This window comes from Argopecten irradians, chromosome 8 (assembly GCF_041381155.1).
Source record: "Argopecten irradians isolate NY chromosome 8, Ai_NY, whole genome shotgun sequence".
In the NCBI taxonomy this organism is placed as follows: domain Eukaryota; kingdom Metazoa; phylum Mollusca; class Bivalvia; order Pectinida; family Pectinidae; genus Argopecten; species Argopecten irradians.
Window position 1 is genome coordinate 4,051,738 of NC_091141.1, and position 144,179 is coordinate 4,195,916.

At 35.9% G+C, this 144,179-nt stretch overlaps 3 protein-coding genes across 11 annotated transcripts in view; 2 read left to right on the top strand and 1 right to left on the bottom strand.

Annotated features, from left to right (window-relative positions):
* Positions 1-565: 565 nt before the first annotated feature.
* On the bottom strand, positions 566-101,709 carry LOC138329134 (dihydropyrimidinase-like). 8 transcript variants are annotated; one of them, XR_011209416.1, is made up of 17 exons: positions 101,558-101,708; positions 100,782-101,146; positions 23,609-23,703; positions 22,889-22,962; positions 21,826-21,936; positions 18,279-18,443; positions 16,180-16,322; positions 15,413-15,481; positions 11,706-11,826; positions 10,491-10,647; positions 9,961-10,102; positions 9,493-9,576; positions 8,688-8,867; positions 8,139-8,225; positions 5,612-5,813; positions 2,224-3,687; positions 566-1,943 (listed from the first exon to the last, which is right to left on the bottom strand). XR_011209416.1 is itself a non-coding variant. In XM_069275887.1 (16 exons), the coding sequence occupies exons 2-16, from the start codon at positions 101,097-101,099 to the stop codon at positions 3,602-3,604; spliced, it is 2,034 nt and encodes a 677-aa protein (XP_069131988.1). In that variant the 5' UTR covers positions 101,100-101,146; positions 101,558-101,709; the 3' UTR covers positions 566-3,601. The 8 variants fall into 8 exon arrangements, 7 of the variants coding, with proteins under 7 accessions (XP_069131988.1, XP_069131989.1, XP_069131987.1 ...); XM_069275887.1 differs by lacking the exon at positions 11,706-11,826 and adding an exon at positions 11,000-11,120 and having other exon boundaries at positions 566-3,687; positions 101,558-101,709; XM_069275888.1 differs by having other exon boundaries at positions 566-3,687; positions 5,651-5,813; positions 101,558-101,709.
* Positions 101,710-104,410: 2,701 nt separating this feature from the next.
* Positions 104,411-107,153, top strand: LOC138329136 (large ribosomal subunit protein eL15-like). Of its 2 annotated transcripts, none has more exons than XM_069275893.1 (4): positions 104,411-104,554; positions 105,463-105,661; positions 106,110-106,246; positions 106,731-107,153. In XM_069275893.1, exons 2-4 carry the CDS (start codon positions 105,490-105,492, stop codon positions 107,034-107,036), a joined length of 615 nt encoding a protein of 204 aa, XP_069131994.1. In that variant the 5' UTR covers positions 104,411-104,554; positions 105,463-105,489; the 3' UTR covers positions 107,037-107,153. The 2 variants fall into 2 exon arrangements, with proteins under 2 accessions (XP_069131994.1, XP_069131996.1); XM_069275895.1 differs by having other exon boundaries at positions 104,427-104,554; positions 105,468-105,661.
* Positions 107,154-132,654: 25,501 nt separating this feature from the next.
* The window catches only part of LOC138329138 (uncharacterized), a 13,775-nt gene continuing 2,250 nt past the window's right edge, over positions 132,655-144,179 (top strand). The window contains exons 1-3 of the mRNA XM_069275898.1: positions 132,655-132,852; positions 139,303-139,450; positions 142,381-142,518. Of these exons, the coding sequence (XP_069131999.1) occupies positions 132,786-132,852; positions 139,303-139,450; positions 142,381-142,518 (353 nt within the window). The 5' untranslated portion in view covers positions 132,655-132,785. The remainder of the gene's footprint in view (positions 132,853-139,302; positions 139,451-142,380; positions 142,519-144,179) is intronic.

Below are 144,179 nucleotides of genomic sequence, written 5' to 3' on the forward strand. Positions count from 1 at the left end.
TTACTGAAAGTAAATGTTGACAAACAGACACTTCACCATACCATAAGCTCACAGGCTGTTTGGGCCAGGCGAGTAAGAGCTGGAAATACCAGTTGATATTCAACATTATTTACTTCTGTATAATTATAGTCTACTTAACCATTTGTGGTGTCCCATTCTCACTCCATTATATTTAACAGAATTACTTACATAGCTTTCAATTTCTACAATTAAACTACCAGCCTGTTGTAGTGAAATCATTGCCAGACAGCTTAACAAGTTCATCTCGCACGATTAAAGTTAGCTACTGAAAACATGGAATGTTTGTAAGGGGAAAATTTATGCTAATAGCGCAAAGGATGTTTTTACGCGAAATTCCCCCCACACGTAATATTCCGTATATGTATGAAACAAATGTTTCAAAAAGTTAAGGGGTGTATTTATTGCAAAATTAATAACATTGTAAAATATTTATCTGTGCTTATCACAAAATTAAACAAATATCAATGTTTACAATATATTGTCATCTGATGCAGGCCATAGATGATCCAAAGTTAACATGAGCGAACTAAACAAAAGACAAAAGTTTGTGTTTCCTTCATTTAACTTAATATTTATTCCATACAGAAAAGTATTTGAAATATTGCTGACAGGACAAACTCTAGCTGACATAGTTACAAAGGCAGTGTTTGTAATGACTGGTGCTGACAGTTACTGATCTCTTCATTTTCAGGATAATCCTAGCAACAGTCTTTAGTGTCAAATGAGTGGCCAGTATTTGTACATTCTTCTGTGGCAGTACAATCCTAAATACGACCTAGGATCCAGTAGGTTTTGTTGACACCTCTACAAACATTATCTAATTCTATCTATCAGAGTTATTTCCCCTTTTTCAAAACCGATTGATGAAGGGGAGAATGTAGGAGGATCAGATGACATAAAATCTTCTGAAAATGAAGAGATAAACAGATACAGCACAAGAATTTCTACAATATAAACCAACAAATAATTTATGAGGCTACAATAACATCAAAAAACACATGATTCATGTAAATACATGTACCAAATAACGACTTCATACAGACAATCACATTCAGGATACTAGCATCAGATCCACTAACAACCAAGCAAAGGGAGGTAATTCTCGTATCAAACCGGCATAACATGTCCTTCAATGGAAATATTTGTGTATCCAACATGCTCAAAGGAAGTGAGTTGGGACTAAATATGTGTTTAGCTGCGGATAAAATTGCTCACAGTAAACATTCACATGAAAAAGAAATCTACAACAGTGCTCTAGCTCGTATTATTATTATATATGATTTATTCCATTTCCTGATGGACACAAGAAAGTACCTAAGTATCTATACAGCATTGTTGATGTAGGGCCAAAGAGAAAATGTATGTCCAATTTTCGATACCTTAAATGTCAGTTTACCTGTATATTAATCAGAAAAGGAAAAAGTTGTGTTTATGAATACCAAAATTCATGTTTCAGGTTAATTAGAGATACAAGTTTTAAGGTAAAAGAAAATCTCTGATTATTAAATCATATTATAACAACAATCTACTTTCTCAAAGTGAAGAGTCAAACTTGAGTTCCAAGACGTATAAAAGTTCATTAAATTGTCTTTCTCACATGACTACCATCAGATAGCCAATCACACAAAGTGTTCGCCAGTTATACACAAACATGCCAGGCCGAAGGTTTATACAGACATCTGGGTTACGATGATTTGTCTGTGTTTGAGTCTCTAATATGTATGCACCATACACAGAATGCTGTATTTATTACGATTTAACCTTAACTGTAGTTAATTAGAAATGTCTCAAATCTCCAGATTGTAAGTCCATTGTTTCTCTAACCAAGTACATCGAGTATAGTATATTGACAGAGGAAGCTAGCAGAAACTTGTCCTGTTTACATACAAACACGCCGTTACCATTAAACCAGTCATTTACACCTACCAGGTAACGCAGGGTTAGATAGAAAATTGTACAACAATCCTAACTACATGTACATAGGTTTTACACCTACCAGGTAACGCAGGGTTAGATAGAAAATTGTACAACAATCCTAACTACATGTACATAGGTTTTACACCTACCAGGTAACGCAGGGTTAGATAGAAAATTGTACAACAATCCTAACTACATGTACATAGGTTTTACACCTACCAGGTAACGCAGGGTTAGATAGAAAATTGTACAACAATCCTAACTACATGTACATAGGTTTTACACCTACCAGGTAACGCAGGGTTAGATAGAAAATTGTACAACAATCCTAACTACATGTACATAGGTTTTGATGTTAAGTCTAAAATAAACTTTGAAGATCAGCTTTACTTTGAGGTCGACTGATAATCTCGCCACCTCTACAACACCTAAGGCATAACTACCAGATATATAGTGGTGCAGGACATTCAAAACAGTTCAGCAGGAATAGTATTCCACAACACAAATCAAATACTGTTCAAACTCATCAATACTCCCATCTGACAATGGGTTTCACAAAGTATTCCAAGAACCATATGATCAGAGCACATTTGGTCTGGAAACGTCTCCTTCTACTCCGTCATTGTGGTTTAAACTGACTTTTGATTAAGTACAGATACACATCAGTACACTTATGTGGTTACCATAGGACTTAGGACATTCTCATTGTTTTGGTATAAGATTATAAAGTTAATGTGTCGGCCCTGTAAGTGTGGTACACACACACATACATAACATATTCATTCTAAAGTATCTCACAAACACATATACATTTTATTGCCAGGTTCCTTGTGAAATGAAATAAGGTGTATATCAAAAGAACTATGAATCTGTTGGTTAGGTTTTTTTTTATTATTTCAATTTTAAGGCTGTTTCTTTGATTGTCAGCTAGTACCTAGTAATAAATCAAATTATAAATTCATCAGATCTGTAAAATAACACTCATTATCCTGTTTTTTTCTACAGTAAAACCACCAATCCATTTTGTATTTGAGGATAATATGATACGAGATTCGTTACACTAGAGAAAAGGCACCGATTTAACCCTGTTCATCAACATACACATTCTGTGTCTCCAGGCTTTGACTTTATAGTGTATATAATTATCAGAACAGAGTTCCTCTTCTCTGACTTACATTCACCACCTATTAACAGACCAAGACAAAATGTCAGAAAGCACACAATTACAACCGGTTTAAAATATGGAAGTAAATAACATGATGACTGCAAAACAAAATTTGTATGTAAAGATAAAATGGCTGACAAAGAGAGTTGTAGGTTTCTTAGGCTATGATGGACCCTACAAATCCATTTCTACTCTCAATATATATAGATCAATATGAACATTCAGATCTTTAAATCCTATTTGGAAATTGAAAAAGAAGTCTTTGTTTTGTTTATATAAGTTGAGTACACACTGAACATGCTCACTACTCTGACAGGAGACAGATTAGCTCTACAATCCCTGACTTTGACCTTGACCTTGACTTGACCTTGACTTGACCTTGACCTGCTCCATAGACTAACAATAAAAGCGGCATTCAGTACTGCTGCATATTTATAAAACAGCCCCAATTCTTCTCCTCATGGCCCCTGTAACCCAGTTATCCAGTCCCAGACGTGTCTACCAGATGCCGTCCGATCTCCCGCCTGGTGGGTTTAGCGTGCGTGTTGAGGGTCTCTTGGCTTGCTTGTCATCATATTGAGCACCTGTTTCAAAGACAACAAATAACACATAGGATTTACCTTCAAAAGTGTTTAGAGTTTCTTCTAAAGCCGAAACCATCCTAATGTTGCCCATACACCATGCAGCAGTTCAACCACACCTGTTAGTATTAATTGTTAGTTCCAATAATTCTCTGAGTGAGGCTCTGATGATTGAAAATTTTAATATTTTTTCTATATATTTTTTAAGACTGATTAAATATCATTAATCACTTTTCTATCAAGTGGTAAAAATGTGCCTAAAATGTTATTTTTATTACTGCAATAGAATTGTCTCAGAGTAACTTGCCATAATTACAAATTTATCACTTTTGAAAATGGCGACAATTTTTTTCCATCTGTGGCATTATCAAAATAAATATTTGCTTCTATGTTGTTTTCTTCCAGTCATCACCAGAAAACCAAATCAGAGACTATGGAACAGAACTTTGTACATAGCTCTCTGGTCAGCCACCGAGTTAGCGTGTGTACTGTGTTAGTGGCTGCATTAGCTGTGGTAATATATAAAGACACATTGACAAGCTTCCTGTCAAATATAACATGGCAGACATCACACAAGAATTCTGTGGGAAACGCCCTGCCCAGATATTAAATAATTTCCCTGACACTGTCTAGCCATTGTCTGCATATTGCTTTTCATTCACCTATAATGCAATCTATATCCCTTTACAAAAGTTTTTTTTTATCAAATTTTTTCTTTTGATAATTCTATATATACAACATCATAAACTATCCCAATTGTTTGAGAGAAATGATCCAAACTATCTAATTTTCTCCCCCTATCACTTATCAAACCCTTATTATGAATGTTTTATACATTATTACTTTCAATAACTAAACTCAATCTTCCTCTGTAGCTAACTGTACTCATTTCACAGATGGATGTAATATAGATATTAAAACTTCTGGAGATTGAACAGTTGTGTAATCACTGACGCTGTCATACTGTGTCTTTAACGGAACTCAGTGCACCTCAAGTGAAATGTGTAGTGGGGCGGTGTGTTACATGACGGGTTAGTCGAGCTCTGGGTATGTACTAATATATATCGTTATCGTGGCACTAGGAAATTAAAAATAATCGGTCTTAATGAGTTATTCTTAATACTCCTCAATTTGTTTTTAACTTAACATTTTTTTCTTTTTACCTTTTATTCTTATAAAAATAATTAAAAATAGAGAAGAATTACCTCCCTTTATTTTTAGAAGTTCCTCTAGTTCTGTAAATTTTACAGATTTCATTTGACTAAATCCTTTTAATCCCTATCAAATCATTAATACTTTTTAAGATTCCGAGAAATAATGCTACTTTTATTTCAAAGTTTTCTGGATTATTGCACTTGATAATGATAAATCACTCGTTTACATGCACACAATACCAAGTTTGTTTGCACTCGTTTTCATTAAGCTGTTTCAGCAAGCAGCCATATGATAGGTAAAGCATATTCAAAATTATAAACCTGATTTCAAAATTTCACACTCAAATTTACAGAGCTTCAAGCTTTTAACCAGAATTGTTCGTTGTTAGTAATAACTTATTGAACATGCAGCCAGTTAGTAGGGTCAAGAGATTCAGCCGTTGACCAAGGCACTTATGTAAGAACAGTGTTTAAATATGATTGGAATCTGATTAAACTTTAACATGATTTAGTTTAAAGATCATGGTGACCAATGATTTCCATCTGAGTTCAGACTCTTAGTTTTCTGCGATACTGCGTTTGAAAATATTTTCGCCTAGATCTTGGCCATTCCCCTCATGATAATTGGTATTACACCATTTTGACCTTATTTCAATGACTTTTTTTTAGATTTGGTATCAGACTATTTTTGAGGTCCCCACCCCTCTCTGCCTAGTGATACAGCCTATATATGAGGAGCATTGTTGAGGTGCACTGAGTTTCCTATAGCTTACCACTGAGGCTAAAGCTAGAATCATGAAGATTTCTCCCACCACTGCTGGTAGTCGGCCGACAGTGAGAGTTAAACTTGTCTGATCCGGCGTCCGCAGACAGGATTGGATTACTAGTCTTTGTGATCATCTCCGGCGCATTTCCATCAATCTTAGCGACTGGTCCATCGTAGCCATCTCTCTCTACCTTACACGGCTGACAGGTCTGGTATAAGGAAAGAAAATACTTTTCTCTATGAATGCAATTAGATATTTTATATGGAATTAGATATGTTATATGGAACTTGATATGTTATATGGAAGTAAAGATAAATTTATCATTTATCATTTATTAGTTGTAAATTTTACATATTATCATACTATAATTAGAATACATGATTGATACATTTATCTTGGCTACATATCTGTTTGTGTAATTTTTAAAATTAATACATGTGTCATGACAAGTATAAATTTAGACCAAACTTTATCTCAATATTCTCCAACATTTTATCTTTTAAATAATATACATGAATGCAGCAGCCATGGTAGAATTTCTGAAGTATAAATTTAGACCAAACTTTATCTCAATATTCTCCAACATTTTATCTTTTAAATAATATACATGAATGCAGCAGCCATGGTAGAATTTCTGAATCTCAATGGTGGATGAACATCGGCTTATTAGCCACATGGACTTTCTGGTCTGTATCTGGTGGGTGAAGGTAATTTCCTCATGGCTGCTGCATTCTCATTTCTTTATTATTATCCTTTTTGAAAAAAAATTACTATCTATAATCTCATTAATAATATCTCATATACTGTCATGACTTTCAAATGCTTTCAAATACTCTTTCATGTCATTTGTATATATTCATTTTGTTACCAGGGAGAGAACTTACATAGGCACTGCCTGTTGTTTGATCCCATTTCAATTTATTAAAAAATTTTTTTTGTTGAAATGAAAATATGGAAGTAGATATGTCAAATGGAAAGAAAACCTGTGCTTTGCCTGCAGTTTCAGACCTCATTTACACAAACACAGTTATCAAAATGTTGTTTCATGAAATATTTTTAAATTCCAGGAACAGGCATGATCTTGGATGAACTGTTGTGATTTTGTTTTTTCTAACACACTTTTTAGAATAGACAAGAGATCCCAGAGGGATCTTTGCGCACACCAAAGAATGATCTATATCTGACAAAGGAAAGATGGATCTTTTCTCTACTTTTTAAACTTTTTCAAACATACTACATATAAAATTTGAGACAGATCGCTTCAGTACCTTTTGAGAAATAGCGGTAACAAACTTCAACTATCAAAATCCAAGATGACTCCTTGGCGGCCATCTTGTTGATCAACCCCCAAATCACAATATGCACAACTAGGGCCCTAGGGGAACCTACATGTGAAATTTGAGAAAGATCCATTCAATTCTTTCTGAGAAATAGCGATAACAAACTTTGAATAACAAAATCCAAGATGGCTGCCTGGCGGCCATCTTGTTGACTGATCGGTCCCAAAATGCAATATGCACAACTAGGTCCCTAGGGGAACCTACATATGAAATTTGAGACAGATCCCTTTTGTACTATCTGAGAAATAGCGATAACAAACTTTAACAATCAAAATCCAAGATGGCGGCCTGGCGGTCATCTTGTTCACCGATTGGTCCAAAAATGCAATATGCACAACTAGGGCCCTAGGGGAACCTACATATTAAATTTAGAGAAAGATCCCTTCAGCACTTTTTGAGAAATAGGGATATCAAACCTTAACTATCAAAATCCAAGATGGCCGCCTGGCGGCCATCTTGTTTTTCCTATCAGCCTCAAAATCTGTATGGCACAACTAGGGACCAAGGGTAACCTCCATGTGAAGTTTGAACAAAATCCCTTCAGTAGTTCTCAAGAAATAATGATAACAAACTTCAACTGCCAAAATCAAAGATGGCTGCCTGGCGGCCATCTTGTTTTTTCAATCAGCCTCAAAATCTGTATGGCACAACTAGGGACCAAGGGTACCCACCATGTTAAGTTTGAACAAAATCCCTTCAGTAGTTCTCAAGAAATATCGATAACAAACTTCAACTGCCAAAATCAAAGATGGCTGCCTGGCGGCCATCTTATTTTTCCGATCAGCCTCGAAATCTGTATGGCACAACTAGGGACCAAGGGTAACCTCCATGTGAAGTTTGAACAAAATCCCTTCCTTAGTTCTCAAGAAATATCGATAACAAGCTTCAACTGCCAAAATCAAAGATGGCTGCCTGGTGGCCATCTTGTTTTTCCGATCAGCCACAAAATCTGTATGGCACAAATATGGACCTAGGGGACCCTCCATGTGAAGTTTGAACAAAATCCCTGCAGCATTTTTTAAGAAATAGTGATAACAAGCATTGTTTACGGACGGACGACGGACAGCGGACGACGGACAACGGACCACGGACGCAGGGAGATTTGAATAGCCCACCATCTGATGATGGTGGGCTAAAAATGTTGTTATGAAGCAAGGAAAGCAATAATAAAATTATTGATGTCTTCTACATACCCTTTCTCTCTCCCTGATTCTGCTAAATGCAATTTCAGAGTTACAAGGTGTTGGAATAAATCGACCCATTCCCTGTGTTACTCTCAACTGAAACAGAAGTATGTTAAATATAACGTATTATTTTACATGTATTTAATATTCTAACTTAATGCACATACAGTCAACCAAGTTTATAAAGACCACCCAAAGGACCAGAAAAATTGTGGTCTCTATATTCAAGTGGTCTTTTAACACAGGTCAAAGTCTGTTATACAATCTTTTATTCAAATAAGCAAAGTTTGTGGAAAAAGTCAATGCAAATACATGGAGTTAAAATATAAAGATTGAAAAAATCAGGACAGCAGAATTTTATGCTAATAACCTATTTATTGGAATATGCGTTATGAGAAGAGCTGGAGTCATCTGTACATACATTCAAGTCCATCTAAAATTTGGACCGGCGTGAACAATTACACACACAAACACTACACTAAATACCTCAAACTTATCTTGGCATAATTGATTTATTTGATATACATATAGCATGTCTGTATGATGCTTTCCCCTCACCTGTCCCTCGTCTAACACGACATGGCCGTTGGTAATGACATATTCTGGCACGCCGTGACATGTCATGCCCTCAAATATATTAAAATCTACAGCTTGGTGGTGAGTCTTAGCGGAGATAGTCCTGGTAGCCTTGGGGTCCCAGATCACAATATCAGCATCTGATCCTACGGCGATTCGGCCCTACAGAGATATCACATGACGATGATTTATTGTACACAGAACACACCAAGGTCTACAATCCTGAGCTTAATCTTATAAAGTTCAAACCAATAACTACAGACAATCCCTGTACAAATATTTTGATATATCTAGTTTGATTATGTTTGCTAGAGACAATATATTAATTCAATACTGTAGAAAACCTTATTGAAAACAATAACAGAATGAATTCTTCAGGCAGACCGTTCAGTCAATGATATCACAATATTAGCTAGTTAAACAAGTAAAACTGTTTTAAATTGCAGTCTTATGAATGCTGTTCATTTCATCAGTCATAAAGTTTTCCTTCTCGTCTGGTCATTTATTATACAGAGGGGAAATAATATGTTAATTTTGAGATACCAAAACAACGTGGGTAAAGTACAATTTACTGTTGATTAGTCCTACCTTCTGGTGATTGTGACGTCACAAAATACAGCCAAAATATGATATCACAATCAACGAAAAAAGGTGTTAATTGACAGTAAATCATACTTTTCTCGTATCATTTATATATCGCGAAACCGCCATTTGAAAGTTCAGTGTAGACCTAATATCTTGTTAACAGTTACTATTTTAGGGTAGACATTGGCGATGTTTGTCTTACCTTCTGAGGATAAATGTTGAAGATCTTGGCCGCGTTAGTACTGGTGACAGCTACAAACCTACAGGGGTCCATTTTACCGGAGGCCTGTTAACATACAAAATACAGGAAATACGAACATTTCTACATCACAAACATCTTGAGGAATTATATTTTAGACTCAGCACGCATCAAAATCTGTTCATTTTTAGGCATTGTAGTACTGTGACTACTTTTTCAATTAAGATAATGTTTGATGAATATTTAGCCTTAATTTTTAAACCAACTAAATAATAACATATTTTACTAGATAATATTACAGGTTCACACTTACAATTTATCTAAATGACAGTGAAGAATTTTTCATTTAATTTTTTTTCAAGAAAATTACTTAGAAAAGTAAAAATGCTTCCAAAAACCTTCTTTAAATTATTTGAAATGAAGTAATAATCCTGAAAGTAAATATGACAGATCTTGACCAACAATACTCACGACTCCTTTTTCCCAGATAACAGACATCCTATCTTCTACACCATTTACACCATTAGGAATCTTTCTAAAGTCGTCTTTGCCCAGAGCCTTCTGGTCGGCGTTAAATGTACAGTTATCTGTTCCCGTCACTTGTAGGTCATTACTGTAAAATCAAATTTTAATCACACTGTAAAACTATAGGTAATATGATATTCTAATGGATTGCTAAAGAAATCTAATGAATCAATATTATAAATCATGATTTTAAATTGAACTTACATTCAAATTAATTATCAAATCTTGTATCATTGGTGAGCAAACCATACCTGGGTAGCTTAATATCTATATAGAAGTATTTGAAACAAAATAAAGGCCGGAAATATGCCACTAACTAGTATGGAAGAGGGCATTTTAGATCTTCACATGACGATCATTAGGCCTATACTCTGACTGAATTGATACAGTTTATATCCTCATGATAGTTACTTAGCTAGATAGAGAAAACAAGACAATACATAGTATATACAGAGGATGGACATCTCTGTACGTACTTAGCCAAGAGGTCCATGAGGTATCCGGGCGTTGTTGAGTCGGGCCTCAGTGGGGGTCCCATAACATGCCCAGCGCCATGTCTCCAACATTTGTTCCAATAGTGTGTGCCATCTGTACCCAGACTAGCAGCGATTGGCTCCCCAAACACAACATTTCCTGTCATATTTAATGTATAATGTAAAACCTGCATATTTTCGTACAAATCACATGCAGATATTTCATGCAATCATACAGTTAGTTCAGATGTGGGGGAGTTAAAAGTATAGATGTACAGAGAGAGGCTTTGATAAAACATAGTTTGTTTTCTTTATGGTTGTATTAGCATACCATCAATGTATATATTTATCTTGGCGAGAGTTGCATAACAAACTTTTAATTCTCCAGCCTTAAGCATTATCTTTTAAGTCTAACTCATAAACTTTTTTTTTTTTTGCTATATCACATGCAGTGGTAGCGACAAAACACATGGTATTAGTACCTTGCAGTCATCTTGAAAGAAATATCTCACCTTTCCTACGACTATTGGCCAATGCATTGGCAGCGGTGCGGCTCATGATCTTACATATGTATAGAGGACAGTTGGCCTGACTGGCTATTGTCACTGCCCGATTAACAGCCTCACCCTCCACCTACAATGGGTAACCAGTCACATCCACCTTTCATCACAGTCTCTGAGGATTCAGTTGTCAGAGAACTTTGACAGATTTCTTCCAGTGACAGCAAGGATTTTTTCAAAATGTCCAGTAAAAGATTTCTTGGTGTGTTTGTGTTTTAAAGGTACAGTTTTGGGACAAGCTGTATCATATGAAGTCTACAGGCTTAATGTTTCTCAGATATTTATATACATGTTCATGTATATGTTTGATATATGGGTTCATTGTGCCATGGGAATCACATTAAATAAATAATCATGCACTACCAAACATGCAAAATAAATAAGGGAAACTACCTACAATATCTACAAAATGGTCACTTTACCAACACCGACTTTACATCTTTTCACTGCAATTATTAATTTTGTTGAGGAAAGACGGAGTTGTCTCCCTTGCAATACAACTTCTGTTATGATAGCAACAAGTGCCTGTTCTTGCACTAAAAATGTGTCAAGAATTCTTTGTTTTATTTCCATTTCATTCAGTAGCCCTTTTTAACGTCTCTTGAAGGTTCAGTGACCATTTTATCAGATGTAAACATGAAATGAATTAATGTCAAACCTTTTCTCCGGGCCGCCGTCACCACTTTGGCAGCAGATTTGCTCATGACATGAACAACATAAAGAGGACAGTTAGCCTGATTGGCTATGGTGATAGCTCTCAGTGTGGCTTCAGCCTCCACCTAGTGTTACATAAGGTAGAGAAAACAGAGAAAAATCAAACTTAAAAGCACAACGATTAAAGCAATATACCAACATCTTGGACACACAATATTAAAGAGTACAATAATACAAAAAGTAAATAAAAAAGTTAAAATAAAGCCTTAAATCATTAAGAGAAAATCATAAGAAAGTGGACACTAAGATTGTCAACAAATAGAATAATTTCAGAAAGCATACAAAACGTTAAGCTTGATATACTATATGTATGTAGTTAGACATTTTTATTTTATTTCAGCTATATTGTAAGGTTAAAATAAAATGATGATCATTGCAATACTATAAACCACTATTTTCTTGTGTTAATGATATTATCTTGGTTAATTTCAATATATTCGTAAATACAAAGGCTGCAAAGCAGATTTACAATTTGTGATTATGTTTGATACAATTATTCGCGAAGCATTTATATATCATGAAATAATCTTTTTATAATGATGGGGGTAAAGCTAAACTTTTATGATCAGAGTGGATTTGAATATGGTAAGTTGAGCTTGACTGTGACCGAACTGTTAATTTTTTTTGTTAAGCTTGACTGACACAGAATTGTAGATAATTTTTTCGAGAAGCTTGACTGTGACGGAACTGAAGATAATTTTTTCGTTAAGCTTGACAGTGATGGAACTGAAGATAATTTTTCCATTAAGCTTGACCTTGAAGGAACTGAAGATATTTTTTCGTTAAGCTTGACTGTGACGGAACTGAAGATAATTTTTTCGTTAAGCTTGACTGTGAAGGAACTGAAGATAATTTTTCCATTAAGCTTGACTGTGAAGGAACTGAAGATATTTTTTCGTTAAGCTTGACTGTGACGGAACTGAAGATAATTTTTTCGTTAAGCTTGACTGTGAAGGAACTGAAGATAATTTTCCATTAAGCTTGACTGTGACGGAACTGAAGATAATTTTTCCATTAAGCTTGACTGTGACGGAACTGAAGATAATTTTTTCGTTAAGCTTGACTGTGAAGGAACTGAAGATAATTTTCCATTAAGCTTGACTGTGAAGGAACTGAAGATAATTTTTCCATTAAGCTTGACTGTGACGGAACTGAAGATAATTTTTTCGTTAAGCTTGACTGTGACGGAACTGAAGATAATTTTTTCGTTAAGCTTGACTGTGACGGAACTGAAGATAATTTTTTCGTTAAGCTTGACTGTGACGGAACTGAAGATAATTTTTTCGTTAAGCTTGACTGTGACGGAACTGAAGATAATTTTTTCGTTAAGCTTGACTGTGACGGAACTGAAGATAATTTTTTCGTTAAGCTTGACTGTGAAGGAACTGAAGATAATTTTTTTGTTAAGCTTGACTGTGACGGAACTGAAGATAATTTTTCCGTTAAGCTTGACTGTGACGGAACTGAAGATATTTTTTTGTTAAGCTTGACTGTGACGGAACTGAAGATAATTTTTCCATTAAGCTTGACTGTGATGGAACTGAAGATAATTTTTTCTATCATCATCAGATATTTCTTACTGATTAAGATTAAGTCATTAGCTGTGATATATGTATGAAGTAACTAACAGTCTTTGCTCATAGAGGTAAGTGAGGATGACGGTAAACTGTGATATAAAACATTACTACCCCATCCCATATAAACCTCACTTCATAGAGGTAAGTGAGGATGACGGTAAACTGTGATATAAAACATTACTACCCCATCCCATATAAACCTCACTTCATAGAGGTAAGTGAGGATGACGGTAAACTGTGATATAAAACATTACTACCCCATCCCATATAAACCTCACTTCATAGAGGTAAGTGAGGACGACGGTAAACTGTGATATAAAACATTACTACCCCATCCCATATAAACCTCACTTCATAGAGGTAAGTGAGGATGACGGTAAACTGTGATATAAAACATTACTACCCCATCCCATATAAACCTCACTTCATAGAGGTAAGTGAGGAGACGGTAAACTGTGATATAAAACATTACTACCCCATCCCATATAAACCTCACTTCATAGAGGTAAGTGAGGAGACGGTAAACTGTGATATAAAACATTACTACCCCATCCCATATAAACCTCACTTCATAGAGGTAAGTGAGGACGACGGTAAACTGTGATATAAAACATTACTACCCCATCCCATATAAACCTCACTTCATAGAGGTAAGTGAGGAGACGGTAAACTGTGATATAAAACATTACTACCCCATCCCATATAAACCTCACTTCATAGAGGTAAGTGAGGATGACGGTAAACTGTGATATAAAACATTACTACCCCATCCCATATAAACCTCACTTCATAGAGGTAAGTGAGGAGACGGTAAACTGTGATATAAAACATTACTACCCCATCCCATATAAACCTCACTTCATAGAGGTAAGTGAGGATGACGGTAAACTGTGATATAAAACATTACTACCCCATCCCATATAAACCTCACTTCATAGAGGTAAGTGAGGATGACGGTAAACTGTGATATAAAACATTACTACCCCATCCCATATAAACCTCACTTCATAGAGGTAAGTGAGGACGACGGTAAACTGTGATATAAAACATTACTACCCCATCCCATATAAACCAGTGTGAGATGTAAGCACACAAAAATTACACAAAAAGCAAAATTATAAATATGGTTTGTTTAGTATCAGTATCATGGCCCAGGCTTTTACTATCAACTTCCTATAAACAGTTAACTTTTGAAATAACATATAACTGAGTAAATAGCGTTGTAACTTAAAGATCAAAGAGCTATCTAAAGTTTAGAACTATCAGAATTGTAAACTTAAGAGAAAAGACTAAAGCGTATTGTAAAGTAATGGACAAAATGCATTGTAATGCAAGGTAATATATGTATAGGATTTTTCCTGACATTTTCTTTTGCTTCTTTTCTTATTTCTGCAATAACTTCACACAAAATGATAAGACTTGAATAAGAGTTATTACAAAAAGGCAATGTTGAATACAAGCCTGGACCATTCATACCACAAACCTATATTACATCTATAAAGCTTATATATGTGTTTCTGCATGTACAGCTAATAAAGTGACAGTTTTACAATAAGGATGATAAAAAAAGGAAAGACTGCTATAAAACTATACACCATGGGGATATTTTTATTTTTTAACTGTACATTGGAATTATAACTGTAGATTGGAAATTTAAATGAAATTTAAATATTTGAATTTAACTTTTGGAAGTGAGATAATTGTCTGTATTGTATTCAGATAAACTTTCATTCTCTGACAAAGGAATCCAAGATATACAATTACACAATTAAAAAAAACAACACACAAAACAATCCTGAATTCATTAAAGTTCAATAATAAATATATTAATTTTGAACCAGATTTTTTCCCTGAATCCTGTATTTTTAATTTACTTTTATAATTTGGAAAAAAGAAACAAATTGAAGTTACTTTAATTGATCTTTATTGGATGTAAATATTTTACAATCAACATTAAAATAACAGTTCAAATAATACCCTATATTACGGTCAATTTCTTAACTTCACAATAAGAAATATTCTATCTATAGATCACTGTAAAAGCCGTTATTCCACCAATCGTTCTTGGACTTACCTCCTCGGGGCGACACATTTCATGGCCCTCTGGTCCAGTGATACCGCGTGCAATCATCTCTTGAGATTTCTGGAAATAACACAAAGCAAAGCAAACTGACATTGTATTTAAAGTAGAGTTACTGTCTACTGTAACAAAATTCTCTATAATCTGACAGTTACTAGGAAAAGGACGATAATGTCTATCTTACAGTAAGATTTACCTTTGAATAGAACCACCTTCCAGTGATTGTGACGTAACAAAAATCATGTCAAAATATGAAATCACAATCACTATAAGGATGGACTAATCACAGTAAAGCATACTTGACTCACATTACTTTTGGTACCTCCAATCAATGTAATACTGGGGGCTCCTCCAGGCATGGAGAGTCCTACCATTAGTCCGTTTTAGGATATTACAGAGTAAGCTCCCTTGCGGGTAGGTATCTATAGTTACGTCATTATTTTGTTGTTGCAATTCAATTTTTTTTCTCTGAAAAATATGACATTACGCTTGCAAACACATGACGTCACAATCAATACCTACCTGTAAGGGCAGATAACACTGTAATATGCAAATACAGAATAAAGAGAGAAAAGTATGATCTCATGAGGCAGACGTGGAGGCTATCGGTAATATGTTGTGACATCTTATCCTATCAGTAACTGCGTCAACACAGAGAGGACATATTAAGTCGACATTTATCTGTAATATTAGGCATCTTTGTCAAACACGTAAAATTACGAGTTCAGTAATTAAACCCAGTAAAATCAACGAAATATTACCTCTGCAATTAAATGTCCATTCTCAGCGTGGACCATACCGATGGCTCCCAACTCTCGACATCGTACGAAGGTCTGGTAGACTTCATCGTCCTCCAACATAAATACATCCTTATAGGCCAGGAACACCTTGAATGAGTTTATTCCTGTAACATACAACATATACATTATATAAACTAATTGTGGCATCAACCTGGGTAAAGATTAAGGATAATTCCTAATTTTCCGGGTATAAATGACTCATTTTATTAAATGCCACAGATATAATATCAGGAAGGTAGTCATCTCAGTCAGTCATCGAGTAAAAGTCCTTATACTTTTATTTACGCCTGGCTGATTCTTGTAACCTGGACTAAAGGTCAAAGTCAATCATTAGATCAATAGTCTTATATCCAGGTATATTAATGGCCAAATAATGGGTATTAAGACCTCATAATAAAGAGTAGAATTCTAAGTAGAAAGTCATTAATTTGAACAAAGTCAATAGACCTCATGGTAAAGAGTAGAATTCAAAGTAAAAAGGTCATTAATTTGAACAAAGTCAATAGCCTCCTATTCTGACATGCAACTGTCTCAAAATTGTGTCTCTGGTTGTCTCAACTAATGAAAAGAAGCTGTTTTAAACATTTTATTAGATTCCTTTGGCCATCAATGAAGGTCAAGGTCAATATTTGAATATTTTTGTATCAAGCATACAACAGACCCAAATTCAGGCCTCAATGGTGTAGAATATAGCTTAAACGGTAGGCGGATGGCTGATAGACCAACGACAGGCGTTGTTCTACCACCAAAGTGATAGACCAACGACAGGCGTTGTTCTACCACCAAAGTGATAGACCAACGACAGGCCTTGTTCTACCGCCAAAGTGATAGACCAACGACAGGCCTTGTTCTACCACCAAAGTGATAGACCAACGACAGGCCTTGTTCTACCACCAAAGTGATAGACCAACGACAGGCCTTGTTCTACCGCCAAAGTGATAGACCAACGACAGGTTTTGTTCTACCACCAAAGTGATAGACCAACGACAGGCCTTGTTCTACCACCAAAGTGATAGACCAACGACAGGCCTTGTTCTACCACCAAAGTGATAGACCAACGACAGGCCTTGTTCTACCACCAAAGTGATAGACCAACGACAGGCCTTGTTCTACCACCAAAGTGATAGACCAACGACAGGCCTTGTTCTACCACCAAAGTGATAGACCAACGACAGGCCTTGCTCTACCACCAAAGTGATAGACCAACGACAGGCCTTGTTCTACCACCAAAGTGATAGACCAACAACAGGCGTTGTTCTACCACCAAAGTGATAGACCAAAGACAGGCCTTGTTCTACCACCAAAGTGATAGACCAACGACAGGCCTTGTTCTACCACCAAAGTGATAGACCAACGACAGGCCTTGTTCTACCGCCAAAGTGATAGACCAACGACAGGCGTTGTTCTACCACCAAAGTGATAGACCAACGACAGGCGTTGTTCTACCACCAAAGTGATAGACCAACGACAGGCCTTGTTCTACCGCCTAAGTGATAGACCAACGACACGTTTTGTTCTACCACCAAAGTGATAGACCAACGACAGGCCTTGTTCTACCACCAAAGTGATAGACCAACGACAGGCCTTGTTCTACCGCCAAAGTGATAGACCAACGACAGGTTTTGTTCTACCACCAAAGTGATAGACCAACGACAGGCCTTGTTCTACCACTAAAGTGATAGACCAACGACAGGCGTTATTCTACCACCGAAGTGATAGACCAACGACAGGCGTTGTTCTACCACCAAAGTGATAGACCAACGACAGGCGTTATTCTACCACCAAAGTGATAGACCAACGACAGGCCTTGTTCTACCGCCAAAGTGATAGACCAACGACAGGCGTTGTTCTACCACCAAAGTGATAGACCAACAACAGGCGTTGTTCTACCACCAAAGTGATAGACCAACGACAGGCGTTGTTCTACCACTAAAGTGATAGACCAACGACAGGTCTTGTTCTACCACCAAAGTGATAGACCAATGACAGGCGTTATTCTACCACCGAAGTTTACTTGCCAATCAAGCTAATAACCTAAACAGGATGATATTATTGCTGACCTTTCTCTTTACAGAGGACTTCCATCTCCTTGGAGACTTGATCTGACCACCAGGTGACCCCCACATGAAGTCCGTAGTCACAGCAGACTTTACCATCGGCCCAGTTCCTCCATTTGTCATACGCTTCCAGTAAGGATACATTCTTTTGGTCAAGGACAAAGTCAACTGTAAAGTTGAAAGAGCAACAATTAGTAAAGAAGGCAAAGCTTGAAAGGTTAAACAGTTAGTATACAGGGCAGATGAAGTCTAAAGTTTAGAAATCTAAAGGTATCAATAAAATAGGAACAATGTCCCAGTTAGAGATTTGAACAAACAGCATGTGCGTACTATTACATTTTGTCTAAATTGGTATAGATGTGGACAGGAACCAATAGCATAAAATGTTCTTATTCAAATTTTGGCAAACCCTTTTCCAAAGGATATAAATTGTACATCTGTTTTGAACCTGCATTAATTAAAATTGATGCTGTTTTGATACGACTGGTATAACTGTGTAGGTTTCTGGTACACAGTAAAACACATTTATAACAGACCTCTGGGGATAATAATATTAAGTTTTGTTATACACATATTACAATTAACTTGTAGGAACCTTGATGTGGCATGAAAAACATTATGTTATATCCATGGATATATGATGCTTATAATTGGTAATTTATTATATTCTTTACCAAAATCATGAGCGAAATTCCTACAGTGGCTGCAGGAACAATGTTCAGAAGAGCAGAGCAGTGCCGTACATACAGATGCCAATTGATGTTACTGGAGATTTTTATGTCGCAATCGGTGAATCAGATAATAAGGCTGTCTCCGACACATTTGTGTAGAGGAAAGCCATTTATCAAGCTTTTAACACAATTCACTGCAGTTAGATATCCATTTATCAGGCCTGCAATGATGTCATCGTTAATATACATAATACAATTGCTACAGATATTTCTCACATCTGGTGGAAATAGATTAAATGTACAGGCAATCAGGGCCCGCTCTGACACATGTGTAACAGTTTTACTGGCTCTAGTACATTATATTTTTTGTGAAAGTATTTTATTATTGCCTGCCACACCCGCTACAATACAATGCTAATCGCTACAACAGCCGTGGTACAGCGACCGACCGAGTGTAACCTATGACGACAGCCGAGTTACGATCCAGTCAGCCTCTGAATCATACACTCAAATAGATCAATATACCACACTGAATAAGACTTAGATCCAACATTCTGCTGAATCAGCATTTTTTTTAAAGGTCTGTCTAGATAATGCCATTTATGTTCTAGTGTGCTCAGAATTTATCCTGATGATGCAATCTGTCTCATCTAAAGATCAGGAGCATCAGCCATTGGGAGTCCACAGGAAATATTTACACATGGATGTATAAAATGTCTGAATTCTAAAGAAGGATTCCACACTTCATTATATCAGCTTGATTAGGCCAGCTTTAATGACTTTAAAATAAGAATGATGTATTCTTATACAATATGTATCTATTACAAAGGCGTCTAATGTGACTATTGACCCTTTATTTGGGGGTAATTGTGTTTTAATTGGGTCCTATTGATAGATAATGGTCATTTAAGGCAGGGCTAAGTTCCTTACCACCACTACAATGATATAAAGCATAGGCGATAAGAGTTTATGTTTATTATCACTTCATAATGATGCATTTCTGTTGTATATAGAATCTGTGTGTTGTGATATATTTTCCATATCCCCTGTTACATTGCCAGTAAATCCTCCATTATGACCGACACATTACATTTTTACCTCGCCTAATGATCAACTATAGGTAATGTTTTCTGAACTGTTTGGTCCCTGTGGAATCGCTGTAACACTTAAGTATACAGATGAGGCATGCTCTATCTAACCTGATTCCTAATGGAGGGGAACAACACGGTATGTGGAGTGTAACAGGTGTGCCTAATCTATATCACATCAGGTATGGCAGTAAGTACCTAACTCAAGGTTTTATCTTGGTATTAACCCCTTACTGACACATGTAAAGAGGTCAAGGCCTTCCTGCTATACTGATATACAGGTCATGTCATTTGTGATGTTTTATTTAGAGCTTTTGGTTGTTGTCTCATTGAAGAATAAATTAGATTTAGGTTGTGGAACAAAGCTGTGGAGATGGTCAGGTGATTGAGGTTTTAAAAGGGTGTGAAATCAATCAAACCAAACTAGATTAGGTGGAGGAATAAAGCCGGAGTTCCCTGAGAAAAGTCATCGACCAATGGCAGGCAACTTGTAATCACTTCACATTACATTTGGGAGTTGGTGGTTGAATGTCAGATACCTTAACCACTTGGTTACCACAGCCTAACATTGATGGGCTAGAACTAGCTTACACTTTGAATGCCAGACACCTTAACCACTTGGTCACTGTGACCTGTTACAGGATACCCAATTTACCAGTTAGGTTTTCCATGGGAATACCATGGGCCCATTTTATGAATGAACACCATCCGTTTGTACCATACAGATAAGGTAGTTTCTGACATAATCACAACAATCAAATGATAGTATAGATAAATCCTCCATAATGTTGTGTATTTCCTAACCTATGAAACATAATCAGAGAGAATCTATTCAATGCTTTCAGTTACCTTAGAAATTCACCATCATCACATGTAAAAAGAACATCAAGCTTGTCAATGGATTGAATATTTCTTTTTACTATAAGTGAAATTTTATGAAGTCAAACATTATGATGTCTATCTATCTGGATTTCCTCTATAACTTAACATTTATGTTCATATTTCCGGAATAGCTATCTCTTCCGAGCTGAGATCAGATTAAGATTTGTGTCAGATGACATATAAATCTTCATCTTACAATACAGTAATAGGTTGGCAGGAGCACTTTTATATAATGTTTCTATCATAATGTTTTCTGAACTGTAGTGTTTAGCTGCAGCGGATCTATATACACAAGAGTACAACACGTTCCTAGAGTGTCTGAGGTAATGGGTGCGCAACTGTTTTGAAAATTGATTAAATGAAATTAGAAGTAGAGGAAAACAGCATTTGAAAACAATTATTATGACAGCCATAATTTATGATTCAGAATATTGTGATGAATCCCCCCCCCCCCCCTGATGTAGACTGAGTCAGTTGTGACAAGTTCCTGAATCATACACATTTTCTGGATGTGCTGCACAGTTAATGCACTTCTCAACCATACATACTTGACAGCAATACTTCCACCCACTCCTTAAACTCCTTAATTAACATAAACCACAAGACCCACACCTTATTTTCTAAAATTCATTCTTCAGGTCTTTGTTAAGGATTGCTTTGTAAATAGATATCAAATACAATAAGTAGTTTGTTGATAAGCTAGATATCTTGTCACCTGGACCATTCATCCCTAAAAATCTTAGAATATAGACCTCTGTGAAGTCTATATATACATTTGACCTGTGTAAAAAGGCCACTAAACATTTTCTTCATCCCTTGAATGGTCTTTATATATATATATATGTTTGATTGGATATATATCCATTATCGGCCTTTAGTTATCTCCCTTTTCTCCTCTTTGTTACTTACTGATCATAGTTGTTCCCCCTGCCAGAGCGGCCTTGGTTCCGCTGTAGAAGTCGTCAACGGCAAATGTTCCCATGAACGGCAACTGCATGTGTGTATGTGTGTCAATACCGCCTAAAATATGTACCAAGCATCCAAGATTAAAATATGTACCAGTCATCCAAGATTAAAATATGTACCAGTCATCCAAGATAAAATTAACATAAACTGAAATGTAAGTTAACTAGTACAGATATAGTTAAATCTAACTGATAATGAACATTCTACATGGTATAAAATTTTGATATTCTTTGAAAGAGTGAAAAGGAATTGGATTTGTTTAAGGAGAATACCAAAATAAATCCTACAGATTCTAAGTGAAACATATGTGGTAATGGTCCTTTAACGCTTAAAACAGTTTAGATCAGAACATGTAATTTCAACATCAGATAAATGAGACCAACCACTTGTAAAAATTATACATTGTAGATCATTTTCAAAGTGCAGTCATAGAAATTCTGAAATAACCTTCTTTATTATAATTCAAGCATTTGTTACGGTTAGATTAAGACAGACAGGTGATCAAAATTCAAGAACTTGCTTGACATTTGAATTCTTTGATTTTAATTATGAAAATCGACATTCAACAACAACATATCTTTAATTCATCCATTAGACATAAAAACACCTCATGGAAATTTCAAGTGTCAATGCCATAAATGATTGACCATTTTTTCTATAAAATATTGTACAGACCATACAGAACCAAGAACACACAAAGTTAAGCTGACATAAAACATAAGTTTACAAGTTATGTTTTTTACATTAGGGTTAAATGTCATGCGATATACTGCGATATAAACAACCCAGATCAGAGGTCTTTAGATTAGGATCTGAGGTATTGTTCTACACGCGTGTACCTCTATAACAGACAAAACCTACACCAGAGGAATTTACAACCTGTATCACTCAATCTGATCAACTTATGCCTCAGTCCATGATAACAAAGGACACCTAAATAAAGATTGGATCGACATATCAAACTGACAAACAAAATTTCAGTACAACCTGTACAGGTAAAACGTACCTGGCATAATGAGTTTACCGCGGGCGTCGATCGTCCGTGATCCCCCAGGGATGACCAGGTTGTTGCCCACCTGTCTGTAATTAACATGTACATGTATATATATATAAGTGGTAGTTGTCATAACTTTTCAACACAACCATCAAATTTATCACAGTAGCTCAATTGATTTTATTTTGGGATATCTATACTTCCTTACTCCCTAGGTATATATTTCACATTTATTCTTCTCCAAACTATAAACTTTACAAACAAAGGTAAATTAAGTACAAATAGACAAGAACCATGTGTTTCTGAAGAGTAAGTGTTCCATTAAAGACATGTACCATACAAATCTAGGTCGATTCCAGAGTACTAGTACTGTATTCAAACTAATGTGGGCCCTTCCATTGTAACTGCTCCTCCTCTCTGTTTGAGGCCTCAATTCAGCTTCAATATTTGATTTCTTTTGAAAAATGATTTATAGCTTTTTATGTGGAATAATGTTGTAAAATTCAGCCTAACTGAAAACATCCTATTTTTCCCTTTTTTGTGCTCTGTGTGCACTTATTGTGTTGAAAAGAGTACCGGTAAGTTACAATCCCAAATGAAATTGAGAGGATAGATCAACCAGAGTTCTGATATCCTTAATGAGGATTTTACATTATTCTTTTGTTTACTCTTTTTTTATACCATTTCCTATCACTATCAACAGATTTCAGACCTATGTCTACTGGTACTTACTTGATGATTCCATCTTCAATGTAGACATCGGCATCAAATGACTGATCATCATTAACTATTCGACCTCCTTTCAGGAACAATCGTGACTGAGCACTCTGAAAAATATCAAATTTAGCAAAATATAAGTACATGTAATTACCCAAACTTAAAATATTTAGCTATAATGATTTTCAAAAATGGTTCAAAGGTATAGTGTATTGGTAGAATTTAATTATACTTATTCAGTCAGAGAGTCACTGTCAATTAATGTCTGTTAAATCTTCCATCATATCTCATTTAACATAGCAAATCATGTGAATGAAAATGATTCTTAAAAGTATGAATGAAAATCATTTCAATAAACGGTGTAGATATTTAAATCACCAAAAACTTCACTTCTGACTATAGTAGTATATATATGAAATAACCGTGATGGAATGTCTTTGCCATTATTTATTTTTGCTGATGCAGGACTACACATGCTTTCAAATTATCAAGCATAGGTAAGTCTATGATATATCATGAATTGGCAAAGATTACCAAACATCATCCAGTTGACTTTAAAGTTGCAGCAATAGTAAACAGTTATAATAGGACCAAAAAACCTGCTATCTTGATTCTGTATCTAGTTTTGGTAATTTAGACTAAATGTATATGGGTAAAAGCCTGCTTTAGTTGGCTAGGTTTTGTGTTACTTACAATACTACCAACATGTACAGCTATCTAAAGAAAGTAAAGAGTCACCTTAGATTTCATTACACCAGTATGTAGTGTAGTGTACGAGTATACAAAAGATACAGACATTATAGTGTTGTCTCACTGAACCCTACAAAGATATCCAGGAGTATATCCCATACAGTAACACTATCCAGATCACAGACTAACTGTACACTTGTTTTATTACTATATCCCATACAGTAACACTATATACAGATCACAGGCTAACTGTACACTTGTTTTATTACTATATCCCATACAGTAACACTATATACAGATCACAGGCTAACTGAACACTTGTTTTATTACTATATCTCATACAGTAACACTATCCAGATCACAGACTAACTGTACACTTGTTTTATTACTATATCCCATACAGTAACACTATATACAGATCACAGACTAACTGTACACTTGTTTTATTACTATATCCCATACAGTAACACTATATACAGATCACAGACTAACTGTACACTTGTTTTATTACTATATCCCATACAGTAACACTATACAGATCACAGACTAACTGTACACTTGTTTTATTACTATATCCCATACAGTAACACTATACAGATCACAGACTAACTGTACACTTGTTTTATTACTATATCCCATCCAGTAACACTATACAGATCACAGGCTAACTGTACACTTGTTTTATTACTATATCCCATACAGTAACACTATACAGATCACAGACTAACTGTACACTTGTTTTATTACTATATCCCATCCAGTAACACTATACAGATCACAGGCTAACTGTACACTTGTTTTATTACTATATCCCATACAGTAACACTATATACAGATCACAGACTAACTGTACACTTGTTTTATTACTATATCCCATACAGTAACACTATATACAGATCACAGGCTAACTGTACACTTGTTTTATTACTATATCCCATCCAGTAACACTATATACAGATCACAGACTAACTGTACACTTGTTTTATTACTATATCCCATCCAGTAACACTATATACAGATCACAGACTAACTGTACACTTGTTTTATTACTATATCCCATACAGTAACACTATACAGATCACAGACTAACTGTACACTTGTTTTATTACTATATCCCATCCAGTAACACTATATACAGATCACAGACTAACTGTACACTTGTTTTATTACTATATCCCATCCAGTAACACTATATACAGATCACAGACTAACTGTACACTTGTTTTATTACTATATCCCATACAGTAACACACATATACAGATCACAGACTAACTGTACACTTGTTTTATTACTATATCCCATACAGTAACACTATATACAGATCACAGACTAACTGTACACTTGTTTTATTACTATATCCCATACAGTAACACTATACAGATCACAGACTAACTGTACACTTGTTTTATTACTATATCCCATACAGTAACACTATATACAGATCACAGACTAACTGTACACTTGTTTTATTACTATATCCCATACAGTAACACTATATACAGATCACAGACTAACTGTACACTTGTTTTATTACTATATCCCATACAGTAACACTATATACAGATCACAGACTAACTGTACACTTGTTTTATTACTATATCCCATACAGTAACACTATATACAGATCACAGACTAACTGTACACTTGTTTTATTACTATATCCCATACAGTAACACTATATACAGATCACAGACTAACTGTACACTTGTTTTATTACTATATCCCATACAGTAACACTATACAGATCACAGACTAACTGTACACTTGTTTTATTACTATATCCCATACAGTAACACTATATACAGATCACAGACTAACTGTACATTGTTTTATTACTATATCCCATACAGTAACACTATACAGATCACAGACTAACTGTACACTTGTTTTATTACTATATCCCATACAGTAACACTATATACAGATCACAGACTAACTGTACACTTGTTTTATTACTATATCCCATACAGTAACACTATATACAGATCACAGACTAACTGTACACTTGTTTTATTACTATATCCCATACAGTAACACTATACAGATCACAGACTAACTGTACACTTGTTTTATTACTATATCCCATACAGTAACACTATACAGATCACAGACTAACTGTACACTTGTTTTATTACTATATCCCATACAGTAACACTATATACAGATCACAGACTAACTGTACACTTGTTTTATTACTATATCCCATACAGTAACACTATATACAGATCACAGACTAACTGTACACTTGTTTTATTACTATATCCCATACAGTAACACTATATACAGATCACAGACTAACTGTACACTTGTTTTATTACTATATCCCATACAGTAACACTATATACAGATCACAGACTAACTGTACACTTGTTTTATTACTATATCCCATACAGTAAACACTATATACAGATCACAGGCTAACTGTACACTTGTTTTATTACTATATCCCATACAGTAACACTATATACAGATCACAGACTAACTGTACACTTGTTTTATTACTATATCCCATACAGTAACACTATATACAGATCACAGGCTAACTGTACACTTGTTTTATTACTATATCTCATACAGTAACACTATACAGATCACAGACTAACTGTACACTTGTTTTATTACTATATCCCATACAGTAACACTATATACAGATCACAGGCTAACTGTACACTTGTTTTATTACTATATCCCATACAGTAACACTATATACAGATCACAGACTAACTGTACACTTGTTTTATTACTATATCCCATACAGTAACACTATATACAGATCACAGACTAACTGTACACTTGTTTTATTACTATATCCCATACAGTAACACTATACAGATCACAGACTAACTGTACACTTGTTTTATTACTATATCCCATACAGTAACACTATACAGATCACAGACTAACTGTACACTTGTTTTATTACTATATCCCATACAGTAACACTATACAGATCACAGACTAACTGTACACTTGTTTTTATTACTATATCCCATACAGTAACACTATACAGATCACAGACTAACTGTACACTTGTTTTATTACTATATCCCATACAGTAACACTATACAGATCACAGACTAACTGTACACTTGTTTTATTACTATATCCCATACAGTAACACTATACAGATCACAGACTAACTGTACACTTGTTTTATTACTATATCCCATACAGTAACACTATATACAGATCACAGCTAACTGTACACTTGTTTTATTACTATATCCATCAGTAACACTTAAGATCACAGACTAACTGTACACTTGTTTTATTACTATATCCCATACAGTAACACTATATACAGATCACAGACTAACTGTACACTTGTTTTATTACTATATCCCATCCAGTAACACTATATACAGATCACAGACTAACTGTACACTTGTTTTATTACTATATCCCATACAGTAACACTATACAGATCACAGACTAACTGTACACTTGTTTTATTACTATATCCCATACAGTAACACTATATACAGATCACAGACTAACTGTACACTTGTTTTATTACTATATCCCATACAGTAACACTATATACAGATCACAGACTAACTGTACACTTGTTTTATTACTATATCCCATACAGTAACACTATACAGATCACAGACTAACTGTACACTTGTTTTATTACTATATCCCATACAGTAACACTATACAGATCACAGACTAACTGTACACTTGTTTTATTACTATATCCCATCCAGTAACACTATACAGATCACAGGCTAACTGTACACTTGTTTTATTACTATATCCCATACAGTAACACTATACAGATCACAGACTAACTGTACACTTGTTTTTATTACTATATCCTCATACAGTAACACTATATACAGATCACAGGCTAACTGTACACTTGTTTTATTACTATATCCCATACAGTAACACTATATACAGATCACAGACTAACTGTACACTTGTTTTATTACTATATCCCATACAGTAACACTATATACAGATCACAGACTAACTGTACACTTGTTTTATTACTATATCCCATACAGTAACACTATATACAGATCACAGACTAACTGTACACTTGTTTTATTACTATATCCCATACAGTAACACTATATACAGATCACAGGCTAACTGTACACTTGTTTTATTACTATATCCCATACAGTAACACTATATACAGATCACAGACTAACTGTACACTTGTTTTATTACTATATCCCATACAGTAACACTATACAGATCACAGACTAACTGTACACTTGTTTTATTACTATATCCCATACAGTAACACTATACAGATCACAGACTAACTGTACACTTGTTTTATTACTATATCCCATACAGTAACACTATATACAGATCACAGACTAACTGTACACTTGTTTTATTACTATATCCCATACAGTAACACTATATACAGATCACAGACTAACTGTACACTTGTTTTATTACTATATCCCATACAGTAACACTATACAGATCACAGACTAACTGTACACTTGTTTTATTACTATATCCCATACAGTAACACTATATACAGATCACAGACTAACTGTACACTTGTTTTATTACTATATCCCATACAGTAACACTATATACAGATCACAGACTAACTGTACACTTGTTTTATTACTATATCCCATACAGTAACACTATATACAGATCACAGGCTAACTGTACACTTGTTTTATTACTATATCCCATACAGTAACACTATATACAGATCACAGACTAACTGTACACTTGTTTTATTACTATATCCCATACAGTAACACTATACAGATCACAGACTAACTGTACACTTGTTTTATTACTATATCCCATACAGTAACACTATATACAGATCACAGACTAACTGTACACTTGTTTTATTACTATATCCCATCCAGTAACACTATACAGATCACAGACTAACTGTACACTTGTTTTATTACTATATCCCATACAGTAACACTATACAGATCACAGACTAACTGTACACTTGTTTTATTACTATATCCCATACAGTAACACTATATACAGATCACAGACTAACTGTACACTTGTTTTATTACTATATCCCATACAGTAACACTATACAGATCACAGACTAACTGTACACTTGTTTTATTACTATATCCCATACAGTAACACTATACAGATCACAGACTAACTGTACACTTGTTTTATTACTATATCCCATACAGTAACACTATACAGATCACAGACTAACTGTACACTTGTTTTATTACTATATCCCATACAGTAACACTATACAGATCACAGACTAACTGTACACTTGTTTTATTACTATATTCCATACAGTAACACTATATACAGATCACAGGCTAACTGTACACTTGTTTTATTACTATATCCCATACAGTAACACTATATACAGATCACAGACTAACTGTACACTTGTTTTATTACTATATCCCATACAGTAACACTATATACAGATCACAGACTAACTGTACACTTGTTTTATTACTATATCCCATACAGTAACACTATATACAGATCACAGACTAACTGTACACTTGTTTTATTACTATATCCCATACAGTAACACTATACAGATCACAGACTAACTGTACACTTGTTTTATTACTATATCCCATACAGTAACACTATACAGATCACAGACTAACTGTACACTTGTTTTATTACTATATCCCATACAGTAACACTATATACAGATCACAGACTAACTGTACACTTGTTTTATTACTATATCCCATCCAGTAACACTATATACAGATCACAGACTAACTGTACACTTGTTTTATTACTATATCCCATACAGTAACACTATACAGATCACAGACTAACTGTACACTTGTTTTATTACTATATCCCATCCAGTAACACTATATACAGATCACAGACTAACTGTACACTTGTTTTATTACTATATCTCATACAGTAACACTATACAGATCACAGACTAACTGTACACTTGTTTTATTACTATATCCCATACAGTAACACTATACAGATCACAGACTAACTGTACACTTGTTTTATTACTATATCCCATACAGTAACACTATAACAGATCACAGACTAACTGTACACTTGTTTTATTACTATATCCCATACAGTAACACTATACAGATCACAGACTAACTGTACACTTGTTTTATTACTATATCCCATACAGTAACACTATACAGATCACAGACTAACTGTACACTTGTTTTATTACTATATCCCATACAGTAACACTATACAGATCACAGACTAACTGTACACTTGTTTTATTACTATATCCCATACAGTAACACTATACAGATCACAGACTAACTGTACACTTGTTTTATTACTATATCCCATACAGTAACACTATATACAGATCACAGACTAACTGTACACTTGTTTTATTACTATATCCCATACAGTAACACTATACAGATCACAGCAATCACTAGTAACATATCACACTAACTGTACACTTGTTTTATTACTATATCCCATACAGTAACACTATACAGATCACAGACTAACTGTACACTTGTTTTATTACTATATCCCATACAGTAACACTATATACAGATCACAGACTAACTGTACACTTGTTTTATTACTATATCCCATACAGTAACACTATACAGATCACATGTTTTATATATCCATCAGTAACTGTACACTTGTGTTTTATTACTATATCCCATACAGTAACACTATATACAGATCACAGACTAACTGTACACTTGTTTTATTACTATATCCCATACAGTAACACTATACAGATCACAGACTAACTGTACACTTGTTTTATTACTATATCCCATACAGTAACACTATACAGATCACAGCTAACTGTACACTTGTTTTATTACTATATCCCATACAGTAACACTATACAGATCACAGACTAACTGTACACTTGTTTTATTATTTCCATCAGTAACATATCAGATCACAGCTAACTGTACACTTGTTTTATTACTATATCCATACAGTAACACTATATACAGATCACAGGCTAACTGTACACTTGTTTTATTACTATATCCCATACAGTAACACTATATACAGATCACAGACTAACTGTACACTTGTTTTATTACTATATCCCATACAGTAACACTATATACAGATCACAGACTAACTGTACACTTGTTTTATTACTATATCCCATACAGTAACACTATATACAGATCACAGACTAACTGTACACTTGTTTTATTACTATATCCCATCCAGTAACACTATATACAGATCACAGACTAACTGTACACTTGTTTTATTACTATATCCCATACAGTAACACTATACAGATCACAGGCTAACTGTACACTTGTTTTATTACTATATCCCATACAGTAACACTATACAGATCACAGGCTAACTGTACACTTGTTTTATTACTACTATATCCCATACAGTAACGACCACAACGAGATCACAGGACTAACTGTACACTTGTTTTATAACTATATGTCCAGTACAGTATATCACTATATACAGATCACAGTACTAACAGTGTACCACGTTGTTTTATTACTATATAGAAACACAATACCCATACTCTGAATCAGTTTTATTTACAATATCACAACTAAACACTATACAGACTGGTACACACAATACCCACAATAAACAGATCACCACTAACTGTAACTGTACACTTGACTAACTGTAACACATGTTTGATTACATATATCTTCATCACAATAACGCCAGATACAATCACAGTGTCTAGAACTGTACACTTGTTTTATTACTATTATTAACACTATCAGTACCAGATCAAGCTGAACTACAAGCAAACTTTGTTTTATACTAAAATTCCCATACAGTATTTTTACAGATACACACAACTGTACACTTGTTTTATTACTATATCAGTTGAACACTAAACAGTGTCACAGATTTACAGTGACTTGTTTTTTAATGACTATTTTACATACCTGTGTAACAGTTAAAGATTTTTATAGACAATTACCAAGACACTGTATCTAAGTGATCTAGTCATCACCTTGGGTTACAGTTTTACAGTATCACTTGTTTATTATCCCTGTTGACAGTCTGATTTACAGTCCATTTATTGCCCCATACAGTACCACCTGCTTCCCCACCTTTTTTAGTCCTTAATTTTACTGTCACAGACATATTGCTAATGTACACTGTTTTTATTACTACATCTGAAACTATATAGCATATTTTCCGCAGATAACATGTATCATGTGACACAACTCAATACAGTCACATGGACCAGTGTATCACTTGGTTTTTAAATAGAAAGTTTACAGTACAACTGATGGGTGGGCTATTATCACAGTTTTGTCTTTTTTTTAATTCCTTGGGTGGACATTTATAGACAAGTATTTGACAACACGGTTTGACTTGGTGTATGGACATTCATCTCTTGTCCTTGGTAGGTTTTTATAGACAAGTTTGACTGTATTGTCTTGGTGGACATCTGTATCTGAACATTCTCTTGTCCCTTGGGTAGTTTTTATAGACAGGTTTGACAGTATCGGACATTTATTGTCCCTTGGGTGGTCTTTATTAGACAAGTTTGACTGTATCTGACATCTCTTGTCCCTTGGGTGGTCTTTATAGACAAGTTTGACTGTATCTGACATCTCTTGTCCCTTGGGTGGTCTTTCTAGACAAGTTTGACTGTATCGGATATCTCTTGTCCCTTGGGTGGTCTTTATAGACAAGTTTTGACTGTATTGATATCTCTTGTCCCTTCGGTGGTCTTTATAGACAGGTTTGACTGTATCAGACATCTCTTGTCCCTTGAGTGGTCTTTAAAGACAAGTTTGACTGTATCGGACATTTATTGTCCCTTGGGTGGTCTTTAAAGACAAGTTTGACAGTATCGGACATCTCTTGTCCCTTGAGTGGTCTTTAAAGACAAGTTTGACTGAATCGGACATTTATTGTCAATTGGGTGGTCTTTATAGACAGGTTTGACAGTATCGTCGGACATCTATTTTCCCTTGGGTGGTCTTTATAGACAGGTTTGACTGTATCGGACATTTATTGTCCCTTGCGTGGTCTTTATAGACAAGTTTGACTGTATCGGACATTTATTGTCCCTTGGGTGGTCTTTATAGACAGGTTTGACTGTATCGGACATTTATTGTCCCTTGGGTGGTCTTTATAGACAAGTTTTGACAGTATCGGACATTCTTGTCCCTTGGGTGGTCTTTATAGACAAGTTTGACTGTATCTGACATCTCTTGTCCCTTGGGTGGTCTTTATAGACAAGTTTGACTGTATCGGACATTTATTGTCCCTTGGGTGGTCTTTATAGACAAGTTTGACTGTATCGGACATCTATTGTCCCTTGGGTGGTCTTTATAGACAGGTTTGACAGTATCGGACATTTATTGTCCCTTGGGTGGTCTTTATAGACAAGTTTGACTGTATCGGACATCTCTTGTCCCTTGGGTGGTCTTTATAGACAAGTTTGACTGTATCAGACATTTATTGTCCCTTGGGTGGTCTTTATAGACAAGTTTGACTGTATCGGACATCTCTTGTCCCTTGGGTGGTCTTTATAGACAAGTTTGACTGTATCGGACATTTATTGTCCCTTGGGTGGTCTTTATAGACAAGTTTGACTGTATCGGACATCTCTTGTCCCTTGGGTGGTCTTTATAGACAGGTTTGACTGTATCGGACATCTCTTGTCCCTTGGGTGGTCTTTATAGACAAGTTTGACTGTATCGGACATTTATTGTCCCTTGGGTGGTCTTTATAGACAAGTTTGACTGTATCTGACATCTCTTGTCCCTTGGGTGGTCTTTATAGACAAGTTTGACTGTATCGGATATCTCTTGTCCCTTGGGTGGTCTTTATAGACAAGTTTGACTGTATCTGACATCTCTTGTCCCTTGGGTGGTCTTTATAGACAAGTTTGACTGTATCTGACATCTCTTGTCCCTTGGGTGGTCTTTATAGACAAGTTTGACTGTATCGGATATCTCTTGTCCCTTGGGTGGTCTTTATAGACAAGTTTGACTGTATCGGACATCTATTGTCCCTTGGGTGGTCTTTATAGACAAGTTTGACTGTATCGGACATCTCTTGTCCCTTGGGTGGTCTTTATAGACAAGTTTGACTGTTATCTTGACTGTGACATCTCTTGTCCCTTGGGTGGTCTTTATAGACAAGTTTGACTGTATCGGACATCTCTTGTCCCTTGGGTGGTCTTTATAGACAAGTTTGACTGTATCGGATATCTCTTGTCCCTTGGGTGGTCTTTATAGACAAGTTTGACTGTATCGGACATCTCTTGTCCCTTGGGTGGTCTTTATAGACAAGTTTGACTGTATCGGACATCTCTTGTCCCTTGGGTGGTCTTTATAGACAAGTTTGACTGTATCGGACATCTCTTGTCCCTTGGGTGGTCTTTATAGACAAGTTTGACTGTATCGGACATTTATTGTCCCTTGGGTGGTCTTTATAGACAAGTTTGACTGTATCTGACATCTCTTGTCCCTTGGGTGGTCTTTATAGACAAGTTTGACTGTATCTGACATCTCTTGTCCCTTGGGTGGTCTTTATAGACAAGTTTGACTGTATCTGACATCTCTTGTCCCTTGGGTGGTCTTTATAGACAAGTTTGACTGTATCTGACATCTCTTGTCCCTTGGGTGGTCTTTATAGACAAGTTTGACTGTATCTGATATCTCTTGTCCCTTGGGTGGTCTTTATAGACAAGTTTGACTGTATCTGACATCTCTTGTCCCTTGGGTCGTCTTTATAGACAAGTTTGACTGTATCTGACATCTCTTGTCCCTTGGGTGGTCTTTATAGACAAGTTTGACTGTATCTGACATCTCTTGTCCCTTGGGTCGTCTTTATAGACAGGTTTGACAGTATCGGACATTTATTGTCCCTTGGGTGGTCTTTATAGACAAGTTTGACTGTATCGGACATCTCTTGTCCCTTGGGTGGTCTTTATAGACAAGTTTGACTGTATCTGACATCTCTTGTCCCTTGGGTAGTCTTTATAGACAAGTTTGACTGTATCGGACATTTATTGTCCCTTGGGTGGTCTTTATAGACAAGTTTGACTGTATCTGACATCTCTTGTCCCTTGGGTGGTCTTTATAGACAAGTTTGACTGTATCGACATCTCTTGTCCCTTGGGTGGTCTTTATAGACAAGTTTGACTGTATCGACATTCTTGTCCCTTGGGTGGTCTTTATAGACAAGTTTGACTGTATCGGACATTTATTGTCCCTTGGGTGGTCTTTATAGACAGGTTTGACAGTATCGGACATCTCTTGTCCCTTGGGTGGTCTTTATAGACAAGTTTGACTGTATCGGACATTTATTGTCCCTTGGGTGGTCTTTATAGACAAGTTTGACTGTATCGGACATCTCTTGTCCCTTGGGTGGTCTTTATAGACAAGTTTGACTGTATCGGACATCTCTTGTCCCTTGGGTGGTCTTTATAGACAAGTTTGACTGTATCTGACATCTCTTGTCCCTTGGGTCGTCTTTATAGACAAGTTTGACTGTATCTGACATCTCTTGTCCCTTGGGTGGTCTTTATAGACAAGTTTGACTGTATCGGACATCTCTTGTCCCTTGGGTGGTCTTTATAGACAAGTTTGACTGTATCGGACATTTATTGTCCCTTGGGTAGTCTTTATAGACAAGTTTGACTGTATCGGACATTTATTGTCCCTTGGGTGGTCTTTATAGACAAGTTTGACAGTATCGGACATTTATTGTCTCTTAGGTAGTCTTTATAGACAAGTTTGACTGTATCGGACATTTATTGTCCCTTGGATGGTCCTTATAGACAGGTTTGACTGTATCTGACATTATTGTCCCTTGGGTGGTCTTTATAGACAAGTTTGACTGTATCGGACATTATTGTCCCTTGGGTGGTCTTTATAGACAAGTTTGACTGTATCTGACATCTCTTGTCCCTTGGGTGGTCTTTATAGACAAGTTTGACTGTATCGGACATTTATTGTCCCTTGGGTGGTCTTTATAGACAAGTTTGACTGTATCGGACATTTCTTGTCCCTTGGGTAGTCTTTATAGACAAGTTTGACTGTATCGGACATTTATTGTCCCTTGGGTGGTCTTTATAGACAGGTTTGACAGTATCGGACATTTATTGTCCCTTGGGTGGTCTTTATAGACAGGTTTGACAGTATCGGACATTTATTGTCCCTTGGGTGGTCTTTATAGACAGGTTTGACAGTATCAGACATTTATTGTCCCTTGGGTGGTCTTTATAGACAAGTTTGACTGTATCTGACATCTCTTGTCCCTTGGGTGGTCTTTATAGACAAGTTTGACTGTATCTGACATCTCTTGTCCCTTGGGTGGTCTTTATAGACAAGTTTGACTGTATCGGACATCTCTTGTCCCTTGGGTGGTCTTTAAAGACAAGTTTGACTGTATCTGACATCTCTTGTCCCTTGGGTGGTCTTTATAGACAAGTTTGACTGTATCGGACATTTATTGTCCCTTGGGTGGTCTTTATAGACAAGTTTGACTGTATCGGACATTTATTGTCCCTTGGGTGGTCTTTATAGACAAGTTTGACAGTATCAGACATTTATTGTCCCTTGGGTGGTCTTTATAGACAGGTTTGACTGTATCAGACATTTATTGTCCCTTGGGTGGTCTTTATAGACAAGTTTGACTGTATCGGACATTTATTGTCCCTTGGGTGGTCTTTATAGACAGGTTTGACTGTATCGGACATTTATTGTCCCTTGGGTGGTCTTTATAGACAGGTTTGACTGTATCGGACATTTATTGTCCCTTGGGTGGTCTTTATAGACAGGTTTGACTGTATCAGACATTTATTGTCCCTTGGGTGGTCTTTATAGACAGGTTTGACAGTATCAGACATTTATTGTCCCTTGGGTGGTCTTTATAGACAGGTTTGACAGTATCGGACATTTATTGTCCCTTGGGTGGTCTTTATAGACAAGTTTGACTGTATCAGACATCTCTTGTCCCTTGGGTGGTCTTTATAGACAGGTTTGACTGTATCGGACATTTATTGTCCCTTGGGTGGTCTTTATAGACAGGTTTGACAGTATCTGACATTTATTGTCCCTTGGGTGGTCTTTATAGACAAGTTTGACTGTATCTGACATCTCTTGTCCCTTGGGTAGTCTTTATAGACAGGTTTGACTGTATCGGACATTTATTGTCCCTTGGGTGGTCTTTATAGACAGGTTTGACTGTATTGGACATTTATTGTCCCTTGGATGGTCCTTATAGACAGGTTTGACTGAATCGGACATTTATTGTCCCTTGGGTAGTCTTTGTAGACAGGTTTGACTGTATTGGACATTTATTGTCCCATTTGGTCGTCTTTATAGACAGGTTTGACTGTATCGGACATCTCTTGTCCCTTGGGTTGTCTTTATAGACAGGTTTGACAGTATCCAACTCTAAGGCAAGTAAACATGCTTGTTTACAGTCCATACATATGTATCATACAAGAACAGGTGTTTATGTAGGAGACATGAGAAAACTTGTAAAATTGCTTCAAATTTAATATCACAGGAAAATTATTTGAATGAAACATTATACTTTTATAGGTTAACTATTCACGCCTCCAGGTTTCAATTTTCCAAGTAAAAGGACTGCATGCAAAACAATTAAAATCACAAAGAAATAAAAAAAAAATATTTGCAAATTTTGCATCTGTTATTCAATACCAGTTAGTAAAAGTGTGGTTTCCTTGGAAACATGGCAGTTATTTAACCTGTCACTGAATGAAAACATCAATAATGTCTAGACATAGCCTTATCCACGCAACTTTTTTTTGCCAGATATTTTTTAATCCCTGGACAGAATTGTCAGGAGCCAATAGAACAGTTAATGCAGGTTTCTGCAAAGTGGTGCCATGCTAACTCGTGACAAATTTACATAATAAATGTACAGAACCCCGTCCTACGATAAATCGCTGGACAATATGGCTGTCATGACGATATTATGCAATATTGTCTAGGTATTTAAAAATATCAATTCTTGGAACTATATACAAAGCATCTAGATGAGGTATTGTCATTATTAAATACTTGTTACATAATAATCACATTTCAATATTATTGAATTGCTTACCCGCTCATAACTCCCTATGCATACTGGTTTCGCCTCCTCTTTCACCTTCACCAACACATTAGCCAGACGATGCTTGACAAGCGATAGACACATTTTTAAATGAATCCAAACACAAAAGCTTATTCTTTACTAAAGTTCCAGTTCATCATTGAATTCTCTACACATTATAAAACATCCTTATTGATTGCTACTTTCCGTATTTCCAGACCCAGCCTATTCCAATCTGAGCATGCACTGACTCATGGTGAGGAGGCCGGTACCATGCTGCAGACCTCTGTCAGGTCTTCTGTCAGTCTAAAGGTACAGCAGATCGAATCTAACATATATTAATACATAACATTTCTCTGTCTTATAAATGACTATTTTGAACATTTTTAAATCTTCAATTTTAACTAAAATATTTTTCAACTCAAATTTAAACCAATTATAATTTTTTGTTTGTAGCTGACTGATTACCCATTAAACAACAGCCTGCAGCCATTACCCAGCCGTTATCAATGTTTGTATCATACGATCTAAGGTTATCTGCCTGCACATTAAACTACAATGACAAGTGAAAATTTCATGTCTTAATATCAGGTTTACAATCAATAATCTGCATTTTAGCCTTGAAATGCTGCAGTTGTTCAAGCTTTCACTATTTGCAATTTATGACATATAATTATAACCTTGCATTTCAGGAAAATACTATAGAGATCAAGTGAAACAGGGTGAGGTCATGTGAGGTCAAGTGAAACAGCTTAAGGTCATATGAGGTCACATGAATCAGAAAAGGTCATCACCGGTGGGATCTCTTCCTTGTCTACCTGAGTATCAATGTGACTCATCCATTACCTAATCATGTTCACAGCCAAGCTGTAGTAACTGATGGAAGGTCACAGATAAATCAATAATGTTATAACCACAGTAACAAGTGTGTCAATGGACAAGTGAAGTTGAAGCAGCACAGACACAAGGGATGCAACTCTGTCAGGTTTCTGCAGAACACATGTTAAAATTGTTTGACACATGAAGAATTGGACTAAACCATTTAAAATCAAAATGAAATTTTATCACAATAATTTGGTTTGATCAGTTTAACATCCTTTTAACAGGTCCACAGAAAAATTACCGACCTGAAGCGACTGCCCCACATAGGATTTTAAAAGCATTGCATGGGCACTTATAAGGTAAAATATGGTTATGGTAAGTGCTTAAATCTGATGACCAGAACATAGAGTGGTAGTCCTTGTGGAGTGATATCCCTGTGACACATCTCTACAGTACACCAATAGCCATAGGAGAGTATAGGCCATATTACCATAATGTATACAATAGTGGTATAGTTCTGTAGTTTTAGTGCCTCAAGGTAGAATCTACATACAAACCTATGCAAATTTTTAAAATTCACAGTTTCAAAATGTAAATTTCCAAGATAATACACCAGATTATAATGCAAACATGTCTTTCATGCCTGTTTTTTTTTTACCTCAAAACTTCAAGTCAGAAAATGCATTGAACGTGAACAATCAATAAAACCTGAAATGAACACATATCCCTCCTGTCTGTTTTTCAACCCCATTATCATTAATTTTTGCATTAAGTTGTGGTCTTGTTGGAAAATCAAATTTTAACTGGTATACTTACAGAAAATGGCATGATATAAAGGTTTGATAGTCCAAAGAAATGTCTCGTACGATAGCTAGGTGTACCGCAATAACTTAATCTGAGAACATCTTCACCATCATGTGTGCAAAACATAGGAACTTCTGAACTTAAAACCACTATAGAATCCTGCTTCACAATTCCCTGATTAGAACATCAAGCATTGTTAGGTTACACCTACCATAATAAAGTTGACCTTACTAACTCATTCACCCCTTGATACACATTTGGGATCTTCTAAATTAAAGACTAGACCACTTTATTATGAAATTTCAGGGGTGAATGCCGTTCATTGGTATCTCAAGCAAGTAACTCCATACACTTACCAAATCAAATTACATTTTAATTTTGGTCAAATCTCAAATTTTGAAGCTATGCAGCCACAAACACAAGAAAACATTACAGTATCTGGTGTCAAGAGTTAGAATTACAAACAAGTTGTAGAGTATTAGATATCACATATTGTGTAAGCTAACCATGCTTTTGTTTTTAGAGAACTTAATGAGAAGTATCCTAAAAGACACACAAGTTTAGTCTGCTTACACATGTTGACATATGCATAATGCCAATGTATAACATCCAACAAGTGCCCCAAGCTGGGTCCTATCTGAATTCACTGCTGGAGTTCTAAGCTTTAACATTTCAAAGTCTGATGGATTCTGTACAAGAGTGGCAGATTTTATTTAGCTATAACAGCAACTTTTCGTAACCGTTTTCCATGGACTTAAACAAACAGTTGTCACAGAAGCCGAAAATATGTCAAGAAACAGAGCCAAATGGAGAATGATATAACTTTTTGTACTTGCATGATGCCACAGTTTTATTTATCATTTGTAATACCAGGTACCATAATTGTTTTAAAAACAAGTGTATCTATACTTCTGTGATCATTACTCAGTGAGCACAACTGACACAAAAGTACAGTGAACCTGAGTTGTCTCCTTTACATTTTCCACAACTTTGACTTATAATACAAGAGAAAACCCTTATGGGGCCCCTTATTTTTTTAATCTAAGATAAAATATGCCTCCCCTTGAGAGCCTTCCATTGATTTTCTAGTGCCCTATGTATAACACCCTTGGTATTTTTCAAAGGAGCATTAAAGAGAATGTATACAAACTTTATCCTACTCTACTGTATTTATCTAACAGCTTGATACCAAGGTATTTTACACATGATCCTGTCCACATCACACTCAACCAAAGCAACATCTGCCCAAGCACATGTATTGCACAGGGGATTGGTGGAAACAATCCGGAACATGGTCACAGCTAGGAACCTATTATATAGATATGAATTACTAACACACAATATAACTCTAACAAATTCCTCCCAATATCTACAATACTCTTCCCCATAACACTGGACAACAAACTTTATAATAACATTGAATTATACACGAAGCTCCATAATAAAATGTCCTTATATCTGCATTTCCAGCTATGTACACATGTTGTACATAACTAAAATTGCAATAAACTAGCTAAATATGCAGGAATACCTGACATTTTCTGGTTATACCTGTAAAACGAGTGAGAGTCAAGCTGTATGCATACAATGATAGATAGGCCACTGCACCTCCCAAATGAGAATATAATTTAATGTCTATAGGAATACAATCTGTAGATTTATTCATACATACCACAATATACTTTAAAAGACAGGACAATGAACTGAAAACGGAAGATCTTTACCTCTCTTTACACACAACACAGACCTTGTGTATCAATATTGATTTATTGTCTGTAAAACGTAAATGGAAAGGGAAAGGGGAGGAGGGGAATTGAAGGAATATATTCTTTCTTTATGACTTCTACTATTGATTTCTGTAAAAGAAAGCATTCTACCCATACATACAAATGTGTAAATGTGATTGTGCCATTGAAAGGTGTCTCGACATGTCCCACACCAAAACATATTTATAGAGTTATTGACGAAGTAGATAAGCCGACAGTTGGAAGTAACATGAAATATCTGGGTGACTCATCTTATCATATAGACAGATTGTTCAGTACTTTTAACAGTTTATACAAAGTCTGACAAAACTTTAATATATTTTATAGGCTTCCTTGTCATTAACAAGGCCAATTACTCAGAACTACTGGAGGATGTGTAAGCAAAGGAAGGGTTCAGTTGTTGACAGGGAAGATAGGATATAGACAAGGAGGGATTCAAGTAGGGAGGGGTCCAAAAGATGTCAGCGGAGGGGATTGGGGTGTTGACAGCTGAATGGGGGAGATTATATTCTGGTGTGTTGGGTGGCAGCTAGGCAAGTGTTATACATATATACAGGGAGAGTAACCGGTACAGCTCTCTCAACCATTCAACCATTTCATGCTTATAGATTTTATAAAAGGCCTTTCATAGATAATTGCACACTGACATTAGAAATCTTGTTTATATATTTTACTACCAGTTAATAGCGTGCAATTGGCTGACATAATGCAGCCTGTCAGAAAAACCTACACCAGCACTAGAAAGCTTGCACATATTACACGGTAATATTCTTCCATTGGCTTTCTAGAAGTGCAACAAATATACAACGATCATAATGGTACACTCTTAGTACATTATCAAAGACAAACACAAAAATTTGCATATATAGCTTGCACATATTACACGGTATATTCTTCCATTGGCTTTCTAGAAGTGCAACGAATTACAACGATCATAATTACACTCTTAGTACATTATCAAAGACAAACACAAAAATTGGCTATAGCTTGCACATATTACACGGTATATTCTTCCATTGGTGCAACAAATATACAACGATCATAATGGTACACTCTTAGTACATTATCAAAGACAAACAAAAATTTGCATAGGATTGTACCTATTCAATATCAAGCCATTTTAATAATGTTTGGTTTCCGCACACAAAACTTCTACTTATCTGCAGCCCTCATAGCCAGTACCTACTTCATATCAGCAAAAATGTAAACACACAATGTGGTTAGACAATAAATCACCTGTTCTAAAATCTGACCCTTTGACCCCTACAAAGAGTTATCCCCTTACTCCCTAGAAGGGTGCATGTATATCATGATTTTGACTTTCCTTTTGAAGATGAGACATACATTCCTCAACAGGTGCATCCCCATACCCATATTGTCCCATATGGTTTTTGCCATCCACTGATGACAGACAGACTACCCTTACCTAACTCCATTTTTATAAGCAACAGAGTAGTGAAATTTAATCTGTTTATCTCCTGTTCACCACACCTAATTAAAACCTGTATAACGATATAATTATGCATACCTGTTTGTGGTTAGTAGAAGCTTCAGACATCTTGCCAGGGTGCCGACAATACCTGTGTGTAAACGTTTACACCTGATGGCGAGCCCAGAGTTCCCAGCGATATGCAAACCCTTTATTATTGGGAGATTTAAATTGAGAGGTTAAATGAACATGATTGGCCAGACGGCGAGGGTCTATAACAAGTATATCACATACAAACTTACCTGCGAATTGTATCGCAGGTTTTATAATTCGTAGGTCCAATGCTCCTCAATGGGTTTCAGGGCAAAATAGAGTCAAGGTCACAGGTAGAGAGCTAAACTATCCCTCCGTACTACCTGGGCATTATCTCGTTATCACTCACCTATTTACAGGTAAAACACCTGTAGATGTCTCCATTCATCTAATGATAGGTCTATTGTACAAAAAGATAAGTCCTCTACCCTCATCAATTCAAGCTTTAAGATGAATGAACTCCGGAAAAAATTCCCCTGTCAACACCAGTACTATCACAAAGAGGGTGAATATCTTTATTTACTAACAGCAGACAGTGAGATGATATGAAAGAAAACTAGCTTACTTTTCTTCAGAGTTTTACAATGCCAAATATATTGTTTAAATTAATCACCTTTAATGAGTCATCTCCTGATACACATGTACTGATATATAGATGACACAGACTTTGATGCTTTCAAAGTTGTAGTGTTTTTCATCTAATATATGAATGATAAGATTAGTTTTTCAAAATATTTCAAGAATTGTTGATGCTTCTATAACCAATTTCATGAACAGCTATGAAAACCTTCCGGTGAAATCTGTCTATCCATACAATAATACAAAAGTTTTTCCTTCAATAAAACTCTATCAATATAAAAGAATGAATTATATCATGACATGTGCCACATAAAACTTCAAATAAAGCCGAGACATGATAATGGGGATCCCAGTAATTCTGTTTTATTTAATGGCACATTGAGTATGATGAAGCAGGCCTAGAACTAATCAGGGCCCAAAGGGATATAACTAAGTTCCATTAGCCATGTAATGCGTAGTAATCTGTGGTATAAGTTGGGGGCGGCCCTCTACTGATGGAGGCCCTGTGATGCTAAGTTCCATTAGCCATGTAATGTGTGGTTATCTGTGGTATAAGTTGGGGGCGGCCCACTACTGATGGAGGCCCTGTGATGTGTATAACTGGTAGATTGGTTAGTGTAACAGCTCTGTATACTCTGTGGTGTCCTGGTCTGCTTAGCTGCTCTGTCCTTGTCTTTTGGCACAGAAAGACTGTGGTCTTTGGACCCTTTGGTTCTCAGTGTGGCTGGTGCTACTGTGGGTCACAGAGGCCACATTTAGACCTCTGGATGTTGTATGATTAACAAGCATATGAGAGGCCTAAAATGAGTTTTCTTTGTCTTTCCTTATATGTTTGTAGATATTTGTCTCAGACATTTGGATCTGGAGCTATTGCCTGATGGACAAAATGTTGGAAAACATAAGTTTGGCCATGGTCCAATTGTTTCCATTATTGATAACTATTCATGGAAGGAATTTGTAGATGTCTCTCTCCGATTCTGGAGAATCGGCAGACTGGCTGCATGTATTCAAATCCCTAGTGCCACTTTCAGTTCCTACAAATTTTTCAATTTAAAAACAATGCCTATAAGGTCTAGATGAACAATGTCAGTTGGTTGATTATAAACCGTGGTGCCAAACTGTGGTACCTATCTGTGGTGCAAAACCATGGTGCCAAACTGTATGTGGTGCCTATCTGTGTCTGTCATGTTTAAACACTGGCATACAACAGGAGGATGGCATCATGTATATATACAAGAAAAATAAAATGATCATTACGAAGTAATTAACACTTCCTGTTCCTATTGTCTAAATATCGTAGCTCCTTATAGAAATCATCTGGCCAAGGTCTCTCCACATATATAGTACAGACAACTTATACACTCGTTATAATTACACAGACACAGTAATACAAGCACCTGTTATCATACATAATGCTGTGGTATGTCTGTGAATACACATGTTAGGAAATCAACTCTGCCCAGGGAACATCTACCTCATAGTGCAAGGTCATGGAAATCTACTTTCGTGATCAGGAACAAATTTTGTTAAGAGTTACTTTTACCATACATGGTACTGCATAGAATATCATGTATTTTTACATTTAACACAATAACATATTCTGAAATATCAAAACAATTTTCTTCAAAACCATTTCACTATCATCTAACTTTCAACCTAGCACACATTTTTATGTTTTAAATCTATTACTTGTTTTGTTACTATCAGATATTTGAAGGTGACTTTCTATATAACTACCGAGCCAATGTCACAGTGACTGAAATAGGAACCGCTATCTGGGGGTTCAGGTTAAAGCCTTACACCTGGTAGACGGTGTCCTAATCCACCTTAATCCAAACGTTAGGTGTACTATATATAATGTTATAACAGAGGTACTGCTGAGCGTGTCTATAATACCTTAATCTGTATTACCTACACATCCTACTGGGTAATCCACATGTGATGTAATCATTATATATATATCTAACACCTACACATCCTACTGGGTAATCCACATGTGATGTGATCATTATATATATATTTAACACCTACACATCCTACTGGGTAATCCACATGTGATGTGATCATTATATATATATTTAACACCTACACATCCTACTGGGTAATCCACATGTGATGTGATCATTATATATATATTTAACACCTACACATCCTACTGGGTAATCCACATGTGATGTGATCATTATATATATATTTAACACCTACACATCCTACTGGGTAATCCACATGTGATGTGATCATTATATATATATTTAACACCTACACATCCTACTGGGTAATCCACATGTGATGTGATCATTATATATATATTTAACACCTACACATCCTACTGGGTAATCCACATGTGATGTGATCATTATATATATATTTAACACCCCTACACATTCCTACACATCACTGGGTAATCCACATGTGATGTGATCATTATATATATATTTAACACCTACACATCCTACTGGGTAATCCACATGTGATGTGATCATTATATATATATTTAACACCTACACATCCTACTGGGTAATCCACATGTGATGTGATCATTATATATATATTTAACACCTACACATCCTACAGGGTAATCAACATGTGATGTGATCATTATATATATATTTAACACCTACACATCCTACAGGGTCCAAATCAACATGTTTATGATCATTTATATATATATATTTAACCCAAAAAGTACCCAGGGTGTTTGAATTATTGGCAAAATAAGGGCATATCAAGAAATTGTTCCATAAATATAGCCACATATCAAGTGCAGAAATCAAATAAAGAAACCATTGTGTTAAGAATTCTCATGATCAGTTTGCATTTAATTTGAGGTCAAATGAAACTGAGGGGTGCCAATATAGGTACTGGGGTGCTTTAATTTAATTGGGTCAAATACAGTACCTGTTACTCTTACATGTACAGCAGACATAAAAATAATAGGTAAAATCATATTTAGGTCAACAAAAATAACAAGTATTAATTATAATGGATGCGTTTTTCATTCCATGAATTTAACAACATTTTTGATGTATGGGTCTGTTATGTGAAGTAAACAGGCCATCATCAGCTCACTGAGTGCAATTATTCTCAGCTGTCGGCAAAAACACCAAATATAAAACAAAATCTATATATCCATAAGATGTCAGTTAAGATATCAGTGTGAGGGACTGTGTATGTTTAAGCTAAACCCTACATATTGAAATATTGATTTTGTTGAACAAAATGCTCGAGGAGATAACTAATAGTGGTCAATATGAGACCAAGGACAGATTCCTTTACAGTTTAAATGTGCCATACATTTCCATTAAGTCCTTAGGATAGCCAAGTAATACCCAATGATAATATTATCAGCAGGTAAAGTAAATAGTACGACGATGGTTTTATAGGAGAATGGTGGGACGTATTGGTAGAGATCATACTGACTGGGATTATATACACGTCTGAAATAGAACACCCTAACTTTTGTTAGACACGTGAAAATCAAAATAAAGCTTATAAGGCTAATGCTAAGGATTTTATAGTAAGTCAATGGGAATGCATTGTATGAAGTTTTACAGGTAAAAATATATGTTTATGTAAGGTGTGACTATACTGCCTGATAATAAACAATATGGGGAAATCAATCATTTCTTCATTTGCAGTTAGCAGGTATACAGTCTCTTTGAGGCATGTGGAATATTTTTTTTAATAGATAAAGATGTGGCTAACACTTGTCTTCACCTACTTAGACATTTGGCACACTTGTTTCCTGTGGAATGCCTTTCTCAGAGACCCATTGAATATCTACCTGTATCTAAGACATGGGACACTTATCATCTCTACATCTGTCTTTGGCATGTGGAACATATGTTCTTGAGATATTTGGGACAAGACAAGCGGAACACCCCTCTTTCAGATGTTAAGAACACCTGTCTCAGTGACCTTGGGAACACATCATTCTGAGATGTTAAGAACACCTGTCTCTGTGACCTCTGAAACACACCTCTCTGAGATGTTAAGAACACCTGTCTCCGAGACCTTTGGAACACATCATTCTGAGATGTTAAGAACACCTGTTTCCCAGACCTTTGGAACACATCATTCCGAGATGTTAAGAACACTGGTCTCCAGGACCTCTGGAACATACCTCTCTTGGATGTTAAGAACACCTGTCTCCGAGACCTTTGGAACACATCATTCTGAGATGTTAAGAACACCTGTCTCTGGGACCTCTGGAACACACCTGCTGCCACATAAGGCAACTAGAGTCTAAGAATTGTATGGAACAACTGTCTCCCAAGTGTATGGAATAATCATCTCTTGAGATTGTGGAATGCGTCTCTGAGACACGTGGAACACCTAGTCTTTTGAAAGGAATTAAACCACAACCTCAGATAAAAAAAATTAACCCACTTATTACTTAGGCAAAAATAACAGCAAGCTTCCCTTCATAAAATTCTAATTATGCCATGCATTCATGAATAAAATTTGGATGATAAATTGTTCTTATTTAGCCTACATGATTTTCCTTTTTCTTCTGTCGCTTTTCTGTCTCGTTTTATAATTTCAAGTGAGATATCCAATCATGACATTTATACACAGCAAAGTAGAGTTTTAACCTAGATGAAGGTAGCTGAGTGCAAATGTTACTATCTAACAATTTAGAATTAAAAATGGCTATATACTATTATGGACTCTTTCTTACTATAATATTAATTTCACAAAACTTTTTACAAATTTCTATAATATTTTACCTATCAAATCAATCATAAATTTTACAACTGTATGCGAGGAAGTGTAGATTACCACTTTATATTCAAGCTACACAAATGTTTACATAATGAACAGCTTCAAAGCTTAGGATTGAAACATTTGTAGCTTATAAAAAGGCCTTTAACTCTGTATAAAAGTTCACTATGGCCCAAATAACTTGTTTTCCTGAAAATGCCATTGGGTGAAATTTGACACATGGAAGTTGACAATAAAAGTTATGTACTCTCTGGCAATCACATGGCACCATGCACAGGGTATACTTTTTAGTCTATTTAGTGTTCTCCTGTGATTCACACACTGTGAATTTAAAAACCCTATCTTTCTAATTTTACCCATAAATTCCTTGACTGCATGCCAGCCTTCTTACTTATAGCCCAAGTTGGAAAAACGCATGATGTGCATCTGAAACATTTATTTTTGTTTTGATTTAAGTGATGAAAGGCTTTATAAGTCATGGTTATTCTATTTTTACATTGGAGAACGTTTCATCTCAAAGTACTACACTATACTGTTACAGCAAGCAAATGAAATACATTTGATTCAAATGTAACGTACGTCAATCTTTCAAATTCCAAATTATTTCGTCATTTGCTTCTCACAGAAAAACAAGGTCGTGTACGGACACATAGAACGACTAGAGTGTTATAGTTACCAAAGAATTTCAATTCTTTAGTGCTTGCATAGATTTGCTTTAATTTAACATCCTATTAACAGCCAAGGTCATTTAATGACATGCCAGGTTTGTTTGTGGCGGATAGCCTGAGTACCCTGAGAAAAAACCAATGACCAGAAGTCTTATCGGCAATTGCCCAAGACTAGACAGCCCAGCATCCCTAGTAGATATCCACTCCACCTAGCGGCCTGAGGCCAAGGGCAACAGGAAGAACAACTTTGAGATCGCCTATCTGAAAAGACAGTACATACTGCGTAAACAAAATAATCTTCCTGCCGATCAGACTGTTGACCGTCAAACACCTAACTATGTCTTCATGCATGCCAGCTACCAAGCAGAAAAACGACCTCCAGAACCATGGTTTGTCTCGCCACAGTTTGATAGCGCGTCACAGTCCCAAGCCAATTGGAATGTGCACGGAGAGACAAAGGACCAGCTGATTGTTCAAACCTATATGAGCTGCCAGTACAATTCCCGCCAGTGGTAGCGAGGGCACAAAAGGACTAGGTAGTTGTCGTTAATATCCCAAGGGGGGACTACATCTGCCCAGCACCACGAGTGATCACATCCAATACACATCTGACCACAGGAAGACCTCCAGCAATATTGGGTTTATGATGTCATAAACCACATGTATATAGTGTACTGTACAACTGATTCAGCTGGTGAGAGTAGGGTATAAACTCCAAACAAACAATCTCTACTAATCATATCCACCATTAAAGTATGATAACCCTCTTTGTGGGCGAGCAATAACAAGTGTTTTGTGATAATAAGACCGTCACTTCAGGATACTCTCAATTACCATTATGGGCCTTCATAAAACCATGTAGTCAATGTGTACAGTATGGCTAACTGTTGTATTTTTTGAACTGACTTTCTGCAGAAAAAGCCCCCCCCCCCCCCTTCTCTAATCCTAAAAATAAACTGAGATTTTTAAGAAGAGAGGTCTTATATTACTAAATGTAGGTCTTTGATCACTTACAACACTTATAATATTTGATTCAATTAAGTCCAATTTTTCATTGAACTTTTTGCTGAACTTTGATTCTCAATAACATTGTCTGCCATACCAGCTCTGTGAGAATACTTCTGATGGATGCAGCGTCAAGAAAAGAACAGAATTGGTGGTGCTACTTGCACCACCTAGTGTACGAAGTTAAGTGTGATTGTTCCCCTGACTATGCTTCTAAAAAGGGGAAGGGACTTCAGAATGAGGCCTTATTGTCAGTAGAATATACAATATCTCTCTTGTGTCATTTATAATTGTGCATTTCAGGTGTTTTAAGAGTCACTCTACTAGCCTCTTTTTCTGGAATCCTTACAGTATAACAGAACTTCCAAACTAAGGACAAATTGAAAGAAAAAAATTGAAATCTATGAGAAAAAAACAGCAATGAAGTCATGTCACAAGTAAACCAGACATGAATACTGTTTACCTAAAACCAATAGGCAACACCTTTAGCTCTGCAGATCAAGGTGGTATGCCACTAACTTATTAGTATCATCTAATTCTAAGCTCATTATAATTTTGCTTACTTTCACAGGTTAGGATATATTTCTAATGCCCAGACATCATGTGTCTGCCAACATGCAACCATAGGCAGTCGAGCTGGGCTTACATGTCAGATTTGATGGCGAAGAAATTCTGTCATTTATGACCCGTAGTATATATGGCTACTACACACATCAACTACAGTAACATTGGTCTATGCTGAATCCTACAAGTTGTGATACATTATGTACCAAACACAGATATGATAGACTTCAGAAATGACAAGTCCAACCAACAACTTGTTTCTGACATTCCATACAGATCCAGAACAAACATGGCCGTTTGCCAGCCATCTCTAATACTCTACAGACCAGCAGCGACTGGTCCTGGCTATCCAAGAAAGTGTTCTGTACCCAACAATGCAAGCTCAACAAAAAATAACTAAGGCTTCCAATGAAATAAGCAAAACATAAAACAGAAGGAAACAATATGAGGCTAAAATATTGAGCTTCAAGCTTGGATAATGCTCTATTCATATGAACTGTCAGACTGAAAGCACATAAAACAGCAGAGATCAGCTTCTAGGGAGTTTTCTAATTGTAATGTGCAATATGATTATATTCATCTTAAAATCAATAAATGTGCATACATAACGAAAATGTTTTAGTTTCCAATACAGAGTTACGGTAAACCTTCGGTTAGTTCGAACAAAATTAAATAAATATTGATGGACCAGTTCGAATTATCCGAAATTAAGCTTCAGGAAAAAATCGTGAGTTCGAACTATCAGAGTTGAAATCGGTAAAAACCAGTTTTGTACCGATGTACCTGGCATAAGCAATGTAAGGCAGAAAATCTATAGGGAAAGTATTTAGTTTCCTGAAGATATTATATTCAACCATTTTCTCGTAAACATGAGCATTTAAATGGTGAATTTATATCCTAATTAATTGCATAGCAGAAGCCGCATGCATATGTGCACATGGACAAGGCCCCAAACAGCACCGTTCACGATCGCGGCCTATAATTTACATCGACGTCCGTTAACTGAGATAGAAACTTTATTTTAACCACACAAAATCTAGTTAGATCTTTGTTATATTTTGTAACAAATGTAAATTTATTTATTTACTTTTTTAGTTAAAGAAAATCTGGTTGCATTTACGAAACTGCTGTTGAAAATATTTGTTTACATTCATTTCGTAAAAATAGGTCACAAGCGCACTGTGACCGTCAGATTGTCCAAAACCCGATTGTATATTGTCTGCTTCTAAAATTACGTAACTAGTTTTAACCTGATGAAAAGCTATGTATCTATTGTTCAATTACCCAACACGTGGATTGTTTTGGCTGGAGCTGAATATGTAATCACACTCACTTGCTGTGACCCAGCGGCTGGCTTTTGATGCTCGCTGTGACACCTCGTAACTGGCCTGTCCAAGCCAGCATGAGGCACGTGTTTACAGGTAATTTAACACCTTGATTGGCTGATTAAAGATAGATTGATTGCATATTTTAATGTCGACTTAAATTGATATCCGTATCTAGATTGGACTTAACAAACATTGGCAATTTCTTCCACGTGTTTCCATCAGGTACAGCGAATTTAAATATACATTGTCGGGGCCTAAAATTAAACATTTGGCCTTGCTGCTTTGTGTACGATATATCGGCATAAATAATTTTTATTTATGGCTTAAAATGTTCATTACTTATCTGTCGTATGGTCATTATAATGATCATTTATACAATCTTTATTCCAAACATCAAAACTGTTGCAATATGCAAAATATATCGCCATTTTTAGGGACCCCATTGCGCCGGTTTGCCGACAAAAATCTTACTTTTACGTTCATAATTTGACGTGTTCGAACTATCCGAAATAGGATTGATTATAAAAAGTCAGTGTTCGAACTATCACTAGCTAAAAAATTACCGTTTTTCTGGAAAAAATTGTGTGTTCGAACTATCCGGCGGTTCGAATTAACCGGAGGTTTACCGTACTCTCCCTTGTCACAACAACTTTCTGACCAACCTCCCTTTGACCTGCCATTGTATATGGTCCATTGTTTTGTTGATACAGAGGCAGACAAAATGATTGTATAATGAACAATTCATATATTATCAGGATTTACACATGGGTTGATTTCTCAAGGGGAGTAGTAAAGTACCTTATTTAATATGCAATCTATACCTGCAGTTCTATATCTATCTGCTGGACATGTGCTATCCTTTGGTCAGGTGCTAACTACCATTATCATCCATGGTGATACTTGGGAGATCGGGGGGGGGAGGGCGAGAGAGATTCTTTTCAATCAGCCTCAGGTGATACTTAAATACTTGCTACTTGTGGTACAGTCACACTTGTCCATAAAGACCATCCAAGGGAACAGGGAAGAGTGGTCTGAATAACCATGCGGTCTTGATAAACGGGGCAAAAAGGATATCACCATCGCCAGAGACCAACAAACAAAGGATATCACCATCGCCAGAGACCAATAAACAAAGGATATCACCATCGCCAGAGACCAACAAACAAAGGATATCACCATCACCGGAGGCCAACAAACAAAGTACATCACCATCACCCGACCAACAAACAAAGGATATCACCATCGCCAGAGACCAATAAACAAAGGATATCACCATCGCCAGAGACCAACAAACAAAGGAAATCACCATCATAACATAATCATCAACCAAGTCTGATCAATACTTTCCCCTATCAATATGCTAATTTTAGAATAACATTGAGTCCTAGCCAATTTTCCAGACTTTTGATATGTGATTTGCCATTTTTGATAATTATCCTTGTGTATTTAGCTGTGCCTGTTGTTTGTACCAGAATAATGGACTCTGGTATTGATTCTGTCTGTGTTATAGACCGGCCTTATCTCATACACACGTACCATTAGTATTGATGTGTAAAGTAATAGTTGGGTCGAGAGATCCCTCTAGGACAATGTTCTAATAGAACCAGAACTTTGTTAATCGCTATATTCTTACCAGGGTTCCTCCTAGACAAAAATTCCAATATGGCTATAGGACTCTCAACAATACATGTGTCGAAGGGTCCATTAGTATTGATGATTTTAAGGTTATAGCTTGGCTGAATTCCCTGCTGGACAATATCATAATTGGCTAGGACCTTTACCATTACACACTTAGCATCGATATTGATGTTTTAGGATACAGCCGGACAGAGATCCCTCAAAGACAATATTCAGATAGGGCTAACTACAAATGTAGCCAGACAGAAATCCCTCAAAGACAATATTCAGATAGGGCCTTCTACAAATGTAGCCGGACAGAAATCCCTCAAAGACAATATTCAGATAGGGCCTACTACAAATGTAGCCGGACAGAGATGGGCCCCTCAAAGACAATATTCAGATAGGGCCTACTACAAATGTAGCCAGACAGAAATCCCTCAAAGACAATATTCAGATAGGGCCTACTACAAATGTAGCCAGACAGAAATCCCTCAAAGACAATATTCAGATAGGGCCTACTACAAATGTAGCCAGACAGAAATCCCTCAAAGACAATATTCAGATAGGGCCTACTACAAATGTAGCCAGACAGAAATCCCTCAAAGACAATATTCAGATAGGGCCTACTACAAATGTAGCCGGACAGAAATCCCTCAAAGACAATATTCAGATAGGGCCTACTACAAATGTGCCGACAGAAATCCCTCACAGACAATATTCAGATAGGGCCCTACAAATGACAAAATCCCTCAAAGACAATATTCAGATAGGGCTAACTACAAATGTAGCCGGACAGAGATCCCTCAAAGACAATATTCAGATAGGGCTAACTACAAATGTAGCCGGACAGAAATCCCTCAAAGACAATATTCAGATAGGGCCTACTACAATGTAGCCAGACAGAAATCCCTCAAAGACAATATTCAGATAGGGCCTACTACAAATGTAGCCGACAGAAATCCCTTAAAGACAATATTCAGATAGGGCCTACTACAAATGTAGCCAGACAGAAATCCCTCAAAGACAATATTCAGATAGGGCCTACTACAAATGTAGCCAGACAGAGATCCCTCAAAGACAACATTCAGATAGAGCCTACTACAAATGTAGCCGGACAGAGATCCCTCAAAGACAATATTCAGATAGGGCCTACTACAAATGTAGCCGGACAGAAATCCCTCAAAGACAATATTCAGATAGGGCCTACTACAAATGTAGCCGGACAGAAATCCCTCAAAGACAATATTCAGGTAGGGCCTACTACAAAAGAAGCCGGACAGAAATCCCTCAAAGACAATATTCAGATAGGGCCTACTACAAATGTAGCCGTACAGAAATCCCTCAAAGACAATATTCAGATAGGGCCTACTACAAATGTAGCCGGACAGAAATCCCTCAAAGACAATATTCAGATAGGGCTAACTACAAATGTAGCCGGACAGAGATCCCTCAAAGACAATATTCAGATAGGGCTAACTACAAATGTAGCCGGACAGAAATCCCTCAAAGACAATATTCAGATAGGGCCTACTACAAATGTAGCCAGACAGAAATCCCTCAAAGACAATATTCAGATAGGGCCTACTACAAATGTAGCCAGACAGAAATCCCTTAAAGACAATATTCAGATAGGGCCTACTACAAATGTAGCCAGACAGAAATCCCTCAAAGACAATATTCAGATAGGGCCTACTACAAATGTAGCCAGACAGAGATCCCTCAAAGACAACATTCAGATAGAGCCTACTACAAATGTAGCCGGACAGAAATCCCTCAAAGACAATATTCAGATAGGGCCTACTACAAATGTAGCCGGACAGAAATCCCTCAAAGACAATATTCAGGTAGGGCCTACTACAAAAGAAGCCGGACAGAAATCCCTCAAAGACAATATTCAGATAGGGCTAACTACAAATGTAGCCGGACAGAGATCCCTCAAAGACAATATTCAGATAGGGCTAACTACAAATGTAGCCGACAGAAATCCCTCAAAGACAATATTCAGATAGGCCTACTACAAATGTAGCCAGACAGAAATCCCTCAAAGACAATATTCAGATAGGGCCTACTACAAATGTAGCCAGACAGAAATCCCCTTAAAGACAATATTCAGATAGGGCCTACTACAAATGTAGCCAGACAGAAATCCCTCAAAGACAATATTCAGATAGGGCCTACTACAAATGTAGCCAGACAGAGATCCCTCAAAGACAACATTCAGATAGAGCCTACTACAAATGTAGCCGGACAGAGATCCCTCAAAGACAATATTCAGATAGGGCCTACTACAAATGTAGCCGGACAGAAATCCCTCAAAGACAATATTCAGATAGGGCCTACTACAAATGTAGCCGGACAGAAATCCCTCAAAGACAATATTCAGATAGGGCCTACTACAAATGTAGCCGGACAGAAATCCCTCAAAGACAATATTCAGATAGGGCCTACTACAAATGTAGCCGTACAGAAATCCCTCAAAGACAATATTCAGATAGGGCCTACTACAAATGTAGCCGGACAGAAATCCCTCAAAGACAATATTCAGATAGGGCTACTACAAATGTAGCCGGACAGAAATCCCTCAAAGCAATATTCAGATAGGGCTACTACAAATGTAGCCGGACAGAATCCCTCAAAGACAATATTCAGATAGGGCCTACTACAAATGTAGCCAGACAGAAATCCCTCAAAGACAATATTCAGATAGGGCCTACTACAAATGTAGCGACAGAAATCCCTAAAGACAATATTCAGATAGGGCCTACTACAAATGTAGCCAGACAGAAATCCCTCAAAGACAATATTCAGATAGGGCCTACTACAAATGTAGCCAGACAGAGATCCCTCAAAGACAACATTCAGATAGAGCCTACTACAAATGTAGCCGGACAGAAATCCCTCAAAGACAATATTCAGATAGGGCCTATACAAATGAGCCGACAGAACCCTCAAAGACAAATTCAGTAGGGCCTACTACAAAAGAAGCCGGACAGAAATCCCTCAAAGACAATTTCAGATAGGGCCTACTACAAATGTAGCCGTACAGAAATCCCTCAAAGACAATATTCAGATAGGGCCTACTACAAATGTAGCCGGACAGAAATCCCTCAAAGACAATATTCAGATAGGGCTAACTACAAATGTAGCCGGACAGAAATCCCTCAAAGACAATATTCAGATAGGGCCTACTACAAATGTACCATAAGTATTGAAGCTTTAGCTAAAAGCTGTCTGACATTCCTCTCAGAGGACTAGCTTCCGATGGAGCAAGAACTCTCATGACTTTATAAAATGTTCCATGATGCTTTTTGTCTGAGATTCTGGAGAGACAGACAGTTGTAAGAAAAGACACTTGTTGAACCAAAGCAGCAATCATCACAGATGGTTAGGGTGAAACAGCTACATAATGCATAATAGGAATGGAGGCATAAATTCTTCATTTTCCAAATTGAAATCTGGGTAAATATAAAAGTTTCACGAGATAGGACTACCTAAAGAAGCATTAAAGCAATTAGGGTGGGACTGACAAGTGTAACACTGCATGTGCCCATCTAAAAAGGGCTTCTAAAAGTTAACCCCAATTCTTCAAAGTTATTTAGCAAAACCTCATACTGATTCGAGTTGATCAAAAATTTGAGCAACAAAAAATATATCATCTGGTATGCAAAAGGATTATAAGCCAACTGGTGTTTTTGGCACTTTATACATTCCATCAAAATACAGTTTAACTCAGGATAACTGATTGTCATAAAAGTATAACAAGTATTGATCCACAGTACTTTTTACACTTCAGGAGACACAGGAGTTAACATTACACAGCTGTTCAAACTCTACACCATATCACTGGTGGTATCTAGATTTTATTTTTACAGGACAAAAAAGGCTTTAGGCAATCTTCGATAAAATACCAATCATGAAAACCATCTGCAGTTCTCACAAAAGAATTAGGAATATCTAATTTTTCTGTTCCTCACAGTGGAACTTAAATTAAGGAACAATTATCATAGATCTCACCTATGATTACGAAACGTTAAAATCAATAATTGCGGAGATAGAGCTGTGTAGAAATATCCCTTATAATGTTAATCGAGAGCTGTTTCACCTAACATGTGTGAGTCATTGGCTCATTTATTATACAAATGTCACAAAATACTCTATACATAGCCAATAATGGAACCAATTACAGAACAATAGATGTAACATATGTTGAAGTCACACCAATATCAGGGAATGGAGATAGCAATAATTTGTACAAAATCCCACAAAAACTCCTTATTACTGGCCATGGCCTATTCAGCTATGTCATACGACCATAACATAAATAGCCTAAAATGTGTAATTAGACTAATGTGACATCACAAGTAATGACGTAATGAAAATATGACATTGCATAATTGTCCTGTCACTGGTAAATAATGACGTCATAATTAATTGATGTCACAGAGTTGTCCTGTCACAGGTAAATAATGACATCATAGTTAAAATATGATGTCACAGTATGGTCTTGGTGAACGGATTCAACATCAAATCCAAGCCTAATTTTATCTCTTTTATTAGACTTATATTTTATTTTGAAATGCGACTCACCTAAAGGTAATTTGGAGCGTATCATGCTATTGAACTATATATGATATTTTTCAAAGAGCCCACACCTCATGGCTTCATTCCAACTCTAAGACCCGATATTTGAGGAAGTCAATTTATCAATCATTCAACATGATTCACATGGAGCTATAAAACTGATGTTCTCTATATAGCTCAAATTAGTTAACATGGATAGTCCCATTTCCTATATCTACAGGTGGGATGTGGTGGGGAGAATGGATGGGGGTGTTATCAAATTTGTTGAATATGAAAATAAAAATCTGCTTCTTTTATTAAAAGGAAGGATGAAGGGAGATGTAGTGAGGGAGGGAGAGTTTTGCAACAGGATATATAGTCATAGAGAGGGAGGGGAGGAGGTATGGTTGGGGGGGTTAGGGGGTGGGGTGGGGGGGTGATTGTGGGGGGAGGAGGGGTGAAGGTGGCGGCGATGGGGGGTTTAGGATATATATTTCAGATAAAGAGAGGGGGTAAAATAGAGGCAGTTGAAGACTCATCACTACTATAAATCTGATAGCTTGTGATAAGACTCTGCCAAATATTTCTTTGTGGACAAGATCTAAATATAAGCCATTATCAGGCTATCCCCAGTTCTTTACTGATATCGCTTAAAACTTGAAAAATATTAGTTATTTAAACTTCCGTTTACATGTAAATTGAATGTTTGTGTTCTTTAGGTAGAAATTAAAAGATACAACTTTCACGCATCAAAATATGAATATATCTAACACACATTAATGTAACACTTTTTGTCGAGGTTTCCGTTTCATCGTTTCTGTAGCATTAGTTACTTCACATGCATAAAAAACTAATGTCACGCACAGTTATGTAAATAAAAATTATTTTTATCTATGATATAGTTACAAATTGCATGTAAGCTTGCTGTAAGCAATGTTCAGAATACTACACGATGCCTTAAAAGCCACTATTATATGTGTATGCATACTAAACCGTTCTTGTACAGTATAAACCAGTATATACCTGGAAAAGCTAGAATACTTTATTTAAACTGGGTACACGTTGATAAGATTTTATCAGCCAAATTCTAATACTAGATTATCTCCCCTAATTTAAAACTTTTAGAATTCTACAATCAGACATGTCTCAGACAGAAAAATTATCGAGAAATATTTTACTGATGATTTGAATATTCCAGAGAATAGTGGAGAGTTTATATAGCTAAATTCTGTAATACTATACATGTTCTGGTTTTTAATAATGATAAACCGATTGAAAAGGGAGGGGGAGGAGTATTCATCAAATGTTTATGAGACAGTGTATTATTTGGTACATTATAATCACTGCTGGTTAGTTGACTGAATAAGACTGCCTGAATATTTGATAGAAAAAATACCTCCCCCCCCCCCTCCTAAAAGGATTGATTCCATTGTCATAAAATAAAACTAAAATGAAACCAATGAAACCAATACTATATATCCGTACCCCTGGTAGTTTCTATGAGCGCTCACAGCAGCTCTCACTAATCCTGATTAGCACGTATCACATTATCTATAGCTATACATCCTCTCTTCTTGACCCCTTATCAATTGCCATTGGTCCGACTAACTCAACAGGAAATTTAAACTTTTCAAAGTTTAAAACACTTAATGATGAATAAACTAAGTTCAATTGATGAATTATATGCAGAGTTGATATCTGATTGTGGCCGTGCATGGATGAAATAATACTTCATTGTATACTTGAAGAAACACTTATACACTGTACTTCATTCAAGCTTCTCTGATTCATTGAATAAGTTTTGTGTGAAATAAATTTGTTTTTGTGAAATTCTTAGCAATTGTATCAAAATTGAACTGCATGATCTTCTGCCTTATTGCCTTATAAATAGGACTAAGTTTCCCCAGTATGATGAGGATGATAAATCTGCATGGCTGGTCATTATGTTCTCGTCAGCAGTATCACAGACTTGTAGCCCTTTTTGATTTATGAAGAATAAGTAATTCTTTGATCATGTCAACATCAGATACAAAAACTTTCCCCTAGAGAGACAACAATGGTCGATTATGGTCAGAGTTCATATGGACTCCTGAGGAATAGTCAGTGTGGCGTGACATTCAGACATATTTGTCATTTGTTTTACTTCCCAGCATCTGGACAATCGGTCTCCAACCATGCACTCTCGAAGCTCTCAGCTCTAGTTGGCATGTAGCTTTCATTATAAAGCTCTCGTTTGTTGTGGATTGACATATTCAATACATGAGTTGCAGGACTTTGGAAAAATGGCATGTGCATGCATTTCAGCTAAACATTCTTGATCATTTTCTTCTCATATTGACGTTTTGTAAACTCCATGTAGACAGAACTGTGTGGAATTTCCATCAGTAGAGGGAGCACATAGGCCTGCCTTTCAAGTGCACAAACAAAAGTTGGTCAGCACCCTTGAGAGTGGTCAGGAGCCATAATAGTGTGTAATACATCAGCTGTCTACATGTGTAAGGAATGAGGATATGTTTGCTTTACTGAAATCCTTGGGTGGCCATCATCTTGTACTCATCTACAGCTGTTCACCTCTGATCTCTCCCAACGCACTGTAGTAGGTGTGAATACTATGATAGTGATCTAATTGTAATGAACTCATATTGACAGATTGCTGTATGAACAAGACATAAGAATTTAGAGAACCACACAGTTTTCTTTCTATAGGGACTTCCGGAGTCCATTAATAAACCACAGATTCCCAAATGAATTTTCCCCAATTTGCCCTTAAGGCTTTGTCTGTTTTGGAATTAGGTGAAATGACAGCATTTATATTGGTTGAAAAATACCATGCTAAGTTATTCTAAGAATTCCATTTCTTTTTTAATTTAGTGAGCTCATATGTCTATTCTCAGTTCCATTTGAAAATGCTGATGACCTAAATGATATCTTATCATAATCTGATATTCCAGGCCTCCGAAAAGCTTAACTACATATAACACCATTCAGGCACAGCAGTCAAACATACTCAGGCCTAGAATTTGACTGCACCCCTCCTAGTCCCAAATCACTGCTACATGTAGGTTATTTGTGAAACAAATTCCATCTATCCCTCTATGTGGTCATGTTTTGAAAGGAAGGAAGGATAAAGATGTATCTTTGAAGACTCCTATCCAACTATCTTTAATTCAAAGGTTGCTAGGTAACCAGACCTAGAGAGATACTGATGATTATGAAGTTTCTTTCATTTTTATCATAATATACTAAGATCATTTTCATTTTTAATAGCTTCATGCCCTTGCCATGTCCAGTAGCTTCTACATCAAGCTCAGGTATTTAGTCTTTGTGAGCTACTATACCAACTGCCTATAGGCTAAGTTAGATGGAAGAAAATTTCATCTCTTATCCTCAGCAATTCTGCCTTAATTACAGTACATTCTTTAGGTTGAATCTGCATTTAAGTGTCAATTGCAAGTTATAATACTCAAATGAACATCTTAAACTTAAGACTTGAGACAAGTTGATATATTTATCATTATGTGTAATTGTCAGTTTATGGCTTTACTTTATATTGTATATAAATGGGAAGAATTTTATACAGCAACTTCTTCATCTTCAAAGATTTCCAAAGAGTCGGAAGAGGCTAGACAAAACATGTGGTATGATTTGTTTAAGATATGATTCAGATACAATATACAAAGTGTAAAATGAAGGCAGCTGGCACATGTACTTGATAAACTATAGTAAATTATCACCGATACTATAAGACACACATGCTTTACAGCTGAAGGAATGTGTTACAAAATGGCCCAACCCACTCTCAAATATCAGACACTGCATCATAGAAAATAGCGAAGCATTGGCTAAAACATTCTGTAAGAATAAGGAATGAGATAATTAGAAATATATGATTTATTATCATTAAATGATTACATCAGCTTAGCCTATTGCCTTCTTCAAAGAACTGGATAATCTAATGAATTATGCAGCAAAACGAGGAAAACGTGGTTCTAACGGCAATGTACATCCCATAAGTCATACAATAATTATAAAATACAAGGATTTTCACAAAACTAGTTAAGCCAGCTACAAATTAAGTTGGTTAATGTGCCATGATTTATCGCACTCAGTCCATATTGATACTATACATGTACGCCATCTTTATGTTTTTGTGACATCAAAACTGCATAACTCTATAATAATGGGTTCGGTTCAGAACTCATATACAGGCTGAACTTTAAGCTAGTGTTGTATAATCGGCTAAAAATGATAATCGATCATCGGTTGGAATCGGAAGACTCATCCGATCCGATAATCGCACAAAATGATCGGTTCAATTTTCTATTCAAATTGCCTATAATCTATATATTAAAAGCTTGTTTTGCCCTCTCTGTTATGAGCAGTGGATAGAATGTTGAAAACAAAAATTTCTGGCCTGTTTTTGACTGTATTTGGTGAAAATTATTGACATGGAGGAATGTTAGGGAGTTTTCAGTGTATTTTAGGTTTTTAATAGAAAAATATTTGATTTCTAATGAGTTTGATTTTTTTCCCGATGATCGATTATGACATTTTCAATCGATCATCGGACCGTTTGAGGGTCATCTAGCCAGTTAATCGATTATTGCCGATCATCAATACAACACTACTTTAAGCAGTAATGTAGCCCACACCGAAATTCAAAGTTTCATGACAATTGAATTTATCAGGTTACCATGGTATTTTGTAGCCTGCATGTCACATTGACAAACTGATCGAGGCTCTTTTTTTATATATGGCAGTGGTGCCGGAATTATCAGACTTCTGTCTATTAGGCTCAAGACTGAAAATTCCCAGGCCAGGCAAAAGATTCATTGATTTCTTGTGAACAAGTGAATAGAATGGTTAGATAAGCATGTTTTAAAGTGATGAAGTTTGTATGTAACATAGGTAAATACTAAAGCACATGTACTCTTCTAGTGAATTAAATTACATGTAGGTATATTATATAAAGTCACGCTTCTCATATTTCTTAAATCAAAATTCTCATGTGAAAGATTGATGTAACCTGTTCATATAACATTGATATTTAGTTCTAGTTCACGGTTATTCTAAATTAATCCTAATTTCCACAGCCCATTGCGTTTTATGATACATATCTATATGTACAGGTGTCATATTTATGCATCAGATCATAAAACCAATGGTATATACCTACCTGTTGGTAGAATCTCAGTCAGTTTAATGTAGAACTGCTTAGAGTAATACTACATTGTCTCCTCTTGGATGATATGATGATATTTTTCAGGATTTTTAACGATCTCCTAATTTGTGACCTTTTTCTTAAGACTGATTATGGAGACACAAATATACATATATATATATAATAGCTCTTCATTGCTATCACAAATTAAAATGAATGGCCATGCATCAAAAAGTACTCATTTCATTAGACATTAAATTTCTTCAACTAAATTTACAAGATTATCTGCCCTAGTTCGAAACTAAAATAGATTATCTCTCCTTAGATTAAAATGGTCTCAATTTCATAATTCCTGGATAGTCAGTCTTGATCACCACCACCAGATCATTTAGAGGAGCACTGGACAGACTTCAGCTGAGGTAACATACATCACTGTCCACAGTGATGAAGCTGCTAATCTATCTGTACCAGAGAAAAGATGCTCTGGAGGGTTTACATGTACTGTAAACAAACCTGAATTTATCATTGCCACATGTACTGTAAACAAACCTGAATTATCATTACATGTACTGTAAACAAACCTGAATTATCATTCCACATGTACTGTAAACAAACCTGAATTATCATTCCCACATGTACTGTAAACAAAACCTGAATTATCATTCCCACATGTACTGTAAACAAACCTGAATTATCATTCCACATGTACTGTAAAACAAACCTGAATTATCATTCCCACATGTACTGTAAACAACCTGGAATTATCATTCCCACATGTACTGTAAACAAACCTGAATTATCATTGCCACATGTACTGTAAACAAACCTGAATTATCATTCCCACATGTACTGTAAACAAACCTGAATTATCATTGCCACATGTACTGTAAACAAACCTGAATTATCATTCCCACATGTACTGTAAAACAAACCTGAATTATCATTCCCACATGTACTGTAAACAAACCTGAATTATCATTGCCACATGTACTGTAAACAAACTGAATTATCATTGCCACATGTACTGTAAACAAACCTGAATTATCATTGCCACATGTACTGTAAACAAACCTGAATTATCATTCCACATGTACTGTAAAACAAACCTGAATTATCATCCCACATGTACTGTAAACAAACCTGAATTATCATTGCCACATGTACTGTAAACAAACCTGAATTATCATTCCCACATGTACTGTAAACAAACCTGAATTATCATTGCCACATGTACTGTAAACAAACCTGAATTATCATTGCCACATGTACTGTAAACAAACCTGAATTATCATTGCCACATGTACTGTAAACAAACCTGAATTATCATTGCCACATGTACTGTAAACAAACCTGAATTATCATTCCCACATGTACTGTAAACAAACCTGAATTATCATTGCCACATGTACTGTAAACAAACCTGAATTATCATTGCCACATGTACTGTAAACAAACCTGAATTATCATTGCCACATGTACTGTAAACAAACCTGAATTATCATTGCCACATGTACTGTAAACAAACCTGAATTATCATTGCCACATGTACTGTAAACAAACCTGAATTATCATTGCCACATGTACTGTAAACAAACCTGAATTATCATTGCCACATGTACTGTAAACAAACCTGAATTATCATTGCCACATGTACTGTAAACAAACCTGAATTATCATTGCCACATGTACTGTAAACAAACCTGAATTATCATTCCCACATGTACTGTAAACAAACCTGAATTATCATTCCCACATGTACTGTAAACAAACCTGAATTATCATTGCCACATGTACTGTAAACAAACCTGAATTATCATTCCCACATGTACTGTAAACAAACCTGAATTATCATTCCCACATGTACTGTAAACAAACCTGAATTATCATTGCCACATGTACTGTAAACAAACCTGAATTATCATTGCCACATGTACTGTAAACAAACCTGAATTATCATTGCCACATGTACTGTAAACAAACCTGAATTATCATTGCCACATGTACTGTAAACAAACCTGAATTATCATTGCCACATGTACTGTAAACAAACCTGAATTATCATTCCCACATGTACTGTAAACAAACCTGAATTATCATTCCCACATGTACTGTAAACAAACCTGAATTATCATTGCCACATGTACTGTAAACAAACCTGAATTATCATTGCCACATGTACTGTAAACAAACCTGAATTATCATTCCACATGTACTGTAAACAAACCTGAATTATCATTGCCACATGTACTGTAAACAAACCTGAATTATCATTCCCACATGTACTGTAAACAAACCTGAATTATCATTGCCACATGTACTGTAAACAAACCTGAATTATCATTGCCACATGTACTGTAAACAAACCTGAATTATCATTCCCACATGTACTGTAAACAAACCTGAATTATCATTGCCACATGTACTGTAAACAAACCTGAATTATCATTGCCACATGTACTGTAAACAAACCTGAATTATCATTGCCACATGTACTGTAAACAAACCTGAATTATCATTGCCACATGTACTGTACAGTTAAGATATTTATCACTTCCCACATGTACTGTTAAGATATTTATCACTTCCCACATGTACTGTTAAGATATTTATCACTTCCCACATGTACTGTTAAGATATTTATCACTTCCCACATGTACTGTTAAGATATTTATCACTTCCCACATGTACTGTTAATTTATCACTTCCCACATGTATGTTAAGATATTTATCACTTCCCACATGTACTGTTAAGATATTTATCACTTCCCACATGTACTGTTAAGATATTTATCACTTCCCACATGTACTGTTAAGATATTTATCACTTCCCACATGTACTGTTAAGATATTTATCACTTCCCACATGTACTGTTAAGATATTTATCACTTCCCACATGTACTGTTAAGATATTTATCACTTCCCACATGTACTGTTAAGATATTTATCACTTCCCACATGTACTGTTAAGATATTTATCACTTCCCACATGTACTGTTAAGATATTTATCACTTCCCACATGTACTGTTAAGATATTTATCACTTCCCACATGTACTGTTAAGATATTTATCACTTCCCACATGTACTGTTAAGATATTTATCACTTCCCACATGTACTGTTAAGATATTTATCACTGCATGTCCTTCTATACCTAAGGTTGGCCTGATCATCTTTGTCTTACAAGGGGGAAGAAGAGGGGGACGTTTGGGGAAGGGGTCGAGACCTGGAGAGGACCATCATGTACCTGGTAATTAACAGGGAGGCTGATCCCTAATGTTCACACCTGTTTATAACTGAAGGTATCAGAATCTGACAAAGTTTGACAGTTATCCCTCACACTGTATACATGCTGTAACTAACACAGAGGATTTTACGTATAAACCTATGTTACCCAATGGGTTCTTGTGTTGATATATACGCATATGAAATTTACTTAGATCACTCGATCTACTATAGCTCATCTGTAGGTGTGCATTCATAGCAGGTGTACTATAGGTGGAGGACAAATGTTTATTTAGATGGTTTTTTTTGGAGAATATGCACCTGGAAGGCAGTTTTGGTATGTGCATAGTGCTGTGTAAACATTCCACTGTGGAGACATGAGATAACAATTAGTTACATAATCAGCAGCCTCACTAAAATACCTCAACATGTTTCCTCTATACATTATTACCATTTATAAGTTCATTTTTATACTGTTTTTGTCATTGTTGGTATAATACCATTGTTTCCATGTACACTTTTACAAACAATAGGTATTTAATTTATTAATCACAGTATCAAGTGCAATATGTGCACCTCAAATTTTCTACACACCTGGAATTTTTTAGTTGCTTGCCGTTAGGGAGTGGGATCGTTAAGGCTGACAGGTAAAGTGAGATGAATGAGAGAAAACTACACACACAGCTGGTGACTCTGGAATAAACCTTTTTCACAAAGGTCTTGTGTCAATAATCAGCCTGTCACAATTACCAAATCCTGGATCGGCCCTCACTCCAGGCCAGTCACAGTTACCACATACTGTATAAGCCACTCTAGCTGGTGTTTTTTTTATCTAAACTCCGGTGTTATGTTAGACAACCACTTCAGATTATGGGAAAGGTAAATATTGGACAGCCACCCCTGGTCGACACTTTACCCTATAAACTACCATGGGGCGTATTGGAAACTTTGCCTTAACCTATAGCAAACATTTGGATAGTAATACACTTGTATTGCTGTGTTTTACATCATTACAAGCAGCAAGTGTACAGTGTACCCTTGCCAGGTTTAGGAGAGGGAGAGAATCCAAAGAACCCAGAGAAAAACCACAGTTGTACCTGACAACTTTGCTACATGGGATTCAAATTCGAAACCCACTAGTAGTGGTCAATGGTGAAAATAACAACAACAACCCCACAAACAAAAAAAGATAATAAATAAATAAACTGCTATATATTTTATGACATTTGAACTGAATTTGCTGCTGAATTTTCAGGCCATCACCGACTTCTAAAATGTTTTTATTGGCCCTGACAGCCACATCTAAATGATGATAATGGAAGCTGACTATAAATCCAGACCCACTACAAGTTTCCTATTCACCAGAATACTATGTGCTTTGTATCAAAGATCCTAGCACTGGATTAAAGCCAGAAACCTTCATCTCTTGGTGAAGAAATCCTGATGATTCAGTTGAAATACCATACATTGGTGTTGTTCATGATTCAGGGTTCAACATCAGTACTCAAACGATGCTATTTACCAACATATGGTATAATTAATGGGACATGGTTTTTGTGCATTTTCATCTTTGCATTATTATTTATGTGTTCAAAATTTTTATTGCTAAAATTGTACATGCATTTTGAGTGTTACCCGCTCAATTGCTTTTTTTAGGATATATAGACACAAGAAATGAGAAGGACCATAAACATAATGTAAAGATTGAAGTGGTCAATTAAATCTCTAATAAAATATACGTTTGTAAGTTGTACAACAACACAGGGAGGGGTGCACGTTTGTAAGTTGTAACAATTTTATACGGTACAACGGTGTAACCATTTTATACAACACAGGGAGGGGTGCACGTTTGTAAGTTGTAACAATTTTATACAACACAGGGAGGGGTGCACGTTTGTAAGTTGTAACAATTTTATACAACACAGTGAATACAGGAGGGTGCACGTTTGTAAGTTGTAACAATTTTATACAACACAGGGAGGGGTGCACGTTTGTAAGTTGTAACAATTTTATACAACACAGGGAGGGGTGCACGTTTGTAAGTTGTAACAATTTTATACAACACAGGGAGGGCTGCACGTAGTTGTAACAATTTTTCTACGTACAACGGTAACCATTTTATATACATAGTCAACGTGTAACCATTTTATACTACGGTGCACGTTTGTAAGTTGTAACAATTTTATACAACACAAGGGTGTGCACGTTTGTATTGTAACAATTTTATACACACACATGGGAGGGTGCACGTTTGTAAGTTGTAACAATTTTATACAACACAGGTAGGGGTGCACGTTTGTAAGTTGTAACAATTTTATACGGTACAACGGTGTAACCATTTTAACCCAACTGCAGCATGGAGCCATTGGAAGGGGATGGGGAGACACAGATAAAGTAGCTATGATCTAGGACTTGATCCAAGTTCATAAGAATAGCCAATGTTGATACCCAAAGGTAAAGAATATGAGGAATGGAATCAATGAAGAATTTATACAATTATAAAATTTAGGGAGTGATTGAATGGAAATTGGGGGTTAGGGGCTTAATGATGTCAAGTTTTTTTATCAGGAAGAGTTTTATCCATTTTCATTGTGCTTGAATCATGTGAAGTACGTAATTAAAATTGAATGGAGTAAAAGTCATCAGAGATTTTAGGATAGAGAGAATTAAAGGTAGAGGTGTGTATGTGTGTGTGTGTGTGTGGGGGGGGGGGGGGGGTTTAGCTTTAGTTTTGGGGGGGGGGGGAGTTAGGTGTGTTTGTCCATGACCTAGTTATTCAACCAACATGTATATGTTGATGTGCAAATATTACTTGTATCTCATACTTGCAAGGTACTTTAGCTGTACTATGTATCTATGCAGCCATATCATGTACTATGACATGTAGTGGTATCAACAACTTCTCACATCACCTGGGTGTACATCAGTTTGAATACACAACTGTTACATATACACTAAATCTGAGAGATTCCATCAGTCAGTACAGTAGTGTGGCCATGTACACCAACCCTGAGGGTAAGCAGATTATTGTACATATCATAAAATAGGATGCAGTCAGCTCTATTAGTACTAGACACCAGTTAAGTGTATATATAAGTACTGGACAACTATAGAAAGATCACTGGGCCCTGAACTGTATCAGGTTGGGGGAAACCACTAACTTGGTATTATACACAAACTGGAGTATTATACCCCAATTGGAATATGGATTTGTTACTTAAAATAGATGAAAATGCTTTGAAATGAACTTTTCCCAAATATTTTCACAAATCGCATTTATTTCACTATGAAACAGAATAAAAATGCAAAAATTATATCTATTTGCATGTCGGAAAGTATTGAAAACAGATGCAATATTCTGAGAAAAGTTGCATCAAGTTACTAAGTAACAAACGCTTCTACTGCATAAATTTCAGTAATATGTACTTTATCTTGGCATATATTAATGCGATTTTTTGAAAAGTATAGCAAAAGTTGATATTTCAGCGATTTAGGCTATTTTTAGTAACAAATCTGTACTCCAATTGGGGTATAGTACTCTAGTTAGCCTATAATACACAAGTTGGTGGTTTTCCCAGACCTGTGTATAACAGTACACCAAGGGTATGACAAGTGGACACTATAATTACACACTAATAGCCAACATATGTGTCAGGGCATATGTTGATGATGAACACATATGTGACATTCATCACATGTGTGGAATTCCTTCATGTACACTCTCATCTATCTATGTGTATGGCAATTAGTGCTGACTAATTCAAGTTTGTGTACCTCATTATATCACTTAATGAATAACAACACAACTTGTGACCCATAGCTCTCAAGAAACATGAATGAATTACATTTACACATCAAAATTGCCTGTAATATAGAGGCTATGAAAGGCTTCCGATACACAACAAAAATGTAATATATATATATTATGATATACAGAGAAACAGTGTATTTCATATAAATACTATAGGACAGTTTGCAGTACGTATTAATTGTACGTGTCACTCTGTTATACATTGCACATACTAAACATTGCATATAACGTTACTCCTGTAATTACTATATGATATATTGTGTAACAGTCAATTAATAGCCATTTGACTTCAATATTTAAGGTGTTGAAATGTCTATTGTCTAGTCGTTATGGTCGAGTAATCACATACAAATACAATATTCGGTCGTTGAGTAAGTACGCGGGCCTAAACATTTTATTGCACTGTGTATAAAAAAGACACCTAGTAGTATACAGACAGGCTGAAACCCAATATACCGGATCAATTTGTTCCAAACAAATTTCGAAAACATTAAATATTTATATTATAAGACCTACCTGTAGATGTATGGGGACCTTCTTGACCGGTGTGCGGTTAGTCATTTTGTCAAGCAAACAAGTAGCTGTTCTGCAAAGAGTTATGCGAATAAATTAAACTTCCGCTGTATCACCACCTAATCCAACAACACGTGCAGAATCCCGGCCTTTTTAAAACTGAATGCGAGCAATGAGGTCAGAGCATCCCAAATTAGTTCTGTATCCGTAAATTGTCGATGGCGGGTAATCGCTGAATTGTCACTTGGTGTATGTCGACTGAAACCCACTCCAGACTACGTAACATTAACATAAAACTGAGCACACAGTCAAATCATCAAACGAAACGCGGGACTAGGCTAACACACACAGCCCGGTAGCTACTATCGCTCCTGTACACACAAAATATGGATGCCGCCTCAGGATCGATACTGCACAACGGAGGCCCGGCAACTAGCATACGATACACGGTCTTTTCCGGAAATAGGCCGTGGTTATTTTCATAATAAATGCACGTGGTTTCACAATGACGCGACGGGAAATTTTATTCCGTGGTAGCTCAATGAAAACAATGTGACATAGGTAGGAATTAGTGTCGGTATGTAGCAGTGTTTATATACAGTTAACGTAACACATGTGGAACTGAACGATCTCGCGTACGTTTCTGAAAAGAACTACCGTACATGGAGCATTAATGCCGATGGTTCCGTTTGTGTGTGTGTGTGCTTCAGAACTTTTTTCTTATGGTTGAATTATTTCTCTTGTGATTTAAACAGATTAATTTTAACTTTATTTTACAGCTGGATGTGAATTTTCACAGTAAATTTGTATGTATAATTACTACTATTAATACATGTAAAAACATGATAAAATAAATCTTCTAAAGTAAGAAATAAAAATTCAAGGTTTCAATAGACCAGGAAATAAATATACGAAATTCTGATGAAATTCAAACAAATATATAAAAATAAGAAAGATAAAAATAATTTAAAAAATCATGTACATTATGTATGTATCCTTGTAAAAGATATAAACAAATAACAAATATTAATATTTATCAAGTTATTCATAGATATTGAACATGATAATATATTTGTTTTTAAATATATACAATTTGATTTATTTAATTTAACCAGAATTATTTCCTAATTTATTTTACTTGAACATGGAAGTTCTTACTTATTTATGATATATTTATAAAAATAAAAATAACATCTTTTTACTCTGATATTAACATCTTTTTACTCTGATATTTGGATTTTCATTTATAAGAAAATTGTAATATCAAACGAAATAACTATGCATTAATTTCATAAAAGTTTATACATGTTGTGTAGATCAAGCTTTACTTAGCATTTTAATCTTAAGGATGCACAGATTTTCAAAGCAAAAAATACACTTGATATATCTCCCCGCCCCTTATAATAGACATCCCATTTTTTTTTTATTAAATCCCCACTTAGTAATATACTAATATGACTTATTGTAGCAGTGAAATGAGATGTAATACAGCACATGGATCTCTATTGGTGGAAGGGAAGCAACCCACTTTTGTTTCTAGACTTGGATCACATCATTTATCAAAAACTTACTGGATTGTATCCGAGTAAGGTGTTTCAATAACAAAGCAGTAATTTGAATTATTGCTTAATAAAAATAATTCATTGCTAATTGTTTAGGGACTCATTGGCTTGGATTAATCATTTCAGCTATAGTTTGCTTCAGTCTCTGTTTTGGGGTGATGTTGGATAGATGGAGCTGGTTAATATGTCTAAACAAAAGTTTCAAAAGAATTTTGAAAAAATCACAAATATTTTTCAAAGCCACATTAATGGGGAAACGACACCCTTATCTTCAATTTATCATAATAATTTATTGATTTTGTGATATATTGCTACATACACAAGTCCTCCATCTCTGGGTCGCTAGTTCAAATTCCATGTGGCGTACTGTTCTGATCAGGTCAATGGGTGTTTTTCCAGGTACTCTGACTTTAAATCTGGCTTATATTTAAAGGACCCTGACTATTAATAAGATATTATAACCCAATCAAACAAACTTAGTGACAAATTCACTCCCTTTGATATGGTTCATATTATTTGATTTCTACATAAAATGACATGAATGGTATATGAACAATTTCCTTTCACAGATTTTAAACCCCTACATATATAGATACAGCCACTTATCAAGAGTTTTAAAACCGTCTACATCCATGTCTACACTCTACATCCACTTACTTTGTATGGTGTATACTGATAGAAGTGTCTGCTAACACAGTGTCCCTATATATCACCAGACATACCAGACTGTAATATTCAAGTAGTTACAACTCAGGCATAGCTCCAGTAAACACAGTGATACATATCCCCCCATAGCTCCTCTCCACCACTCCCCCCACAGCTCCCCCAGACTAGGGATGCCCTATCTCAATGGTATGTCAAGGAATCCATCTTACTTTTTGTTTTGACATTGACAAAAGCGAGACAGCAGGTTCATGAGAAGGAGCAAAAACTCAGGCCCATAGTAATCTGTATCACACATGCTAAACGGCAGGCAAAAGTTAATTTAGCTTTGGACTGATTTAACGAGATTTTAATGGCTGTACTTCAGGTTTGGGATATTTGTTAAACAATTGGAGTATGTGTATTTTCTCATCTCCGCCAGGGTCACAATAATCAAAACAGTTTGGGGTCCTGTAGGGTGAAACAAAAGGTTTGATCTTCTGCAGAAACGACAGTAAGTTCTAGCCATGCATATGTTTTCTATTATTTTGTCTCATACGTTTAAAAGAACATAAAACAAAATCAAAAGTTTTGAAAATTATAGAAATTAATTTGCTTAAGATCAAATTGTATTGACTATCAGCTAGGAGAATGAGACATTTCAACTTCAAAAGCAATATCAATAAACTCAAATTTATTTTAGTTGTTTACAAATCTCAACACTTAATTTGACTTCAATGATTGAGTTTCTTTAATTCTTTCAAACTGACAATATCTCCATAAGGGCCTAATTAACAATCAATGGGTCTATAATAATAGTTATGAAATATTAGACCTAGCTATACATGACCATAAAAGTAGGTCTAGGACAGTTTTGTAAAGAGTCCTCAATCCACGATACCACAGTTTTGTAAAGAGTCCTCAATCCTTGTTACCACAGTTTTGTAAAGAGTCCTCAATCCTTGTTACCACAGTTTTGTTTCACTGAAGACTGAAATATAACTTGCTTGTCTATATATTATAGTCTGCAGCAATCCAATGAAAATAATTGATATTCATGCAAACTAATGAGGCAACATGATTTTGATTTTAATAGGATTGGTCCGGTGAGATTATGACTCATGTTTAATTGATCCTTTTTAATTATTCATTTGTAAATTATCTGAAAATGGACAACACAACTATATATATATATACATGTTTAAAACTGCAAAACATTAATATAAAAAAATTGCTTACCAAATGAAATAATTAGAGAGCACAAAGGTACCAGCGTTTCTGCTTAATTAACTGCACTAAAAAGTTAGGATGAACTAATTTACTGAAGTGTATGTTTGACATCTGAAACTGACATTTATGATAAAGGAAGCACGTAAATGCTGGGGTTGTACAACCTTTGTAAAGCAATCCTTAAATTGGGGGGGGGGAAAAAATGAGATTTGATGGTTCCGCCATATTCTCAAGTTTCTGGTGTAAAATACCAGACCAGAGACTGTACAACAGATGGTACCCATGTTTGATTTAGAGAGCAGTTCACAGACCAATTTACTGCCTCACGTTCACAGCTAACATCCTAACCCACATGCAATTAGTCAATTTTACGTGCAATGCATGTGCGATGACACAACCTCATCGGTTGCTAAGGATATCCAAACTGCTGATGGTGGACGAAGGGTTAACACATAAATAATGAGTCACAAAGACAACAAACACGGACACAAATTAATCCTGGCTGGATTTTTATCTGTCATGTTAAATTAACTCAGATCTCTTTGTCTTCTGTAAAAAATCAATACATAATGAGCTCTCTGATTTAAGCCAGACGTTGAAATTCTCGTTAAGTGATAAAACTTCTTTAATTACATTAGAATCAATAAATTCCACAATTATAACAATCAGCAACAGAGAGAACTGTTGATGGCATTCGTGGAAGATTTAACAACACTATATAATATGGTCTAAGAAATGAATATTGTAAGTTCAACAGTGTTGCAATGTGCTATAATATAACAATATCCTTTTCAATGCGCATCTCAATTCACCAATTGATATTCAAAATGTTATTACAAAATACAAGCTAATATATTGAACATTGTCATGTGAAGGTTGATATTAGTATATAAAGTGACTTGAATCACTTGAATTTTTCATTTTTAAGAAATACCAGGGCTGCTTTCGATTATACAGTATGGTTGGACCTAGATGTTCGTTTATGTGATAAAGACGTTAGCTGTTATTAGGATCATAAATGTAATCACACAATCAAATCAACCAGACATCTACTGGTCTTCATAGATCAATTAACATCCAGGCATGTCCACTTGGTGATATCATACTATAAACTTTTGTTAGTTTACATTGACTCCAAAACATTGCACAAAGGGACTAAGAGTGGGAGGTAACCAGAGTACCCAGAGAAAACCCACATGATTGGGCAGGTGACCCAGGCCCTGACATTAACTGGGATACCCAGAGAAAACCCACCACATGATTAACTGGGGGCAGGTGACCCAGGCCCTGACATTAACTGGGATACCCCAGAGAAAACCAGAGAAAACCACATGATTGGGCAGGTGACCCAGGCCCTGACATTAGTAACTGGGATACCCAGAGAAAACCCACATGATTTGGAAAACCACATATTGGCAGGTGACCCCTGACGTTTTTACCTCCATGGTGGGGATTGAACCCTAGTTGGCTAAGTATAAGGTGAGTGGATCATAACCACAACCCCACCCAGCCTCCCAGTCAAACAGCTAGGTGATTGGCTTAACTGTTGATATTTTAATGGTTGCTGATGCATGAGGATTTCAGCTTCATATATTGTACCCCTTGCACTCAGTGAACTATATATATATATATATATATATATATTTATACACAATATATGTCACACGCTATCATAACACAAATAATGCATTAAATTTATGGCAGATGTATTTTATGAACATCACTGATGCAAGCTGATATGGTTACAGAAACATTTCATCTGACAGGGCTTAAGGCTGAAGATCAAAGGCCAGTTGTTGTAGGATTAACAGGCAAGGGGGCCAGGGGCCAAGTCAGCAACATTTGCCAGATATCTATTGTAAGTAAGATATTTCATCATAGTAATCCTTAATTTTACAACACAAAGTTTGGCTATTCTTAGTTTATAACAGACACAACTACTTTCCCTGAAGATTTTTTTGGCAATGAAAAATAAGAGCCCAGACAGATGTATTTTGTTGACATAACACTGACCAATACATTAAAATGTAATTCATTGTAATTCACGTATTAAATAAAGCTTTGAAACATTCTCAATTTTTAAATATTGTATACTGTTATTTTTTGATTTTTTTTTCATTTTATATCCTACAAGCCTTGATTTACAACTTTCAACACTTATCTCCAACATCAGAACAATTGGGGTACTGTTTGTACAGACTTTGTGTTAAGCTTGTAAGCTTCTGGAGTATCTATAGTCAGCATTAACTTTTTTTCCAATGCAATTTTAAAGCGAATAGTCGGGCAAGTGACTGTAAAATCGGTAAAAATGGTATTAATATATCCGGTATAATTTCTTATGAATTAGAAAAATAAAACTTTCCGTCAAAATCGCTGTACATGCGAAGAAAATAATAATATCTATGGGAATCCTAAAAGTCCTCCGGACGGCTAAGAGTGCAGTTCAATCTTAACGCATGCGCAACACCCACCACTCTCCGTAGTAAACAAAACATGGCTACTGTAGTTTTGAACCAAAATGTTTCCGCCAAAACAACCAACTAACTCACCTAAAATGCGAAAAGGAAAGGCAATGGAGCAGCGACAATCCCAACAACTGACTCGGTAAACATTACGACGCATGGAGAGTGTTAATACAACTTGTTATAGTGAAGAGAACAGTTCAAACGAGCACGCGGCTCCGGACCGCTGCTGTAACAGTTACGTTAGGCCTACTACGTACCCGGTACTCGCTGCTCAGCTGATTGTGAGTGAGTCTTCGTATTTTGATCATTATGTAAATAGTCCCTAGCAGTATTTTTTCATAAATGAGTGGTCACATATGGTCACATGTTTCATACCTGTTCCCCAATCGCGTAAAACGTAACCCTGGGGGTAAATAGCGGTTCTTTAGTGGGGCCTCTTTAGGGGTAATGAATGCCCTGTATGCTACCGGTCAATTCATACAGTTCTGATGTATATATTGATAGATTTTTAATTTGTAAATTTTTTGTTCTGTACATGTTCTGGTAGTGTTATACACATACATTGTATATAGGATTTACATTGTAGGTTAATTGGTAAAATTGTATTGTATATGTTCTGATATACACATATACATATGTACATGTAGGTTTTAGCTTGTTCTTTAGATATATTTGGAGGACACATACAATATTATTTCTGGTCATAATAATAAATAGTGTTTGTATATTTATTACAACTGTACCTGGTTCATGTGTATATGACAAACTTTACAGAGTTGAAATGTACTGCAGCCATGTATCATTTATAATTATTCTGAATTTTTGTTGGAACAATAGATAATGAATTTTGTATCTTTTTTGAAACAATATTTGATTCTATCAAATGCATCAGTGACACATTCACAACTTATAAAATGTTTTCTCTAAAATAAAAAAAAACCTGTAGAATGAACCTACATTTATTCATTTATATATATTTGAAATTGATCATTTCAATTTTTGTCATATTCAACAGATATAAAAAATTGCTGGTTCTTTTTTTCAGGCACCATGCATGCATAGTGACATGAATACAGAAAGTTCATCCCTTGGACCTGTATACAAGTGTATGTATATATACATATACATACAATTAGCATCATATGAAGACTGAAGAATGTTGATTTGAGTGCTCTTGAAAGTAAACTTTTCCAATATGGACCTATAGAAGATCATGAACAGAACATTTAAACAGTATTAATTTATTGAATGTTCCTTTCAACTGTAATCATTAAATAAAATTATGATGCAATACTTTTTCATTGTTTAACTTTGTAGAAATATTTGTTTATATTAGTCCTCTAGATCCAGTGATTATAATTCTTGCATCCATATGCCTGCCCATTTGTTTGTCAGGGCTTGTGAGATAGCTTTTCAATTACTTTTAAAATATAAGGATTTTTTTTACATATAGCAATATAGATAACATTGTCTTAGGATTTCTAAATTCTACTTTACAAGAGAGTAGACTCAACATATAAATAAAACCATAAAACTAGCAAGTTATCTGAAATGTTAAAAATATTTTTGTCTGAACCAAATTTCACATGTATTGTCTATGTGTAACTTGTACATAGACCATTTATGTATTAATACTGTAGTAACAGTGATGACAAACACATAGACTAAAATGTAGTATGTAGTACTATGTACATCTGTCTTTGATTTGAGTTCTAAACAAAAAAGTGGTACCTATTGGGAAGTTGTGACTTGGGCGGAGGGTGAAATACAGAAGAAATAGCTACACATGGAAAAAAGAAAGATATACAGTACCATATGGATTCAAAGTTGCTCCAAAATCAATGAGACTAAATAACCAAAAAAAAAAAGCCATGTAAACCCCAAATATGCAATGACCAGATCAATGATAAAGCACCCTTCCACTTATCTGTAGCTATTTCTTCTATATTTCAACCCCCCACTCAAGTTACAACTTCCGAACCTCATGATTCTTCTGTCTTTTAGCCCCCCCCACCCCCACCCCCCAACACACACATACCTGATTGATTGTCATGTTATTTCAGGTTCCTATTCAGGTATTATTCCTAAAAACCTAAAAGGGTATACACACTGTGTACTCTCAAAGGAGGGGAACCACTTCATTCAAAAATGGAATTTACAATTTCATCTTAATTTTGAAATTTTCAATTTAATTATTAATTACTGGACTATTAAAACAGTATAGAACCCCTCGGCTACAGACAAAGTACTGTGGTACACATTTCTCTTAATTAATTACTTTTCTTCAACTCAATCATCTTTTTCTCCAGATCACAAAAAAGAACAGGAAACAACAGAAAAGGAAAGTAACATACATGTAGGCCTATATGTTTTCTGGAAATATATATGATGTGTTAATTCTCACAGCATAGGCCTACATGAATGTGAAGAATTTAAATATTATCAATGTTTGAGAGAATTTCCTAGTTGTAATTCTATAGCAGCTACATGGAATGTACGTTTACATATATACATTGTACGATACATATACATCATAAAAGTTTCTTTCCTTCCAGCTGGACATTTATGTCATCTCTCTCCAGAACTCAAATATTGTTTACAAAAAAACAACCAACCAGAGACATAGATAATTTAATTAAATCTCTGCAAAAAAAACTACACGAATAATTGAACACATATATTGTACTTGTAAAATATCTATGTATGAGCTAATTTATTTTCACATCTTTGACAGCTACATGCATGGACGTTCTATGGAACGTTTTCGTGTGGTTTTAAATGGGAAATTTATGTTACGATTATTTGTATTTAACCTTCATGATTCGGTTGATGTAAAATACGACGAATGCTATGCTGCAATAATTGCCCCTTGCCGGGGGCCCCATCTCTGCATCGGGCCGAATATTTGTGTCGATTTCCATGTACAAGATGCTTTTTATCGAAAAATGATTACAAAGCATTGTCATTAATGTAAGAATACTTCATTTGCATCAAATCTATCATCTCAAAACAACAAGCTGTACATGGTTCCACAGTAAGACTTTCTGTGAGACCAATACTACAAATGATGGGGGCAGACAATCCTTCAACACCTTCCTTTTTTTTTACATGCTTTTATCTTGTTCCGACAGTAACTGTCCTGACTTGACCAATACTACAAATGATGGGGTCAGACATCCTTCAAACCTTGTTTTTTTTTTGCTGTACATGTTCCACAGAACTGTCTGTGACCAATACTACAAATGATGGGGGCAGACCATCCTTCAAAACCTTCAGTTTTTTAGCTGTACATGTTCCACAGAACTGTCTGTGACCAATACTACAAATGATGGGGTCAGACATCCTTCAAACCTTGTCTTTTTAGCATGGTACATGTTCCACAGAACTGTCTGTGACCAATACTACAAATGAAAGGGGTCAGACATCCTTCCAACCATGTTTTTTTTTAGCTGTACATGATCCACAGAACTGTTGTTGAGACCAAAATACTACAAATGATGGGGTTCAGACATCCTTCAAACCTTGTCTTTTAGCTGGTACATGTTCCATCAGAACTGTCTGTGACCAATACTACAAATGATGGGGTCAGACATCCTTCAAACCTTGTCTTTTAGCTGTACATGTCCCATCAAGAACTGTCCCTGAGACCAAAATACTACAAATGATGGGGTCAGACATCCTTCAAAACCTTGTCTTTTGTACTGTACATAGTCTTTTACAGCTGACATCCTTCAAACATGTCCCATAGAACTATTTGAGACCAATACTACAAATGATGGGGGGGTCAGAACATCCTTCAAACCTTGTCTTTAGCTGTACATGTTCCACAGAACTGTCTTGTGACCAATACTACAAATGATGGGGTCAGACATCCTTCAAACCTTGTCTTTTAGCTGTACATGTTCCCACAGAACTGTCCTGTTGACCAATACTACAAATGATGGGGTCCAGACATCCTTCAAACCTTGTCTCTTAGCTGTACATGTTCCATAGAACTGTCTTGAGACCAATACTACAAATGATGGGGTCAGACATCAGTAAGACATCCTTCAAACCTTGTCTTTTAGCTGTACATGTTCCATAGAACTATTTGAGACCAATACTACAAATGATGGGGTCAGACATCCTTCAAACCTTGTTCTTTTAGCTGTACATGTTCCATAGAACTATTTGAGACCAATACTACAAATGATGGGGTCAGACATCCTTCAAACCTTGTCTTTTAGCTGTACATGTCCCATAGAACTATTTGAGACCAATACTACAAATGATGGGGTCAGACATCCTTCAAACCTTGTCTTTTAGCTGTACATGTCCCATAGAACTATTTGAGACCAATACTACAAATGATGGGGTCAGACATCCTTCAAACCTTGTCTTTTTTTAGCTGTACATGTCTTCCTTCAAACTTGTTTTTTAGCTGTACATGTCCCAGAGAACTTTTTGAGACCAATACTACAAATGATGGGGTCAGACATCCTTCAAACCTTGTCTTTTAGCTGTACATGTCCCATAGAACTATTTGAGACCAATACTACAAATGATGGGGTCAGACATCCTTCAAACCTTGTCTTTCAGCTGTACATGTCCCATAGAACTATTTGAGACCAATACTACAAATGATGGGGTCAGACATCCTTCAAACCTTGTCTTTTAGCTGTACATGTCCCATAGAACTATTTGAGACCAATACTACAAATGATGGGGTCAGACATCCTTCAAACCTTGTCTTTTAGCTGTACATGTCCCATAGAACTATTTGAGACCAATACTACAAATGATGGGGTCAGACATCCTTCAAACCTTGTCTTTCAGCTGTACATGTCCCATAGAACTGTTTGAGACCAATACTACAAATGATGGGGTCAGACATCCTTCAAACCTTGTCTTTTAGCTGTACATGTCTTTTAGCTGTACATGTCCCATAGAACTATTTGAGACCAATACTACAAATGATGGGGTCAGACATCCTTCAAACCTTGTCTTTTAGCTGTACATGTCCCATAGAACTATTTGAGACCAATACTACAAATGATGGGGTCAGACATCCTTCAAACCTTGTCTTTTAGCTGTACATGTTCCATAGAACTATTTGAGACCAATACTACAAATGATGGTGTCAGACATCCTTCAAACCTTGTCTTTTAGCTGTACATGTTCCATAGAACTATTTGAGACCAATACTACAAATGATGGGGGCAGACATCCTTCAAACCTTGTCTTTTAGCTGTACATGTTCCACAGAACTGTCTGTGACCAATACTACAAATGATGGGGTCAGACATCCTTCAAACCTTGTCTTTTTTTAGCTGTACATGTTCCACAGAATGTCTGTGGACCAATACTACAAATGACTGGGGTCAGACATCCTTCAAACCTTGTTTTATAGCTGTACACTGTTCCACAGAACTGTCTGTGACAATACTACAAATGATGGGGGCAGACATCCTTCAAACCTTGTCTTTTTAGCTGTACATGTTCCACAGAACTGTCTGTGACCAATACTACAAATGATGGGGTCAGACATCCTTCAAACCTTGATTTTAGCTGTACATGTTCCACAGAACTGTCTGTGACCAATTACTACAAATGATGGGGTCAGACATCCTTCAAACCTTGTCTTTTAGCTGTACATGTTCCACAGAACTGTCTGTGACCAATACTACAAATGATGGGGTCAGACATCCTTCAAACCTTGTCTTTTAGCTGTACATACTGTCTGTGACCCAATACTACAAATGATGGGGCAGATCCTTAAAACATTGTTTTTAGCTGTCCACAGAACTGTCTGTGACCAATACTACAAATGATGGGGTCAGACATCCTTCAAACCTTGTCTTTTAGCTGTACATGTTCCACAGAACTGTCTGTGACCAATACTACAAATGATGGGGTCAGACATCCTTCAAACCTTGTTTTTTAGCTGTACATGTTCCACAGAACTGTCTGTGACCAATACTACAAATGATGGGGTCAGACATCCTTCAAACCTTGTCTTTTAGCTGTACATGTTCCATAGAACTATTTGAGACCAATACTACAAATGATGGGGTCAGACATCCTTCAAACCTTGTCTTTTAGCTGTACATGTTCAATAGAACTATTTAAGACCAATACTACAAATGATGGGGTCAGACATCCTTCAAACCTTGTCTTTTAGCTGTACATGTCTTTTAGCTGTACATGTCCCATAGAACTATTTGTGACCAATACTACAAAATGATTGGGGTCAGACATCCTTCAAACCTTGTCTTTTAGCTGTACATGTTCCACAGAACTGTCTGTGACCAATACTACAAATGATGGGGTCAGACATCCTTCAAACCTTGTTTTTAGCTGTACATGTTCCACAGAACTGTCTGTGACCAATACTACAAATGATGGGGTCAGACATCCTTCAAACCTTGTTTTTAGCTGTACATGTTCCACAGAACTGTCTGTGACCAATACTACAAATGATGGGGGCAGACATCCTTCAAACCTTGTTTTTAGCTGTACATGTTCCACAGAACTGTCTGTGACCAATACTACAAATGATGGGGTCAGACATCCTTCAAACCTTGTTTTTTAGCTGTACATGTTCCACAGAACTGTCTGTGACCAATACTACAAATGATGGGGTCAGACATCCTTCAAACCTTGTTTTTTAGCTGTACATGTTCCACAGAACTGTCTGTGACCAATACTACAAATGATGGGGTCAGACATCCTTCAAACCTTGTCTTTTAGCTGTACATGTTCCACAGAACTGTCTGTGACCAATACTACAAATGATGGGGTCAGACATCCTTCAAACCTTGTCTTTTAGCTGTACATGTTCCATAGAACTGTCTGTGACCAATACTACAAATGATGGGGTCAGACATCCTTCAAACCTTGTTTTTTAGCTGTACATGTTCCACAGAACTGTCTGTGACCAATACTACAAATGATGGGGTCAGACATCCTTCAAACCTTGTCTTTTAGCTGTACATGTTCCACAGAACTGTCTGTGACCAATACTACAAATGATGGGGTCAGACATCCTTCAAACCTTGTCTTTTAGCTGTACATGTTCCACAGAACTGTCTGTGACCAATACTACAAATGATGGGGTCAGACATCCTTCAAACCTTGTTTTTAGCTGTACATGTTCCACAGAACTGTCTGTGACCAATACTACAAATGATGGGGTCAGACATCCTTCAAACCTTGTCTTTAGCTGTACATGTTCCACAGAACTGTCTGTGACCAATACTACAAATGATGGGGTCAGACATCCTTCAAACCTTGTTTTTTAGCTGTACATGTTCCACAGAACTGTCTGTGACCAATACTACAAATGATGGGGGTCAGACATCCTTCAAACCTTGTCTTTAGCTGTACATGTTCCACAGAACTGTCTGTGACCAATACTACAAATGATGGGGGCAGACATCCTTCAAACCTTGTTTTTAGCTGTACATGTTCCACAGAACTGTCTGTGACCAATACTACAAATGATGGGGTCAGACATCCTTCAAACCTTGTTTTTTAGCTGTACATGTTCCACAGAACTGTCTGTGACCAATACTACAAATGATGGGGTCAGACATCCTTCAAACCTTGTTTTTTAGCTGTACATGTTCCACAGAACTGTCTGTGACCAATACTACAAATGATGGGGTCAGATGTAGTATTGGTTACCTAAAGTCAAGTTGTTACATAAACTGTAATCTTCATCTATTTTACATCAGTGGTGAAACAAATAAATCACTTTTGACTGTTTGCAAATCAGCCCGAAAGAAGTTTTTAATCAGGAGGAAACCAGAGTGCTCAGAGGAAGTCTACTTCATCAATAATCTACCATGTAGGTGACCATACCGGATTTGAACCCTGTACCACTGGCACTCAAATTATCTCCAGTATTAATTACCACACAGCCCCGAATGGCTGGAAGCAGATATCTGTATTGACAAATCAATTCATATAACCCTTATTTGTGTTATTCCTAAAACATTAAAAAGTTATCACAATATATTATTTCCAAGCTTTATTACTGATATGTTCCACACATTGAAATGTGTAACAAAGGATTTAGTTAGACTACCGGTATGAGGTTTTGCATTAAGAACAGAAATTGAAGATTTCTTGGTAAATCTTGTAATAAACAAATGCATGACCTAGAGCCATTGTTGACATCCCTGCGTCTGCTGACTTGTGTTTCTTGCGTCTGCTGACTTGTGTTTCTTGCGTTTGTAGACTGCCACCAATATGTATATATCCCTGAGCCATGTGAGCACCTCTTATGTAATCAGCACTCCAAGGTTCAGATCAATAGCTGTAGAGTCGCCAAAGCATATAAAGCCATATCTGTGTTAGTATTGGAGCACCAGAGCACTTCCTATCAACCTGTCATACAAACAAACTCCTATCAGATAGAAGGAAGTCATTCCACTGCATTCACTGGAACATTGACATGAAATGATAAAAATTATGATCAAATGATCAAATTTCACAGTATTTACAAAAATATTGTCAAAATTTCGCAGTATTGTATGCAAGTGTGCAAAGTTACCAGGAAAATTCCAAAGTTTTACAAAAATATCAATTTTCCGATGTGTTGGTATGAGAAATATATATGATCGCCTACTTTATAGGACTACCTCACTGAATCATACTGTCAAAGATAGTAGAACTTCTAAAACAAAAAAGCTCCTGTCACACAGGGACCTGGCACATCAGCCACCAGTATATTATAATACATATATATGCCGTGCCAGGTCCCTGTGTCCTGCCACATCACAATAACAAATGGCTAACCTGTAGTTCTCACAAACGGTGAGAAGAGAGCTAGATGAGAAGGGGGATAACTACTATATTGTAGTCAGTCTCATCTGTCAGAGGAACTAAGAACCCAAGACCTTTATAACCTCAAACAATCATTAAATTTCAAAAGTGAGACAGTGCCAAATATTAAGTGTTCGGAAGCATTCCTTAAATGCTACAAAACAAAACATTTTAGAGAAAAAAAAAAGATTCTGCTAAACTTCTTCTCCGATATAGTCTGCCAATTCATCTATATCTTGTAAATGGTAACATAGGCCATAAGCAGTTCTTTACCTTAGGGCCTATTAAAAAACACAACAAAAAAACGATAGAATGGCAAAAATATACTATGATATTATTTAAGCAAAAGCTGTTATAAGATGGAAAGCTAATACCACTTCAATGACAAAAATAATGTACAAGAGTTGAACAGTAAATGGGGTTGATGGAGAGGACTGCACCACTAAACAGTTCCTGGACCAGAGAGGGTGGGGCTCACAACCTGCAGTCTCACACAGCTGTTTTCCCTCTCATTCAGTGTTAGGAACATTATTATGACAGAATTAAAGCAATATGCACTACACATTCTCGTTAGCTCACTGCATACAAACATCTCAAGGACCTTTCCACTGACATAATCAAAATGCAATTGCCAGCCTCACTGCTGCGTTATACAGGTTTTATTACCGAGCCTATATCCTGTAATTCTACACATTAGTGTGTTTTTTGCGTTAGTGTTGTTTGAGCCGATGCTGTTACTTCAATGGCTGATTTTCCCCGAACATTTTACACCAGTCAACAAATGTTATTCATTTGTCTATGATAACAGCTATGATTCATTTGTGCCATCGGTCTGTTTTACCGATAACAACATTGATTGTTACGCCATGGAAGGTTTTTTTTTCTCTTCAGCCAGAAGAAATGATAGACAACTTCAGTATCACTGTTACATGTTCTGTCTGAGTCAGACAAAGAAGGAAATATAGGGACAGGGGAAGATTCAGGAACTAATAGTGCTGTATCAGATTTAATCTGGCCATTTTGTGTGTGATTGATTCTGCTGCTGGCAGAACTCTCCAGATTGTTGTATCAAAATGACTCTCGGAAAACACAACGGGCAAAGTACTTGTCTAAATATCTCTAGGAAAACACAATGGGCAAAATACTTGTCTAAATGTCTCTAGGAAAACACAATGAACAAAACGATAAAAGACTCCCAGAAATAATTGGACCAAATACCATTCATTTTTTTCTGTAAAAAGATGGTAACACTAGCATTTTCACTGTCCCTAGCTAAAATGTTAAGGCTACATTAACTGCATATTTATGAGGTATTTAATGTCTCTTAGAATTGGGTGACACAATTAACGACGGAAATGGATAATGTATTGTCCTTTTTTATTGTGATAGTATCCTCAAATTCTCTAACCCAAATTTTTTTAACGTGATATATAACTATTGGTACATATTTTAAGGCAATCTGTTCAAATCAAGACTGTGTATGCAATATTGATTACAACCTGATGCACAGCAGTATTTTACTTCCTGGTTCTAACACATTGGCCAATATTATAATGGTCTATAACAGTGGTCAACATTGTAATGGTCTGTAATACTGGTCAACATTATAATGGTCTGTAACACTGGTCAACATTTGGCCCCATCATTTATTCAACGATGATATCAACATTTTGGTGGTTTGTTACCAAAACTGCTTCTGTTTTGGCAAAACTAAGGCTGCAAACAACCATTTAATTTGTGCACTATTTCTGCCTACATTAAGTACACCTCAATCCACATGGTCACCAACATATTTATGGTTCATTGCCAAAAGTGTTTCTATTTTGGCAATTCTGACAACCATTTATGTTTGCAACTACATACAGGACATATCTGTAAGAATGTGCACTATTGCTGTCTGGCTTGAGAAAATATCCTAAAAGTACATCATAAATGTCAATTCCTAATTGCATAACAGGAAGAACTTTAAAAGTGCAAAGGTATTATAAAACCTGTTTTTATTTCCAAGAAAAGCCATAAAACAGTATGTTTAATTTCCATACCACCCAGAATTACATTAACTCTCCTCAGGAAAAATGGTGAAAATTAGTCTGCAAAGGATTATATATGCAAATTCATTGCTAGTGGAGAGAAAGCACTTCCTATAGAGAATCGAATATATAGAACTCTGTGACCTTGAATAAAGGTCAATGCCATTCATTTGAACGAACTTGTTGAAATGAAGACATTGGCATATGTGGGTCCTGTGGCTTTGAATTGTAAACACATGGTACTTCATGCAAGCAGGCTAACAGACTAGATATCAGGTGCCTTAAACCTATACAGAGAAGTTTAACATTCTGATAATACTGTAACTTTTGCTTGATGATCATGATAAATGTTACTAGTATATATACAAACAAGCAATCATCATTTGCTCTATAACACATTTACAGGCTTCTCAGTCAATTTAAATTTTCAAGGTCATAACTTTGAACGAAGTGAGTAACTCTTCATATAAGCTTGCTACAGGCCAACACCAGGGCTTGAGTTTTGAGAACTTGAACATTTTTTTAACTTATATACAAATAGGAAGATAGGTGCAAGACACTGGACATTATTGCAATCCCAATAGATCAACTGAGACTTTGTCTCTGGTTTATTATAAATAACCTTCACCAAAACAAAATTCAAGTATTATAAATGTAAAACCATACACATTACTTAGCTAAAAACCAATGTTCACCCAAAGTCAGAGAGCAGACAGTGACTCTAAAACTAAATCTTGCACAGCTTCTATACAAACATTCCCGTGTCTATCTATTCATTAATAATGATAAATGACATATTTCCTACAATTTAAAGGTACAAGGGGTAATTCTTGGATACATGTTATTAAAAGTCCCTAAGCAGTGATGTTTGTATGCTTGATTCCTGCACCACCTAAGGTCGTACCAAGATAACAAACATTGGCGCATCCTTAATTTAATTAGGACTGTCCTTCCTCTGTTTCTAAGTGATGTACTATATCTTGAGAGCGTTACATGTAAAATAGAACGTTAACACTGTACTGGTGTTTTGATGGTGTAGTGACATCAGGGTCTACACAAGATTTTTAATGTTACTGTAAAATAAACATCAAAACAAGTTGATATGATATGTTGCCACCTGAAGTGGTATTTGATAAGGCCGACCAAGCATTACTCCTGGAACAAGGGAGCTTGTATACATGATGTACCTAGCGGTACTTAAAAAGCACAATATCAAATGATTTCATATAATATGATATGTTAACATTCACACCAACTTTAAAGGATCTCCATATTTAATCCCTGTCTATATAAAACTGACATTTGCTGATGCTTATAATGATATTGCTTTGGTTGATTGTTTCTCCAAATAACAAAAAGCCCACTGTTAATGCAATACAAAATGTATATGGTAAAACTGAAATGCACAGCAAGCTGTTCATTTAAACATTGCATCATTCTTTAATGAAGGTCAAGTGTAGCCCTTCATCCCAGCATGCTGCAAATATCAGGTCTCTAGGCATCTTAATTATTCACAAGAAGTCAATTAAAGATTTTAGCCTTTAAATTTTCACCTCTTGAATGTAGGTCAAGGTCATTCATTTGAACAAACTTAGCAGCCTTTCATCCCAGTATGCTGCAAGCCAAATATCAGTGCCCTGGGCCTTTTGGTTATTGAGGAGAAGTTGTTTGAATGAAAAGTTTACGCACGGCGTACAGCACATGATGCACATACGACGGACGATGCATGATGACAATAGATCATCCTGACTCTTTTGGGTCAGATTTTAGCAAAAAAGCTCAAATTTCACACTTATTAGAATCGTAGTAAAGTTAAATCTGCCTTAGTGACAATCTCTGTATAAAGACCACCTGCTTCATAAGACCACTCTCTAAGGGTCTGTAACAGTCAATTTCAACACAATTTGCCATGTGATGAAGACTTGCTGGCTATAAAGATCATATTATCTTTGTCTTTTGGGTGGTATTTATAGACAGGTTTCTTTGTACATTATTCTCTGTACTCCCAAAATAAATCTAGTGGTAAATCATAGGATGCAAGGATTTGTGGGCAATGAACTGTTCTGTTACCATACACATCTTTCTGTTCTGATTAATGAACTCCAGGCAGTTTGCCTTCAGTTGTATTGAGGGTATACAGAGCCCTCAGACCTACAGCAGATCAGACATAACACACTTATATAAACCTATACTGTTCTAAAACAGCAGACAGCTACGTGTTCTTTATCAAGTGTTGAAACATCATAAAATGACAATAACTTTTCCTCCCCATGTACATACAGTCCCAATCTCATCTTCCGAGGTGTAAAGAAAGCAAGCATTCACTGTATTATTACATCCAAAGTACATACCACAGAAACCTCTGGTTCTTCTTCGAATGATTAGAAAAATGTGGAAAAAGCTAAACAACTTCAGATAGATTTTCTGTAGAATATTGAATATATCAATATTATAAATGTGAAAATGGATAATAAGCTGTTAATGTCTGGTGTGGTAAAGGTCATGACCTATGTGTGAATCAGTGTGGTAATCAGAGTTTAATACACATGGTAGGAACTCTATATCCCTTCTCATCTGTACAACCATTCCCTGGGGTACACACTTAGCAGGCCTATCACCACCAGATAACTCTGTATTATACAGGCCATCATCAGTAGATTACTCTCTCCTCTTTCTGTTTGACTGACAGCTGTCAATGGAATATAAAAAACAAAATCCCCATACAGTGATATAAAACAATTGGGAGGATTCAACAGCTTATTAATGTCAAATGGTGTGAGTGAGTTCAGCTTATCAATTAGACATGCTTTCTTCAATGAGCTTAGATATAGTATTATAGACAGATTTTTTTAAGAATGAGAGATCATATTATGGATAGGCATGTCTGCTAATGATATCAGAATTGGACAATTTGTCTTTGTAATGATATCAGAATTGGAAATTAGTCTTTGCAATGAGATCAGAATTGGACAATAGTCTTTGCAATGATATCAGAATAGTACAAAAAGTCTTTGCAATGAGATAAGAATTGTGCAAGTAGTCTTTGCAATGAAATCAGAATTGTACAAGAAGTCTTTGCAATGAGATAAGAATTGTGCAAGTAGTCTTTGCAATGAAAGAATCAGAATTGAGACAATTGAATTCTTTGTAATGAGATCAGAATGGCAATTGTGAACAAGACAAGTATTTTTGCAATGAGAATAGAATGTAAAAGAAGTCTTTGCAATCAGATCAGAAATAGACAAGTAGTCTTTGCAATCAGATCAAAAATAGACAAGTAGTTCTTTGCAATCAATCAGTAAAGCTGTAAGAGAACAGCAAATCTCGTGAATCAGATGCAATCAATCAACAGACAAGTAATCTTTACATCAGATCAGAAAGCTCGACAAGTAATTTTGCAGATCAGATGAAAACAAGTAATCTTGTGCAATCAGATCAGAAATGGACAAGTATTCTTTGCAATTCAGAAACAAGTAATCTTTGTAATCAGACAGGAAATTGGACAAGTAATCTTTGCAATAAACATGGACAAGTAATCTTTTGCAATCAGATCAAGTAATCTTTAACAGATCTCAACAAGGTAACCCTTTGCCAGGATCAGAAAGACAAGATCTTGCAATCAGATCAGAAATGGGACAAGTAATCTTTGGTCAGAACAAAACTATGGACAAGTAATTCAGATCACTAGAAAAGTACTCTTTGCAATCAGCATCCATACACATTAGGAAAATATCAGAAAACAATAAACTTTTCAATCAGATCAGACTTATGCTTAAACAATCAGAAATGACAAGTAATCTTTACAGAAACTTGCTCAAAAACTTTAACATAGAAATATGACAAATTAACAGACTCAAAAACCCCCTAAAGGGCCCCAAATTGGTTGTATTATCACGTTCAGCATCCATACACATTAGGAAAATAAAATCGTAAACATTTATGATGACTTAAGCTTAAACAATAGACAAAATAGAAACTTGCTCAAAACTTTTAACATGGAAATATGACAAATTAACAGACTCAAAAAAACCCTAAAGGGCTCCAAATTGGTTGTATTATCACGTTCAGCATCCATACACATTAGGAAAATAAAATCATAAACATTTATGATGACTTAAGCTTAAACAATTGACGAAACAGAAACTTGCTCAAAAACTTTAACGTGAAATGGGACGCCAACTGCTGACGCCGCGACGCCGACGCCGGGGTGACAACATTAGCTCCCCCTATTCTTCGAATAGGCGAGCTAAAAATGAACAAGTAATCTTTGCAATCAGATCAGAAATGGACAAGTAGTCTTTGTAATCAGATCAGAAATAGACAAGTAATCTTTGTAATCAGATCAGAAATGAACAAGTAATCTTTGCAATCAGATCAGAAATGGACAAGTAGTCTTTGTAATCAGATCAGAAATAGACAAGTATTCCTTGTAATCAGATCAGAAATGAACAAGTAATCTTTGCAATCAGATCAAAAATGAACAAGTAATCTTTGTAATCAGATCAGAAATAGACAAGTAGTCTCTCAATCAGATCAGAAATGGACAAGTAGTCTCTGTATCAGATCAGAAATGGACAAGTAGTCTTTGTAATCAGATCAGAAATAGACAAGTAATCTTTGTAATCAGATCAGAAATAGACAAGTAATCTTTGTAATCAGATCAGAAATAGACAAGTAGTCTGTAATCAGATCAGAAATGGACAAGTAGTCTCTGTAATCAGATCAAAAATGAACAAGTAGTCTTTGTAATCAGATCAGAAATGAACAAGTAATCTTTGCAATCAGATCAAAAATGAACAAGTAATCTTTGCAATCAGATCAGAAATGGACAAGTGTTCCTTGCAATCCTTAGCTAATAGATCAGACTTGGACAAACAGTCTGCAGTGAAATAAGACTTGACACATGTTTTTGCAATTAGATCAGAATTTGACAAGTGTTCAAAAGATAAAAAATGGACAAGTACTTCATATGGCTTACAATGCTAATTGATAACTAACTACATTTGTCAATTTTGATGAAAAAATGACTAATTTGAATAAATTTTGTGTCTGGACATCTGAGCGAATCTATAATTCTTTGGTTTGATTAGTTTTGATTAGTTAAACGTCCTATTAACAGCCAGGGTCATTTAAGGACGAGCCAGGTTTGTTGGTGGAGGAAAGCCGGAGTACCCGGAGAAAAACCACCGACCAGCGGCCAGTACCTGGCAACTTCCCCACATGGGATTTGAACTAGCGACCCAGAGGTGGAGGGCATGTGGTAATATGTCGGTACATCTTAACCACTCGGCCACCGCGGCCCATCTATAATTTCAATATACAATCAAACATGGATATAGTACAAAATGTCAATGTCTTCAAGCTGAAGCTGTGAGGAGAAAAGATTGTCTTTTGAACATCTATACACCCCATCCTATACCAGTGCTCACTGCTATAGTAAAGCCTGTTAGCTCTACCCTATCTTGATACTGTCTCTATCTAAGTACTCTGCCTTCAGGATGATACTACTTATCTATAACACCAATAAACGTCTCATTATAACTGGGGGGCTGTATCAGAGCTTCAATCATACACAGTTATAATCTGCTCATTAACAATGGGAGACCATGTAATACCTACAATATTTCCTGTAGCTTCTTAAATCCAGATAACCTTGGAGTAAACAAATCACCCATTAATGATGTAGGTTAGTTTACATAGGGTTTGGATTCTGATTGTCATACCACCAGATATATGATTTCATACAGTTATTTTTTGTGGGCTAATAAATGATATTTACATCCCATGTTTTAAATTTATGAGTAATATCCTTTAAAATGATAATAATAAATCATTCTAAAGAGTGCAAAGCATTGAACTGCTTTCTGTACAGATCTATGGGTTATCATGCTTCATATTCCAGTTTGTATTCATCTTCTCATAACTTCCATATGAATTGAAGTAGCTAGCTCATGCAATGCTTAACATTACCAATGATGACAATATATGTCAGCATCCTTTTATCCCTGGAATGTCTCGCTTCTTCTATTTCTGTAATATCCTGGTTTCTTATATGTCTCTCTACACAGCCATCACACCGTCCTAGTTCCATAAGTATCCATTATTTACTTGTTTAACAGTATTTAACAGTCACTGTAAGTAACCCGACCAGTCTCACAACACACAGTCATATAACACATATTGTTCTTGTAACAATTACCACTAAAACCAAAATGGCTGTAAACAAAAAAAGTGCATAAATCACAAGCTAGCTCTCCCTACAAAACCAGACATACCCCTAAACCAGGTCATTCAGGGAAACTGCATCCTTCTTAGCTTGATTCATAACCTATCTTATTTGCAGAGAAATAACAAAGTTGGATAAGCAAATATTGAATGAAAAAAATAGAAATAAAAATAAAACACGTACCAAAAAAACTTAAAATAATAGATATTGATGGTCACCTAATTAGATAGGTTAGATATCATTGTTGTCAAGGACACATTCACTAGTTATGGCTACTATTGTAACAGGAACAGGAGTAAGATAAAGTTCAGCAGCAGAACATCTAACTAGTGTCTTGAGAGGTTCTTATTCAGGTCTGCTCATGCACTTTTCAACTCTTCTCTCATTTTCACCATATCAAAGGACATATTTGCTGCCACAGTGAATGTGATCAGACATATTAATTCTGTCCTTAGGTTACAATCATCCGGACAAGTTACACATTTGGTTGTCAAGGCTTCTGTCATCAATATCAAGGATGGGAGACATCACTAAGAATAAAAACACAGTCAAGGTCACTGTTATTGTCATCAAGGCCAAGGTCACATTGTGGTTACTATAGAAACAAAGCAAAAGATATACATATGCATTCAATAAAGACATCTGTTCCAAAAGCACCAGGTAAGGATACATTTGGTTCCCATGGTAACTGTGAGATGGACACACGAAGATACTGGGAAGCACTTCACTTTGTAGTGCAGGCACCATGGAGATACTATCAAGTAATTGAAGTGTAAAAAATTGCTATTAATAAATACTTTAAGTTCAAAATGAAAATAAATTTTGTATGGTTATTACATCTTTGTGCCAAAGCAGAAAGTGCCATAATCTTAAGAAAGCCAATGGGTGAATGAATACTTGTGTGCAATCTGCTAATGACTCAGTGTTGTGAATACCGAAATCTTTGTTATGACTGTAGTGAATGTTTCTCAATGCTTCCATTCTATGACTCGTTTAGATCAAATGTTTTGGTATATGTTAGTTCTAGACATCCTCCCTTGGGGTTATTAGTCTTTAAGATAGAAACATTTTTCTGAGAAACCAATTCATCAGTGATATCAGTGAACGGTTTCTCATGCATACAAAGGTGATCCAAGTAGATTGTTTGCCACTGTATCTAAACTATGAAGTAGCAGTAAACTTGTCTTATGAGATAACATTAGCATATGATTTCAATTTCTAGATGTGTCTGTAATGAATTACTAGATTTAGTCGGCCTACAAACAGACGCCTGATGGCTACATAAACTTTACAGGCCAATAGTTAAATCTTCAACTATAAAGCAGCACATGCATGCTGAGTCTGGCCTGTAATTCATTTGACAGAGATTTAGCCTCCAACTCCAGTTGTTTATACAAATGCACACTATCCATGTGCAGCATGATGTATCAAACCTAAATGTAAAACATCACATGTTGTTGCAATTTTCAAAAAGCATTCACAAGGTACCGTAAATGTACTGAAAAGCTGGAATACCTGAAGGAAAACTACTGGACACCAGTCACCTGACCCAGAGGTGGAGGGTTCGTACAGCTGTAGTTATTTTTCAGGACATCTTATCTTCTCAGAAGGCCCCCTATCTATAGTCATACAATTAAACCTACTTGTTTACCAAAGCAAGAACTATTTGCACATTGTTATAGATTTTATATCATCTTTAACTTCAAGGTCAAAAAACCTAAAACACAAATATCAATCTCCTAAGAATTCACACGAGACAAGTGAATCAGATCAATATTGATACTGAAAACCAGTAGAGAAGTCAGGCACTGCCAGGTATTTCAGTCTGACACAGTCGAGGAGACAGTTCACCCTATACAAATCCCAGAAATCTATACTGACAATAGTATTTTCAGCATGCCTGAACAAATCAGTATGATAAAATCATATCACTCATGTCAAAATCCATCTTGTTGATACATTTGCTATAAAACCATTTTTCTTAAAGCTGAAAAAGGAACTCTCTTTGCTGATGCAGTTAGACCATTAGCTATATCGGGAACTTTACCAGAAATGTTCTTATGGACATAATTTGCCTTTTGTATATTGTTTATTGAGGTTGTCAATAGCTTTAACAATTAGACTCCACATCAAACAGACACCTAGATATCCTCTCCTCAGAAACCCCTTACCAGATACTGTTAGGTAGGTGAGCTAAGAGGGGTCGCATGGGGTCGCAAAATGGTGAAGATGTCCAGACATATTACCACAAGCCCTCCACCTCTTGGTCACCAGTTCAAATCCCATGCAGTGCAGTTGCCAGATACTAACCACGGACCTGGTTTTTTTCCACCAATGAATCTGTAATGTCGGATTGTCCTAAATGACAATTTCTTTTAATATGATGTTAAACTAATCAATGCCACCCAAGGGCAAGCTAAGAATTTTCTTATGTTACAATATATTAAAGATGCTCCACCACTGACAAACAGTATTTTTTTCTCTATCAAAAACAGGAGCAGAAGATTTAGTATTTTTCTTCGATAACAAAAGTTACTTACCTTACACCATTACCTCCATTGAAAAGTTTTAGCTTCTAATTTTACTTGAAGATAAAAATACTAAAAATAATTAATTGCATCCCGAAAAAAATCGTGGCACTATATGTCCTATAAGGAATGAAGTACTGATTGTGCATGCACAAAAAGCAAAATAAATTATTTCATAAGTATTTTTGTGTTGTAAGACACATATATACACTATTAAAAAAACAATTATTATTCAAATGATCGAGTATCATTTATGTTCTCTCAGCAGTGGAGCATCATTAAGTTTAACCAAAGTCAAGGATGTATTGGACATCTGAATTGGTAAAACATCTGGCTAGTGTTTGGAGGTCCTAGGTTCAAACCCCACACAGTCTGGCTCTGACTACTATGTTTTCTTTACACAATTAAAAAAACAATTATTATTCAAACGATCGAGTATCATTTGCTCTCAGCGGTGGAGCATCATTAAATTTAACCAAAGTCAAGGATGTGTTGGACATCTGAATGGTTAAAACATCTGGCTAGTGTTTGGAGGTCCCAGGTTCAAACCCCACGCAGTCTGGCTCTGACTACTAGGTTTTCTTTCCTGTTACACATATACATACATTCAGTAAATGGAGTATGCTTTTCAAGCTCAGTTTGTCATTCCTCAGAATATCACAATAATCAAGGAGCTTGGTTGGATTCTTGGCAGTACATTCCATAGGAATCCACAAAGGATATGATTTTGATACTGCAATCATACACCATATAAATATCTAGGACTCTTTGAGTAAGCATCTCTAATCTCCTACTTCACTTTTAAAACATTTTGAGGAAAAGATGATGATGATGATGATGATTGATGATGATGATGATGATTGATGATGATGACGATGATGATGATGATGACGATGATGATGATGATGATTGACAATGACAATGATGTTGATTATGATGATGATGATGATGATGATTGACGATGAAGATGATGATGATGATGATGATGACGATGATGATGATGATGATTGACAATGACAATGATGTTGATTATGATGATGATGATGATGATGATTGACGATGAAGATGATGATGATGATTATGATTATAATCATTTATGCACCAGTGATGCATTATCTTTTGAACAGGAACTAGAAACTAGTGGAACTATATAAGGAAATATACCATGCTGATTCAATACTCAGTAGACAGATAAATAAAGCTACAGAAATAAACATAACCGTATCCTACAGTACTGATGTATGGCCAGTATCTCACTCCCTTGGGATGTCTGATGTTCTTCTAGTTCATTAATCAGTGATGACTGCAAAATTACACTGTGTATGTGATATATATACAAGATGTATACACTCTGTTTTATAAGAGTATGATAATTGTCTACCTTTAATGACTTAAAATCAACCCTAACTTTGATGTACTTTATGATATAGCATGGTTACTATTAAAATACAGATTATAGCATCATGTCAGCATAAAATACATTTGCAGTAAACTGATTTGTATGGCACTGTATCATCATATATAGGATATTGTTTTAGATTTTGGACATAATGTTGAACATAAACATGTTATATTGGACTTTCATGACCTTCATTGGCAATGAATGTAATTTTTCTACACACTGGACATGGTATCTACATTAACTGCTGATAAGTACAGATTACCATACAACCACCTGATAGGGTAGTGCTCAACCTTTCACTTCTAGTATCAGCATCCCAAACACACAAATGACCTTTAACACAGTGACCTTGACTTTTTAAAGTTTCTCTACAAGTAAAATACAGCATTGCTAACGTATTTTCTACAGCACCTGAGTTGAAGTTTACAGCTTTCCTTTGGAACATTCATGCAGAGCTCTAAACGACCATACATGTTGAATATTGATAAACAAACACAGGTTTGGCAGACAGTCAAATTGCTGTCAATGGGATATTAAATCAACTTTTTAAATGAGAAATGTTTGACAGTTTCAATCATCATCAATCATATATATTTTAGTTGTTAAATTTGAGATACAAAACAAAAATGAAATGTAAATCTATATACATGTATACATACACAATTAAGGATACATAATAATAAATGTATGTCATAACCTATCAATCACCATTTTGTAATACGTTAAGTAGATCTAAATTCTTACAATTCTTTCTATCCAAGGCCCCTTTCGTCTACTTTATAATCCCTTAAACAATCCACCCTCTCTACAATGATGACTTTCCATATATCATTTTAGACCATAATGAAAGACATAGCTGAAACTAGTTGATAACACAAAGCTATTAAATGTATAATCACCCAATAGTGGTTTTACTGATAATGTCCATTCTGCTGCACATACAGCACTTTTACTGGTAAGCTGCATTATTGCTTGTCATGAACCAAATACTTTACTGGCAATTCCAGATGACTAAGATAATTATGGTAAATTTTATCGCAAATAATGGGTTAATTTCTATTCCATGATGAATGACTACTAAAAGAAATTTTAGATCTTGTTGTTAATGAAATCCTTGATGGACCAGAATAACTGATCTGCATTAATTCTGTGCATGCTGCAGGTACTGGTTATAGACCGACCGTCAGCAGTATGCAGCCATGCCTCGTGCTCACAAGGGCATATGTACCGATTTAATGTCGTAGCATGGTACCTGGATGGTTTTATTGACAGTTGGTGATCAATCAATTGCAAAGAAGTTGTTTCAATTTCTAAATGTGGAATTAAAGCAGCTGTGATGAATGTCAAGGTCATAGATATCAACAAACATGACATCAATTTTACCCCAGGATACTTCAGCCAAATATCAGGTTTCTATGTCTTGTGATTTAGATCACATCCATTCAAAAGTTTAGTATTTATGACATTAGTTTCTGGGATTCATTATAAAGAGAACCCTCTTTAATTCATAGTTATACTTGGATGGGGGTACATGTAAGGATTTTGTGGTCATTTAATCCAAAGTTTTTTGTAAACCAAGCTAAGTTTTCTCAATACAACTCTGGATTTTACAAAATTAGCATTGAAGAAATAATTTGACATTTTTGTTGTCTATACCTATAACCAACTGACAACCATATATATGTCATCAAGTAAATGCCATGGACTTAAGGTTTATTGGTTGTTTGGTATTTGCTGCAATACTCTGCATGATTGAGTTCAGCCAGACACTGGGCATCACATCACCACAATAGCTGTATAGGACTCTTGTGTTTAGAGCAGATGAGCAAAATGTCAACAATGTTATGTAACAATAAGGGGAGAAAGTCAGAAATGGATCTGTTACGTCCAAATGGTTTTCTTATTTCAGGCTTTTAGTGAGATAGACATCAACAAATTGTTCTTTTTCATTTAAAACTTAAATGAAAAGTAAGTCAAACGCATTCAATGAAACTGGAGAGATCTAGAGCATTGAAGGTATACTGGTATGTGACAGTGCTCATTATCTGGGATGGGGACCACAGGGATATCTGGCACAAACTCCCAACCAACTGTATATATAGATATATGTACCAGGTATTATAGTATCCCTGGAGTTCAGACTACAGTTGTATGTTCTGGGTGTGTGTCCTTCGGGTCAGATACACTTATAACTGATACCAACAGTTTCTTGTTCATTCCTGATTACCAAAGATTTCTTATTGATGAAGGAATGAGAAATGAAAATGTCAAAGTATCAATCTGGACAACTTCTATATAATACAGGTCAGACTGACACATGACTTATCAACATACAGTATTTATATACACTGTATGACTATCAACATACAGTATTTACACTGTATGACTATTGACATACAGTATTTGTATACTCTGTATGACTAATGACATACAGTACTTAACATTGTATGACACTTTTCGTACAATATTTATATACACGGCATGGTGTTCACTGTATTACATAAACTGAATAACTGTATGGTGAGACACTGTATCATACCTACCACACACACAGTGACATCATCCTCAATACTCCAGGGGTCACTGTCACTGATGATATATCCACCCCTTGACTATCTCATACTAAAATTGGAGACAATTCAGGTGAAGAAAACTGACCAATCACAGGCCTGCAGAGACTTCCATTGAAGATTACAGAAAGAGCGACATCCACCTACAAAGCAACATAGTCAACCACAGTCTACCTTATACAATTCCTTTAATAACAAAGGGTCAAATTACCTGTCTTCTATTGCCTCCAGTTTTACTATGAGATAGTCCAGAGGTGGTTATATTGTCAGTGATAGTAACCCCTGGAGTATCAAGGATGACAGTGACTTATGGTGATCAGTAAATTGTAATATTACATTGTATTTACCGTATCGCTCTGGTCCCACGGATTAGCTTCCTGTATTACTATAGCTTCTGCTTCCAGTTTCTCTTCCACTGGAGGCGCTTCTTCTTCCTTCTTTTCTTCTTCTTTCTTCTCCTCCTCAGGAGCATCTGCAATATTCTTGTTGGGTTTCTTGGTGGGGGTTCGCCTTGGATCTTCTTTAAAATCAATGGATTTACCGCTAAAAGCATCAGGTACCATATTGAAGAATGAATTCTTCACCCTGACTTTGGTGGGATGAGGATGGGGTGCAAAAAAGTCGTAGTCATCATCGTCCTTGGGGTCCTTCTTTTTGTCAGCCATGATTGATGTGATCTTCTGATCTTAGTATAAGTTGTGGATGTATGCAACTGAAAGTTAAAAATAGATCTTGGGATATCCCCTATGTACATAGATAAACCAGGTGTAAAATCAATCAGGTTCATTATACCGGCTCCAGCTGCTGACGGCATCAAACATGCATCAATATTAGTATCTATACATTTAGTTCTGTCAAATATTGACCAAATACACATTATTTAGGTAAAACAGAGGTTGGAATATTTCCAAAACAATATAGAAGAGGAATAAGAAACAATAAAAGATAACCATTTTAACAAGAATAACTGCATGTACGTACAAAGCCATCAATATCTATTGGCTTCCCTACCCGATTCTATTGACCCTTCAACTAATATTTCATGGATGCATGTGTATGATGGTTTAATTATATAAACAAGACAAGTAAATTGTCATGAAAATCGTGAGAGAGTTAAACTTACACAGATCTTGTATATAAACAGTGTAATGGTCCTCCCGATGTAAACTCGTATCACATGTGATGTTCTGCAAAGCTCCCCAACAACACCGAACACACGTACAAATGTGTTGTCTGGCTCTTAGCTGCCGACTATAGTATCCATGTTCAGGGCCTACATCTATATGTTGGGTGTGCTTCAGTGGCTGACTCAAATTTTACTCCCGCCAAGGCGGGATGACTCAAAAAATCGATGTAACATTCGCGCAGTCGCCCTGGTGACCGGCTCGGGACCCCATTACATGTACGAACAGTCTTGTTGAACAGTGCTTTATAAATCATTTATTCATAAATATTGACAAGTCGTTTCAACTCCGCACGCGGAGATTTTACCGGGTGATGCATGAAGTTACGATATATGACGTGTACAGGCAACTCAGCAGCCACTGTTGCTAGCTATTTGCTGACATTTCCCTAGAGCCGTGTCACTTGGAATTAACCTTTTTAATGCCAACTGTTACGCTACATCATTGTGTACGAAGGATTTTGAAGACTTACAAATCGGCGTGTTGTCTACACATGATTCTGTCCATAAACTAATGTACTATTTCAATATAGTCAGTAGAATCTATATAAAGTTTCATAATCCACACTTTCATCATCTCTCGTTGATATAGACTTATCATCAGTGGTGACATCCTCGATATCCCAGGGGTTACTATCACTGTCGTTTAACGACTGGGCCAGCGCCCATGATCCTGAGTGATAGCCAGCTCAGTAAGCCCTGGAATATCGAGGGTAGTATTTATTCATTTTGGTTGACTCTGAACTTATAAGCCATACAGTTGGGAACCTTTCTGTAAACCAATCATCCAAAATCACCATTTCATGCTAACAGATAGGCCTAATAATCGAATTAAGTTCATCCTGGGACTCCATTATATATACCAATTTAATGTGCCAATTATCATAACATTTCAATTCCATACTCATTGATCATTACATATGCGAGACCTTCGTTACTTATCCATTCCCTCATCCCTAATTATTGATCACAGGGATATGAGAATTAGTTACATTTTGTATAATTATGGACCCACCAGAGTGCCATAAGACCAGTTTAAGACGTTTTAGAGGTAAGGATAAAAATTCGGTAAAAATGTAAAAATCATATTCTATATAGAACTATGTATTAAAGATATGAATTTTTACTTTATTTTTGTTTTTCTTTTTAGAATTTTGAATGGTAAATCATTTGTGTTAGATAACATGCATATGGAGGAACTGAAATTTGCGCTCACTAAACACATTGAATAGAAATACACGTCTTCATAATATAAGGGAGATAACCCCTACTGGAAATCGTCTACCTTTCCCTGTCTAATTTGTTACGAGAAGAATATATTATTACCAAACATCTTAATTTAATGTGTGTGGGGTTTTTTTAAATTAAATCCCTAAACTATAATTTAATCGATACTTTGGTGATTAAGAAAGATACGCTACTACTTGCACATTTTTTTTCGGAAACATGTGCTGCTTAATTAATCTAGCCTTTTGTTTATGTTTTTATATTTCTTTGTCTCACAAATATTTTTATTATGGCAACGCCATGTTTGAAAAGTTAATTAGAATGTCATCACAATATAACCACATGGGTTATAGTTACTAAAAAAACCATCACATTTTAGCACGTTATCATGGCATAAGAAAGTGGCGCCATGGCTTTTCAAACCCCGATTTGAGGAAATGTTTGCGTCATAAGTTTGTTGAAACGGGGCTGATATCATCTTAGTGACGACACTTTGTATATAGAGTAGTTTGTGGAGGATAATTTTGACGGGAAAATTATTGCTCTCCTCCATTGGTATAGTAACTGTGTATGTGAAGACTTACTAGAAATCTGATTTTTATCAGCTAAATCTAGGCTGAAACATACATACATATAAATAATAATATACATGTATGTTTCAGATCTGGGTGTGGTAGATTTTTCTTGTCTCGTAGAACTTTCCATCCTTTTAGTGTACAGTACCTACTATGTCACAGAATATGATTTTTACCGATTTTTTTTTTATCTACCATGTAGATCGCCCCCTAAATTGTCTAAAATGGTCGATGGGCACTCTAATGGGTCCAAATTGATATAAAGTTTTAACTTATATTCAGATCCCATGTGACACGAGTCGGATATATATACGTGCATCTGCATGTACCATATGACGTCTCGTACCCGCAAACGAATTTATACGTTGGGTTACGTTAAACCCCTCAACTCTGTACTCCATGACGTGACATCGGTATCAGGCATGCTCAGAAAAAATAATATAGAACAACCAAGTTTAACTTCAGTATTTGTAAATTTCAATCACACGATAGCCCATGGTTGATTAAAGCCATATCTGTCAAAAATATCCCATTCAGCAATTGTTTTCCGTATTTTAAACTATATGGTATTTTTAGGGTTGTCGCAGGACGTCGTTTCCCGGGTCCCCCCCCCCCCCCCCCCCCCCCCCAACACACACACACACACACACACAATTTCATTATTTTCATGTTTAGATAGAGATAATAAGCAACAGGAAAATATGACACATAAAATTTGTCACAATTAGACCTACTGTTAATCACCATAATTTTTTTCAGGAAAATTATTGTCAGTTAAGAGTGTTAACTGAAAATTCTGTTTCATAAAAATTAAAAGTGTACCAATTTTGGGTAGCGTCACGTTTTATCCTATCGAAGGATGAGTTGGGTTAAACATTTTAATGTAGATCTACATTCTCAAAATTCTCTGTGTTAACAAATTCTTTGAAATTTAGTAAAATACCGATTTTTTTTCATCGACAGAGATTTAGTAGTACATCTCTGGTATCGACTAACTTTATTTTTTGTAGGGATAGGCTAAGTAGCGCACAGTCTGGGTCACTAATGCGGACTTTAGCAAGTCTAGACAGTAAATCTCCAGTCTTCTCGCGGCTGACGAGACCCTTTTCACCGGCACCGCCATTGCAGTTAGCAGGTACTCATATACCAGCGTAATAAATCTAGCGGCATCCGCTTTACTGGAGCCAGAATTCGAATCATTTACTGATTAAACTGTAGAGAATACACTGTTTTCCGATATTAAAGTTAAACAGTTTAGCCAATCATTTAAAAACAACATATTTTCCGTCTTATATTCGACCACTACATGCATTCAGTATCTGATATATCTGACTACCGAGTCCACGTCCGTAAGGCCTACATGCGGTTATCAGTTTTTGCTACCTCTTTAAATTTAAAAATCGCTCTGGCTGGAATGCACATTAAGCATATAGTCTTTGGTCCCTTATGAACAGTTGTAACTTTTCACACCTGAAAATAACCATGATATCGGGGATTTTAGGGGGGGGGGGGTGTTACATTTGAATTAGGAATCGAGGATTTGTTAGTGATTTATAAATCCTTGAGGGAACAGAGGGGTGTCAGAACGTCTAATTTGTAATTTCTTAACCACATGAATTATTGTATGGTTGTAGGTTCCAGTGTTTTTCCTGCCTATATATTTGGGGCCGAAAAAAGGCCCCATTCCCAATTGTATTTCTTGTTATTTTTTCCCAAATCTATGTCTAAATTTCCCAAATCAGTGAGTTGACATGTATTTTGTGCGACGAAACTAAAAAAATTCCGTAAATCCCAAGTCTGAACGTCGTATTTTAATATCCATTCTTACACTTGATTCTTAATGAAGCATAATTGTCTATTTCTACCTTATCCAAAATTTCCATAAACACAGTTTAAATTTTTCATATTCTACCTTTATCGCACAAAATTTCCCAATTTTCACCAGGTGGCAATTTCCCAAAATACCCAGGAAAAACACTGGGTTCAGTTTCTGAAGGTTCTTATGATTCATTACTAAAATATATCTTTCTCCGTATCTTACAGTACAGGTAAGGAATCAACACTGCCACCATGGGTGCGTACAAGTACATACAGGAGTTGTATAGGAAGAAGCAGACCGATGTCATGAGGTTTCTGCTCCGTGTCAGGTGCTGGCAATATCGTCAACTAGCTGCTATCCATAGGGCCACCCATCCTACTCGCCCTGACAAGGCCAGGAGGCTGGGATACAGAGCCAAGCAGGGTCAGTTAGCCAAGAAGATACCATCTTTGTTAGAAATGAAATTACATTTATATTGTTTGTCTAGAGAGAACCACTACAGGCTACATCAATTGGTAATTTAATAAGTCCTTTAGAGATTTCCAATTTTACACGGATACAGGAGTTTCGAGATTATGAAGCAACGTTGATATCATATATATTATTATTAATATCAATTAGTCCCACCGACCAGTAATAATGTAACGAGTTTCACCAAATATGTTGAAACACGTCACAATTATAATTACTGCTGCAGATAGTGGGACTAATCGATAGTAAATCATACATAAACGTCATTTTGGTATCATGAAATGAACATATTGTTTTCGATAATGATTTAATTTAATATTTAGACTCCACCACTGCTTTTATCCTTTGAATGTTAATGTTTTCTCTCTGAAATAATAATTATTAAAATTATTATCTCCAGGTTACGTCATCTACCGAGTCCGTGTTCGCCGTGGAGGACGTAAACGCCCTGTTGCCAAGGGATGCACCTATGGTAAACCAAAGACCCATGGAGTTAACCAACTGAAATTCCAACGCTCACACAGATCCATTGCTGAGGTACGGCCTGGAAACACAACCTTATTTTGACAGTGAAAAAGAATTTATGCAGACAATCTTCTTGCTATGTCATGAAAAAAACAACTTGTGTTGATTAGTAATTTCCCTGGTACTAATTTCTTTATTCTTTAGTATTGGCAAATAAAGAAGGTTATCCATAAAATATATTTTCATTTCATACAGATGTCATTTGACTCGTTTCCAATGGGGATGGGGTCATTTAAAATCTCTTGTACATATAAAAATGGTTGAACAACATTTTAGAAGAAATTCTTTCCTGGTATCAAAGTTCATTTTGTACTTATAATCTGAAATCTTTTATTTAGGAAAATTTCCTGTATATTTCATTTCTTTAAGAGTTACTTATGTGTGTACATTTCAAATAGTAAAATAATAGTTCATTCAAGTGACTCGATGAGATGTTCATGCTTTAATCAATTTTATTAGGAAATGTAAATACATGTAATAAATTTTCTTTTCACAGGAACGTGTTGGCCGTAAATGTGGAGCTCTCCGAGTCCTGAACTCCTACTGGGTAGCCCAGGATTCCAGCTACAAATTTTTTGAAGTTATCCTTGTAGATACCTTCCACAAAGCTATCCGTAGGGACCCAAAAATACAATGGATCTGCAACGCAGTCCACAAACACAGGGAGCTCCGTGGCCTTACTTCTGCTGGAAAGAGTTCCCGTGGCCTTGGAAAGGGTCATGGATTCCACAAAACTACTGGAGGATCTCGCAGGGCAAATTGGAAGAAACACAATTCTCTCAGTCTCCGCAGAAAGCGTTAGAAATAACGCTTTCTTTTTTTTCCTTTTTTTTTTTCAATTGCTTGGTTAGAAATAACCGAGTAACTGCCCTGTGCAGATCTAAAAAAATATTTGATGGAATAAACAGCAGAAGTAAAACTTTTATCTTTGAGTCATTTTTCATGATTATGTAATTACAGTTCAGTACAACTATTTCCTTCACATGTGAAATTAAAACAGCATATTTTATACTGTTAACATACACATTTTGGCAGAATGTAATTTAAGTATAAAACAATATTGCTGTGATGATTCATGTTTCCACATTCAACAATGGATATAATATAAACAATATACAGAAAATCAAATCCATGTAACCACAAAAATATGAAATAAGCTAAAATAAGACTACTGCTACAATATGTATGGTTACAGTATCTTGGATGTATTTTGAAACCGAAGTCAGAATGGAATGCTCCAAAACACCAAGCAGAGTGTAATCAAAATGCTTTCTGTACAGATGTCTGAATGAGTGAGGGATCCACTTGTAAGAAATGAAGAAGCAAACTGCCATCCTATCCACAATTTTGACAAAATTGACTTCTTTATGAATGAATCAAATCTTTTGATATGAAGTATTCTTAGGTGGTGTGGATTAACCCCTTAAGAGTCTATGGGGTGGGGGGGGGGGGTAAAATGGCTATATTGTTATGAACAACTTGTAGCAGCTAAGCTAGGGTGGATACTGCTTATAATTTGATTGATAGCTTCCTAAAGTGTACTCGGTGATTACAATCCGCAAAAAAAATGAAAATTCAAAAATCTGGTCGGGCTGACCCCCATCCCCAGGGGGCCTGAAGGGCGCGGTTAATATGGCTACTTATATATTTATAAACGACTTTTCTAAAAATAGGGATTGGTAGCATTCTTGGAATGGAAATTCAAAATTGTACAAATTTTAGGGCTGAGTGGCTAGGTCAATTTGGCTATTTCCATAAAACTACTTACCAGAACCTCATTTGGCATTTAACATACTATACCTAGTTCAAATTCAAAATTGAACAGATTGTTGATTACTGAATGATTTATCGTATTTACTGAATAATTTATCGTATTTTACATATTTAATACATTCTTTATTCAAATATAATAACCTTTTGCTAATTTTGCAGATGTAGTTGCCATGGTAACCATTAAAAGTATTTTGTTAAGTTTGATGATAATTTTGTTAAAATTTTTTTTTAAATCTTGTCTTTGAAACTATAGTACCGGTAATAGAGCGCATCCCTGAAGAAATATAAAGCTTGTTCAAGGATGCACGCTATTGTTTCTAAAATTAAAAGAATCGGTAAATAATAGTAATAATTTCCACATTTTCATAATTTATGCATATTTCAAGTGGTTACAGTGGCAACTGAAGTTGCAAAATTAGAAAACTATCATAACAATTAAATTAGAAATGTACTAAATATGTCATATTCAACAATTTAAATAATAGTTTTGAAGATTTCGGGGCCAAAAAGGGCCCAGACCATACATAGTCCATTTTGTCATTGTTTTACGGATCCTGAACGATACAGATAATGCGGCTTTAAAGCCTTTGTTTTTGAAACTACAATAAATACAATGAATTTGACTGATAATCATGACTATGCTGAGTTATTGTGATATTAACCAGGTCAGCGATACAGGTTCTTCACCGGGGTAATCGTGGTACAACGGTTTTTCAATTCCGTCAGAGCAAAATGTTGGCTACAAATTCCGTCTGAGGAAAAAAAGTTACACATTGACACTTTCAAGCAGAAAAAAAGAAAGTATATGTGATTGAAATCATCTTTTTACTTGCGTAATATGGATATACATTTGTAGATACATTTTTAATGTCTAGTTAAGGTAATACATATCTATTGATAGTTTTTATTGAGTTATATCACAATTTCCTTGAAAGTTGGTAAAAATTGCTTTCTTTGTGTTTTTAGGTCATCTGACCCGAAGGGTCAGGATGACCTATAGTCATCATGACCTATAGTCATCATGCACCGTCCGTCGTCGTCCGCCATGCGCCGTGCGTAAACTTTTCATTCAAACAACTTCTTCTCAATAACCGTAAGGCCCAAAGTACTCATATTTGGCCTGTAACATACTTGGAGTGAAGGGCTATCAAAGTTGTGAAAATTAATGACCTTGACCACTTTCAAGGTCACAGGGGTCAAATAGGCTAAAATCTTTGAACAACTTCTTCTAACTAACCAAAAGGTCCAGGGTACTCATATTTGGCCTGTAGCATGCTGGGATGAAGGGCTATAAAAGTGTGAAAATTAATGACCTTGACGTACTGTCAAGGTCAATTGGGGTCAAATAGGCTAAAATCTTTGAACGACTTCTTCTAACTAGCCGAAAGGTCCAGGGTACTGATATTTAGCCTGTAGCATGCTGGGATGAAGGGCTACCAAAGTTGTGAAAATAACTGACCTTGATCTACTTTCAAGGTCACAGGGGTCAAATAGGCTAAAATCTTTGAACGACTTCTTCTAACTAACCAAAAGGTCCAGGGTACTCATATTTGGCCTGTAGCATGCTGGGGTGAAGGGCTACCAAAGTTGTGAAAAATAAATTACCTTGATCTACTTTCAAGGTCACAGGGGTCAAATAGGCTAAAATATTTGAATGACTTCTTCTAACTAACCAAAAGGTCCAGGGTACTCATATTTGGCCTGTTGCATGCTGGGATGAAGGGCTACAAAGTTGTGAAAATTTTTGACCTTGACGTACTGTCAAGGTCACCTGGGGTCAAATAGGCTAAAATCTTTGAACGACTTCTTCTAACTAACCGAAAGGTCCAGGTTACTCATATTTGGCATGTAGCATGCTGGGATGAAGGGCTACCAAAGTTGTGAAAATAAATGACCTTGATCTACTTTCAAGGTCACAGGGGTCAAATAGGCTAAAATCTTTGAACGACTTCTTCTAACTAACCAAATGGTCCAGGGTACTCATATTTGGCCTGTAATATGATGGGATGAAGGGCTACAAAAGTTGTGAAAATTAATGACCTTGACTTATTGTCAAGGTCACCGGGGGTCAAATAGGCTAAAATCTTTGAACGACTTCTTCTAACTAACCGAAATATCCAGGGTACTCATATTTGGTCTGTAGCATGCTGGGATGAAGGACTACTTAAGTTGTGAAAATAAATGACCTTGACCTACTTTTAAGGTCACAGGGGTCAAATAGGCTAAAATCTTTGAACGACTTCTTCTAACTAACCAAAAGGTCCAGGGTACTCATATTTGGCCTGTAGCATGCTGGGATGAAGGGCTATAAAAGTTGTGAAAATTAATGACCTTGACGTACTGTCAAGGTCACCTGGGGTCAAATAGGCTAAAATCTTTGAACGACTTCTTCTAACTAACCGAAAGGTCCAGGGTACTCATATTTGGCCTGTAGCATGCTGGGATGAAGGGCTACCAAAGTTGTGAAAATTAATGACCTTGACTTATTGTCAAGGTCACCGGGGGTCAAATAGGCTAAAATCTTTGAACGACTTCTTCTAACTAACCGAAATATCCAGGGTACTCATATTTGGCCTGTAGCATGCTGGGATGAAGGACTACCTAAGTTGTGAAAATAAATGACCTTGACCTACTTTTAAGGTCACAGGGGTCAAATAGGCTAAAATCTTTGAACGACTTCTTCTAACTAACCAAAAGGTCCAGGGTACTCATATTTGGCCTGTAACATGATGGGATGAAGGGCTACAAAAGTTGTGAAAAGTAATGACCTTGACGTACTGTCAAGGTCACCGGAGGTCAAATAGGCTAAAATCTTTGAACGACTTCTTCTAACTAACCGAAAGGTCCAGGGTACTCATATTTGGCCTGTAGCATGCTGGGATGAATGGCTACCATAGTTGTGAAAATGAATGACCTTGGCCTACTTTCAAGGTCATAGGAGTCAAATAGACTAAAATCTTTGAATGACTTCTTCTAACTAACCGAAAGGTTCAGAGTACTCATATTTGGCCTGTAGCATGATGGGATGAAGGGCTACCAAAGTTGTGAAAATTAATGACCCTGACGTTCTTTCAAGGTTACAGGGGTCAAATAGGCTAAATTCTTTTAATGATTTTTGTTAACTAACCCAAAATCCAGGGTACTCATATTTTGCTGGTGGCAAGCTGGGATGCAGGGTTACCATAATTATAAAAATGAATGACTTTGACCTTCTTTCAAGGTCACGGGTCAATTAAGCTAAAATCTTTTAACTACACCTTTTAATTAGCCGAAAGGTCCAGGGTATTCATATTTAGTCAGTAGCATGCTGAGATAAAGGGCTATCAAAGTTGTGGAAATGAATGACCTTGACCTACTTTCAAAGTCACGAGAGTCAAATATTCCAAAATCTTGAATTTTGAACTTCTTCTGAAGTTCTACCAGTGTGATTAAGCTGAAACCTGCATGAAATAATCCTGACATGGTCCCGACCAAGTGTTGTTATATTTTATGTCAATCCAAGATCCAAGATGGCTGCCACAGATGATCCAAGATGGCTGCCACAGATGCCATCTTGAAAACACATTTTGAACTTCTTCTCAAGTTCTACCAGTGCAATTTAACTGAAACTTGAAACATGAAATGCGGCTGATATGATCTTGTCAAAGTGTTGTTATATCTCTAGTTGATCCCAGATTGAAGATGGCTGCCATGACACCATATCTAATTATTTTCCTATAAAGCTATTGCCAAGATAGTCAGATGACCGTTAAGGCCCTTGGGCCTCTTGTTTTAAATGTATTTCGTATTTCCAATAGATCATAACTAGAATAATTATCAAGATAATTATTATATTTTTGTAATAAGTGACCTTTTGGTAAGCAAAATCATGGTTTGTATATTTTTTCACTGTTCATAAAATTCAATGATACAATTTCCGTCAAGTTAAAAATGTAGGATGATACAAATTCCATTGAAGTGTGATACAAATTCCGCCAGGTCTTCCAGATATCCCATTTACATCAATGAAGACATTTTTAGCGTATATATCCGTATTTCTTATTCTAATCGTTTTATTTTGTTGTAACAAAACTTATTGTATTTGTTTAGTTCATTAGACGACCATTTCAGGTTCAGGTATCTTATTTGGAAGGGAATAAAGACGAAATTCAAAACAACCACGATAATTAACCATTGCATTACAGTAGTGTTGTGGTTGTCTTGATTGTAATTAGTCTTTTTCATAAATACACGTATACTCCTCTAAAACACCGCGACATAGCGTTGATATTGTAAATAGCCTTATCAGAATGTAGTATTTACTGTGAAAATATTCAGAATTTGTATATCAAAGAAATTTACCATAAAAGACAAGCATCGTGCTAACCGGTACCTACCCGGAAGGAATGATAACTCATTTAGGGATCTTAAGTAACTTTGGTAGATTGAGTTTTTTTTTTTTTTGACGGAACCGGTGAAAGGAAGCAAGCAAAATGTTATTAATAGTAAATTGAATAAAAAACGTTTTTTGCAACTCCACCTTACAGGATGAACCATCACTATCATTCACCAAGAGACATGGAATAACCCTGTATATTGGAATGCATTAAATTCACAATGACCGGTAACATCGTGCTGTAATTAAAACTAGAATACAAATAATACAAATATGGTTCATACTTTATTGAAATATTCCTTATTTTTCCCATGATATAAGGTGAACATAAAAAGATATACTTCACTCCAGTAAAAATATCAATTTTTATGTTTTTATTCGCTTTTGACCAATAAGAATGCAGCATGGTCAGTGAAAATGTCATTTTGATTGCTATGTCAATTGTTTATAGTTTGTGCCGTGACTGAACGAACATTTTGGCATGTTACTTTTTCTTCATTAATGTATTGAAACCCATAAGGTTTGATGAATTAAGCCGTGAAAATCATTCACATGGCTTCAGATGCCTTAGAAACGTTAGTTACAACACAGAGATTATGTACTGTAACATTTTTTTCTATGCCTTATGCATGTTCAGATGGAAACTTTCCTGTAGAATTCACTTTACCATTACTAACAACACTGTAAAAATGTGAAATGAAATTGTAGACCACATTTTGGCTTCATTGCTTGACCGTGGGTACTCCTTTCACTTCACTATAGATGTACATATAATGATTTTTGGCAGAACTGCTAGAAATCGTTTTCAGCTTTGATTTGTATTAGTAAAATTTAAACCATTGCATTCAAAGTACTGTAATTTTCAAAACATTAGCAACTTTTGGTGATTAATGAAATATTAAAGGCTTATCTTGATTCGTGAATATGAAAAATACAGCACATATAACTTTGATAATCGAAAAGACGGAATAACCTTTGACGGAACTATTAGTGAAGTGATGGTCTTCTGTAGATGAGAGCAAGATAAAATGTAATAAATGGAATATTCATTATTTCTTGATGAATACCAGTAATATTTTATCTAGTAAGGTGGAAACTTAGATGTTTGTTTTCTTCCACTTGTTGTGCTTCGCACTCGTAGTTTATATACATTTTTTCCGATTACAACAGTTATAAAACGCCTTCTTGAACATTCAACTTTTCATTTCTTAATGGAAGATGAACGGAAATTGTATCATGTCTCAATCAGTAGGTAACGGAAATTGTATCAGTAGTGAACGGACAATGTATCATTGTTCCAAATACTTTATTTCGATCAAAGCAAACTGCCATAAAATTGTCTTTTTCGCCGACTTTGATCTGTCATTATGACCAATGATAATATCCTGATATTGTTAACAAAATATTTTTCTGAACACTTTTATGTATCCAAAACTTAATTTAAATTAATTGACATATGTCCTAAACAAATAGGCATTTAACTGGAGTTATATATTCACACTCGTCAAAAATAAAATAATAAAGTGTTCGAAATAGTGATGTTGTGACACACCTCAAGAATCGAAGCATATTACACATAGGGAATCTTTCTATATGGAATTAAAGCCGCTTATCTCTCACATTTCCCTCTGACGGAATGTGTAGCCAACATTTTGCTCTGACGGAATTGAAATACCACTGTACCACTCTGACGGAATTGAAATACCATTGTACCACTCTGACGGAATTGAAATACCATTGTACCACTCTGACGGAATTGAAATACCATTGTACCACTCTGACGGAATTGAAATACCATTGTACCACTCTGACGGAATTGAAATACCATTGTACCACTCTGACGGAATTGAAATACCATTGTACCACTCTGACGGAATTGAAATACCATTGTACCACTCTGACGGAATTGAAATACCATTGTACCACTCTGACGGAATTGAAATACCATTGTACCACTCTGACGGAATTGAAATACCATTGTACCACTCAGACGGAATTGAAAACCCGATGTACCACGATTACCCCCGTGTTCTTGTGGCCTCCTGTTTTTGGTTCTGGTAATTTGTAGGTTTACTTGGTGATATGGGAATTTTACTGAGAAACTTTAGTAAAGGGGTCTTTCGCAAAATCTTAATGTAGCCAGTTAGGGGAAACAATGTTGACTTAGTATCTTGGACCTTTACAATTGCATTTTTCTGAAAAAACACAAAAATGATATTTCTGAAGTCTTTTTAACGTTTTGAAACTACAGTACATTTGTTATCTCTATTTCTCGGAAATACTGAAGGGATACTAATAGTCTATTTCATACGTGGATATGAAGAATAGGGATCAATAGAATGTCCCTATCCTTCATATCCATGAATGAAAAAAAAAAAATTCATACCTCGAAGTTTTATTGCAATTTTCCTACTTTTATTTTCCGCTATTTTGAAATTAATTTCGAAAAACACCCGACTGCAGGTTAATAAATTCTCCATTTATGAAAATTGCGTGATATTTTCAACGTAAATCCCGTATCTTTTAAAGTAAATCTAGCCTAGTTTCTGAAAAAAAAATATGTTGAAATTGTACCGACAAAATAATAATTTTGTTTATAATGTGACGTCACGATACTTTATTGCAAGGATAGCCATGTGCAATACAGCTTTTTTTGTTTGATAATTTTAACGTCCTATTTACAGCAAGGGTCTTGTAAGGACGGCCTCCCATCTATGCAGTGTGTGAAGTGCGAGGTGCGTGTTTTGGGAGACTACAGTATGTTTGTATTGTGTCTTCTTGTATAGTAGAACTGTTGCCCTTTTTATAGTGCTATATCTTGAAGCATGCCGCCGAAGACACCAAGCAACACACCCCACCCGGTCACATTATACTGACAACGGGCGAACCAGTCGTCCCACTCCCTGTATGCTGAGCGCTAAGCAGGAGCAGAAACTACCACTTTTATAGACTTTGGTGTATCTCGGCCAGGGGACAGAACCTAGAGCCTTCCTCACAGGGGCGAACGCTCAACTCAAGGCCAAAAGTGAGGCGGCGCCAAGGGAGGCATTAGGAAGCATAAAGTCAATTAGGAAGAAGAGAAAAGATAAGATCCTAAATTTAGTCGCCTTTTACGGTCATGCAATAGGGGTAGCAGGTACAATTCTAAAACCTTACCTGCAGAGCAGGCAATACAGCTTCAGGTGACATGAGTGCATTGTCACAGACTAGCCAGTGTTATGTACTTGTAATACAATATGGGACGTTCTTGTACAATATAAAGGATTATTTTGGAATTTCATTTATCATGTATACATTTGTTCCCGTGGTTCCTAATTCAGGCTTATTTCGTCATACTAATTTTCGTGCTGATCTGAAAAATATCATGACCAGCAATTTCATATATTTTGTTGACAACAAAAGTTTGTTAACTTTATATCTCAAACAGTAACCAAGATATCTTTTTGATCTGTCATACAAAAATTCCCCTTGAGCCCTACTTGTGGCAATTGCAGTTTGGGACCGATCCAAACCATCACGGAAGACCCTAGGGATTCGTTCTTTTTCTTTATAAAATATTTCGCAACCAATCATTTCTGAATTAATTCTGACACTGATTAATTGGTATTTCAAACAGATCAGTCGTGGACACTTGGATACGAATTAAGATTGGATTTCGTCTCACGCAAAATTTGAATCAATTCTAGGTTGAGAAGTCTCCAACTGTCATGGCGAAATCCTTGCACGATGTTTAATCAACAAAATATTTAAAAACATATAAAAGGACACGTAAACTATTTCAGGACAGGTTAAAGAAACCTACTGTGTGAAATTAGTGACATTGTTGTTCACATATAGAGTGTAATTCTATGATTATTCAACATGTATTTTACAACTAGAGTCAGCTAGCTCTGGATTATTACTCAATCTGGCATGGATACCTATTGAATTGGCGATCTTACGAAAACAACACTATGGCAACGTTTACAAACGCACAATTTGATCGAAATGTACTATTTGGGGTTTTTAGAATAAAATTGAAACATCTCATATTCTCCTCCAATAAGAAAAAACATTTACAGAAATTAATAAAGCAATCAATTGACATAAAATTTGCGGTTTTTCATTTAAGTCTGCCGTTGAGTATCATCTCGGAGACCCGCCTTCGATTCCTCGTAGGTTTTCCTATTCCGATACGGTCAATGAAGATTTCAGCAAGAGATACTGAAATTCACAATGGAACATTGTTTTGTGAACATTTTCTCAACAATTTTCAAATTCCGTAGAATCCCTATCAAAATTGGTTTCAGTTACTCAAATAAGTGAACATTCTTGTAAATGTATCGTCTCTTTAAAAAAATTCACAATGGAACATTGTTTTGTGAACATTTTCTCAACAATTTTCAAATCTATTACCCCGTATATCTGAAGAGATGTTTGTTTGGTTCAAGAAACATAATTGTATTGCGTGGAAAAGACTTCGATATTCAGCCATACAACTGTAGATTGCGTGAAAAAGTCTTCGATAGTCGGCCGTACCATTGTAGTTGCGTAAAAAAAGACTACGATAGTTAGCCAAACAATTGTAGATGGCATGAAAATGACTTCGATAGTCGGCCGTACCATTGTAGTTGGCATGAAAAAGACTTCGATAGTTAGCCAAACAATTGTAGATGGCATGAAAAATACTTTGATAGTCGGCCAAACAATTGTAGATGGCATGAAAAAGACTTCGATAGTCGGCCAAACAATTGTAGATGGCATGAAAAAGACTTCGATAGTCGGCCAAACAATTGTAGATGGCATGAAAAAGACTTCGATAGTCAGTCAAACAACTTTTTACAACTCTAAGAAATAAACACTCGTAAATACCTCATCGATAATTGATGTGATCATTTATTGGCTCTAAAGCCGTAACACACGAATATCGTACCAGAGGCAGCATCTTAGGTTGTTACAGGTGATGCAAGTGCTGCCTTGGTAGAATTATATATTAGTATATGACTGTGTGTTTTGCTCGCTCCTGATTGGCTGAAACTACACTTTCCCGCTACGATACAACACGATATCCACCAGAAAATTCTGAACTATGCATTGTGACGTCATTTCAGGTTGATATAAGAATCCGAAACCCCCAGGTCGTACCCAAATATAGAAATCTTGCATTGTGACGTCATGTAAAATAACGTCACAATCACTTCACAGGTTGATATAAGATTCCAATGGGTCCAGATCGTACCCAAATATAGCGTAAAGGGAATTTCCATGACGTCAAATATCTATTGTGACGTCATCATTCAACGAGATGTGTCGAGGAGCCGCAGGTTTACTGGAATAAATGTGACCCTGTACATTTTTGTCAGATTTTTCAAATGATAAGTAAAATCTATTACGTGGGGTTTTCTCTATTTTATTGATATTATCAACCTTCATTTTTCTCTTCGAAATTATTCAACAGCACTATTGAGTATCGGGGAGAGAGGTTGCTCAGTATCACGAAGAGGAACTACATGTACATATACATGTAGTCAAATGGTTTACATTATGTTAATTTAAGCATTGATGTCACTATTTTTTTAATTTTATCGAGGTATGAAAAAAAAATTGTTTGCAAACTTTTGTGAGAATCCGCTACGCTGTGCATACCCTGATAAAATTAAAAAATAGTGACATCAATACTTATAATTAATCTCATACTATATTTGATAAAATGAAGTATGTTTAAATGTACCATTATAGTGGTTTTTCAAGGGATTCTTTTTCCGAATCAGTACGCATCGTCAATGTATCTATTGTGACGTCACGATAACGTCAGGGATTCGCGCCATTCTCGGATTTTTTTTTCATAGTGGTATGCAAAAAAAATATTGGCCAATCGGAAAGCCGGATTTGGTATGAAAACAAAACAAAAATTAATTATTGCCATGTGATAAAACAGATATCGACCTGTTTTCAGTTTATACAAATATCAACCTGTTTTCAGGTAGATACGGTGATTTGTCAACTCTCGAAAGTGATATAACCCTCGGCCGAAGGGTTATATCACTTTCGAGAGTTGACAAATCACCGTATCCACCTGAAAACAGGTCGATATTTGTATAATGTCATGAGGACTGACATACAAATATTGTCTTGTGGTTTTTAAGATGTTCACAACTTTACATTATAAATTTACATATATACAATATTATTGCAATCTGATCGAGTCATTTAATTTGCATTCTGTACAATGACGTTCATTTCTTTGATCATTCCTGTAGCGGGATTGGACTGGGTCGATCATCGGTGACCAGGTAACTCAGTCGGTAGAGCACTCGGCTAGTATTCTGAGGGTCCCGGGTTCGAATCCCGGTCTGGCCGCTACATTTTTTCCTCTCCTGTTACAAAATTGGCGCCCAACTAAATAACCCACGGTGGTGGTGTTTGGAAGGGTCTCGTGTGTCTTCGAGGGCGGAGACTTCGAGAAACGAGGGGGGAGTGTAGCGTAATTGGACTGGGTCGATCATCGGTGACCAGGTAGCTCAGTCGGTAGAACACTCGGCTAGTACTTTCAGGGTCCCGGGTTCGAATCCCGGTCTGGCCGCTACATTTTCTCCTCTCCTGTTACATTCTACCGAGTTTGTTACTTATACATGTAGCAACCATTATGTTCTCCCAATCTTCATCATCTAAAACAATGTCGTTTCTCCCACCAAGAATGTACGACCATTTGTCGTCTGTTTCTAGTGTATCATACTGCACGTTCTTATCGACACTTACAAAATTTACTATTTGTTCCAGCAATTATTATCATTATTTCATACTACAAGGCATACTTAGCTTAGGGCAATCAACCGTGGGTCTCCAACGATACCGGAGATGAACCGTTATAGGAAAGAACCCATGAAGTAGTGTCAAGCAACGCTTATCACAACAGCAAATGATACTTTGTCACTGAAACACAGTTTTTTCTCAAATACACGGGAGGATGGAATTATAAAGAGTATGTTAGAGAAAGCATAGTTGTCTGATTACTGGAAAATAATTGTGTTTATTTGTGGTTGAACGGTTATAAATAAATACTAGACCGACAACCAGACCCGAAGTTATTGAAAACGTTTTCTCAGCAGAATTCTTTTACTATATTATCTCCTCCAAGTTTGAAATCATTCCCAGAAATAATGGTGAGTACAGAAAGGTCAAAACCTTGTTGCATTACCACAATTGTGTTGAGATTATTTAGGCTGCGAACCATACAGCTTCGGGAAGAAAGAAAAATGTATAGCCAAATTTTAGTGATCCATCAATATTCCAAATACTAATGGCCTGTCTATTTATAACTATGCACGAAAGAAAGAAACATGCCACAAATAAAACAATGCTGCGTGTGGTAACTATAGCTAAACATAAACAAACAGATAACGGGTGTATGTCTCTATGGATTCTAAATATTTCATATAACTAATATATTTTACGGAAATCCTTCGATGAATAAATCATTTGAACTAGAACTGTGACAGGTGCTTACAAAAAATATGATTGTAAGAATTAGACTTCTTGTCGGTATGTTCAGATATGTATCATTGATTCATTGATGTATATTATTCATAACGAAAAAAGAAATCAACAAAAGTTCACATGTACCGACACGTGAGATGGCATTAATACAATAACACAATTACTTTTTTATCAGTAAAATGTTAACGTTATTTTCAGAAACAAGCTGGGTTTACAATAGACAATGGCGTAGGAAGATGAAACGTAATGGGGGTGAGGGCAAAGGACTTCAAGATTTTCTAACCCCCCGAATTCGATTTTGACATTTGCGATTGATCGTCTAGTTGCGCACGCACGCTTTCTTAACGTGGTTATTTTTCAAAAAATAACACCGGAAACAGATTAATTCATATTGCAGATTGAAAGTTACATACATTTAGAAATCATAATCGTAAATGTCCTCACATTGGTATGCAAGCATGTATAGCCTACTGCGATTAAATGGTAGAGCAATTTTGATAGTTTTGTAAGAAAGTAAGTTTTAATAGACAGCCAATTTCTTTATGTATGTAGGTGCTGATACTCTCATTGGATCATTTCTACACATGAAAACGCATTGTTAAAAGTTCACTGAATGCACAAAAAGGGATCAGATGTTCTTTGTTTTATTGTGATAGCGATGAAGACTAGTCCCATCTCATATCAATGTTCAATGTAACAACATCCTTCTGTTTTTTTGCCCATCGAAAATGTCAATAACGGTATCCACGTCTATGGGCATGTCGTGGTGGATATGTTACAGAGCCAAAACCCATTTTCGCGTTTCAGAACACTAAGCTTCTTTCGGATTTTCGCGTTTCAGAACACTAAGCTTCTTTCGGATTTTTGCCGTTGTTGGTGGCGGCATGGTTGTTAAGACCCGAAGGATCTTGTGTGTATATAATTCCTTGTTAGTCAATAGTATAATCCCTTGACGGACATACATATTTCAGTCGGCGAAAAAGGTGAGGGGGGGCGTCCTGTTGAACGGGGGACAAACTGCTCCTATGGCCTCCCACCCGTGCTTCCTACGCCCCTGTTAAAAGATGCAAACAAGCTTTAACTCATTTTCACATATGGAAGATGTCATTCAGTCGCAGTTTTCTTTGAACTTACATGAGGTCTGATTAATTAAAGGTGCGCTATGACGAGCAATTTAGGCTTTAAAAAGGTGAAATACCCAGAATCGTCAGGGATTGTTATCGGCATCGAGTTATATACATAAAGAGTGCACAATTCATCCAATCAGCACCGTCAATCAAACTTTGCTTCTATTAATAATCCTGGTCCCTAAAATGTCAATACAAACAAACAAATCATGTTCACAAGTTTGGGGTAGATTTACCTGACAGAGGTAAAAAACGGTCTAATTTCTTTCTAGACTCCCAATTCTCTGGTAACATATGCTATGAATACAACCAAGGTTACTACTCCAATGGGGTCCAATGCAGGTTCAGAGATTGAAGTTTCATGTGTGGAGGCCCACACACCCGTATTCACTGGAAAGGTAAAGCCCAATAAAATTCAAAACCACATTTCCCCTTATTCACTTGGAAAGTCACCAATTAAGGTAGAAGAGTTAGTCAGACGGTTCCAACATTATCAAAACAGCAATCATGTTGAGGAATTAACACATGGTTTTCTCTTAATTACAATGGCCCCGTCTGCAAATGTTAACAAAAACCCTTAAAAGTGTAGTTTTGGCTCCAGGTGTCATACAAGAAAAGTTAACAATGAGCTAAAAGCCTGTAGAATCTTTACACCCCCCCTTACCTACCCTACGAGTTTTAGGTCTTGTATCAGAAAAAGATGGTGATTTCAGGGTTAAAATCATCTATCTTATCCCGAAAATTCCTCAGTTAACAATTTCATTGACGAAAAACTTTGCTGAGTTAAATATTCAAGCGCTGACGATGCAATAGAAATGATACAAAATCTAGACAGAGAGGAAGCAGATATTAATTCAGCTTTTCGCTTATATCAGTAGCGCCAGGGGACTTAGATCTGTTACTAAGGGTTTTCAGTTAGATGGGTCATTTATTTTATTTTGACAAGCGTTTGCCAATGGGGGCTAGTATAAGTTGTTCGTTATATGAAAAGTTTTCAACTCTCTCAAGTCCGGGCCATGTCGAAAGTCAAATTGGACTGATTACAGTCTCTATTCAGGTTCCTAAATTCTGACACTGTCTGTTAAATTCTAAATTCTGACACTGTCTGTTAAATTCTAAACAGACAGTGTTAGGGCAGTGATAAAGGGTTTGGAATATATTTTAAGTCACAATGAGCATATGGCCCCTGGCCAGATGAGTGGACAGGGGAACAAATTTTAAGAAACATTTGGCTGAACATTTGCCTGAAAGCTGCATCAAAAGGAAGCCTGTGTTGGCTTGTATAGATGCCTCTTTATTATCACGCTCGTAGTAGATATGGTTGTCCCTTAGTGGATAACTTCTCTACTTATAAATACTTCTTCCGGTGTGACGAATATATACACTGTTTACATAATACTGAAAGTTCTTATTTTTTTTTAAACTGGATAAGATATATAGACACAATGCCTCACTTGTAGTTAAAATATATTGAAATTAGATGCACTTACTCGAACTAGTCGTTCCATTACTTATATCAAAAAACTATTTACATAATTTAAATAATTTATATGAGGGGATATTTCAACCGTTAATTGTCTCTTTGTCCATATTTAGCATATTTGATCCTGAACATATCAGAATGATGGTTTGAATTTATTGGGATGGTCTTGGGACTTGTCTCTTGTATATTTTTAATGCCCTCTGGTAGATTCATATCGTGCGAAGGAAAACATTCTTTGATTGTCCACAATATCTATTTTATTGATGATTTTGAACACCTCCACCATGTCTGATCTGATCCTCCTCTACAAAAACGTCTTGGAACCGTTTCCAGTGGTAATGGCACTTGGAATTTGGGTTAAAGAGTTGACAAACAAACGTGAATTTTTTCATAATGACAATGAAGCACTAGTAAATTATTGATCATCAGGCCTCTAGGAACCCTTTGGTGATGGTGTTAGTTCGATATCATACTGTTATCTGTTTAAAAAATATATTCTGTTTAAGTCATATCTGGTAAATCAAATAAGATAGCCGATGCTATCTCGTTGCCAATGGGACAAGTTTAGACAACTCGCCCCGGACGCAGCCCCATAGCAGACCGTCTTAGCCCCTCGTGTCTGACAGATCTTAAAGCTGAAGCAGGGAGACTGCCTTCGAACTCTAAGGCAAAAATACTTGTGTCACTTATATGAACATTTTTTATTAATTCATTCGAGCATGTTATAGAATATATCGCCTTCCTCTCCCTACAGAGAGTGCTTCGTCTACAATGCGCACGCACATGAGCGCAATATGCTACATGCACAATATAAGGGGTAACTATGAAATAATCCCCTGTAGAGCAGTTTTTTTCAGTAGGTAGCTAAGGAAGAAGATCCCAGCAACAGACAAAACCTGCTACATTATTTGGACGATTTTTGTTTTGGTGGTTGGAACTGTAATTGGGTTAAGCTAGTCTATATTCCGCAATATCTTCTACCAGATATGCAGTGTGGACACTACCATTCTTTTATTAATGTGCATATCATATCAGTGTCATCCTCGATACTCCAGGGTTTCCGATCACTTACGATCTCTACACCCCTGGACTATCTCATAGTAAAATTGGAGGCAACAGAATAGAACAGGTAATTTAGTCATTTGATGAACATCAAAAGGGCCGTATAACGGTACACTGTGGTTGACTGTGTGACTTTGATGTTAGGCGTCGCTCTCTCTGTAGTCTTCAAAGGAAATCTTTGCTAGCCTGTGATTGGTCAAATGTTTTCCACTGAGCTGCCTTCAATTTCACTATGAGATAGTCCAGGGGTGTAGAGATCGTAAATGATCGGAAGCCCTGGAGTATCGAGGATGTATCGGTGTATACTCTAGTCATTGTTGATATTGCCATATGTAATGACATGTGCTCATATATATTCGTCAACCGAAACCGATTAGCCCACATAAATGGTAGGTCTTACCCTTGTTTTTTTCAGAGAGGAAAGATTTGTGAAAGGGAGATAACCCTAGATATTTTATCTGATCCACTCGAGTTGGAACCGGAGGCATTCACTCCATTGGCGTTACCTTCAGGGGGTGTTTTTTTAACCGTGGAAGGATTGTATGTTATATACATTGTAATTACCCAGGGACAGGTGATCAATTGCGTAGGAAATGCTTAGTAATTTAGGACTGGGCTTAGGTTGCACTCACCTTATATTACATAAGGTGGATATGGGCCCAACCCGTGTGTACCAAGGTGACAATGATGCGCTCAAGTGCTGGCGTCAGTATCTCTGAAACCCTCGGGATCTTGCCATATATAGATGTGGTCAAAATATTCCACATACATGTAGTTAGTAGAAGTAGGGTTAATGGTGTATGTCATGTTAATAAATGCTTTAAACTGTCTCCTAGTCTTACAAACATTAAAGTTTGAACCAAAGTGAGCCCTGCAGGTAGGGCGTTAGAATTGTACCTGCTGCCTCTATTGCATGATCGTAAAAGGTGACTAAATTTAGGATCTTATCTTTTCTTTTCTTCCTAACTGACTTTATCTTTCCTAATGCCTTCCTTGGCACCGCCTCACTTTTGGCCTTGCGTTGAGCGTTCGCCCCTGTGAGGAAGGCTCTGGGTTCAGTCCCCTGGCCGAGACACACCAAAGTCTATAAAAGTGGTAGTTTCTGCTCCTGCTTAGCGCTCAGCAAACGGGGAGTGGGACGACTGGTTCGCCCGTTGTCAGTATAATGTGACCGGGTGGGGTGTGTTGCTTGGTGTCTTCGGCGGCATGCTTCAGTGATATAGCACTATAAAAAGGGCAATAGTTCCACTATACAAGAAGACATAACATGAATTTACCGCAGTCTCCCAAAACACGCACCTCGCACAACATACACGCAACACACCGCATACATGGGAGGCCGTCCTTACATGACCATAGCTGTTAATAGGACGTTAATTAATCAAACAAACAAACAAAATTGAACCAAAGTAATAAACAAACTTTACCATAAATTCATGATTTGATGCTAAGCGAATGGTGTGAATTTAGTAGAATGTAGGTAAAAGATGTCATATATCTTCTATATATAAATTGTAAGTGTAGGTGAATTCCCTATATGACAAACAAGGTCCTCACAGAAGCCGGCTTTTGTTGTGAACAATAGTAAACATCTCCTCAGGTAGTGTGATCGAAATGGAGATTGTAATTTCTAGGAAACTAAATGAGCGATAAAGGTCCTAATGGTTTTCAACAATTATCGGATTCTGATATTTGTGAATAGATTTTGTAAAGACTGGTACCGGTAAGTGTTTACAGATGGAGAGTTTAACGTGGCGAAGGTATGTACTATACGACTTTGATTAGGCGGCGCAAGTCAGATCAATGCTAAGTATATACTCTCCATCCTTTTGTGCCTCAAACACGTAACAAGGCTATCCATTAAACTGAGTTTCTAATGTCCTGGTGTGTACACAGCGTATAGACCCGAAGGCTTGTCAACACGGATATTGATCTAGAGAATAAGCAGGAAAAAAACTGTAAAAGTGTCCCGCAAGTAGCATATTATTCACCTGTATCGATATTGACTGACAGATATAAGGAGAGAAGGAGTGAAAACGTTGTGGACGCTCTGTTATTACTTTGTTTTTTCTTGGATCTGGGGCACTAATGTATTGACCTAGTCACCGTGTTACAACATACTATAAGCCGTCTTATTCTGGTGGTACCATATCTTCGATAGAGCTAAACATTTGATTTCTTTGAAATAGAAATGCCATATACCGGTTAAATTTCCGAGATTTGGTCAAAAAATACTCACGACGTGGCTATAAAGATATTTATAATAAATCCATTCCCCCTGTTTTGGTAGATCACTTTTTCGCCGCCACAGTAATACCTAGTAAAACGGCGGTGATATAAACGTCGGGGAAGTAGCGGAGAATTTTTATAGGTTTAACAAAACAAGCCAGTCTCCCCACTTCCAACATGTTGGACTAGAGGTTGAATGAGACAAACAAGTCTCCCCACTTCCATTATGTTGGACTAGAGGTTGAATGAGACAAACCCAATCTTTACCCTAGCAACTACGGGATATCCCGGAGAAGTATGGGAGAAAAAAACCAGTCTTCCCACTCCCCAAATGTTCATAGCTAGACCTTACGACGGTAGACTAAATAATACCACTGTACCAATCGTTACAGTGTATCAATTATCGGCAGCTATTCTTCTATATAAGGCACAGTATATATGTTAGTCGTATTAAAAACCAAGTTCAAACAAAGTTCGTGGTCATAGTGTTCGATAAAGTCTTTTAGATTCATCCCGATAAAAAATAAATATGATCGATCTATCGACTTTTTAGCATTAACCATTTTTAAGAATACGAGAAGAGGTGGACTGATTTCGGATGTACCAAAGTCATCGGAACATTGTTAGAATTACTAAGCCAATATGTGAAACATAAGTTAGACACCAGAGCCAGGTGGAGCTGTATTCCCATCGGTGCTGGCTACTTCCTGTTAAGCTGAGAACACCTTCACGAATAATTATCCTGCTTTAACAGAAACATTACCCGTAGCTTTTACGAGATAATTTCCATGCAGAATTTTCATTCTGGTGTAATTTCATGGCCACAGGAAGCGTCGGTATGGACCCAGAGGAAATGTATTCCTCATTGTCATCAATATTCACGTATAGTTTGTCCTTCATTAGACCTGAATAATCAAAGAATTCTTGTAGCTGGACTGGACTTTACGATCAGGTATTCCAACGATGTCTTCGATAACTTATAATCACAAAATGGTTATGATACTGACAATTTAAGATTAAAATCAACACAAATATTTTGTCCATTATCCAAATAAAACAATACATTTGTGCAAGCAATCAAATATATTTTAGTTTCTGATTTTCTAACGACATTTCCATAACATAAACTCACGACACTATTGTAATAATGTACAAATAGCATGTTCTTTGTCTAAATAAAACAATATAATCAAACAAATAAAATCCCCGCAATATAGTAGAGTAATTTCTCTCATACATACCGGTGCAATACTGGTTCAACGGTAGAGAGAATATACGTACCCGGCCTACTATATACCTTTCGGCCGGATACGAAATGGTGACTATATGTGTCGTAGTGGAGCACTGCCTCAGAAAATCACTCGGGCACAATTTTCTACACTTTGCTGTTGTTTTAATTATTTTAAGCGTATACATGCATTTATATATCATTTTTGTCCACAAGAAACATAACGACAATTCTTAATATCTACTTGACCACTCGTGTGGCTTCAAATTCATAATTTGTAATATTGCCGTATAATTTTCCTTCGAAAAGACCATCATGTTTATAAGTGAAAAAAACCAGTCTCGCTGTGAATTTGATATTTTATACAGTTCAGTTTAAACAAGAGAGATAAAATGCATACAGGCGTTTTAATAATGGTTTGCAAGATCATTTAGTTACCAGTAATAGGCACCAATTGTAGCTCTAAAGACGACCCCATTATCCTTCTATAAGTCTTTTGAGCTACTTCAATACTGCAGCTACATGTAGTTTATCGGATGCCATACACACATGTTGGCGGAGGCTGTATTACCGTTGCATGGTTTTTTTCATGCAATACAACTTCGTGACGTCACTGCGTAAACAAATTTACTATTTCTTTGGTGAATTTTAACGTTAACTATGCTGGTTTTACTAAGAAGAAAACCACCAACAGGATTTACTTTAAAATAAATTACAATTATTATGTATGAAGAATTGACTTGCAGTTTCGGTTTTCTCCGAACTTATTTCTCAAAATGACCGCCGGGTAATCATAATTAAAAATTGTAATTTCCGTCCAGGCATAAGAACAAAATTCCCGTTCATTGTTCCTATTAATGTATGCTGACGACACGGTCCTATTTGCCAATAGTCCAGAAGGTTTGCAATGCATGTTAAATTCATTATTAGATTATTCTAGACGCTGGAACCTGGAGGTTAATGTCGAAAAAACGAAAATTATTGTTTTTAGAAACGGTGGTCACTTACGAAGTAATGAATCATGGAAATATGACAACATGAATGTAGAAATTGTTGACACGTTCAAATACTTAGGTATGCTTTTTAATTACAACGGCAAATTTACAAAAACACAGAAACATCTTGCAGAACAAGGTAAAAAGGCATTATTTGCATTAGCATCTTCCTTTAAAAATCATTGTTTGAATGTTGAAACATATTGTTCAGTTTTTGATTCACATGTAAGTAGTATTCTATGTTATGCAGCCGAAATTTGGGGACTACACAAAGCACCAGATATAGAAAGGGTACACTTGAATTTTTGTAAGAGAATTCTAAAAGTTAGAAAATCTACAAGTAATGATTTAGTATATTGTGAACTAGGTCGCTTACCTATGTATGTAGTTAGAAAACTAAGAGTGTTTAAATATTGGTTAAAGCTCAGAAATACGGATAACTTGATTGTGAAAACTTGTTTCGATGATCGCGTGAACGAAAATGACGAGTGGATAAGTAATATTAAGAATGAATTAGCATTATTAGGACTCGGTTATATGGTTGACACTTACATTCCTGACAACGTTGCTTTTCAAATAATAAAACAGAGACTAGTTGATAGCACTAAGCAAAACATCTTAGCAAAAATATCTGCCTCACCAAAAGGTTCATTATACCAACACTTGATAAATAATCATTGTGTCCAATTTTTTCTACGTAAATCTATTGAGGTCAAATACAAACATGTAATAACCAAATTTAGATTATCATGTCACAACTTAAATATTGAGGTTGGTAGACACCATAACATTTTACGTAGAAATAGAATATGTATTAAGTGTAACCTAAGAGATGTAGAAGACGAATTTCATTTTATTCTGATGTGTCCTTTTTATAATGATTTAAGGTTGAAATACATAAAAAAATACTATTATAAAAGACCATCTGTTTTCAAATTAATACAGCTCCTAAGTATTAATAATGTAAGAGAATTATCCAATCTAGGTAAAAATCTATATTTAGCATGCAAAAGGAGGAATTGAAAGCCTTATTAATATATATTTAGATAACAAATGTAATATATAAGTGTCCTTGTTAATTATCTTTCAGTTATTAGATTTGAGTTTGAAATCTGTCAACTGTCTCGCATTGAATTCATAATATATTATTTTACTACATGAATATTATTATTATTATTATGAACCTATGTAATATTCCAATATTTGTTGATCACTCTCCTTATATGGATTGGTACGTTGCAATTGATAAATACATGTTGTTATTTTCACCTATAGGTCGAAAGGCCTACGGAATAAAATGAATGAAAGTGAATATGAAGGATACGGATATTCTACCGTCGGTATCACAGAATGTTTAACTAATTGTTGTGGCCTTAATAAGCCTGGGGGTGTACTACTTTTTGTCACCCTTAGGTAGAATGTCCCTACCCTTCATATCCACATATGTTATAGACATATATCATTAGAAGTTTCTAACATTCTAACAAGGATAATGGTCAGCTGATGCCTCCGCTGTATATTTGTATGGTAAATGCACCAGAAATCGGTATTGTTAATGACTACAATGAAGTGAGATGGAGCCATCCAGATGTCGTCTGGTCTGCTACATTGGCGAACCACGAATCTTTGAGCAATTCCCGTTACACAATGCGAGCTCCAATGATGAAAGAGTAAAATGATAAAAAAATAAATTAAATAAATGAAAAAAATAATTAAATAAATGAATAAAATAGAAATAACGGAAGTATATCAGATCCTTTATCATACAAGAATATATAATTTATACAGCATTCCCATTGTCTTCATCATTACATATCTATCAATATAAAAAACTAGGCCAACATTAGCGACGAAAATAATGGTTACGAGAACAAGTCAGTGACTATTGAATAAGGAAAAAATAACCTTTAAGACAATTGGTTTTTCTCTCAATGTTATTATGTCCAAAAATAATTTGAACAGTTTAATGTTGAGTACATTGAACACACAAACTTATTACAATTTTAATGACCAAGATATCATTTGTTATCATATGTTCTAAAAATTGTCAAATCATTTGCGTATATTGCTGAAACAACATAATATTATATACTATTGTCGTATGAAAGATTCTATTCCAAATATCTGAACGTATGATTTCTTTGCCAACACTATAACAATACAAAACAAATCTGTAAAAAGTAGATCTTTATTTGGTCTATCATATTAACGTCCTATTAACAGTCATGGTCATTAAGGACGCCCTCCCGTGTATAACGTCCTATTAACAGTCAGGGTCATTAAGGACGCCCTCCCGTGTATAACGTCCTATTAACAGTCAGGGTCATTAAGGACGCCCTCCCATGTATAACGTCCTATTAACAGTCAGGGTCATTAAGGACGCCCTCCCGTGTATAACGTCCTATTAACAGTCAGGGTCATTAAGGACGCCCTCCCGTGTATAACGTCCTATTAACAGTCAGGGTCATTAAGGACGCCCTCCCATGTATAACGTCCTATTAACAGTCAGGGTCATTAAGGACGCCCTCCCGTGTATAACGTCCTATTAACAGTCAGGGTCATTAAGGACGCCCTCCCATGTATAACGTCCTATTAACAGTCAGGGTCATTAAGGACGCCCTCCCATGTATAACGTCCTATTAACAGTCAGGGTCATTAAGGACGCCCTCCCATGTATAACGTCCTATTAACAGTCAGGGTCATTAAGGACGCCCTCCCATGTATAAAGTCCTATTAACAGCCAGGGTCATGTAAGGACAGACTCTCCCGTGTATAACGTCCTATTAACAGTCAGGGTCATTTGTCGACTCCCATGTAAAGTCCTATTAACAGTCAGGGTCATTAACGGTCAGGGTCATTAGGACGCCCTCCCTGTGTATAACGTCCTATTAACAGTCAGGGTCATTAAGGACGCCCTCCCGTGTATAACGTCCTATTAACAGTCAGGGTCATTAAGGACGCCCTCCCATGTATAACGTCCTATTAACAGGTCTTAAGGGCATATAAGGAGGTATAACGTAAACATAACATCAGGGTCATTAAGGACGCCCTCATGTATAACGTCTATTAACGTCAGGGTCATTAAGGACGCCCTCCCATGTATAAAGTCCTATTAACAGCCAGGGTCATGTAAGGACAGACTCCCGTGTATAACGTCCTATTAACAGTCAGGGTCATTAAGGTCGACCTCCCATGTATAACGTCCTATTAACAGTCAGGGTCATTAAGGACGCCCTCCCATGTATAACGTCCTATTAACAGTCAGGGTCATTAAGGACGCCCTCCCATATATGTGCTGTTTTGCGAAGGTATCTTTTGAAAGACAGTAGATATTTACAACTTTTTACAAAACAAAGATACCTATTGTTCCATCCTTTCGAAAGCTAGTTATATTTACTTTATTCATTATCAAGATCGTTACATGTTCACAGGCAAGCTACTTCTTTTAGCCTTGGGATGAATGAATGAAACATTAATGTGTACATCAAGTAGGTTTCATAAACATACATATTTGAGTTTTGGAGGGGATGTAGTACATGTAACAATAGAACACGTGTTTGTTCTTCATGTAGTGCGCATATCATGGATGTTTTAGATTGGGATTAAAGTATTTATGTGGCGTGCACGAGCCCCCTGTGAGGGGATAGATTGGGATTAAGGTATTTATGTGGCGTGCACGAGCCCCTTGTGAGGGGATAGATTGGGATTATGGTATTTATGTGGCGTGCACGAGCCCCCTGTGAGGGGGTAGATTGGGTTTAATGTATTTGTGTGGCGGGCATGAGCCCCTGTGAGGGGGGTAGATTGGGATTAAGGTATTTATGTGGCGGGCACGAGCCCCCTGTGAGGGGATAGATTGGGATTAAGGTATTTATGTGGCGGGCACGACCCCCCTGTGATGGGGATAGATTGGGATTAAAGTATTTATGTAGCGTGCACGAGCCCCCTGTGAGGGGATAGATTGGGATTAAGGTATTTATGTGGCGGGCACGAGCCCCCTGTGAGGGGATAGATTGGGATTAAGGCATTTATGTGGCAGGCACGAGCCCCCTGTGAGGCTCCCTGTGAGGCTCCCTGTGAGGCTCCCTGTGAGGCCCCCTGTGAGGGGATACTATTTATATAAAGGTTGATTTGGCATCCTTCAACTATAAAATGTCTAGGAAATAAAATACGTTTTTGTATTTTGAAAAAAATAAATTCATTAATAAATAGCATCTTGAAAAGACTCAGCTTCTTTTAAATAACAATATATTAATGATGTAACTAATCGATGATATATTAGTAATCTATAAAAATTCCCAATTATCAAACCTAAACCTGCGTATTAAACTGGGACGAATACAAATGGAACAATACATCGACATACCATAAAACAGTCTGTAATGCATTAAGATCGGTCTCCACTTTATGGTTTGCTCATCGAGCACATATTTTTCATATAATGAAAATACAGATCAATACTATGAAATTGCCACAAAAGGCTATTTTTCATTACGTAATGACATTTAATTGACATTATTTGTGAGGATGCTGGAGACCAGGTGTCCGGTCGCCTGGGCCACTCGATCAATTTTAGTGTTCAATAACATCGATCGCTGACACAGTCTCCACTGATTTCCTACTCTAGATGCTGGGCTGGATTCATAGACGTCACAGAAAGCCGCGCCGTGATATAACGCGGACCAATTACAGGTAGAACGGCACGAGACTATTACAGGTGTGCGATACCGCTACATATCTACAACGCACTCTTGATAATTGGGATGTAAGTTGAAGTATGTGAAACAAACAATTCAATCCATCATGTCGTCTTTACGATGTCAAGGAGGGATTCTTGTGTCGATGTTCCTTATTTTCATCTGTTTTCTGGGTAAGTCTGAAAAATATATTTATGAGTCATGTTATTCGTTAGAAACGTTTGTTAAGGTTTTAGCAGTGGTATTCGTTTAAATCAACAATCATTTTGCTATCGTGAAGCACCAATATAGAATATATTACCATAACGTATTATATTTGCTAACAGCAATAGGGTAACTATAACATCTTTAGATAATTATTCTCGCCATCAAATGAGTTGTATGCGGAGTACGAAGTCCGTTTTAATGATCGGACTGACTTCCTGAGTTTACTGTATCCGTATTGGTGAAATGATGATTGATGAGCCAGTTCTAATATGTATGATATATTTTTTTAATTTTAGTTAGTAGTTATAACCAGTATATCAGTCATTACAAAAATTGACGAAAACGATCTATTTCGTTTGGGTATGATCTGTTATATAGATAGTTGACAAGACATATTTTTATTGGGTTGAATCATATTCACAAAATGTCGATGTTAGGACAGAGTTAATGCAGTGGTATGTGATGTATTTTGAAATAATTTCATTGGTTAGAAAGGTATACTCACAGATACATATTTTATACGAGTACTTATTTGCACTGAAATATTGGTTTTCAACATGAATACAAAGAAAGACAAACAAAAACATAATTTACGTGTAGAATTATCATAAAACATAAATGATAAAATAAATCATAGACCTGGTTATCTCAAACAAAACGATCCTTTTATTACTCATCAAGCGAACATTTGGTATAATAAGTATTACACGAAAGAGAATAAGGATAGCGGCGATGTTATTTTTTGTTCCAGTTTCAACACGACGCCGTTAAACAAAGAGAGTAAAGGGTTGTTATGATTAAAACATTTACACTCTGTAGAATCTAGCTGCAATTTCCTGTTCAGAGAGAAAGTATGATTATTTCACAGGAAATAGTTTTAAGTACTGCCATTTTAACAGCCAATGAAATTTCGAGAGCATTTTATTGTTTTGTTTTCGATATTTCTGAAGTAGACAGACACAGTTATTTCTTATAGTTTAAGGCAAAAATTAAGATTGTTACAGGATATAGAATTTATTAGGGCAAATAATTGGTTTATAAGACATCCTAGTATTCTACGCATAATATTGAACTAAATGTGCGTTTGTGTGTTTTTATTAGACATTGACGGCATTAAATTTCAAAAATATAATTGAGTTATTACCGTTCCTGTATTACTTCCTAAACAATTAATTTAACAAAATCGTTAACTATCATTTTATATAACGCCTATCGCATTATATTTCCGGGCGTTGTCATAAGTACCCCACTACAGGTTACAACTACCACTCTGTGATGTGAATCTGTAATACTTACATACATTATGTGTCTTCACACACCTAATCATGCATTTGTTTAGTACTGTGACATTATCAAGATCACAGATCATGCATTCGTGGGAAGTCAGTTAGTAGATTAGCTCTGTTTTCATTAGAATAGTTATCTACGGTACGTTATCAGAGAAGACTAGACATGCAACTTAATTATATTGTTTTTATACAAATTAGAACTATAACGAATTCAAAACTTATCATGGAAGTTAATTAGATTGGTTTTGTACAAATTAAAACTATAAAGAATTCCCAAATGGATACTGAAGGTAATTAGCATTGATTGATCGTTGCACCAATGCTCATCAAACATATTGAGTGGTGGATTATTTTTTGTTCGTGAAAATGTTCTACGAAGGCAGTTGAAAATTCCCCGAATTTATTTGACTATTTCCTGAGTGAAATAATGTACTTAACATCCATTGTAATTCAATTTTGCTCGAGCCGAACATTTTTTGTTGGCTTACAAATACATGGTGTCATCTCTAATCTACGATGGCCCATATTAGCTGACAAATTACACTCACAAGTTGTATGTGTAAAATGTACTTTACATGGCCCATATTAGCTGACAAATTACACTCACAAGTTGTATGTGTAAAATGTACTTTACTGACAGTCTACACTCCAAACTTACATGTGTGGAATGTACATGCAAAGAATGCCAGTTTAATATTGACAGTTTACACTCGTAAGTTACATGTGTAGAATGTACATGTACAAAATGTCAGTTTACTTAAGCATGTACATGTACAATTTGCCATTTTACTCTGGATTTCTACACAGTGATAAACTTCAACCCAAAAAAAGATATCAACATTCCGGACAAAGTATAGGTGACACAAACCAGAAACGTGTTACATGGTCTTTTTAGTTGTAATTTGGTAAATTACAGATACATTACTTCTAAGTTTTAAATACTCTTCCACTCTTAAAACTCCATTATCTGAGACTGGATTACAGTTTTATTTGAATCATCTGAGTCTCTTGGTTTCATTTTAATGTTTGACCTATACAACAATTAACATAGAAGACCTCTGGGGATGGGTCAAAACTTGATAGTTTATATAGGAAAAACACATGTATGAAAATTGTTTGCTCCATTTGGATAGGAAATGAATAAAACTAAGTTATATTTATTAGTATAAGATATCATTTTACCATCATATATGTTGGTCCTGGCTGGCTGAGCTCGAGGGGTCAGAGGGATAGGACCAAAAGGTGTAATGACTTAAATTTCAGACACCTTCCGAATTCACAAATGTGATGAAATCAAATACTCTTCATAGATTAAAAGGTCAAATTAAAAAAAACTTTGACCGACTTCAAGAGCCGGATGGTGCAATGGGCCAACACATATAGTTTTATATGTATATATACCGTTATTTCATGTAGACGCCTTTCTTAAACATATACATCATTGTACATTCTACTATAAATTTATGGTAGTTACATTTTGCTATTATTATTCTCTTTATTTCCTCCAATTTGAAGATTACATAAATAGAATAACATACATGTAATACAATATTCAACATGGCTTAATCTGTACAAAGAATAATGTAAGTGATGTGACAACTATTTGAGTAGATGTACATATAACTATTTAGTACTATCTATAGTGCAGTATAGTGGTGCAAAATAATTAATTGACAATAATATAATGATAATAATAATAGTAAATGAATAATAATAAAAAAAAATGATAATAATAATAATAAAAATAAAAATCAGGGGAAAAAATTAACACTTCTGTATGTATATATACACAATGAACCCAATCAATTTACTACACATACAAGTAGTAAGTCATAATTAGACGTGACAACTATTTGAAAAAAATCATTTAACATTTTTGAAACATATTTGACAGAAACGTGGCGAAATTCTATTATATCTATACTGTTCAAATCATACACAATTTTACCACCTATAAGTATATGAAATAATTGGAAGTCTGAATGGGAATGTAAGTATACGTTAAAACCGATTCCATCTATACTTAAAAGCTCACACCATAACCGATCTCGCACCTCTTCCGTAAATCCACACTGTAACACAATATGTGTATATATATATCATTATACATTTTCCCTCACCTATGACATAAATCTAATTTATCCGTCTCTGGACTTCTTAAATCAACAACTAATGACATTATATTGTAGACTGAGGTTCTAATTTGCGGATGTTTTATCAATAATCTCCAAAATGTATGAGGAAACAAATTATCATGGACCAAAATAAATCTATTAAAATCACAATCACTACGCATCCTTTCTCTCCATGCTCTTTCTTCATATAAATGTACATTAAACTTTACTTTCGCTTTCCATGAACTCTTCACTGGAAACACACCATTTGATAAATAATCCTGTAAGAACTTGTATAAATTGTATTTCTTAAGAATAATTAAAATATCACTTGTAAAACCATAACTGTACATATCTGATCCCATGTCTGACATAAAAATACGAGTGAAAAATATCTGATATGACATACAGTTTTTATCGAGGTTACATAATCTACCAAAAAACATTAATTTCCTCATGTCTATATATGCCTCTATACTGAACCATAAAACAAAGTTATATTTATTAGTATAATATATCATTTTACCATCATACATATTGGTCCTGGCTGGTTGAACTCGAGGGGTCAGAGGGATAGGGCCAAAAGGTGTAATGACTTAAATTTCAGACACCTTCCGAATTCACAAATGTGATGAAATCAAATACTCTTCATAGATTAAAAGGTCAAATTAAAAAAAATTGACCGACTTCAAGAGCCTGATGGTGCAATGGGCCAATACATATAGTTTTATATGTATTTGTTTCATTCTGTATCAGAACGCAGTTGACCGTTATAGGCCCATGACCTCTTGTTACATACCGTTATTTCATGTAGACGCCTTTCTTAAACATATACATCATTGTACATTCTACTATAAATTTATGGTATTTACATTTTGCTAAATATAATATTTCAAACAATAAATATCTTGAATTGTCTTGTTTCAATTTTGCGTGTCTATTGTCTTTGTATAATTTGGCGTGCTAAAAATCTTATAATCCATTAGCGTATCACGTTTCTGGTTTGTGTCATCTATACGATATGTCCGGAATGTTGATATCTTTTTTCGGTTGAAGTTTATCACTGTGTAGAAATCCAGAGTAAAATGGCAAATTGTACATGTACATGCTTAAGTAAACTGGCATTTTGTACATGTACATTCTACACATGTAACTTACGAGTGTAAAGTGTCAAGAGTAAACTGGCATTTTGTACATGTACATTCTACACATGTAACTTACGAGTGTAAACTGTCAATAGTAAACTGGCATTCTGTACATGTACATTCTACACATGTAAATTTTGAATGTAGACTGTCAGTTAAGTCAATTGTATATGTACATTTTACACATACAACTTGTGAGTGTAATATGTCAGCTGATTTGGGCCATCGTACTAATCGTAAGTAGCAGTCATTACTAAGAAGGCGTGTGTAGTTAATTCTGTGTTTCCGTGATATAAATTTATATTTTTTTATCTGCCATTGCGGGTAGGCATGTATTGTGACGTCATGCGTTTGTAAGCATAACCTTGTACTTAAAAAACAAACTACATGAGTTTCGCTCACAAAACAAAGACGTGACAATGGATACCTACCCGCAAGGGAGATAACTCTGTAACATACAAAGACACAATATAACACCTTGTGATACATTTAGCGTCACTTCATTAAAACCTGATATGGACAATGGAACTCTTTATTTGTTCTCATGCTAATGGATTCAATATGTTTATTCTACATGAAGTCCTCATCTGTTATATGCCATATCCAAAACCTTCAGGAAATGAGTGAATTGTTGCATAACAACTTAGTTTTTTATAAGCAAACATTTGAAAGCAAAGAACGATGTTGAATTTTCCGTGCGGTTTCGCACACTGTTGTTTTGTTGGTGTATGGAATCGATTGGTGTATTTGTCTTTTTTAGGATCAGTAATTATATATGAACTTCTTCCTGTCTATATCTATATATATATCTTGTGTGATGAGGAATATGGTTTCACTATCATAGGTTAATGTGTAATAAAACACGGTAGTTTCGTGTAGCGATACTCCATTAGTAGAAGTCGGTAGTTGTAAATCATTGCTAGCCGTTACGGTCATGGCCTATAGTATTGGTCCAGAATGTTACATGGAGTATAATAATATTTACAGTCATTGTAATGGATACGATCAATTCGATTCCCACATCAATTGTAACAAGATGCTGTGATTTGATACGGATATCGATCAGGACACACAACATGATGTTTCTATCAGATTAAACAGGCCAAATTACAACCAAGCATTGGAGAATATTACAAAGGTATAAACATCTTAAAAGGTCAAGAAAATATAGTGGGTCTGATTAAAATTAGACAACAATTATCCAATAGTGAAGAGGGGGTCATAGCAATACCGTTTTGTATTTCGAAATATCATTATTACCAGGGATACTAAATCTATATTTAGCATTTTAGGATTTGATGCTAGGTTAACAATGTTGTAGAATACTGGGTCAATTAAGGACTGAACCATGGTACTGGGAACACCAAACAAGTGTTTACTTCTAGAACTCTATAGCTAATTCTAGATACACCATACAAATGTTTCCGTAGAAATGATAAGAAATAATGGGTTCCAATTTCGGTACACGAATATTGCTATCCACGAAATTCTATCAAAGCTCATATCACCAAAGAAAGTACACGATTTTTTACGTCCCTAACATCACTTAAAAATTAACGTTATTGTATCCTAACACCAGTTCAAAAAGTGCAGAAGGTATAGTGAATATACTTAACGCCACTGAATAACCATAGGATTTAAGTATGTACAAAATGATTTCATACATATAAATAATTTTAAACCGAAAACAAACCTGAGAATATTCTAATAACAAAGACGCAACACTGCGGATGTTGTGATATCTCGGATATACACATACGTCTTTAAGTGGCCCTACGCATCCAGGCTGCAGCTTAAAATTAGTTTTAATGATAATTACTTTCAAATGGTTATTTTATGTTGTTACATGGTGAACATTGTATTTTCAGGCGGTGTGTCCGGTACTAAATGCTATCGAGATGAGCTTGTAGGAGACCGGGAAGGAAATGTGTATCACTGTAACGAACCGGATAAGCCGGAGTGCTGCGAGGAAAATCAGGAGTTCACATGCTGTCAGACACAGAGTTCTAAAACACTGTAAATAAGATTCGATAACGTTGTTATCTCCTATTAGTTACAACCTTATGTGAAATCCATTTTCTAAATTCGTCCGTTTGTTTTGGACAGAGTTTTTATATACTGTTATCATGAAATACTTTTTGTGCAGAAACCTCCGTGGTTTTCATGCTTGCTAATGAATCACGAATACTAATACAACGAAATCGGTTTTACACATTAATATTTACATTGCCACTACACAGTAACTATATGTTGCTACTAAGCCCAATGTATGGTAATATCCAGTATTAACAGTGGCAGTTAGGCTCTGTCGTGCCAATACCTTCATTAGAGTTCAAGAGGTCAAGAAAAGACCGGATTTTACGGCAGCGTGATAATTTATTGAAGAATATAACATATTCTGAAAATTGATCAATATGAAAATATTTCATATAAATATATTACACACCAATGCATGTCAAAATATGACAACCAATGCTTAATTGAATGTACGACATCAACTTACCATGACTATTTCAAATCACGAGCTAATTTTAAAGTTCTCGACCACAAAAAAGTATTCATGGACAATTCATGTTATGCAATACCGTTTTGCACTTGCCATTGACTGCGCGGGTCAGATATTGATCTTAGAGTCGTGGTTATACAATGGCTTGATTTCCTACATTGATTATGCAAATGAAATTGCTGTCTCGTTCCGATATTATTCTCTATAGAGTACATTTATTTTTTTCCTGACTGGTTTATTTTATTAAACAAATCAATAAATCACTAATTTCCTACAATGGAATTAAATTACTGACGATACAACAAACCCGAAAGCATTACTTCAACAAATACTGTAAACCCACTGATTTCTGCAGCGAGTTAATTTCGCGTTTCCATTGCTAATGGTTTTCTCGCGACAGTTCATTTCGCGTTTCCATTCCTAATGATTTTCTCGCGACAATTAATTTCGCAATTTACGGTTAAAATGTCTAATGTACTTATAGTTTATATGTTTTCATGGCGATTTATTTTGGTAAATTCGATTAACTCTCCAAATTAAATTTGACGCTAAAATGATGAATTAAAGTATCTGGCCCTAATAGTTATCATGATGTCGACAATGAAAATCACTTTCTCTCATACCTGCACATGTAATACTGACTGGTCTAGGGCAATACAATCATGTCGCCTGAAGCTGTATTTCATGGCAACCCTTGCAATAAAGCCTCGTGACGTCACAGCGCCAACAAAATTACTATTTTCTCGGTACAATTTTAACTTTTTTTTCAGAAACTAATCTGGATTTACTTTAAAAGAAACAAACAACGGGATTTGCGTTGAAATTATCACGCTTAATTTCATGTATGGAGTATTAACTTGTGTTGCGTTTTTTCGAATTTATTTCAAAATGGCGGAAAATCATAGTAGTAAAATTGCAATAAAACGTCAAGGTATGAGAGAAAAATACTCTCAAATACGTGGATATGAAGGAAAGGGATATCCTACCCTCGGGATCACAAAATGTTGTAAAACCCGAGGCATTTTGTGAGCCTCGGGTAGAATATTCATATCCTTCTTATCCACATATAAAAGAATCTTTATTATGACCCCTTACTACCTTCCGATCACATACTGACAATAAATTAAAAATGATATCAGCCAAATGAAAAAATGTATCTTATTGTTTGTCTTTATCGCGCCCTTGATCTTTTGCGTTCAAAATTAGTGTTTACTTATATATATATATATAATATATACTGGGACGCGACCAGTTACCGTGATGTACCAATTACCGTGATTTCTGCGCACACTCTATCTCCCGCACAATTTCTAGGATTTTTTTTGAACAGCTCATTCAACATTTTTTTTTCATTTGCAACCGATATTGACAACACATCTACGTTTTCCTTTTGAAATCAAAGTTTGCAACACTAAATCACAGCGGGGGATAGCTTGAAATCATGACTTACTTGCATTTTAATCCTGAAATTTCATGATATCATTGTTTATTTTGTTTGTCAGTCGTTTCCAAAATTCGTCTGCATCAAAGTATGCAAAATAATGGGTATATGGCAAATTACCGATCGGGCATGGATGGACAGGATCGTAAAATAGAAGGTAGTTTTTACCTGGTTAAGACGTCTTGTGTTTACCTTTTTCGAACAAAATAAATTGATATGTATGCATTGAATTTCTGTAAGTTTTAGGTCGTTTACATTTTTGTTTGTCTAATTTTACTCCTGCCCAGAGCTGAATCCTGTTTTTAGTGATTCCCCGGTCACCTATCGAACGCACCTTTAGACAGTCCTTTTTTCCGTGATTCTTTCGATCAGTCACTGGATCCCAAAATAACCATACATTACAATTATATTATTCCACTAATAGATATCAAATAGATGTTGGTCACTTTAGTGAAACACAAACTAAGTTTTGGTGCAATAAGCATGTTTTTAAAAGCGCATTTCCTTTCCATTTTGAAATCACGGTAACTGGTCCTGTATGTCTCGTCAACTGTACCAATTAGCGGTGAAAATAAATGGCGTCTGGTCAAAAAACATATTATCAAAATTAAACAACGACTGTTGTTACTGAAGTATCTTGGACTAAAGATAATTCATGTCGATTTTCAACGCCTTCTGTGTGTTAGTTTTGACAAAACCCTTAAAAAACCTCGAGAAAATCACGGTAACTGGTCGCGACCCAGTATATATACGAATCTGATGTGAGCTTTATTCATGATTTTCTTGCAAAATATAAAATAGGAGGGCGATTAAAAAACCGCTATCGCATCAAATGTATTAAAGACTATTTACCGAAATAGAAGAATAGGATCCAACCCTCATCGGAGATGCAGATATTTGTCCAATGAGGTAGAAAAACATTTTCTGAAATTATGTATCATATCAAAAAGTTTTGCTTCATTTCATTTTCTAAACCACTACCAATATTAATTTTGACAGGAAGGAACAATTCATCTTATGGGGAGCTGTTGTGGCTGCCGTTATACTGATAACAGTGCTACTGTGCTGGCTGTGTAAGGACTGGAACTGGTGTGGCTCGGACACACCTGTCAGGGACCGCTGCTGCTGCTGTAAAAGGTAGGCTACCAGGAGAGCCTAGGCTCTGTTGTGGTAAAAGGTATGCTACCAGGAGAGCCTAGGCTCTGTTGTGGTAGGTATGCTACCAGGAGAGCCTAGGCTCTGTTGTGGTAAAAGGTAGGCTACCAGGAGAGCCTAGGCTCTGTTGTGGTAAAAGGTAGGCTACCAGGAGAGCCTAGGCTCTGTTGTGGTAAAAGGTAGGCTACCAGGAGAGCCTAGGCTATGTTGTGGTAGGTATGCTACCAGGAGAGCCTAGGCTCTGTTGTGGTAAAAGGTATGCTACCAGGAGAAATACAGGGTCTGCTGAATTGATAAAAAGGCATATCATTTTTATATTGCTATCTGTTCATCTTGACAAGAACATATATATACAGTGTGTGTGTATATATATAGCACAACGCTCTACTGATGTCCTAAGATAAGGTATTCCCTAAAGTAAACGTTTGATTCTTTTTTCCCAATAATATTACGCAACGATGTATTTTTGTCGTAGGCTGTCAATTATTAAAATTTTAAGAAATTGTTCGTGCAAAACGGTCTGAAATGAACTAGGATATTATTAATTTCTATGTATTCACTGTAGTCCTGGCTCATTATGCCAGGTCCATTAGTGTAGTCATATCTAGAAATTCAAGTGGGAATGAAAACTGATTAAGCGTACTGTATGATTGTTCGTGCGAGACAGACCGTAAACTACATATACAAGTACATATTTGTGATAACAAATGATGGTGCCTGTTTATCTATAATTTATAAAATATGTTTCAAAGACCACTTGACAACACAAGACAATGTGAAATGAGGTTGAAGCGTGCTGATGTTTTTTTTTTTTTTTTTTTTTTTTTTTGTTTGTTCGTATTTTCAGTTTTTAGTTCCAAAGTACCTGTCTATTGCCAATAACTTCTTATTTTCCTTTTGAAGTACTCTTCAATGAGATTCAGTCCTAAATTTATGTCAATGTTTATTTAGTCTAGCAATTATAAACACCATCTATGGTGTTCGTTAAACATACAACACCGATATGAAATTAGGCGGATAGTCGAGTTCTAATCTATAACATTTCATTCCGTTTGATGGCCATATCTTTTAGCAGATCATTTGTATTATTCCCAGGAGAACCGTTCGCGCTTTTCTATTGTTCCGACTTGCTTTACGAAGGCTTTTGCTTTGAGGTGCTTCTCAAATCATATGACTGTACATATTTATAGGAGCCTCTCATACATTTGTATTGATTGAGAATGTGATATAATAAATAAATGTAGAATCAATCCGCAATATTGATTACAACCTGATGGATGAAGATTTGAGCAGGAATACCATGAACTCTTAGATATCATATACAATAGATTTGAGAAGGTATACCACGGACTCTTAGATATTATATGCAATGGATTTGAGAAGGAATACCACGGACTCTTAGATATCATATACAATAGATTTGAGAAGGAATACCACGGACTCTTATATAATTAAGTATCACATACAATAGATTTGAGAAGGAATACCACGGAATTTTAGATATTATATACAATAGATTTGAGAAGGAATACCATAGACTCTTAGATATTATATGCAATGGATTTGAGAAGGAATACCACGGACTCTTAGATATCATATACAATAGATTTGAGAAGGAATACCACGGACTCTTAGATATTATA

Coding starts and splice junctions, on each gene's coding strand:
- LOC138329134 (XM_069275887.1), bottom strand. CDS start 101,099: ATGGCTGACAAAAAGAAGGACCCCAAGGACGATGATGACTACGACTTT. Junction 16,323..18,278: donor AGTCCTCTGTAAAGAGAAAG/GTCAGCAATAAT, acceptor TGTATGTTACAG/GAATAAACTCATTCAAGGTG. Junction 5,814..8,138: donor GAATCAGGGAGAGAGAAAGG/GTATGTAGAAGA, acceptor TCCTTATACCAG/ACCTGTCAGCCGTGTAAGGT.
- LOC138329136 (XM_069275893.1), top strand. CDS start 105,490: ATGGGTGCGTACAAGTACATACAGGAGTTGTATAGGAAGAAGCAGACC. Junction 105,662..106,109: donor GGGATACAGAGCCAAGCAGG/GTCAGTTAGCCA, acceptor TATTATCTCCAG/GTTACGTCATCTACCGAGTC. Junction 106,247..106,730: donor CACACAGATCCATTGCTGAG/GTACGGCCTGGA, acceptor TTCTTTTCACAG/GAACGTGTTGGCCGTAAATG.